The 140,470-nt window shown below is 47.6% G+C and overlaps 7 protein-coding genes across 9 annotated transcripts in view; 2 read left to right on the top strand and 5 right to left on the bottom strand.

The window, feature by feature from the left end:
* The window catches only part of LOC136932546 (potassium channel subfamily T member 1-like), a 35,174-nt gene extending 3,723 nt beyond the window's left edge, over positions 1-31,451 (bottom strand). Inside the window, exons 1-31 of the mRNA XM_067227679.1 lie at positions 31,235-31,451; positions 29,429-29,477; positions 28,548-28,718; positions 18,173-18,211; positions 15,806-15,885; positions 14,560-14,665; positions 14,303-14,365; positions 14,142-14,190; positions 13,492-13,551; positions 13,093-13,167; positions 12,706-12,789; positions 12,096-12,190; positions 11,681-11,861; positions 10,910-11,074; positions 10,650-10,786; positions 8,893-8,956; positions 8,529-8,637; positions 8,215-8,323; positions 7,729-7,878; positions 7,046-7,275; positions 5,932-6,145; positions 4,766-4,871; positions 4,417-4,589; positions 3,820-3,891; positions 3,495-3,629; positions 2,781-2,892; positions 2,462-2,563; positions 1,831-1,914; positions 1,576-1,704; positions 1,006-1,026; positions 479-782 (exon numbers count right to left, since the gene is read on the bottom strand). Coding sequence (XP_067083780.1) covers positions 479-782; positions 1,006-1,026; positions 1,576-1,704; positions 1,831-1,914; positions 2,462-2,563; positions 2,781-2,892; positions 3,495-3,629; positions 3,820-3,891; positions 4,417-4,589; positions 4,766-4,871; positions 5,932-6,145; positions 7,046-7,275; positions 7,729-7,878; positions 8,215-8,323; positions 8,529-8,637; positions 8,893-8,956; positions 10,650-10,786; positions 10,910-11,074; positions 11,681-11,861; positions 12,096-12,190; positions 12,706-12,789; positions 13,093-13,167; positions 13,492-13,551; positions 14,142-14,190; positions 14,303-14,365; positions 14,560-14,665; positions 15,806-15,885; positions 18,173-18,211; positions 28,548-28,718; positions 29,429-29,477; positions 31,235-31,265 — 3,499 coding nt within the window. The 5' untranslated portion in view covers positions 31,266-31,451. The remainder of the gene's footprint in view (positions 1-478; positions 783-1,005; positions 1,027-1,575; positions 1,705-1,830; positions 1,915-2,461; positions 2,564-2,780; positions 2,893-3,494; positions 3,630-3,819; positions 3,892-4,416; positions 4,590-4,765; positions 4,872-5,931; positions 6,146-7,045; positions 7,276-7,728; positions 7,879-8,214; positions 8,324-8,528; positions 8,638-8,892; positions 8,957-10,649; positions 10,787-10,909; positions 11,075-11,680; positions 11,862-12,095; positions 12,191-12,705; positions 12,790-13,092; positions 13,168-13,491; positions 13,552-14,141; positions 14,191-14,302; positions 14,366-14,559; positions 14,666-15,805; positions 15,886-18,172; positions 18,212-28,547; positions 28,719-29,428; positions 29,478-31,234) is intronic.
* Positions 31,452-32,146: 695 nt separating this feature from the next.
* LOC136932617 (kelch-like protein 20) lies at positions 32,147-39,882 on the bottom strand. Of its 2 annotated transcripts, none has more exons than XM_067227791.1 (8): positions 39,750-39,882; positions 37,641-37,792; positions 36,774-36,957; positions 35,459-35,602; positions 35,196-35,329; positions 34,427-34,638; positions 34,149-34,255; positions 32,147-33,783 (listed from the first exon to the last, which is right to left on the bottom strand). In XM_067227791.1, the coding sequence occupies exons 2-8, from the start codon at positions 37,759-37,761 to the stop codon at positions 33,705-33,707; spliced, it is 981 nt and encodes a 326-aa protein (XP_067083892.1). In that variant the 5' UTR covers positions 37,762-37,792; positions 39,750-39,882; the 3' UTR covers positions 32,147-33,704. The 2 variants fall into 2 exon arrangements, with proteins under 2 accessions (XP_067083892.1, XP_067083891.1); XM_067227790.1 differs by lacking the exon at positions 39,750-39,882 and adding an exon at positions 38,536-38,622.
* Positions 39,883-58,154: 18,272 nt separating this feature from the next.
* On the top strand, positions 58,155-100,365 carry LOC136933076 (collagen alpha-1(XXVII) chain B-like). Its single transcript, XM_067228454.1, has 60 exons — positions 58,155-58,207; positions 59,917-59,987; positions 62,357-63,666; positions 66,312-66,365; positions 69,311-69,364; positions 70,566-70,619; positions 70,722-70,775; positions 73,662-73,706; positions 74,966-75,019; positions 75,816-75,860; positions 76,818-76,871; positions 77,496-77,540; positions 79,810-79,863; positions 80,770-80,814; positions 81,536-81,589; positions 81,676-81,720; positions 81,907-81,960; positions 82,198-82,251; positions 82,357-82,410; positions 82,683-82,736; positions 82,969-83,022; positions 83,119-83,163; positions 84,348-84,401; positions 84,847-84,891; positions 85,331-85,384; positions 85,535-85,588; positions 85,902-85,955; positions 86,043-86,096; positions 86,711-86,764; positions 87,132-87,176; positions 87,445-87,489; positions 87,593-87,646; positions 88,604-88,657; positions 88,930-88,983; positions 89,076-89,129; positions 89,231-89,284; positions 90,902-91,009; positions 91,133-91,186; positions 91,472-91,579; positions 91,671-91,724; positions 91,982-92,035; positions 93,013-93,069; positions 93,294-93,347; positions 93,482-93,535; positions 93,626-93,679; positions 93,771-93,824; positions 93,990-94,097; positions 94,215-94,322; positions 94,415-94,522; positions 94,719-94,772; positions 95,537-95,599; positions 95,695-95,748; positions 95,915-95,950; positions 96,773-96,790; positions 96,925-96,960; positions 97,081-97,107; positions 97,529-97,697; positions 98,060-98,169; positions 98,460-98,678; positions 98,881-100,365. The coding sequence occupies exons 1-60, from the start codon at positions 58,155-58,157 to the stop codon at positions 99,025-99,027; spliced, it is 5,043 nt and encodes a 1,680-aa protein (XP_067084555.1). The 3' UTR covers positions 99,028-100,365.
* Positions 100,366-100,735: 370 nt separating this feature from the next.
* On the bottom strand, positions 100,736-106,456 carry zgc:101858 (uncharacterized protein LOC449555 homolog). The gene is made up of 8 exons (XM_067227789.1): positions 106,348-106,456; positions 106,052-106,222; positions 105,770-105,948; positions 105,543-105,636; positions 105,385-105,454; positions 105,259-105,295; positions 105,080-105,143; positions 100,736-100,935 (listed from the first exon to the last, which is right to left on the bottom strand). Exons 1-8 carry the CDS (start codon positions 106,369-106,371, stop codon positions 100,777-100,779), a joined length of 798 nt encoding a protein of 265 aa, XP_067083890.1. The 5' UTR covers positions 106,372-106,456; the 3' UTR covers positions 100,736-100,776.
* Positions 106,457-106,561: 105 nt separating this feature from the next.
* Positions 106,562-108,219, bottom strand: ppil3 (peptidylprolyl isomerase (cyclophilin)-like 3). Its single transcript, XM_067228167.1, has 6 exons — positions 108,169-108,219; positions 107,847-107,921; positions 107,528-107,621; positions 107,250-107,317; positions 107,036-107,154; positions 106,562-106,944 (listed from the first exon to the last, which is right to left on the bottom strand). The coding sequence occupies exons 1-6, from the start codon at positions 108,169-108,171 to the stop codon at positions 106,818-106,820; spliced, it is 486 nt and encodes a 161-aa protein (XP_067084268.1). The 5' UTR covers positions 108,172-108,219; the 3' UTR covers positions 106,562-106,817.
* Positions 108,220-111,305: 3,086 nt separating this feature from the next.
* On the bottom strand, positions 111,306-115,267 carry lrrc8ab (leucine rich repeat containing 8 VRAC subunit Ab). Of its 2 annotated transcripts, none has more exons than XM_067228264.1 (3): positions 115,140-115,267; positions 111,843-113,961; positions 111,306-111,590 (listed from the first exon to the last, which is right to left on the bottom strand). In XM_067228264.1, exons 2-3 carry the CDS (start codon positions 113,952-113,954, stop codon positions 111,306-111,308), a joined length of 2,397 nt encoding a protein of 798 aa, XP_067084365.1. In that variant the 5' UTR covers positions 113,955-113,961; positions 115,140-115,267. The 2 variants fall into 2 exon arrangements, with proteins under 2 accessions (XP_067084365.1, XP_067084366.1); XM_067228265.1 differs by having other exon boundaries at positions 111,843-114,012; positions 115,140-115,244.
* Positions 115,268-116,397: 1,130 nt separating this feature from the next.
* hscb (HscB mitochondrial iron-sulfur cluster cochaperone) lies at positions 116,398-119,298 on the top strand. Its single transcript, XM_067228149.1, has 6 exons — positions 116,398-116,839; positions 117,035-117,131; positions 118,106-118,195; positions 118,452-118,596; positions 118,788-118,835; positions 118,955-119,298. The coding sequence occupies exons 1-6, from the start codon at positions 116,478-116,480 to the stop codon at positions 119,047-119,049; spliced, it is 837 nt and encodes a 278-aa protein (XP_067084250.1). The 5' UTR covers positions 116,398-116,477; the 3' UTR covers positions 119,050-119,298.
* Positions 119,299-140,470: the final 21,172 nt, after the last annotated feature.

Here is a 140,470-nt window from a genome sequence, read left to right as displayed (position 1 = left end):
ACATGCAGTCTGCTTTCAAAGCAAACTTTCCAGGGCTATGGGGTTCATGCCATGCATTGTAGTGACTTGGTTATGCACATCAGAAAGGTTTGGTGTTTTATTTTGGTAGAATGGGGATGTTCACATGAGACAGTAGGCAATGAGATTACAGTTAAGGTGTGAGATGTTATGAGGCAAATCCAGAAACTACAACTCTACTTGAACGGATGAATCCCTGTCAAAACAAGAGTCGTACGCTCAAATGTTCAAATCAACAAAGCAAATGTTCTAATAATACTATTCCATAGTATTATAATAGTTTCAGCGATGAACACCACGAACACTCCATTTGAACCCCCCCGATTAACGTGACCCCACGAAAAAAAAGATGAAAATGCATATCCACGGTTCATTCTGTCGATACAAAGACACGCCACAAACACCCCACACTCATGAACCCACTATACACCCCCCCCCCAGCCTGTCCAGGAGCCCTCACCATATCCCACGGTGGGCAGACCCAGGTGCTTCATGCGGTTCTTCACCAGCTCCGACAGCTCCTGGCGCTCCGAGCGCCGGTAGAGGTTGAGCCGCTGCTGGGAGATGCGCTCGGTCCGGCTGGGGGGCTTGACGCTCTTGCGGCTCAGGCGGCGAGCCCACTGCAGGCTCTTCTTCCGGAGGAGCGGGTGCTCCGACTGGTCGCTGGCCGAGGAGCTCCTGTGGCGGGGTCTCTCCTTCCAGGACCCCTGGCGGTCGGGGCCCCTGCGCTCGTCGCCGTCTTCGATGTTGATGGACACCTGAGACTAGGGGCAGATGGGGGGAGAAGGGTTCATAACAAGGTGTGTTTGTGTGTGTGTCACCAAAACAGGACCAGGAATCCATTCACACCAGATCACATCAAGAAGGAATTCATGACTCAAACCAGAGGCTTTGAAGCTTCAAAGAAAAAAAGCTGCAGCTTTATCTTTGTGAGGCAAACCTTGGGGGAATGACAGGTACTAATGATGTACGAGGGTGCCATCTTACCTGTGGGTAACTATCCTTGAACTGAGAAGGACAGACAGGAAGCCAGACAGACAGGAAGCCAGACAGACAGGAAGCCAGACAGACAGACACAGACACACACAGAGGCACAATAAAGGATGGAGAGCAAACAAAACAAGCGTTAACATTCCAAACAGCACTGACCAGTTTTGAGAATAGTAAATACACCATTTACTTCACATGGTCAAGAAGCGCAATGGTATAAGCAGTAAATAAGCCTGTGGTGTCCTCACTCAAATGACCAAGAGGGGAGGTGTCAGATGTGTGATTCTGACATTTATTATGTCACTAGATCCAGCATGATGATGACATGAATCCTGGTATAAACATGACAACACTATATGAGTAACGCCAGAGAAGCAACAAGTAAGGAATGTTGTGGTTGGGAGAGGAGAGAGAATAATTGTAGGGGAGGACGATTTTAAGTAGCGGAGGAGATGAGGGAAGGAAGGAGGAAGGAAGGACAGAAGGGAGGAGGGAATGAAGGAGGTAGGAAGGAAGGAAGGAAGGAAGGGAAGAGGGAAGGAAGGAAGGGTGGAGGAACAGTCTCACCTCAGAGGACGAGAACATGTGGGACTCAGTGCGGTAGATGCCTATAGGAATCTCAGCACTGGAGGAGCACAGCTTCTGGAACAGTCTGCCGTACGTCCGGATCCACAGGTCCTCCTCTGTCACCTTCACCTGAGGAAGGAACAGGAGCTCGCTACACCAACACACACAACTCTCCCTTCATCCATTCACACACTAAACCAGCATACATGCTGGGTACTGTATGGTAGCCAGCTACGTAGCTGAAGCTTGACTCACCGCACACAGGTATCCAGATCCAGGCGTGGTGTCCAGCCCCAGTAGTAGTCTGGCTATAGCAATCATATAGTCCTTCACAAAAGACTGTCAAAACAATAAACATAAATCAACATGAAACCTTTTTATAGAGGTGTGTCACCTGGTAGTACAAAGTATCTATCCTGAACACCTGGTAGAGCGGAGTATCTATACCGAACACCTGGTAGAGCAGAGTATCTATACTGAACACCTGGTAGAGCAGAGTATCAATACTGAACACCTGGTAGAGCAGAGTACCCATACTGAACACCTGGTAGAGCAGAGTACCTATACTGAACACCTGGTAGAGCAGAGTTTCTATACTGAACACCTGGTAGAGCAGAGTATCAATACTGAACACCTGGTAGAGCAGAGTATCTATACTGAACACATACCTGGTAGGGCAGTGTATCTATACTGAACACCTGGTAGAGCAGAGTACACCTGGTAGAGTATCTATACTGAACACATACCTGATAGAGCAGTGTATCTATACTGAACACCTGGTAGAGCAGAGTAAACCTGGTAGAGTAGAGTAGCTATACTGAACACCTGGTAGAGCAGAGTATCGATACCGAACACCTGGTAGAGCAAAGTATCTAACAACACATACCTGGTAGAGCAGAGTGTCCAGCATACTGATACTGAACACCCGGCCTGCAGCAAACGGCAGACGAAACATAAATGCCAGGTTGGAACCCTTATCACGCTCTATCTGCAGAAAGAGAGAGAGAGAGAAAGAGGGGTAGAGAGAAAGAGAGACAGAGAGAGTAATAGAGAAAGGGAGTGATAGATGGATAGAGAAAAAGGGAGACAGGTAAAGAGAGAGCGAGAGAGATTAAACCCCACAAGCTCTGGTCACCCTGTCTCCCAGCCTCAGACACTCAGAGAAGGGAACATGGAGGGCTGCAGGACCCTGGGGAGCTCCTCACCTTCTCCAGTTTGGACAGAGCCAGGGAGTAGCAGTCTTTGGCTCTGAACTGCATGAACCTCATGTTCGAGGGATGGGTCAGCTCTGTGATGATGCTGAGACTGGGGAACAATCTGTGGACACAGAGATGGAGGGGCGGAGAGAGAGAGAGAAGGAGTGAGAAAAAGAGAACAAGAGGGAGATAAAGAGGGAGAGTGTGTGTGTGTGTTTGTGTGAGTGAGTGAGAGAGTGAGAGTGAGAGAGAGAGAGAGAGAGAGAGAGAGAGAGAGAGAGAGGGAGGGAGGGAGGGAAGCGAGGGAGTTTGAGAGTGAGCGAGAGCACAACCGAAGCGAAAACAAAGGGAGGGGGAGAGAGAGAGAATGAGAGAAAGAGAGGGAGAAAGATAATGAGAAATGAAAGAAAGAGAATGGATGAAGGGAAGGAGAGAGAGAGAGAGAGAGAGAGAGAGAGAGAGAGAGAGAGAGAGAGAGAGAACAGCAGACAGATTGAACGCTTTGGGCTCGCTGGCAACCCTCGTACCCATGATGCATAGCTTTCATTCCAGCCTACTTGATTACGGAAAAAGACGGCGGCTGTTTACAACGCGTGCTTCCTGAGGCCGTTCTCTGTTTAATTATTGAGTCCGTTTAGCGAATATCAAGCTGCTCTGTTAAGTAAAGGGAGGCTGAGCTCTCCAGGGGAGAGAGGACACGAGGACGGCGGCTTCCCCGAGCACCTGAACATGGTCTGAACGTTGACGATGGTCTTGGCGTCAGCCATGTAGTCCTCCTCAGCGCTCATCGTGCTCTCCTTGTCCACCACCACCAGGTTGTCAGCGTAGATGATGCCACACTGCAGCAGGTTGTCCAGGCTACCGCACACACACACGCGCACAAACACAGACACGTGTAAACACACACGCACGCCTGCGCATAGTATGATCCGACAATAGACACTTCTGTCTGCAATTCAGTGCAGATGTAATGGATTCGAGTGCCGAGGTTGAGATATTATATAACGGCTATTTATAGATGGAATGGCCTCAAAACGAATAAACCTACTTATCGATGGTTCCAGCCATGAAGTAGACCATGGGGAAGCAGCAGATGGCCTCCAGGAAGTGGTTGTCTGGCCTGGGAGAAACAGGAAGCAGAGGCTGCTAATTACTGTGAAACATTAGCAATTAGGCTACGTACATTATCACATAAAGCTGTTCTCATCTGGAAAATCTTCATGCTTGTGTCACAGACATGGAGGTATGTCTTCCAATGTTACGTTTTTATGGTCTAGTTCCAAGATGAAGAGGTCTTCAGCCTTTGAAACCTTTTGACCAAATATCTGCCAGCAGTTACAACCCCTATGCTCTATAATGACAAAGTTATCATGTAATGTTATTTGCACACACAATCACATAAACTGTCAATCCAATCTATCTTTATCTACATAGATCTACCTATATATCCAGATTATGAACAAATCTCAATCCATTATTGCATGACATTAGACCCATTATGGATGTTCCAGACGACATAATCAGATCAACATAACCGTAACTGATATTGGATCCAGGCTTTCATCCAGACCGACAGAAACACCCAGATTATCATCCATACCAGACATCCATCCAGACAGGACAGGACGGATGGACGGGGTCTTACGGGTAGTCCAGCAGCAGCACGAGGGGGTTCAGCTCCTTCCTGGGGCGGTAGTAGGCCCTCAGGGGCACGATGAAGTTGTACAGGCCGTTCCCGGCCGTCTCGGCGGACACGATGATCAGCTTGTTCTTGAAGCCGTAGGCCTTGGCGTCCTCAAAGCTGTTGTGCTTGCAGCCCTGAGTGCAAACACAGTTACCCGTCAGTGAGCCCCCATGAGAATCCTTTCCGTTACTGCGTTTACTCTCAAATGTAAACGCTGAGAAACCTGTCCACTGTTTAGGAGACCGTGAATACGCTTGGGTTTGGGAGCTGTTGGGGGTTGGGGTTTGTTCGGTCCAGGCGTCCAGCTCACCTTGTCCAGACGGAGACAGCAGAAGGGAGCCTTCTGGGGGAGAAGGTGGCAGAGGGTGGGGGAGCTTCCGATGTACGGGGAGTTGGGCGGGTAGCCTTTGACGAAGCTGGAGCGAGACACACGGGAACAACACATCACGATGCGGACGCGAGCGTGAAGTCTCGTTTGGAGAAGGTGCAAGGCTGTATTTACATCAAAGCACCATACGGGGGCAGTGTGGGACCTCGGGTGGAATCTGGGATTTCCGAGGTGGATTTTGTGCAGGGTGGTGAAACTGAGCACACACCCTTGGGGAGAGGGGCCTAATGGAGGGTGGGGGCCGGAGGGACGGACCTGAGCAAGACTGAGAGAATGTTGGCAGAGCAGGCATGCACTAGCTGAATGGGAGGGTGACAGTTTCGGAAGCAAACACACACACACACACACACACACAACCTGAACGAATCTCCATCCCCTGAAGCACTGAAATGTTTCAGTGGGTGTTTCAGTGTGTGCGTTTGAGTGTATGTGTGTGAAGAAAGACCAAGCATGGGTTTATATAACAATGGTCTGGGGCTCAATGTCGGGCATGCGAGGACAGACAAACAAAGGCGACAGGAGAGTAACAGAGAAGCAAGCGAGACAGCTAGACATAGTCACGCAGGACCCAAGATAAACGTCCTGAGGTGATTTAAGGGCAGCGGGGACCATAATGACTGGTCACCCCCTTGAAACAGACCTTCCACTTGTCCCTCGTTTATCCACTTTCATCGCTAGAACATCATTTCCCTCAACTCGTCGTGACACAGTGATTACTTAACAACACTCAGTTCATCGCTCCCCATCGCGCCCTCCGAGACAGAGGTCACGCCTACAATCGCAGGCAATTCCCTGTGCTCATGGAGTGTGAAGACAAGGTGTCGCAGAGTTGACATTTATGGGAAATCGTTAGCTATCGCTGTCAACGTTTTCAACCATTAGCCGCGAGGCTACGTTATTACATAAAGCTGTTCTCGTCTGAAACGCTTGTGTCATAGAGATGGAGGTGAATGTGTTCGAACGATACGCTTTCACGGTCTAGGTCCGAGATGAAGTCGTTAGTGACAGTGGTCAGAGTTTTACTGTCGCAAACAAAAACCCACAATGCTACTCCTGCTTCCTCCTATTCCGCGATTGGATATACTCACTCTGACCCCACCGAGCCCTCCTCTTCCGATTCGTTGGCCTCGTCCTCTGATTGGTCGCTGAGCAGGTCGCAGGGCAGGATGGCGGCGGAGTCGGCGATCTCCAGGACGGGGGCGATGCTCGGCCGCCGGCTCCCGCCGCCGTTCTCCGTGGGCGGAGCCAGCTTGCCGCTGTCCTCCTCGGGCTCCGGGTGCTGGAGGTCCATGGCCACCGTACCTGTCACACGACAAGGTGACAAGGTTAGGCATGGGCTTGGGAACGTCGTCGGATGGTTGCTAGAACGTCGTCAGATGGTTGTTAGATGGTTGCTACAATGTTGTCGGATGGTTGTCGGAAGGTTGCCAAGATGCGCCTACAGGACTTCTGTTATGTTAGCTATTATAAACGTCATCAAATGCACATGTTTCCTATGAAGGCCATGCTGCTCATACGTGTCATTGTCCTATGAGTCTGTCTGACATACTGTAGCAGGCCTCAGGGAATTATAACTGAACTGCATGACCCTCAGGTAAAGGCATTGTGCTGGAAAACTTTGGCAAGACATGCAAACCACACAGACACTGTGCATACATTGTACAGGTCTGTGTATTCATGTATTATCATGTACATGATGTTGTGCTGTATTTGTGCAGGAATATATATGAAGTGCATTTAGCAAAGTACAAATGCACTTCACCAAATAGCTACAATAATGAGTCTGTGATTAGCCTACAATGAAAAGATTTACTTCCAGCAATAACTGGATCAGATTATGCCAACCTACTAACAGTGGTCCACACAAGTCTACAGTACTGTGGTTGCAACATGCTCACACTTACCATAAGAGGTGGTCTGATCGACTTTAACACGTCAAAGAAAACACAAACACACAACCAGGTCAGCCATGAAAGTAAAAGAAGCACATCGTGTTTAAGAGGCTCATGCATGAGATAAGCACTCGGCACCCTAACACCAAGACACCCAACAGCCTCGCAGTCGACGAGGGACCTCCCTCCTCCCTCCTTCCTCAATAACGTCCTCCATGACTGTCTCGCTCCCTAATCGACCCCTTTCTATTCCTCCCTCCCTCCCCCCCTCCCCCCTCCCTCCCCCCCTCCGCCGGCCCCCCTCCCTCACCCATGCTGGCGATGATGCTGTGCACTGGCAGGGAGGGGGCGTCGTACAGGCCGGCCGACGGCAGGCCCCCCTGCTTCTCCTCCTCCTTGAAGATGAAGCTGGAGTTCTCCTCCTTGGTGATGTTGATGTAGTAGCAGGTGTCCGGGGACGCCATGATGTGGCGGGGGCCCGGGTTCAGCAGGATGCTCTTGTTGTCCTCCCGCTTGACGCCAATCAGACACACGCCGTACCTGAGGGGAGGCGAGGGGAAGGGCAGCTTCATCCGAGGAGCCATCTCCGTATGAGTAATCATTCGTGCAGGACTCTAAGAGCCTCCTGATGTCAAACTACAAAATATCAGTCTAGTTCAACTAGACTGATTGGCCAGCTCAGTTGTCTTGACCTAGCTAGAACTTGCATTACATTTACATTTAGTCATTTAGCAGACGCTCTTATCCAGAGCGACTTACAGTAAGTACAGGGACATTCACCCGAGGCAAGTAGGGTGAAGTGCCTTGCCCAAGGACACAACGTCAGTTGGCTTGACCGGGAATCGAACTGGCAACCTTCGGATTACTAGCCCGATTCCCTCACCGCTCAGCCACCTGACTCCCACTTGGTCTAGCAGAACTTCTAGCTAGACCTAGCTAGTCCCTGCAGCTAAACTAGCATCCTCTCCCTGAGGGAGTCACAGCTCTACTCACTTCTTGTGAGCGTGGAAGGAGGCGTAGGTGAAGCTCTTCCCGTCGTACTCCCCGAAGAACTTGCTGTCAGCCAGGCGGATGTGGTAGACCTCGTTGCCCGAGCAACGTCCGTAGGTCCTCTGCCACTGCTCGGGGGACATCTGGCCCTCCCTGCACACGGAGACAGTCACCACGGAGACAGTCACCACGGAGACAGTCACTCTGATCTCTGGACATGGAGACAGTTCCTCTTAGGCGATGGAGAGCAATGTGTGTCTGAGCTTGTGGAACTGGGACCATGACAGGAAGACCGTGTTAAACTTGAGGTGGATCTCATCAAACTGTCCCTAACCCAAACCAGCACTGGATTTTTCCCAACAGCTTCCTCCATCTCTAGAAAAATATCCAGAGCTGGATTTACAACAAGTCAACCAGCAGAGAGGGTGATGTCACCTAGGCCAGTACCTGTGACCGGGGGAGCCGTAGCTGGCTATCTGGTGTACTCACTGTCCTCTGGAGGTATGAACGAGCAGGGTGACCAGGGTGGAGGTGGCCGGACACACACAGTTGAGGGCCAACATGGCGTACTTGAACTCCTCCTCACACACCACATGATCTGACAGAAACCAACCAGAACACAGGGTTGAAACCACACGATCTAACATAAACCAACCAGAACACAGGGTTGAAACCACATGATCTAACATAAACCAACCAGAAGACATTGTTAAAATGAGAGGAAGAGATGAAGTCCAAAAGAAGTACATGTGAAACGGTAAGAAGTTGAGCGGGTGAGGTAGAGAACAAGAGAGAAAACTTACCGGCGAACTTGACGTGGAACTTGTTTTCAGGTTTAAGTATCTGGACATAGAGGGGACAGTTGGGGGCGAAGTCCTTCACAGCCCAGGCTCTAAGGATGGTCTGGTGGTCCTAAGGCACAACACAAGCTCTCAGCCCACTCAGTCTTATCAACAACAATACACTATCACCTGTACCTACATAACATACTGACAATGCCATCAGCACTGACAGGGAGAGACAGTATGTTAAAACAAACATCTATCATCATATTTAGATCATAATGTCTTAAATCCCCATCATAATACGAATGAGAGTCAATTTGAAGTGCTAGGTTTGTGAGAGATTCAGGGGATTCACTGGTTCGTATGGTGGATGGAGACCTACTGCAGCCGTGCGGTCCGCCTCGTTCCTGCTGCTCAGGATGAAGCAAGCCTCCGCATCGTCCATCCTTCACAGGGTTACAGAGACAATAGCTAGGGTGAGACCCAGAGAGAGACAAGAGCTAGGGTGAGACCCAGAGAGAGACAACAGCTAGGGTGAGACCCAGAGAGAGACAACAGTTAGGGTTGGACTCATAGAGAGACAACAGCTAGGGTGAGACCCAGAGAGAGACCACAGCCAGGGTTACACCCAGATTGAGAGAAAAAATAGCTAGGGTGAGACCCAGATTGAGAGAGACAATAGCCAATGTTGCACACAGAGAGAGACAACAGCCAGGGTTAGACCCAGAGAGAGACAACAGCTAGGGTTGGACACAGAGAGAGAGCGAGAGAGAAAGAGACAGACGACAGCCATGGTTACACCCAGAGAGAGAGAGAGAGTGAGAGAGACCAGCCAGGGTTACACCTAGAGAGATACATGTAAGACAGAAAGTATAAACATGTAAACATGTAAGACAGAAAGACAGGTAGGTAACAAAGAAGGAAGGTGTGAGAGAGAGAGAGAGAGAGAGAGAGAGGGAGAGAGAGAGAGAGAGAGAGAGAGAGAGAGAGAGAGGGAGAGAGAGAGAGAGAGAGAGAGAGAGGGAGAGAGGGAGAGAGAGAGAGAGACAGGGAGAGAGAGAGAGAGAGAGAGAGAGAGAGGGGGAGAGAGAGAGAGAGACAGGGAGAGAGAGAGAGAGAGAGAGAGAGAGAGGAGGGGGTTATAGATGGGACATCGTACGAGCTGAGCAACAACACTGCAGCTCACATGGCCGTGCAACTGTAAACAAATGAGAAGTGATCCAGAACAAGAGGGGCGTCCAGGATCCTGTGTGGCCAGAGGCTCGTAGCCAGCATAGGAAGGACCTCGTGTGGTCATATCCTGTTCTGTGAGCACTCTGTTTCGACGCTGTGCACTCAGCAGTCTTATGGTGTGCATCCATGCATTCTCAGCGTAGTGGGTGAAGAGATCATGTTTACAGCTCTGGAAAGCGCCCACGCAGGCTTCAGTGAGCGGCGTCCTTCCCAGCTCCCCCCTCCTCGCTGGGGGGCACCGTAGCGCATATTCAGCACCCTACAGCTACAATGACACCAGCAGAAGCGTACTACGACAGCAGTATTGACAGGTCTGGCCTGGATGGGGCCAGAGCCATACTGATTTCAATCAGCCCTGCTCTTATTTGCCCTGACGCCTATGCTCAGGGCTATAATGCAAGAGGATGAACCGTGTTCAGGGAAATCTTGTTACACCGAGTTGGAGAGGACAGCCAAGAAGTAGACCCCACATCCTGGCTGCCCTCTCCCTGACATCAGCCCTGGTCTCTCCCAGCCACGCTGCTGCCAGAACTGCACCGTAGCCCTGAGCCAGAGAAGCTGTCTATGAGTCAAAGAGGAACTGAGGTGGTTAATTCTGTAGTTGTACAGCCGTCATTCAGTAATCATTCAAAAACCATTCAGTAATCATTCAAAAACCATTCAGTAATCATTCAAAAACCATTCAGTAATCATTCAAAAACCAGTCAGTAATCATTCAAAAACCATTCAGTAATCATTAAGTGGCTCTTCAGCATATGTATAGCAGTCATTCAGTAATCATTCGGAAATCACTCGGTATTCATCCAGTAATCATACAGCAGTTATACAGCAGTCATTCAGTAATCATCCAGTGCACATATAGCAGTCCTATAGCAGTCATCCAGTCATCATCCAGTGGTCACTCACTTGGCCCTCATCAGGTCCTGGTCCTTGAGAGCGGAGCCCTGCAGGTAGATGACCCTCTGAGACCACAGGGGGATCTGCAGGATCCGGCGGACCTGGATGTCCATCTCGGTGGGACACAGGATGACCACGTAGTAGTCCTGCAGCACACAACTACCGTTACCACTTCAGAACCAGGACCAGTACAGGGACCAGTAGACCAGGGTGGAAGTGTGTGTGTGTGTGTGTGGGGGACACTTGGGGTGAACCAGCCCCGGCCGTACCTGTAGTCTGGGGTGAGCGTAGAACTCGTTGAGGAAGTCCATGAGCAGGTCGATCTTGAGCGAGCTGACGCACAGCACCACGTGCTTCTCGGTCTGGGCGCGGTGGCGGCTGTAGTTTCCGCCAGACTTCTGGCGCTCCATCCACAGGTAGGCCAGCTCCTCGAACTGCAGCACAACGTCTCCTGTCAGCACACACACGCCCTCCAAGAGGACTGCAGACACACACCCTCCATCCAGGAGCACTGCAGACACACACCCTCCATCCAGGAGCACTGCAGACACACACCCTCCATCCAGGAGCACTGCAGACACACACCCTCCATCCAGGAGCACTGCAGACACACACCCTCCATCCAGGAGCACTGCAGACACACACCCTCCATCCAGGAGCACTGCAGACACACACCCTCCATCCAGGAGCACTGCAGACACACACCCTCCATCCAGGAGCACTGCAGACACATACCCTCCATCCAGGAGCACTGCAGACACACACCCTCCATCCAGGAGCACTGCAGACACACACCCTCCATCCAGGAGCACTGCAGACACACACCCTCCATCCAGGAGGACTAGAGATACACACCCTCCATCCAGGAGCACTGCAGACACACACCCTCCATCCAGGAGCACTGCAGACACACACCCTCCATCCAGGAGCACTGCAGACACACACCCTCCATCCAGGAGGACTAGAGATACACACTATCCATCTAGGAGGACTACAGACCCCCTACCCCACCACCACCACCCCAGGAGGGCAGCCCTGACCTGCAGAGGGAGAACCACCAGAGCCACACAGATGAGGATGACCACGAGCAGCTGGGAGGGCCAGATCTGGGGCGTGACGTCCCCGTAGCCCACCGTGGAGAAGGTGACGATGCAGAAGTAGAGCGCGTTGAAGAGGGACAGGTTCTTCCCCGCTCTCTCCAGGTGCTGAATGCCGCACGCCCTGGGGAGAGAGGACAGGAAGCGGTCACTCTAGATGGAAAAGGGGCTTCTTTTTTTTCGCACTGGCAACTCACAACCGCCGAATGGAGGGGTGTGAGAGGGGATGAGGTCAGGGGGGAGACCCAGGGATGAGGGGATGAGGTCAGGGGGGAGACCCAGGGATGAGGGGATGAGGTCAGGGGGGAGACCCAGGGATGAGGGGATGAGGTTGGGAGCGTGGATCAGAGTCACTCACCCAGTGAAGACCAGGCACAGCAGGGTGCAGATGAGGATGAGCACCTGGTTGAACATGGCTGAGTGAGTCCTCTGGATGGCTCGGTGGAGATCATTCTGGAGGGAGGGAGGGAGAGGGAGGGAGGGAGAGGGAGGGAACAGAGTTATCAAGCCTCCAATCTTAGTCCTCTAGTCTATCAGAGGCCATGAAAGTGATACAGTCAGGCAGGAAATATGACCTCATGCCAGATGGACAGCTACCAATTAACTCACTATATAATTCATGTCAGGTCAAAACCACTATTAAAACCACAACACCTGTATGTAGTGAAACCTGGCTCCAACTCCAAACGATAAGAGCTAATCTAATACTGGCTATCTGCTAATCTGATTGAGGCTATCAGATCGTCTGATACTGGCTGCTAATGTAATACTGGCAATCTACCAATTTTATACTGGCTACCAATGTGGGCTACCAATGTGATCTGCTAAAATGATACTGGCAATTTTTATTCTGACTATCTATAAATATGATACTGACTATCTGCTTATTACAGAAACTGGTCAATGCTTTTTTTTGTTCGTTGTCGGTATGATTATTGTATGCATTAAGAAAGAAATGAAGATCTTACGATCATATTTTCCAGGGCACACTTGGCTAACCAGCAGTTAAGAAACACTGGGATGAAAATATTCCTCAACGGAGGCCAGAAGATCTGAAAAGAGAGAAGACGTTTATGTAACAAATGCCGTCCGCACAAAAACCATCTGAAAGCCTTCAAAGATTCTTCCCTCTCCATGGACAAAGTCGTGTGTTATATATGACTGGCTCTGTGACACCCCAGGGTAATGGTAAGAATTCAATTAAGTTCTGTCAAAAACTCAGTTGGAAATGCTCCTGCCTGCTGCAAGATCAATCACAGCTGATTATTCCACATGCATCGTGCGGTGAATTCACAATTAGGTGTGGATTCAAGACACCATACGGTAAAGTTGAAATATGGGGCGTGATGGCTTACCGTGATTATGAATGGCACTGTGTTGATCATCTCAAGGGTGAAGGATATCTGGAAGATCTGCTCCCAAATGTTTCCCTGCAACAAACAACAGCATCAGAGTTGTTGTTTGAGATCTTGGCGATACATAACAATTACAGTAATAGGACCTGCATCACCAAGCAAAGCCAAACGTAAATGATTTATTAGTACTAAAACTCAGACGAGGCGTGAGCTGAAAAGATTTTTAATCAAAGCTTGTGGTTCTTTCACTTCGACTAATGCAGTGCTTCTTGCTCGAATCAATAAAGCGCTGGCATCGAGTCTGGCGTGCATTTGCATTGTAAAGGTCTGTTCATTTGTAGAGGGTTAATGATGTGTTTCAGCTGGCCGGCGTTGTGATGAGACAGCAAAGACATTCACCTTGTAGCTGAGGTACGTCAGGAGCATGGCCTCCAGGAAGCTGATTAAGGCCACTATCACCTGGGGGGAGGGGGGGAGGGGAGGAGGGGAGGGGAGATGAGAGAGGAGAGAGGGGGAGAAGAGAGAAGGGAGGAGTGAGGGGGGGGAGAGAGGAAGGAGAGCAGAGGGAGGAGGGAGGAGGGAGGAGAGAGGATGGAGGAGATGAGGGAGGAGGGAGGAGGGAGGAGAGAAGCGAGAGGAGGTGCGAGGGATGAGGGAGGATGAAAGGGAGGAGAGATGAGGGAGGATGGAGGAGGGAGGAGAGAGGATGGAGGAGATGAGGGAGGAGGGAGGAGAGAAGCGAGAGGAGGTGCGAGGGATGAGGGAGGATGAAAGGGAGGAGAGATGAGGGAGGAGAAGAGAGAGGAGGCAGGAGAGATGAGGGAGGGGATGAGAGAGCAGAAGTAGAAGGAAGGTTCTGACATTCATGTGTTCTGATGGGTGCACATTGGAGAGCAAACGGGTCATTTGAGGGCACTGTGTTCACAGCCAGGCTGTATCCTCGAACTCCCAACTCAAAACCTCCTAGACACGAATGCTTGATCACATACCGTGTGCCACACATTCTGAATGAGCACAACGTGGAACAATATTCAATGTAGTCCTCTTACCTGGATCGCCCATAGAGGAACCTTTCTGTTCACCCAAAATATCAACTCCCTTTCAAACCAAGACAAAAAGGACAATATAAATCATATGATCCAACATGGCTAGCTCAACACAGATGATTGGTCAGCAGATGATTGGTCAGTGGAAGGCTGAGATTACCTACCAGTTGATTTGTGTTGAATCGGTCACAGATCTTGTTAGATTGACAGTTGAACAGTTGACACTGCTGAACAACATCAATGACAGAGGAAGCCACTTAGGAAATGAAACCAAGATAAAATACCCTGGTTCAATAATATACTATATAATCAACACATCCCATCCAACACTTATTATACCCTGGTATGAAAAGTGGTATTATCCCATCATATAGTACCCGGTCATCCTGGTGTGATGTGTGACGTGAGAGGCAGGACTCACCAGGCAGACCGCCCCACCTCCTCAGGGTCATCCAGGGCCACTCTCAGAGCGTACAGGGCGCAGGTCAACAGCTTCAGGCAGAAGTTGAACATACGAATCCTCAGGCCTGTGGAAGGAGGGGGGGGGGGGGGCACGCTGAGCTGGAACCCAAGCTTCTATCAAGAACGATGCCCTGAAGTGCTTTGTAAAGGACCACACAGTCTAAGGCTGTCAACTACATCTCCCAGAAGGCTGTGGGGCTCTCCGTGGGGAGACGGCCTCCTTCCTGACAGGTGCTTCCCTCGGCTGCCCTCGCCGGCTGGGCTGACTGGTGTCTCTTGGACTTTGGCTAACACGTCTCTCTGCCTCTCTCCCAGACTGTCACCTCTCTTCTCCTCCGCTCTGTCACTTTCTCACACATCAAGCACCAATTGCTGACCCGACCTTGAAGCAAGGATTTATGTTTGGGGGTGAAGGAATGTCCCGGAATCAACAGTGGATATACTGTATGTTGGTGGAGGCTTGTGGGGTTCGAATAAACAACCTTTTGACCAGCAGGGGAGTTTGTGGTGGACTGACTGATGGGCATTAATGTGCATTCATTCAAAGCCAGGACTGCACACGCAATTGCTCAGCCCTCACACACACACACACACACACACACAGTCAGAGCAGTAGCTGCGTCTTCAGGTCAGAAGGTGGCACTAGCAGCACCATAGACAACGGCTGTGACGGCAGCCAAACCTCCCACAATGCACTGCCACGGAAAGTCCTCCGAGAGCAGTGCTTCACCAGGGTAACGACTGAACCGTCCAAAACGTCTAAATGAAAGGTTCAGCAGAAGTTTCACTGCAGGGCTAACCTGGCATTTCAAGAATGTTCTTTTGCGATTGTATGGGTCAGATACCCGGCAAATGCATCGCCACGAGCGAAAGGTGCATCACGCACACACACGAGGAAATACAGTTTCAATGTCCTTTTCTGAGAGACTAGCAATTCCACTGCGGCTAGAACTAACTACTTTGTACTGCAATTTCAAATGACATTGCCCTCCTCTAACAATGGAACTCCAGTATATGTTCCCTACCAGAGTCCTGTAATACAGAGCTAGAGTTCTAGAACCAAATATCACCCCAGCTGAAATTGGATGCGCGTTATCGGTGAAGGCTCATGCCAGCGCTATTAAAAATCTCATTTTGCAGCCGGTGAATCCCTCGACGATCCTTTTCACCTGAAGACGTATTTAAATCCCCTGCACAGTACTTACTGGACCTTTGGTTTTTGATGAAGAACAGCTTGAGCCTCTCTTTAAAGGTGTTCTCATTCACGTAGAACTCCACCTGGACCCTGGAGAGGAGAAACACAACCGTCATGACCTGTTAACAAGCAGGCCTTTAATATATGAATGTTAATTCAATTCATGATTTCGCTTCAAAAAGGAACATTTAAACATACAGACAGTGTGCTCTGAACCAGCACTGCCAATTCCAAACATTAGAAACTCCACATCTAGCATCCCCACTCAGCCCATAAGTCTCCCAGCAGCCACCACTGCAGTGCTGCATCCTAAACGCATTACCACCCTGACTGGCTTGAGGGTTCCTCACTCCTAATTGGCTGTGCCCAGCACCACCGCATGAACGCCTAAGAGCGACTAACGCAATCCACCAGGGGCTCAGGCGATCAGAAGATCTCCGAACAGACACTTAGGACTTCCGTCCCTGCATGACAAATCACAGTAGGCCAAGCAGTGAGGCGGTCATTACGAAAACAAACCGATTGATTAATAATTCAAAAGCATCCGGCGTTAAAAAAAAGACATTTATGACCACACGGTCTCCATCAGTGAAGCGTTTAGGCACCTCAGACGTAAGCTACTGTATATGATGAACACTTATGCCTGTTCTCCCATTTCTAAAGGGTGTGCTGCCTGCGATGCCGATGAAGCTCTTATGGGTCTAATCTCCGTGGTGGAGAACATTAGTGGTCCCTGCAGACTCTGACAACATGAACACTGGGTGAGCTTGAGGAGAAGACAGGATAACAATTACTGGAGCTTTAGGGAACAGGAGGGAGGGAGAGGGAGTGTGAGAGAGAGGGAAAGAGTTACGGGGGTATACGAGTGAAATGGAGATTGAGAGAGGGCCGGGGGTGGGGATAGAGAGAGAGAGAGAGAGAGAGAGAGAGAGAGAGAGAGAGAGAGAAAGAAAGAGAAAGAGAGAGTGAAAGAGAGAGAGAGGGGGGGGGAGGGAGAGAGGGGGAGGGGAGTGGAGATACAGAGAAAGAAAGGGGGAGAGGAAGAAAGAGGGGGATAGGGAGGTAGGTAGGGTAGAGAGAGAAAGGGAGGACAGAGACCGAGGATAGAGAAGGAAAGAGATGGAAAGGGTGGGCAGAAGAGCGAAGGAGAGAGCGAGAGAGCGAGGGAGAGAGACAATGGGAGAGAGCGAGAGAGAGACAACACAATATAATGCTATATGTAGTCAGACAGAAGAGGGCGAACATGCGTGACCATTAGACACACTGAGTTGACACAGCTGTCAGCACGCACGCAAACAAGACCTGATTCATTGTTTCATTTCTTTCTGAAATTCAATAAGATCAGATTACATTTTATGAGGTATTACCATGCTATAAGATAATAATAAACAAACTAACGCTTACCCTAGCCCTCTCAGTTTGGACAGAATAAAAACGTTCAAAGCGAGAGAGAGGCCAAGACAAGTATATGGCTAACAAAGTCAAACTAAGGTTGAAGAACTCGCAAAACACGCTCATCAGCAAACAAATGTATATAAATACTTGATTCGCTGACAACAGGGAATAATGATGAAAACTCACACGCACCACCAAACGCAAGCACGCACACTTGACAGACACACACATGAACATCAACCACCTGTTCTGCTGCAGGGGGAATTGGCCCAGGGGGATTGGCCCATATTGCAAAACAGAGCACCTAATTGGCCTGGCCAGGACAGACTGGTGGGCAGTATGAACCCTAACCATGCCCAGACTTGGAGACACTGGCGAAAACTGCCATTCTACCAGGCTCTCTGCCAATGCTCAGGTCATGGGAAACACATAACAGTAGCTGTGTTAATGGATCTGTAATATACCAAACCCTAATTGCAATGGCTGCTACACGTCACATGGATGTTGATATACATCACGAAGCGGCAGGTGCTGTGTGGAGAGCTCCTCTCCCAGCAGACTGTGTTAAGCGGTTTGTTAATCTCTGCATTCTCCCAGGCCATCTGTCTTCTGTACAACATCCCCTTCCCAGCAACACCTCTGGGTTCTTGCCTCTCCTTCCATGGCACCCAAGCAGAACACGGCTTTCTCCTCTCCTCCCTCCTTCTATTAGCATTTCCAACTCGCTCCCTTCCACACTCTGACATATGAAGAGCAGTAGCATAAATTACAGTCCTCGCATGGCCCTCAGAAGTGTGTCCTGATGGATTGTAGGGCAGTGGAGATGTCTATAAATATCCATCGCAGACATGAATATTAACTGTTTGGAACTCATGCTCTCTCTCTCTCTCTCTCTCTCTCTGATCCGCGGCTGGGTGTGAAAGCAGTGGTGAAGGAGAAGTGAGGCCGTCTACTGACAGACGTAATGCGGTCAGGGACTTACTGGGCGTTGGTGGAGTCCATGCTGTACTCCTCCTGGTACCTGGCACACACACACACACACACACAAAGACAAGCAGAGACAGAGACAGAGAGACACGCACGCACACAGACGCCAAATCACAGACAGCCCCAGACGGACACAGGCAGAGAAGGAGGTGCACAAGGACACAGGGACAAGAGGAGAGGAACACAGAGCCCCAGACCAGGTGCAGAGGCACAGGGATTAGGGGGATTACTCTCCATGAAGACCACAGGAGACCAGAGAAGACACCTGCTGTGTCAGGTTGGCTGCCGTCATCGCTTACGACGCTGGTTTTTCTTCTTCTGCGTTTTCATGTTGGTGGGAGGCCATGGAGACGCGGATGATACTGGTGGCGGAGGACGGTCATGTTGGATGATGAATCGTGAGATGAACGAGGGGTCATGAGAATGACAACAGCACTACGTACACGGTCTGAGATGACAAGAAGCAGTGAAGGAAACACAACGACAGGACCTGACGGCTCTGGCGATAACGGTGGATGTGGATCAAATGAATCTTTAGTCTCGTTGTCTAACAGACAGAGGGGATGCAGAGTAAGATTGCTGTCTGGGTGATCTGAACAGCGTTCTAAGAGCCCTCCCCTTAAGACACATGGTTCTACGTTTACGTAGGTGCTGTTTGTGTGGGTGACTGATGAGTATGCTGTGACCCTTCATCATGTCATCTGGTGGAGTCAGGTGGCTGAGCGGTGAAGGCATCGGGCTAGTAATCCGAAGGTTGCCAGTTCGATTCCCGGTCATGCCAACTGACGTTGTGTCCTTGGGCAAGGCACTTCACCCTACTTGCCTCGGGGGAATGTCCCTGTACTTACTGTAAGTCGCTCTGGATAAGAGCGTCTGCTAAATGACTAAATGTAAATGTAAATTTCGTGCCTGCTCCTGGACCTGTGAAGTCCTATATCCTCCAGAGACCCAGGACCCATGAATGTTTATTTGAGTAATAATATTTATTTGAATGTTTAGCTGGAAGAAAGATATTTTTAGGAAAAGGAATGTCACAATATCGTTTTCTTATTATTGTTCTACTATTATGCAGCTTTATTTATTTATGCAGAGTTATGCAGCAATAACTTTATTGACTAACTAGATATACACAGCGATACCTGAGGTCGTTCACTAGGTGACATCCTTAAAAAGCCCAGGATGTCCTCTCAACTGGACGAAAGAAAGAAATACCAAGGGCAGTAAGGTTGCAAGTTTACTCGCACCAAAAACCAATGTCCACAACAGGGGGACATGAATGAACTACTGGGTCTCAGGACGATGACTCGTGACAACACGTCAGGACACTCCGAGAGAGGGGTTCTCCCCTCTTGTTAATCAGCTCAGCTGCTATACGGGGACAGACAGGTCTCGAGAAGCAGGAGCACCACGGGCAGATGGAGTTGGAGTGTTAGCCTTTAGCATGCATGCAGCTAGTATCCTGGCAAACCCCATACACACATAATCTCATAATCATGCAATGCAGGAATAAACTGCTTCTCACCCCTCTCCAGGTCTGTGCGCCGATGTGGGCTGTGCAAAGACACCCCAAACAACAGCCACTGGCTACTCTGAACGTCATTTAAAGGTGTGCTATTGACATTAGCTGACAACTCTGTCACTTGTCCTCAAAGACCTATTAGAATAACATTCTCTGCAGTAGTTTCAAGGACTTGTGGAACTTGTAGTTTTCTATGCAGGCACAGTATAGAACTACAAATCCCCCCCTTCCAGTACTTCCATCTAAGACTGTGTCATCATTTCCTTTAGAGCAGCACAGACACACCCCTTTTATCATTTGCATACTATTGACAACTGTGTGTGTGTGTGTGTGCACATGTCTGTGTGTGAATGTGTGCTTGTGTGTGAGTGTGTATGTGTGCATGTGTTTGTGTGTGTGACACGCACACACACACACACACACACACATACACCAACACTCAGACACACACACACTAATGCTCGAGTGATGGTTGTTTGAGCTTTCAGCTACTTTCAACTATCAAAGTCTTTTTTAATTGGGATAGCTCCACGCCCGAGGCAGGCTAAGAATGACAAACATTACATAACCCTCCCCAGGAAACACATGAGAAGAGTTCATTAAACAGGAGCAGCTAAGCAGCTAAATCATATCTGTTCTGTGATAGCATGAGTGCTATAAATAAATGATAGTCATTTGAGCACTTCGGTACAAAGTTGGTTTCATCGTTTGTGATCTCTCCTTAATAAAGAGAATGCTCTCTGAGAAAATATATTCCTCCACAGACGGCAGAGAACATTGAGTTCAGGAGTTTGATTGAAGTTGTGTCCTATCCTCACTGCACTTCGATTAATCTTACTAGAGCGAGGGCTGCTACCAACCTATTACAATAAATAACCAGTTTGGCGAGGACGCTTGAAGCACTTCAACCAACTTTTCTGAAGCAGTAATACATCTAGAGTACTCTACAAGGCATTGTGGCTCCATTCTCTGCTCAACAGCACTTAGCTCTGATGGTTAGGGTTAGTCATGGACTCTATATTAGATAGAGTGCCATCTGTCTGTGAAAGTAAACACATTTTACAACCTACAGTAGATACTGCCTGGATTGTTTCCAGAGCAGCGCCATCAAATAAGGAAATGATAACTGATGGGGCGGGCATCGAATTGAGACAGGCTAGCACTGTCCAGCACCTCCCCTACTGTAACCATGAGCTCCTCTACTGTAACCACCTCCCCTACTGTAACCATGACCTCCTCTACTGTAACCACCTCCCCTACTGTAACCATGAGCTCCTCTACTGTAACCACCTCCCCTACTGTAACCATGACCTCCTCTACTGTAACCACCTCCCCTACTGTAACCATGAGCTCCTCTACTGTAACCACCTCCCCTACTGTAACCATGACCTCCTCTACTGTAACCACCTCCCCTACTGTAACCATGAGCTCCTCTACTGTAACCACCTCCCCTACTGTAACCATGACCTCCTCTACTGTAACCACCTCCCCTACTGTAACCATGACCTCCTCTACTGTAACCACCTCCCCTACTGTAACCATGACCTCCTCTACTGTAACCACCTCCCCTACTGTAACCATGAGCTCCTCTACTGTAACCACCTCCCCTACTGTAACCATGACCTCCTCTACTGTAACCACCTCCCCTACTGTAACCATGACCTCCTCTACTGTAACCACCTCCCCTACTGTAACCATGACCTCCTCTACTGTAACCACCTCCCCTACTGTAACCATGACCTCCTCTACTGTAACCACCTCCTGTACTGTAACCATCACCTCTACTGTAACCATCACCTCTACTGTAACCACCTCCTCTACTGTAACCACCTCCTGTACTGTAACCATCACCTCTACTGTAACCATCACCTCCTGTACTGTAACCATCACCTCTACTGTAACCATGACCTCCTCTACTGTAACCACCTCCCCTACTGTAACCATGACCTCCTCTACTGTAATCACCTCCCCTACTGTAACCATGAGCTCCTCTACTGTAACCACCTCCCCTACTGTAACCATGACCTCCTCTACTGTAACCACCTCCTGTACTGTAACCATCACCTCTACTGTAACCATCACCTCTACTGTAACCACCTCCTCTACTGTAACCACCTCCTGTACTGTAACCATCACCTCTACTGTAACCATCACCTCCTGTACTGTAACCATCACCTCTACTGTAACCATCACCTCCTCTACTGTAACCAGCACCTCCTCTAATGTAACTAGACCTGGCCTATACTCCTAACATCACAAAGAAATCTGCCATGGTTCCAGCGACTGCTGACTCAGCCCTCTGTGAGACGTCATCTTTGCAGCACCATCTTGTTCTTGCAAGCTGTGAGGGTGGAATGACTCCATATACCAGGCTCCCTCTCTGAACTTGAACTACAACAGGCAATCATCCTCTGCCCCAGAGGAGAACACACTCTGTCAGGAAGCAAACATTACAGGAACTAAACTAAGAGACAGTTATGACCAAAGAGTTTGGGGTGTGTGCCTGTGTGTGTGTGTATGTGTGTGTGTGTCAATGGGATGTAAATAATAAAAAGTGCTGCTGTCTTTAGGGCTGACTTTGGTGCAGCAGTCTAAAGCAGAGTTCAGAGTCTGTATTATTGATGGCATAGCGAAAGTCTACCTATCATGAAACTGCAATGAGCTCTGCAAAAATTCCTAAAGTGCACAGTTCGCGTTTGACAGTTTTAATGACGTGTTAATATGTAGGTACACAGTGCGGGTAGGGGTATGGATGCAACGTGGAGAACCGATGACTCACCATGAATAAAAAAAGCTGGTAAATGTATTTGTGGGAACATATATTGACAGACTGAACACCCTGCACTATCATAGAGCATTTGCCCCACCCCTTCCACCTCCAAAGTATCTAATTAAAGCACAACTTTCGGTGAAAACATCATCATTCCATCAGGCCGTCAGGTGCTGTCAGAAGACTTGTAAACTGGAATCTGTTGACGATGTGTGTGTGTGTGTGTGTGCTGTACAACTCAAAAAGACAAAGTAAACGAATATGAATGTGTGTGTGTGTGTGGGGGGGGGGTACTGGGCGATGCTTATACTCCTCTCGTCTCAATGAAAAAGTTCACAAATGACTCATTTGATTTGCAAATAAGCCGTGAGTTTACAGCAGGTGTAATCCTAGGTGTACTGTGTACACCCAATCTCCTGTGGTTTGCATTGGAAACACAACAATGTACAATGAATCAAATCATTCGTATGCTGTCAATGGCATGAGCAAAATGCAAGTCATCAACACAACCTGTTTAAACAAGTGAAGCAACTGACCCATTATGCTACACATTCTGGACAAGCAATATGGATTCATATAGACCTCCCTGTGATGCAGCATCCTTCGATTTATGTAAGCAATGAGCACTGCAGGAAAGCCCAAATGATTCTTGGAGGAATTTGACTGACAGGGGGAGGGCAGACAAATACGGATCCAATTTGAGCAGCTCTGCCCCTGCTTAGTAGCCTACTGTAGCCTACTATCAGTCTTCCCTATCTAATAAATCATCATAAAACGCGCATACAATCTGTCGGCGTCGGGTTACAAGCTGAGCGAAGAAAACAGCACCATGCAAGCAACATGTCCACCATACATTTGTCTTTCCCGTGGAATATTTAAATAATGTGTTGGACTGTAATATCGATAATTTCGTATAGGCAATATTTGCAGTTAAGAAAAGCTAATAATCAACAATTGGAGTAGTTTTCCCGCCGTGCACTCCCGTTATCGCAAAGGCTGGTGTTTCGAGGATGCTGCAGGTCTTATTATCGAAGTCAGACTAGAAACATGCGCTACCTCTGGCCGGTATCGCTCCCGAAAGAGCCCATGGTCCGTATCGGCACGGCAGGATTAACCCAGGTCGGCTCGGTAGGAGTTTTCTGAGCCGCAGATTTGACGTCTGGGTCTATCTCCGAAGGGGACGGCGTCAGTTTGGCGCCTGCCATAACCACTCTCTTCCAGGTTACCACCAGCCGAGATCAACCAATATGTTCCTCCAGTCGGAGTCTCAGAGATTGGCTACGACCGCAAGCCGCATTGTGAACTGCCATCAGACGGAGGAACGGGCATCCTTTCGCTTCTACATTTCTTGTTGCTAGGACAAAGTCATGTAGGCACCAAGCGTTCCTCTCGTGGTTGAGCGCTCCATTCTTTGGAGACTGTGGAGTCCCATTCCGACTCGGCTTTAAACGTCATCATGCCAACGTCAACCATTCAGTCATACCCACCAGTCTTGGCATGCCTACGGGCTGCACCAATTATATAACTTGCAAGATGTTAGGGTTGCCAGGAGAGCTACATTATTTACTACCATGGTCATTTCCAGTCTCTTGAATTTGCTTGGTAGCCATAAAATGATAACACACTCCAACACATAATACCATCCAAACGTCTCATCTAGTGTCGGTCTAAAGCAGCACAAATATGACACTTGAATAGCACACATTATTGAATAATCCACTTACTATTAAGGATGCAAGTACAATACATAATGTTCACCAAACCAAAAACTGAAATATTATGCAGGTGACAATAAGGTGTCTGTTACACTTCTGCTCTCTCTGTGTGTGTGTGTTTACATGTGTGTGTGTGTGTGTGTGTGTGTGTGTGTGTGTGTGTGTGTGCGTGTGTAAAGATGGAGAACGGCATCCGAAACTGGAAAGACGCCTGGGAGCTTACAGCTGCCACCACAAAGGATGACAGCGAGCACACAGGTGAGCAGCATGTATGAAGGTGAACAAGACTGACTGAGGCGAGAGAGAGGGCCATGCACACAGCCTGCGTGGAGCAGCTCACAGAGACACCGTGTGGTGGAATGGGGGAACTACAGGCGCCGAACGGCACCCACACTGATGAGATCTCCGTTGTGAGACCGCTGTCGTAGCAGTCAAGTGTGAAACGTGACTGCTCGATCCATACCATAAATAGTGTTTACATCTATCAAGGGGGGAGGGGGGGGGGTCGAATCTTATCAGCTGTAAACTGGTAATTAGTCCACACAAACCTCAACACAACATCACTAGTCCACACTCGACGCCGTACACAAACACTTGGAGAGCGACCCACGTTTTTCCCTTGATGTGTTTGAATTGCAGCACAGCACAGTGACATGTCAGTGGGAATGTTCCTGGGCCCCAGGGCTTGGACCTGGGCCCCTAACGTGAAATAATCACTATAAGGCCGCGCATCATTTCCTGCCTCTGCGCTGCAGATTGGAGGGGAGAGCCAAATGTTTTCTCTGTCAGAACACATCACAGCAGGAATGGCCCCCTGGCCTATTCTTCCCCCCCCCCCCCCCCCCCCCCCCCCCCCACACACACACACACTCCACCCCCCTCTGGCTAGCGGAGCAGCTGCCTCCAACATAACATGTCCAGAGTAGAGAGGAGAAAAGGGCCGGCCAATGCCACTGGCATATACACACACACACACACATACATTCACACACAGACACGCACTAACCCTGGAGACCCTACCCACCCTGAGGGCTAAATAAATCACAGGAAAAAGAAAATTCGTTCTTTCATGTGGACTCTGAACTCACATATGGACACAGCCATGACAATATGCCATGGTTACGCCAGGTCTACAGGCCTGCCTTCTTTAATAGAACCACGAGTCCTGCAATATTACACAGCAAGCTAAATATCAGCAAATTCCATTTCTTAAATGCAACTTTTAGCATCGCTTTTGGGTTTGCTAAATCACCCCTCTAGAAATCATTTTCGACATTATGCAATAACATTGCCCTGGTGGCAATAAGGACAGAATAAGCATCTAATTATCATGAATAAAACAACACTCGACGGGATAGACTGAGCAGAGTTGCTGTTCAATGTCTTCCTTGGGATGTAACAAGGCCAAACAACTCAAACTAAAAATAACAGGAACATCACAGCTAATGTTGCTCCTGTTTCCAGAAGACTTCAACAATGTACCAGCTAATGACATGTCGCACTAATTCAACAGCAATAGAACATGAGAATAATTGTAATCATAGTAATATAGCATAATGCAATCCACAGCCTGGACATGTCAGTAGGGGATGTACGGCAGAAGACAACTATTGGCCACCACACTCAACCGTCACTTTTTAAGCAGCAGCTTCCATTTCCCGATTCCATTACAGACCCTGTAAACACAAACACACACACAGAGAGAGAGAGAGAGAGACACACACACACGCAGAGAGAGAGAGACACACACACACACACACGCAGACGCACACCCATGCTCATACTGTTTGAGAGAGTGGGTTTCACCATAGTACTACTAAGAGCTCATCTCACCCAGATGCCCCTTCTGGCTGTATCTGTCTGCATCCCACTCACTGCTGGTTCATCTGTGTTGGTCTGGCGCCAGTTTGGTGACTAATGCAACCTGTGGTCTAGACTCCAGGCTCTGTCTGTCCAGTTCTGCCTGGACCAGTGTCCGCACAGCTTCCCTCCACCCCCCCCACCCACCCCCCCACCCCCCGCTGGGCGACACGACACCGGACGCCATCGACAGAGAGAGACAGCTGTCAAAGCAGTGGGTGTCCTGTCCCTGGGCCCCAAGAGCAACCACTCAGAACATGCTAGAACACGATCCTTGAACATCTCAGCTGATCTGGGAAAAGACCTGAGATTAGAGTCGGGCGATGAGGAGAAGGTTCTCCTTCTCAGCCGTTTCAGAGCCGTTTCGGTCGATTTGGAGGCCATTTCGCTGTTCTTAGCATCAGTTAGCCCTCTTAATCCATCAGCAGTGTCGACAGCACCGGGGGAATGGAGAGGGATAGACGAATTGGATTACACACACAGAGGAAGACGGAAGTCATCCCCGTCACCTCGCTGTTCGTTCCGTTTTCGGTCAACGTCGAAGTGCATAAAAGTGCGGCTCGCTTCTATTTCTGATGGGAAATATCACCCCCTCGCACAGGCGTGTCAAGCAGGGCCGGCGCACAAACACACATACACACACACACAACCGCCCCCCTCCCTCCCAAGCGCACACACAGCCTTCTCCTTCACCGTCAGCCTGGGTGTCTAAAGAGAGAGAGAGAGAGAGAGGCGTCTACAGAGATGGGGGAGGGGGAGGGGGGGGCGCAGGGGGGAGAGAAGGAGAATTTGGGATCATCTTTTATGTTTAGAGATGTAACATCTCTGAACTGGATGGGGGGGGGGTGGGATGGAAACCACAGACACTCAGAGAGACTCGGGGCCCCTCCTTATTCCCAGCGCTGGGTCCTTTTGGGGCCTGTGAGCCTCTGCCTCTTCTCTGCAGCTTGGAAACAGTCCATTTCAGTAACAACAACAAGAAAAATCTAAACAAAACCATAATTGCATTCGTCCCCGCTAATGTGCCACAAGCCCCTAAAAAGCTCCAGCAATTTGGGCTGATATGCTTTTAGAGCCATTGTAAGTGGGGCAGAGAGGAAGTAATGAAGAATGTCTCTGGTAGTAGCCCAGCAACCCTCCCTGATTAACCTCGATAACGAGCCTGGGATCATCTGGACAACGACCCCCCCCAAGCAGACCTGAGGGTCAGTCACCGGCTATGCTGGCCACCTGCCTGTTCTCTACCCCAAAAACCAACGCAAACGGGACGGACACCTGCCTCAATTCAGAGTTCTCTCTGTGCGGATTTGGCTCTCGATTTAAACAGTGGTGACGAGGTGAATCTGGATATAAAGAATGTCATCGAATGGAAGAAATAACCAGCAGAACTCACTATATCCAGGGAGAATGGAAAACCTTACAATACTTCCATGGCGAGTACTGGTGATGTGTGGACGCGAACAGCTTTGATTATAAAACACTCTGACAGCAGTTTCCAGTGGGGGTAGTGAGAGAGAGAGACAGAGAGAGAGAGAGAGAGAGAGAGAGAGAGAGAGAGAGAGAGAGAGAGAGAGAGAGAGAGAGAGAGAGAGAGAGAGAGAGAGAGAGGGAGAGAGAGAGGGAGAGGGGGTTACAAGGTAATGGACATACAGTTGATCTACAAGATAATCATCTATGTGTGGCTGTCATACTTCGGTTGTACTGAAGGTTAGGTTAAATGTGTTTGGATACAGATAACATACAAAATAGGCCAGTCGACAATTTATTAGTAGTATAAAGCTGGGAATTGATTGTGTCTTTTATTGCTAGTCAAATTGAAATGTCCATGTTTGTCGGACAGACAATAATGATAATTTGGTGCCTGTGCATATTTCCAATGAGTAATAAGATGTACTAGCAGCCTTCTGACAGAATGAGATATCAGCTGAGAAAACGACAATGAACACAAATACAGCCTTACCAAAAATATGATACTGTTATAAAACACCTTCTTATACACTCCATACATCCACAACACTCTAAGGGTTTATTAACATAGTAACATTTATACACCAGGCTTATGATGTTGCTGAGGTAAGGTGTAAGGAAGGAACATTAACCACTTTAATCATATCTGGTCATGCTCTGGGAAAACACATTCAAGTCTCAGCTCTCCAGGCACCAGCCTCTGCTGCAAATCTGAGTCGAACCCAACATTTCCATGTAAGTTAAGTTAATATCCACCGTGTGGTGGAAATCCCCCGGGCAGTTACCAGCTGCTGATGTTGACAGAATATTCTTTCCCAACGACCAGAACCAGGCTCCATATGTTTCCTTCCAACCGGCACCTTGGACAGCTCCAACAACCAGAACCAGGCTCCATCCGTTTCCTTCCAACCAGCACCTTGGACAGCTCCAACAACCAGAACCAAGCTCCATCCGTTTCCTTCCAACCAGCACCTTGGACAGCTCCCCACCAGGGAGACGCTCCACACTCACACACACAAACACCCAGGTATGCCTCTACCTGTCGTCGTTGTGGAAGGACTGATCTCCCAGCAGCAGGTCCCTGAACCGGTAGCGAGGAGGAAGAGGAGGGACTTCCGACTCCACCTCGGCCAGCCTGAGGGCCGAGATGTCCAGGAGGATGCCCGAGCTGTTCCTGTTGTTCTGCACTTCCTCCGAGGGCTCCGGAGATCTGGGTTACACACACACACACCAGCAGGGTGACACGACACACACACACCAGCAGGGTGACACAAGGAATATTCATGCAAAAACACAGCTTCGGTTTAAGAACCGAAGATAAAGTGTACAAGGCTAGATCCATCTTTATACTCATTAAGACGTACAACTCCCCAGATTCCAATTAAAAGATCCAGTTTGCATCTGGATGAAACGCTGTAGGGTAGCGTTTGTGTCGACAAATACTGGCAGCAGCCCTGCAGGCTTTATGGAACAATAGCGGCCATGTCACCAATAAAGAACCTGCTGCAGTTTATGTAGTAGGACACACTCATTCTCAGCTTCAAAAGAAGGAAGGCAGAGTCGATTTTGCATTAAAGCACTAAACAACAGACGTCAGAATTGGAATATTAGATCATCGTGAATCCTTTGTGCCGTGGGATAAATCACATTACTGTAATCCATGCTCATTTCGGTCTCTTCTGCTCAGTAGGCTGTGACAAACCTGTTTGTAAATATAACTCAAATAATTAAAAACCTAAGGTAGTGCACCAAGCGAGACAGTAGTGCACCAACCGATACAGAGCTAGAAGAAACCCCTGCACACTTGGTTCATACACATTTGGCTCCAGCACACTTGACTCCTACATTTAGATTCTGTATGCACTAATTTCCTTATCAGTCAAATGTCACATTTCAATAAACTAAGAGGCGGAAAATTACCTGTCACCATGGGAACTCAAAGATTGACCTGTTGTACTCATGGTTGCCTCTTAGAGAGAGAGATAGAGAGAGAGAGAGAGAGAGAGAGAGAGAGAGAGAGAGAGAGAGAGAGAGAGAGAGAGAGAGAGAGAGAGGGAGAGAGGGAGAGAGAGAGAGGGGGTTACAAGGTAATGGACATACAGTTGATCTACAAGATAATCATCTATGTGTGGCTGTCATACTTCGGTTCTACTGAAGGTTAGGTTAAATGTGTTTGGATACAGATAACATACAAAATAGGCCAGTCGACAATTTATTAGTAGTATAAAGCTGGGAATTGATTGTGTCTTTTATTGCTAGTCAAATTGAAATGTCCATGTTTGTCGGACAGACAATAATGATAATTTGGTGCCTGTGCATATTTCCAATGAGTAATAAGAGAGAGAGAGAGCGTAAGACAGTCAAACACATATCATTACATGATTACGTGTAGCTTGCATCTCCTCTGACACCTGTGATGGCCTGGTCAAGACACTGGAGTCATTCCTCCTGAGTGTCCTCTCCTGCCATGCAAGAGTTCTACAGCCTGATAACACCAGCCACAGTCCCTCGGGGGGGGGGGGGGGGGGGGGGGGGGGGGACCACCAACATCCTCTAACAGCCAGTATGAAGAGTCCTCATGCAGTCTTTGAGACCGCATGATTCCTCAACAAATTGGCAAAGTGAGGGCTCCAGGAATAAGAACCACGCGAGAATGGATTTTCTCTCTCGGCTCACACCGCTTAGAAGGGGAGGGATTTCAATCTGCACAGGGTGGTGATTCATCCGGACGCTCATCCATGTCACAGAGACATCGTCCAATGCGTGAACCAGATGATGTACCAACTGAAGCGCCAGGTAGCTCCTCGCCATGAAGCTCCTCTCTTAAGCTCTCCAGCAGGTAAAAGTGGGTAATGACTTGATGCAGGTGACGAGTGCAGGGCCATGTGGGCGGGAACGTGACACACTCAGTCAGGCACCTCCGACACCCTGGGCGTCCCCCTGCATACCTTCTCAGCGGAGACCCACAGCGATGACACGCGTGGGCTGAAGAGGGGGAGAGGGGGCGAGGGGGATAATCAAGGAGAACAGTTGAGGGGGAGGCTGAGTGTCGGCCAGCCATTACGAGCGGAGAAACACAGAGGCTGCGTGATAATGATGGGCCATGTGGTCACCGAGCAGGAGTGAGTAGTTCTACGGAGGGTAGGAGAGTAGAGGGGATGAACAGTGATTGAGGGGGAGGCTGGTGGAGGCTGGTGGAGGCTGGAGGGGGGCCTAAAGAGATGGTCTGAAAGTGGATGCATCCTTTTAGAGATCCCTTTCACTTACAGCAGTTAGGACTAGTACCTAACACTTCGTTAGATGCAACAATAAAACTGACAGATGGATTAAAGATACGGATCTCTGAATGATGTGAACAAACTCAATCACTTATCCGTTTATATAATCCCTACCTGAAAGTTACACTTGGTTGAATATAAACAAAAGAAGATGCCAGGCAGTTGCATTAGATACGGGGAAAGAGGAGGAGAGTGAATAATTGTTCAACTCAGAAGGACAAAACAATCGATAAATGCACACACCATCAGTTATGAAGTATAACTTATAGGTTTACTTTAGATTACAGAAAGTAAATCTATAACATAATAGCCTATAAAGTAAATCTATACAACATCAACGACCCTGTTGAAAGTTGATTAATCTACGTCTAAAGGCAACAACATCAACAAAGCATCGCATCAACTTCGGTCAGGTTGCCTTCAACCACCACCTTCCAGAGCGACTTACCTGGCTCGTTCTGTATCCGCGGTCCCATCATGGTCAGCACACGTATTATTGAGAAAACATTCGCTGGTCATAGTCTATGCCGCCCCAGCAGATCACACAGGATATTTTCGATGTAAAAGTGTTAGCGGATGCTACTTCCTCGTGGGGAAAAAATCACACTTGAGTCCACTAAAGGCACTGGACGGTCGACCAACACCGGAACGCGGTGAATATAATGCAAGCATCCTCTACGTTTCATGGGTAGTTAGAACCAAGGCTGTATCGGAAGAAAACATCTTAATCTTCTTGTTTCGTAATGAAAGGCTAATTGAAGTTGACATGTTCTTAAATCGTTAATGCAAACATTAACAAGCTAAAGACATTTAGAAAAGCAAACATAGTCAGCTGTAGCGGTTCTTCCAGGCTTCATCCGCTGTGACAGCACTGGCTCTCTCCCCCGTGTGTTTTGAACGGAACGGGAGGACGCACGAAACACATCCATGACTACATGGACCAACGGCCATCTACCGGTCAACCTTGAAATTACCTCCTGTTAAATGTGCCCACGAGGGCAATTAAAACCGATTCTAATGGACAGGCTATATAATCATAAACTTTTTACAGGAAACTGTTTCACTGGGGACAGCGATAAAAATATTCGAAAACAACAGCAATATGTGTAGCCTATTCTACCGGCCTGAACAGCTTGACCTTTTGATGGGATGAAATTATGCTATTTTAATATAGCCTATTCTGTTAAAGCTCACTGATGAAATTGAGGTAAATTGCAAACTTTCTGCCGTGTGAATTAAGTGTTGTTGATGTAAATACAAAGTGCATGGAGATCCACAAAATAAATTTGTAGGCTACTTTTAGCGCAGCACCAAAACACAATAACAGATGACTAACCAATGATACATACAACCACAGGTATAGAGCTCACAGAATAAATCAGAATTTAATCGGATTGCAACTTTACCATGGTTGATTATGTACTGTACACTACATGTCATTCAGGTGCTACGATCTTAACATCATTCTCGACCTACATCTTTAATTCTACATGCCTCTAACCATCCTGTCCTCAGCAAAGTAAACATGTTCCCTGAGTCTTAACAAGAAGCATAAAGAAATCCATTCAGTCGAGAGAGAGGGGGAGAGAGAAAGGTGGGGTGAGACAGGGTGAAAGAAAAAGGGATAAATGGAGAGAGAGAAACGCTGCAGTTACATCAGAAGCAAGACAGCCCTCTCCGACATGAATTCCGTACGTTTTTCTCAAAGCTCTGGGGAATGCTGTTGTATGCGTCATTCATATCGTCTAACTATTTAGTAGGTTGAATTCGAATAATCTGGGACATTTTTTGCATTCATTTTCTCATCGGAGCTACCTTATTGACTGACCCTGACCCTTTCTGTGACACCCCCCAATCACGTTTTGTGATTTCAGTCACATAACATCCATGCTAAACCTAGTTAAAGTTCTGTGGACTAGACATTGTCATAGCAGGGAAGAAAACGCTCTGGAGTTTAGGTGTCCCACATTACCCAATGTCCCAGATTACCCAAATTCACTTTCCCAGGCGAAAAAAATCAGTAATCTTTCCTGTATCTGTTTTTGCATCTTAGCTCCAACTGACTCCACTTGATACTGTCATATGTTAGCCTGTAGCACTGTTTACCTTGCCACTGGCAAATACTGATGTAAGTTCCTGTACAGTACAGCCAACATCCTGTATAATGGTCATACATTTCTCTAAGACAGTAGTCTTCAACCCTGGTCATAAGTGCCCAGTATGTTCTAGATGATTCCCTGATCCAGCACACCTAATTCAAATGAATGGTCTTTTCTGTTCTGCAGAGCTTGATAGCAACCATTCATATGAATCAGGTGTGTTAGAGCAGGGAAACATACAGGACAGTGGGCCTTGAGGACCAGGGTTGAACACCACAGCCTAACACACACAGACAAACTCGTGCAAACATTTGTCAACACAGAAATCTAATATACTGTATTTACAATGATAATATAATGACAATGCAGCTACCGTAACCATGAACACACCAGGCCATGTGACACGTTTGCACCATGACAGTATTAGTACTTCCTGTTTTACCTTTAGCTGCCTCACCAGCTCACTGACATCTTCCTCACTTCCGGTGGAACCTGCTTACTTCCTGGTACCATTGTTACTGTTCTCAACACGTTTCATGACTGTCTATCCCAGTGGACATCCCATCAATATCAATTATTACAGCAATAAATACAGTGATTAGTTCAAACGGGGCAGTTGTTGGATTTGGCAAACTATACAGACATTTCTGCATATGACATATTTGTGTTCTAACATAGTTACATGACGCAATTGTGCCTTATTCTGCAGTCATCTTATGGACACTGTGAAGACCTCTGGGACATCGCCTGTAAAAAGTTCTGAAACAAAATAAACGTTGATTTGATGATTCATGCAGCCATGTTCGATGTTTGGACGGTTCAGAGAAAGTACCCCTCCTCTCTTTTCAAGATGGCGACCTGGCCACCTGGATGCTTGGTCTTCATGCTCCCAAAGTGTCTGCAAACAGAAGGTGTCAGAAAACGACAATAAGCAAAGTTGTAGTCTTTAATAGACACCTTTAATGCATGTAAACTGCATGAGCCTAGTTCATCAGACTGATGCTGAGAACTCAAACTGTGGAAATGGGAGTGGCGTAGGAGCCAACAGTCTCTCCCTCTGCCTAGCAGAATCCCAAGTGTCCTACATTTGGATCCTTGCCATGTCGTCCTGTACGCGCGTGTCCTACACTTGTATCCTGGCCAGGTCATACTGTACACACGGGTCCTACAGCCTAGCCGTGTCCTACACATGTATCCTAGCCGTATCATACCACACACGTGTTCTTCACATGTCCTCTATCCTGGTGTCCAGGAGCATCTTACCTCCAGGTGTTCGTCTCATGGTTGTACACTTCTAGAGTTTTCAGGTTGGTGAAGTTATCAGAGCCTCCTGCTGCCAACAACGTCCCGTTGAACACCATCAGAGAGACCTGAGGAACACGTCGAGGGCTGTCAGTGAGTGTGTGTGGGTGGGTGTGTATCTGGAGTGTGTGTGGGTGTATCTATGTGCGTGCGCGCGTGTATCTGTATGTGTGTGTCACAGTGTGTGTGTATCTCTGCGTGTGTGTGTGTGTGTGTGCTTTAGACACCCAGACACTCACGTTGTTTCTCTTGGACCTCATGCGTTTGACCGGGGTCCATCTCAGGGTTTCCGGGTCGTACGTTTCCACGGCGCTGAGCTCCAGGAGCAGCTCGTCGCGGCCGCCCGCCACGTAGAGACGCCCCAGGAACACGGCGCAGCCGGCGTTCTCCCTGGGGCTCAACATGGGGGGGCACACAGCCCAGGTCCCATCCACTGGGTTGTAGCACTCCACTGGGAAACACCACACAGAGAAGAAAAAGGTTGACTGACTGTGGTTTGGAGGAAAAACAGGCATACATCGCAACATTTCTAATATTATTTTTGAGTCTGGAGAGCTTTTTTTTGCTTGATTTTGTCTTGGTTCCTGAGTGAATGTAAACATCCAGACTCTGAGGTTTGTGTTGGTTTCTGGAAAGCATCTGGTAAGGGTACAACATGTAGACTAAAATAGGTTATGGGAATTCTCCTTAGTTTTTCTTCTCACAGACAGAAATAGGCCCGAACAAGTGGTAGTACAGCACACACACCATTTATCTTTGGCAGCCTCAGCCAGCACAAATATCGTGTGAGTCTGTGTGTGTGTGTGGTTGTGTGTGTGTGTAATAAAAGGTCATGTTCGACCGAGACATATTATAAGTGCTGTCAGACTTAATGAATTCTCCCAGACTGCATGAAAATAGATACCTGTAGTCTGTACAGCTAAGATGATAAGGGCGTCTCGCCCGCAGAATACATCGACAAGACCGATATTGTGGATGGTGACTAGAGCTTCCCCTATCCTCTCCCACCTGAGTCGAGGGCCATGTCTCCGTCGCTTCCTCCGACCACGTACAGGTGTCCGTCCAGCACGGCCGCGGCCGCCCTGGTGCGCCTCGACTGCATCGGAGCCTGCTTCTTCCACGTGTTCATCTTGGGGTCATACCTCCGGGAGGGAGAGATAAGAGAAGGCACCTTGAGTCCGGTAAGTGTGACCACATGCCTTTTTCCCCACTGTGCGTGCTTCCCTTCACCCTGTCAACGTGCGGCGCGAGAGGACGGCCGCTTGACACACCTTTCCACCGTGTTTGTCGCAGCCATGCCGTCGAAGCCTCCAAAGGCCCAGAGGTGTCCGTCCGCCTCCAGCAGACACACCCCACTGCGGGGGCTACTCAGGGGGGCCACGTCGCTGCTCCAGCTGTCGGTGTCCGGGTCATACCTGGAGGGGGGGGGGGGGGGGGGGGAGGCAGAGTTGCAGTGATGTTCATGCTATACAGTACAGCTAGGGTTAGTTCCCCGCGTTGTTTCCAAAATGGCACTGCTGTTCTCTGGGCAGAAAGCGGTTCGTGTGTGCTACACTCTACTGCCCTCTAGTCTAGGTTCTCAACTGCACGGTGCTCTTCTCTACTGCCCTCTGCTGTTTTCAACTGCCCTCTGCTGTTTTCAACTGCCCTCTGCTGTTTTCTACTGCCCTCTGCTGTTTTCTACTGCCCTCTGCTGTTTTCTACTGCCCTCTGCTGTTTTCAACTGCCCTCTGCTGTTTTCAACTGCCCTCTGCTGTTTTTTACTGCCCTCTTTACTGCTCTGCAGTGTTTAGCGGTCTATTGTTGTTCTATAATGTCTACTACTGAACTGTTCTGATCATAGTGTACTAGCTTACCCTGCGGTTTTCAACTGCACTCTGCTGTTTTCAACTGCCCTCTGCTGTTTTCAACTGCCCTCTGCGGTTTTCTACAGCACTCTACTACCCTCTGCTGTTTTCTACTGCCCTCTTTACTGCTCTGCAGTGTTTAGCGGTCTATTGTTGTTCTATAATGTCTACTACTGAACTGTTCTGATCATAGTGTACTAGCTTATCAGACTGCTAGATGTGTAGTGCTAGTTGTTTCCTAGCTGGCTAGACCTTGAAAAATCGTATGGTATGCAGTTACGAGACCTTTAAATAGATACAGTGTGGTGGGAGACGTTTGGAAGGGTGGGCTATCTCCTTATGTTACCCACCATCCATCCCCTATGCCACAGCAAAGGCTTACCCAGTGTCAGCGCACTGTCACTGGGCCTCAGGTAGCTGAGACCCCCCCCACCCCCCCCTCCATACATCACCACATCTATCACCGCACCTTACAGCTCCAGGGATCCCCCGCATCGAGTTCTCAGACCCCCAGGCCCCCCCCCCCCCCCTCCCACACACACTCCCCATTTGCACTCTACCATAGTACGACTATGTTGACAGGGATCCGAGTCCAAAACATGTCAGTATTCCAAGTTATTTCAAGTGGAGTTGCAACAGCATGTGTTGTGTGTCTTATCGCTCACGACCGTCTCACTATTCCCGCCCTCGCCGAGCGCAACGCGTCGCCTCAGAGGGGCCGTCTCTCCGCCCGGCTCACCTCTCCACGCTGCTGAAGCAAGAAACGTTATCCTCTCCGCCCACAGTGTAGACCTTCCCATCCAGGGTGCCCACGGCCACGTTCCCACGGTGCTGGACCATGGAGGCCATCATCCGCCACTCGTTGTACTGAGGAAAGAACTGCTCCACAGGGCACGATGGGTCCTCCTGGCTCCAGCCCCCAACTGCACACAACCTCCGGGGAACAACATGACCCTCATCAGTGTCAGCATCCTGGAAGTATCAAATACGTTTCGCCTATAGGAGTTTTGAAATCTACAAAGCATGATACCGGGTTTGTTGTTTGCCAAATAACAACCAGCATCGGATCTTGGAGGATCGTTTATCGTCACATGACCCTTTTACACCCACACACCTGTGTTCTCCTCTTCAACACATAAGATAAGATGGAGAATTTCACATCTATTTTAGACCGTCATCTGCAGCCTAATAGCTGCATAACCCCCCTCCTCCTGAAATACCAGCTAGAGGCTAGAACCTTCTGAGGCTGGGAGGATTTATGGATGTCTTTTTCTCTTTTAGCCTGCACACTTGAGCTAGCCTGCAACCTGAACACTTAACCCCTTGGTGCTAGCCAGCTGTCTGAACATTTATCCAATATTGCTAGCCAGCTGTCTGAACACTTAGCCATTGGTGCTAGCCAGCTTTCTGAACACTTATCCTTGGGTGCCAGCCAGATTTCTGAACACGTAATCCCTTGGTGCTAGCCAAGACACATTTCTCATTGTCATAATCAGTCAGTCTTTCAAACTATTTTTCCTGATTAAGTACCCCTGCAATGTGAATAGCATGCAAGTAAAGCACAAAATGTCATAGTCTCAGACTTCAGAAGATGTCTACCACTGACCTATGTACATTGTGTCGTTGAATATGTCTTTAGGTGGAAGTCTGCAGCCCTTCCTGCGAAGGGCGAGAGGTCCGTGGGTGTCATGGCGACGGCCGAACCTACTCGTCCCTTTGGGCAGCATGACACTGGAGTCTGTCTCCCCCAAAGCTTCCCTAGATCACCAGCAAACAGATAAACAGAAGTTGAATCACTGAAGCTGAAACACAGAAACAAACACAGAAACAATGAAGCTGAAACACAGAAACACTGAAGCTGAAACACAGAAACACTGAAGCTGAAACACAGAAACACTGAAGCTGAAACACTGAAGCTGAAACACAGAAACACTGAAGCTGAAACACTGAAACACTGAAGCTGAAACACAGAAACACTGAAGCTGAAACACTGAAGGTAAAATGCTGATCCACTCAAGATGAAAAGCAAAAACACCAAAAGGCAGGAAACTGAAGCTGAAAAACAAAAACACTGAAGCTCAAAATGAAAAACTGAAGACGAAACACAGAAAGACTAAAGAGTAAACACAGACACAGAAACACTAAAGAGTAAAGACAGACACAGAAACACTAAAAAGAGTAAACACAGACACAAAGAAACACAAAAGAGTAAACACAGACACACAGAAACACAAAACATGATACAATCATTATTTTCAGTTCAATGGGGTGAGTTGCAATTCACTATTGAGGACACATTTTCTTCATCTTATTTTAATATTAGCCTATACATATAAAAGACGATTAACAAACAATTCACTCGTCACACCTCTCCCGTCCAGAAACACTTGTCCCTGTTCAGCACAGCACACACTCTGATAATAGCGATGACGAAGATAATTACCAATAGGCATATACCTTCACCACAGCCCACACAAACAGACCCTCTCATACTCCAGTACCCTTGTTCATTGTACACCCCCATATCTCCTATGCGGTCTGTTCACTTCTCCCGGTGGGATTGGTCAGTCTCCGTCTCAGTCTTATCAGCAGCAGTACATACAGCCCACTACTGAGAGCCCGAGGTCTATCTTATAGAACCAGCTGACATCCATCGAGCTGGATGGAGACGAGCCTCCACCCCTTGGCCACACACCAACTTCAGTATGCCATCCTGGTTTACTCATCCACGAGCCCCCAGGAAGCCTGGACTCGAGTTCCACGTTTTCAAGTTTCAGGTTTCTTTGCCATTTGTAGTACAAGAACAAGAAGTACAAGAACAGGTACATTGAAATCTCTTCTTAGCACGAACCCCTCAGCACTCTCACTCTCTCTCGGTAGAGCGCGCTGCCTGGATGGGGATTCACTGTGTAGACTGGGGTTTTGTTTAATAGTGTTAAGAATGCATTATTGTATTCAAACGATGTGTGCGTGTGTTGGAACGTGTGCGTGTGGATGTGTGTGTGTGCGGACAGTCATCCGTCCAGCCAGGCAGGGACAGTACAGAGTCCCCGAGGGCTCCATCCCCTGGTACAGACGTCACCCTATCAGCTCCTCTGGTACAAACGTAACCCTATCAGATCCTCTTGTACCTATCTGGCCCAATCAGCTCGTCTGTTTCAACCAGTCCAAACCCTTTCAGCTCTGGCTGTCCACCTCTCACTCCCCATCCTCAACCAGCTCACGTCTCAACACCTCTGACCTGCGTGTCTACATGTCTGTGATGGCAGAAATGCCTAAGCTATTTCTTCAGACTGAGTGCAAGAGAGAGGCACTGCGTGTAGCGATGAATCCATATTTGTCTGTTCCTGAGGACGGCGAAAGATTTACAATGTGTGCAGATGGTTGAGTTCTCACATCAACGTCTATATTTCCTATATTTTAAAAGTCTTGAAGGCGGTTTCCAAGCTTTTCAAGCATAATACAAATGTATCTCAGTTATTAAAGGACTAAATAAATATAAAATATACAGAGCTGAGACCATTGACTTTACAAAGCACCTCGTAAAAAATATAATAAACACGTTACTAGCATAGTCTGGGAATGTCTCGTTACAGCCCTCTTAAAAAAAACACTCTTAAAATACAATAACTGGGAATGTGTCCGGAAAGGAGAAATGCCCTACTCCTGGATTATTTATGAATTTGTTTTGAATTCAAATAACCTAAACACTCACCAGCCGACAGCTCCTTCTGGTTATTGATCAACAAGGCCTTTATGGTAATCCAGCAGGTTTAGGGTTCAAATTGGTCGATTTCTCTTTTCTTTTACCTATGCCTAAGTATTTGCTAGTTCAGATATTCCCTCACTGAAGCTGTCCTCTACTCAAGACCAGAATCTGTAATGAGCATCAAATAGCTCCTCAAGTCCTTTAATAGGGCCACTAATGGTTCTGGCCCAGTCTTGGCAGGCCCCTACATCGTAAAGCTGGCAGCATTTTCGGGAGGCCAAAGGTTGGTGGACATAAACGCTGGCACATACATTTCATGGTCGTGTAACCGAGTTGAACTGGTTAATCTCGCTCCCCAGCTTAAACACCGCCCACCTCCGCCATCGTAGAGCTAGCCTTTTAAGGGGCGTAGCTGGTGAAGGTGGTGTCTGTAAAGGTGGTGGTTGCTTTTAAGAGTCAGAGAACCCTTGCTTGCTTCTGCGGGGTGTTTGGGGATGTCTTTGTGTGTTTTTGAAACCGGGGTCGAGGGGTTGTCGAGGGGTTGTCAGGGTGTTGTCAAGGTGTTGTCGAGAGGTTGAGGTGTTGTCGAGGGGTTGTCGAGGGGTTGTCGGGGTGTTGTCAAGGTGTTTTCGAGAGGTTGAAGTGTTGTCGAGGGGTTGTCGAGGGGTTGTCGAGGGGTTGTCGGGGTGTTGTCAAGGTGTCGTCGAGAGGGTTGAAGTGTTGTCGAGGGGTTGTCGAGGGGTTGCTGAGCTGTTCAGGTGTCGTTGATGTCTTCAGGTGTTGTTGATGTATTCAGGTGTTTTGGAGCAGGTGTGTGGTAGAGGATAACAACGTCAGAATCACATCAACAACAATGGTCTAGAATCAAAGTACATTGGGCTGTGCACTTGTTTTCCTGGGGATGGAAGGCTTGAAGTGACAGTGATTAAGAATTGTTTTACAGCATCCAGCAGTGATGAAAGGTGACACGTTCTGTGTCACTGATTCAGGGACGAGAGGAAACTCAGATTATGCCAGATGGAACCGTTGAAATGTTTGGCAGCTTGTTGTTTCTCTGTGGGAAGCCATGCAAGAGGGGGGCCAAGAGGAAGCACAGGCTGGCAAGACTACTCTACCTGTGTGTGTGTGTGTGTGTGTACACACGACTGTAGGGGAAGTGCGTGTTAGTGTACGTGTGTGTGTGCGAGTGAGTATTTGTGTGTGCGTGTGTGTGTAGAGTGTGTGTGTTTTGTGTGCGTGTGTTGTGTGTGTTTAGAGTGTGTGTGTGTTGTAATGGTGCTAAATATGTGGTGAGATCATGGCTCACATTGCTTGCTTTCTGGAGTCGGGTGGCTGAGCGGTTAGAGAATCGGGCTAGTAATCAGAAGGTTGCTGGTTCGATTCCCGGCCATGCAAAAATTACGTTGTGCCCTTGGGCAAGGCACTTCACCCTACTTGCCTCGGAGGAATGTCCCTGTACTTACTGTAAGTCGCTCTGGATAAGAGTGTCTGCTAAATGACTAAATTTAAATGTAAGCATGATGAATGGTAAGCGAAGTAAAGGTCAGATATCTGTCCTGGAAAGAGCTGTACTAGGTCTATATCCAACTGTGCTATGTGTGTTTATAGCTGGACTATGTCTGTATCCAGCTGTACTTTGTGTGTTTATAGCTGTACTAGGTTTGTGTCTGATACTTTGTCAGTGCTACCACAGTAATGGAAACCTTGGTATTAGTCACAAGACTGTGGTATATTTCATGGGAGTCAGGTGGCTGAGCAGTTAGGGAATCGGTCTAGTAATCAGAAGGTTGCGGTTCGATTCCCCACCAGGCCAATGACGTTGTGTCCTTGGGCAAGGCACTTCACCCTACTTGCCTCGGGGGAATGTCCCTGTACTTACTGTAAGTCACTCTGAATAAGAGCGTCTACTAAATGTAATGTAATTTTAATAGGTGCAAATCTTACTTCAAACCCTTAACCCTTGTGCTGCCTTCGGGTCACATGACCCAAAGGTTCATAACGAACCATCGTTGTGTTTACCCAATTTTACCCAATACAAAAACAAATTAAAAAATATATATTTTAACCTTCGGAATGTGGGGGGTCTGAGACAGCCCAACGGTTAAAAGAAAATGCTTCACTTTGTTTTTGTATGCGGTAAAGTTGTCGCAATACGACGGTGGGTCACAATGACTGATGGGTCAGAATGACCCGAAGATAACACAAGGGTTAAAAGGTGCTTCAGCTAAGTAAAAGCCAGTCAATGTATCCAGATTCCGTATAAATTCTGACAAAATGATGCACTACCATTTTTAACACTTAACTCCTAACTCACAAGTTGACTCAGTTCCAGAACAGATGGCTCATCTGTGCAGTAGGTGTTCCAGTCACAGAATGGTAACGTCTGCATCACAAGCGGTGGTGTGGTGGCGATCGTGAGGAAAGACCCACGCAGACGACTATCCTAAGAGCTCCTTGGCTGGACTCCAGCCCCCTTCAACCAGCCCCTGCAGCCCTCAACCGCCCAGCCCCCCCTCCACCAGACCCTTCCATCACACCCCCAGCCCACCTGCTGTGCCTTGGGCCTCGGTGGCAATCACACGAGTCATAACATAAAGACGTGCCGAAAGGTCCCTTCGTGAGACGCACCCTCCGAGACTCGCAGTGACACGAGAGAAGCCATGCTATTTTGGGGTCTAGGTTTGGCCTCTGGGGAATGCTTCATCTTTGACCTGCTCTGTAACTGTACTAATTAGTTGTACTCTGAAGTATCTATCGCCATCTGGGAGCACCTGATCTGGACACCCATACATCAATTTGCAGGCAGACACACACAATGACACCCCCCCCCCCCCCCCCCCCCCCCCCACACACACACACACACACACACACAATGACAGACATTAGCATACACGCACCGGCACATAAAACGTTCTCCTCTATGAGGATTCAGTCTGCACAAAACGCTATTCCGTAGTTCCGTAGCGTGTTGAACTCCAGGAAGTTCGTGTTGTCACTGGAGAGCACATCCCCTTCTGCTGCCTCAATATCACCAGATCAGATGAACTCATCCATCTAGTCAACTAGGTGCTAAACTTGGAACATCTCTGAGATGATGGAAATCCTAACGCAAGACAGCCTTCATTAATTACAGGCTGGTACATGACAGTCTGAATGGTATCATCCACAGCGCCACATGGAAAACACTGCAGCATTCCTAAAACAGTGAAATCATTCGAACCCCACCGTTTCTCTACAGACAGTCTAATGTCTAGCCCCATAACCTGAGCCTGGATATAGGCAAATATAATGAAATAATAAAAAAACGGAGAAAAGATATGCTAAAGTACTCCATGAGCCTCCTTACTGTTGATACAAAGGACACCTCACTCCCGTTCTACAGGCATGGCTGAGAAATGCTCTGACGCAAACGCTCCCTGTACGAAGATACTCGACCCAGAAAGCAGATCACATTCACGTAGTAAAAACTCTGGTGTGCCTTCCCCAACGGCTGACACACAAGAGGACAAAGTCAGGATACGACGCCACTTCTTACATTCTTAGACGCATGTACTGTCCTGTATGACCCTGGCAGAGTACAATGTGTGTTTGTATCGAATCTCTTTGTTTATTTTACTTTCCGAAAACGTAAAAGGTGACAAGAGGCAACTTTGTCGAGCCCCTAAAATACGACATCTTTTACGATCTACAATATCTTCAGGTCGTAAAGCCTGGGAACATCAAGTCCCACGGGCTTCGTCGTGAGGGATCAAGGACAGATGATATCATCCAAACAGATAGGATTATGCCACACGTGTTCTGTATAAGTATACTGGGAGCTGGAACTGAAAGTCAAGTTTTAGGAAAGCTTTGTTTGACTATCTTTAACTCTGTCATGAAAACAGCCAGCTCAGTCCCAAAAACTGTGTAGGTGGAGAGAAAAAATCAGTCCCACCTATGACAGCAAAGAATCACCTTCACCCAGGCTGCCAGGGAAGCCAACATGAGTTATCCCCGGTGATGACAGGTCAGCTGGTAGCGAGACAAGATGCTGCAACACGAGCTCTCTGGAGCATCAATCTGACTGCTCCCTCTATGCACCAAGGAGAACAACAGCTGTCTTGTCCTGTGCTACATAAGAACACCTTCTTCCTGTCCTGTGTTCTCGCCGAACACGGCTGTTATGAGGAGACAATTCTATGGGAATTGTACAGACTTTCTTCAGGCCTTCTAACCTCTGGTGTGTAGGCGGAGCATATTTGTAACACGGCATACAATTCCCATAGCTTTAGTACAGCATCTAATACAAGTTATCGTGTGCTCGAACAAAACTATAGTTAAGTGTGAATGAAGTCTACAATTGTAGATTACTGTCTTCCAAATTCCTCTTTGTAAGAAATCCCCTTTGGAGAAGTCTAGAGCTACAGTATCTGAGCTGGGACCAAGTGCAGGGTTACCTTCATGGTGTCTGCTATCATGGAAACTTCGGTCAGGTACAGGTCAGTGATACAATCACTAGTCCAACTCTGTCATGAGAATGCCACTGTAAAGGATGTAAGAAATGAGCTTATACCACCAATAGCACTGTATGTGGTCCCACATGTCCTGAAAATCTAATCACTGCTGACACGATGAATCTAAACAGAGACAGAAGCTTGCATCAATATAATGTATGAAGGTAGCTTTGATTCCCACAACAGAAGCAAATGATCATAGCACGCTTATTGCCACTGTACTAAAGAAGAATACATCTTTCGCAGTCAACCTTAAACCTGTTGGATTTTATTGTTACTAAGGTAACCATGACAGGCTGATAGATGGAGACAGTGTAGTTTATCGAGAGTGGGGATCATACTGAATGAGACACTCAGGGGGAACATCTTAAAGATTTACACGAATCTTTCATGCCCTGTCCTGCTCTGATATATCTTTCTGTCCTATCAGGGGTAAAGTTAGGCTAGGGCCAGGGGATTTGTCAAGAGTTTCTAACTATGTTGTGCTTTCTCCAGGAGAAAGCTGTGTGTGCATATGCCTTTTAAGGTAACATATATGTATGTGCGTGTTTGTAAACCAATAGTGTTTCAAATATGCTCTGTTATCTTGAGCATGTAGTAGACAGGTCCCCACCTACATAGTTGTCAGGTTTCCCTGTATCATAAAGACAGATTTTGCTGCTTGAGGATATTTCCAGGCTGCTCTATGGTGCTGTTTGTGGAGGCAGCCCCAGGGGGCAGTATGGTCTGGCGCAAGCCTGATGACTGCTCTGTGACATGAGTCTCTAACGATGCTTTAGCTTTAGAGCTCTCGATGGCAGAAACAGTTGATGCGGGATTACAGAAGAGGGAGATCATTAGTCACGGAGCGTGGAGAGAGGCTGGAGACAGCAAGCAACCACAGCTCAACACCACGGAGTTAAGAGACAGTTCTGCCCTCTAGTGGTCTCCTGCTGGTATGACCATCCAGGATCCAGACCTTGGGTCTACTCTCTTTTGTCTGAACTATGGTCTACTTTATTCTCTAAACTAGGATCTACTTCATTCTCTATTGTCTAAACTAGGGTCTACTTCATTCTCTATTGTCTAAACTAGGGTCTACTCTATTCTCTAAACTAGGATCTACTTTATTCTCTTTAGTCTAAACTAGGGTCTACTCGATTGCCATGTTACATTTTTAAAGCCAATTTCAGTGCTGGCTGAATATCATAAACACATAAACATCCGTCCTGAAATGCTGAATTTTAGATACAAATTGTAGGGATGATTTACATGTTCCCTCAGTGCATGAAGCTGTCAGACAGCATTCAGTAACCCCTTAAACGGACTGCCAGTGACTCAGTGCAAAAGGCAGAGAGCAAACCTGGGCCTGCCAGGGACAACACACACACAGCACCGCATCACTTCACAGCTGCGAGGCTTCCAGCAAGCCAGCCAGACACAACCTATTTGCTCCCACATCACTTTGGAGGCCTCAAAGGCCTGAAGACACGGGGAGACTCACACAGCTTAGTTGAGAGAAAAGCCTGTTGAATAATAAAATCGTTCGACAGACACTTGGAGGGCTAGTTCGGTAGAGGTGCTTGCGGAGTTACTGGCTCACTGCTGGGTGCTGCAACCAACCCTCTAACCCAAACTGTACCCTGCCAACCCGATACGTACACCTATAAAATATACACTGAATGATCATCCGCCCTGGCACTATGTGCTCTGCCTTGAGATACAGTAGAATCCAAAGAATGTCCAAAGTATATCCGAAATAACGCATTCAGAGAGCGTATCTCTGACTTGCTAATCACATGAATGAAAAACCCGAGGTGGCTCTATGAGGGTGTTGAAGGAGGGCTCGTGCGGGCGGGTCCGGGCTGGAGTCGGAGCTGTTTAAACATGCATGAGACCCGTGTCGGCGGGCAGGCGCTGGCGTCAACGCTGGCGTCATGCTCAGGTGTCACTGGAGCGCGACGGGAGCAAAGAACAGGAGATCAGCAGGTGGAGGGGGTATCACATCACCTGCTGTCCGGATACCTGGCAGTGGGAAGTACACCTCCATCACATCCAGACAGGTACGTCTCTGCTGTTTTATAGTCTGACTTTACGTTCTCATCTTCGATAGCACCTTTTAAGGTAAGGTTGAGTCGTTCGGTTTGGGGATGGCGGGTTTAAGATATTGTAAGCAGAAGACTAAACATGATCCTGGGCTTTTCACCAGACCAAGAGAAAGCTAGTGAATACAGAAGGAAGCTAGTTAACACAGGAGAAAGCTAGTGAACACAGGAGAAAGCTAGTGAACACAGGAGGAAGGAGATGGACTATGCAAATTAGCCTGCGATTGGAAGATAAAAAAAGGCGTTTGCATAATTAACTTGTCTTGATACTTACATCACAGACCCATTAGCAGCAGGTACAATTAGCAGCTTGGGAGAGTAGAGGCAGTTTTTTTTAAGGCACTTTGGAGGCCATGTTGTTTGTGTGTGTGATCAGAAGTGTGTTTCCTGCCAACAGAGAGGATCCCAGGAGATGGAGTCACGCCAGAGGGAGTCTAAGAGACACACCAGGAGGCACAGCAAGAGTCTCCTTCAAGATGTGCTGAGTAAGGGCGTCCAGGCCGGACACAGAGATACACCTGTGAGTACGGAGAGAGATACTGTAGAGAGCTGTGTCTGAGACAAAGAACACGGGGGAAATCTATTTACGTAGCTAATGTTTTTATTCCAAACGATGTATTGATCAAGGGCTTGTTAACCTGGAACCTCCAGATAGATCTTTTGACCACTGAGCTACCCCCCCCCCCCCCCCCCATCTCTCTCTCCTCAGACTCCAGGAGAGCTGATGAGAGATGCCAAGACGGTCCAGTCTATCGCCAGCATCATCAACGGCAAAAGCAGGCTCCTGCTCTTGGAGAGTCCAGACACTATGGAGGTCTACAAGGTACCTTCACCCCCACTCCTACAAGAAAATGGCAGACGCTCATTTAAGGCTCAACTATTCACCACTGGTTGGTTGATTTCTGGGTCGGTTGACTTCCCCTTGAAGGACATCCAGACATCCCAAGACTCCCGGACTTGGGATGTCTGGAAGTCATCCCAAGTTCCGGGAGTCTCCCGCATTTCAATAGCGGCTCCCGGATGTCCGCAAATGCTATACAATCTCCCGGAATTCAGGGATTTTGTATTTAGAGCGAGCGCGAGATTGTGCAATTCATTCAATGTCATTTATGGTCGAAACAGGTGCATATCGCGCGTCCTGATTACATCATGCGTGCGGATTGCATCCCGGGGGGGGGGGGGACGAGTCTCTGCAGGTTGGGATGTCTGGACTTCCACCACATTTCTAAATGACCATATCTGCTGTGTGCAGCTACCTAACGCAGTGGCGCGCCCTGGTGGTGGAAGAGGGGACAAGCCAGTTTACCTTCCGTCCATCCCAGCCAAGGCCTCCAGCCTGGGCTCAGTCAGAGCTCCTCTCAGCCTGTCCTGTCCTTACCTGAGCAGCAAGCGCAGAGCTTCCTTCTCCTCCACCGGCTCACATAGGAATGGCGAGTACGGGAAACAGGTAAGCAGGCAGTTAGTCAGGCAATTAGTTACATTCATTTTGACAGGTAGTTGAACATTATTCACATACCTTTCTGACATAGCTGTACATTAGTCACATTCATTTTGACAGATAGCTGAACACTAGTCACATTCATTTTGACAGATAGCTGAACCTCTGTCACATTCATATTGACTGTTGTGTCTATGTCACCTCTCTGGCAGAGTACCCTGAAAGCACTGAAGGAGGCTAAACGGTCCAACGTTACCGTGACGATGACCTACCTGGGGCAGGGTCACCCGGGGTCAAGGTTGGGCTTGCCGGTGGATGAGCTGAAGGTGCTCCAGCAGATCTGTGGAGGAGAGAACATCTGTGTCTTCAAGGGCTTGGTGAAAGCAGGAGGTGCGTTTTGGCGCGCCGCTTTGCATGCCGGCTCTTCTTCATTTGTAGATGGTTGTGTTTTGATGTCATTTTTGTCTTTTTACAAAACATTTGACAAAGTCTTTCATGGGTGGATTTTATTTGCTGTTGTAAGACAATAACATACTTTTGTTTGTATTCGAATATGAATTCTTGGGGACTTTTGGTTCCGCAACGTTTGAAGCAAACCCAACTGTTGACAGGCTGGTGTATCGAATGATCCTTCTCCAGAGCAATTCCAGTTTGTCTCCCGAAGACATAGAGGTTTCCCCTTCAGCGCCAGCCTGTATGTGAACGGCATGATGGCGGCCAGGATCAGCTCCTGCTGTGAGTACCGCTACGCTCCGGGCTTCCAGCAGGGCCGGGGAAGCTGCTTCAGACTGGCGTGGCTGTCGGGGGGGATGCCCTGTTACAGGTCAGGACCCTCGACGGTTGACGTGGTGCATTGCACAGCAGGAGCGTTCCACGAAAGCGCCAAACGCCTCGACGTTCACGTCGTAGGATTAGCTGGCGGTTGTGTGATTAAGGTGCCGTTTTAATCTTGTTCAGATGTACGAGTGTTCGAAACAAATCCAGCTCCTGTCAGCAGCTGAACCATGGCGCGGAAGAGAACTTCCGAGAACTTCCTCTGGACCAAACACCCAGCAACGGTAAAAAAAACAAACCAAAAAACAACACAAAATGGTTTACTGAAACTTCCCTGACTCTGTGAAACTCGATTCTCTGACAAGTATTTCGGTCCGGGCCTAGTTCACAGCAGGACACCATACAGATACCGCCTACTGCAGCCACTATAGAGAGAGTTGTTCTAACATGCCTTCTGGTGTCCTGTAAGCAGGCGACGTGGGTTCGTGCCCCTCCTCGCCTCTGTTCATCCCGGTCAAACCCGAGAAAGCTGCCAGGCCGAGGAGGAAACAGAAGAAGGAGGACAGCAGCAGGCCCACAGACAGCCAGGCCAGCGCCGCAGTCCGGCACGACAGGAAGCCCAAACGGCACCGAGGCCCGTCTGGTCACAGAGACGAAAGCAAGGAGAGCGAGAGGGGCCCGGGGTCACAGAGGTCAGGAGAGCCAAGCGAGAGTGAGGGCCCAGTGTCACCCGTCCAGAAGCTACAGAGCCGACAGAAGAAGCCCAAGAAAGCGAAGAACCCTCAGAAAGACCACCAGGAGTCCAATAACACAGTCATGGTCTCTGGTGAGGCTCCTTCCGCTCTGTGCCTTCTGCTGGGGATAGCTTTATATTATCATAAGAACCTGGCTGCACTTTGAAGCCGAGATACAGATGACCTGCAGTCTTTATGTGGGAATTCCATTGATATTCCTTTGTGAAATAGGATGGAACGTAACACATTGTTGCTTTTTAAAGATTCATTGCAGGATGAGGAAGCTCTGAGTAAGCAGAACGGCAAGAAAGAGAGGGATTTGGGATCAAATGAGAAAAGCAGAACTGGGGAAAGACGGAGAGACTTCTATGAAGAGTGTGTGGAAATGAGCGCCGGGCTGGACCTGAGCCCAAACAAACAGCACCGCTTCAAGGCAAACAGTGAGTCAGTAACTGCTGAGGAACCAGGCCAGAATATCCCTGGGGTATTGTGATCCTTTACATAACACATATTGTCATGCCAATTTCAGAATGTACCACACAGACCCTCACAATAAAATTGATTGTTTTCTAATTAATTCGTTACTTGTAAATGGCAAGTCTTACAGAAATGTCTACATTACTTTAGTGACATCTGCCAGCCTGAAACTATTTCAGGATGTGCCTTTGTTTTCTGTGTGTGTGTCTGTGTGTTTGTGTGTATGTATATCTGTATGTGTGCGTTTGTATGTCTATATGTGTGTGTGTCTGTATATGTGTGTGTGTGTGTGTGTATAAAGTCCTGGAGAGACGGCGTCTCCAGAAGAGGCTGTCCTCGGGTACCAACGCCACCAGCTCCGACGTGGAGCCGAGCGAGGAGAGTGACAGCCCTCCGGAGCCCGACACACACCCAGAAGAGAGGGCCACAGAGGACAAGCCAGGAGACGTCCCTGAGCAAGACCTGCAGACACAGGTGGATGGAAAAGAGAGAAGCTGATGGCATCCGTTAGGCTAGCTACTTCCTGAAGATAAATGAAATACAACCCGAAATATATCAAGTTCCAATCACAACTTGAGATCGTACAGGATGTAGTTTGTCACATGGTTGTGGACTTCTAGACATGTCTGGCGTATCTGGCTCAGAGGAGGGTACATCACCTGATCCAGATGTCTGAAAACTCCACACAGACTAGCAAGGCCTTAGAGCCACTGCCTCCCCAGCCCTGCCTCCCCAGCACTGCTCCCCAAACCTGCCTCCCTAACCCTGTCTCACCTACCCTGCCTCACCTACCCTGCCTCACCTACCCTGCCTCACCTACCCTGCCTCAACTACCCTGCCTCCCTAACCCTGTCTCACCTACCCTGCCTCACCAACCCTGTCTCACCTACCCTGCCTCACCTACCCTGCCTCACCAACCCTGCCTCACCTACCCTGCCTCAACTACCCTGCCTCCCTAACCCTGCCTCACCTACCCTGCCTCACCAACCCTGCCTCAACTACCCTGCCTCCCTAACCCTGTTTCACCTACCCTGCCTCACCAACCCTGCTTCCCCAACCCTGCCTCAACTACCCTGCCTCCCCAACCCTGCCTCAACTACCCTGCCTCCCCAACGCTGCCTCACTGACCCTGCCTCGTAGCCCCTGCAACAGAGCCCCTGCCTCCCCAATTCTACCTCCCTGACCCTTTCTCATATCTCCCGCATACTTCCCACCAAAATCTTCTCCAGTTCCAGCACAACCAGGCCAGCAGATTCCTGAGTTATCCTAACAGACAAATAGTAAATGTCTCTGGACTCAGATTAGGGATCCAAGCTCGCTTCGGTCTGGCTGTGGTGCAGACAGTTTGTGTTTCACGAGTGCCAATAAGCAGACGAGCCATTGGTCTCGGTAGTGAGAGGATTCTGAACTAACACGAGACATTTTTATCAGCCTTACATCATTTGTTTGGATTTCTTGATGTGCTGTATCCACATTCATCACCAGGGAAAGAGCCATGTTTGGCTGTTTCTCGTCTAATTCAATATATATATACATTTCATGCTGGCAAACACTGCTTGCTCCTTTGTCATTGCTAGCTGAACGCCATGATGACTGTGCTGAACGGGTCGGACCAGGTGGAGCAGCTGGTCCTGAGGAACACGGGCCTGACGGATGAGCTCCTCCAGAGCCTGGCCCTGGGGCTGAAGGCCAGCCCTTCCGAGGTCACTCTCCTCAACCTCAACCTCAACCACGTGGGCCCCTACGGATCCCTGGTGCTCCTGGACCTGCTGAGAGCCAAGCCCCAGGTCAGGGCTCTCCTGTGAGTCCCTCTCTCATCTGCCTTTTTCCCGGTTCCAGTTAAACATTGTCCATGCTTCCATTCATTCAGCCTCCAGACAGCTTAAGTGCTTAAGTGCACTTAAGACTAACGGTGTTGACAGAATGCGACTCGTTTTTGAAACAGTGCTTCCTCGTGTCTGCAGCTTGTTCGGGAACCAGCTCGGCGACTCGGGAGCTCTGACGTTGCTGAGCGGACTAGCAGAGCTACAGACGCAGGAGACGATCCAACCGGACCAGGGCATGACCTCTCACCCCGAGTTCTCCTCCCTCCTTGCTTCCGGGGTCTCTGTCTACAACTTTGTGCTACTGGAGTTGGACCTGGGAGGAAATGGGCTGAGCAGTGATGGGCTAAAGGTGTTGGCCTCCTACATGAGACACTATTCCCAGCTGCAGTATCTGGGGCTGGCTCAGACCAGGGCTGGGGACCTGGAGGCATGGGCCGAGCTGTTCCAGAGCATCAAGGGGAACGCATCCCTCCATCACATCATCCTGGACGAGAGCGACCTGGGAGACGTGGGCGTCAGGCTGTTCGCTGACATGCTGATGGTGAACTGGAATCTGAGGAAGGTGGACCTGGACTGCAATGGCATCAGTGACGTCGGGGGTGGGGACCTCCTGACCGCGTTGCTCTGCCGAGGACAAGCCGCCGTCCACCACCTCAGTCTGGAGAGGAACCAGGTCAGCGACGGACTGATGAGTCTCATACAACAGGAAGTCACATGTCTTTGAGACAAACGTCGTGTTTCGGGTCTGCTGTCTGGAGCCAGAGCGAAGGGCACGAAGCAGGAGTCTCACAGGAGAGAAGAGAGTCCAGGGAGAGACATTTCTTTGTCTTCTGGAATGTTCTGAAGTGTATCGCGTACGTTGTATAGGAACAAGGGAAAGCAGGGAAGAGAACATCTCAGGCTACTAGTTTGTCCTTTTAAAAATAAATCTAGCAGGTCTTTCCCAGTGAACTGGATCTGATTTAAATATATCTGAACATCTCAGCAGGTTTGGGCTGTGGTTTGGAGCCCTTGAATGAAGCCTTTCTTCTATGTGGTTTAGCTCTTTTTTCTCCCAACCCTGAAGAACGCACCTCATAGCCACTCTCACCCCTTCCTGTTGATTCATCCAGAAACACCTGAAACTGTTCAGAAGAGCTTAATGATCTCTGGAATAACATGTTTGAGAAGTTTACATCTCCGTGACAAGAGTAATTTAAAATCAGTTCCGCCTGTCTTAGATTCAGTGTATCAAAACAAACCTGTCTACAGTGTGCAAATAAAACTAATCCACTAATTTGTGCTCTGAAGTCTGTGTTCATGCTGCACACTTTTAACCCGACAACACAAACTACAGTACAGGCTCACCCTTTCAAAATGGCTGCCAATGAATGGTCATCACTTGTCCATATCAAAACCGGATTAAGCTACTAAACTCCAAGACAAACCATGTCAAGGTGCTTAATCTCAGTGTTCTCTGAGACTCGTCATGCATCACACAATACTTCCCTTTCAGAATCAAAGCAGACTCGAATCTTGGCCCAGAATCTCATTTGTTCTTTCGCCACCGACATTCTGAGAATGACTGTGAACTGGGATCAAAGCTTGTCAAGTAGGTTATCAGCCCAGGTTCACGGTTGCCAAAAGCGACCGTGTTGAAACCAATCCCGGGAGTTTCTCCTCTCTGGAAAGTTTGATTACGATCTGAGTCTCTGGGAGGGGGTGGGGGGGTGACAGGCAGATGAGATGGCTGTACCTGAAGATTACAGGACGAGTGCAGCTACCAAAGACCAGCAGCTCTTCTGCAGACCGGAAACCTTCTGTGGAGCAGTTAACTCTGCAGCTAGGTCAAATAGATGAATGGTGTACACTTTGCTCATTGGAACCAGGATAACTAACTTCCTGGCTCCTCCCATAGGACTGTAAGGAGAGTGGATTATTTTCTGTAAAAAAAGGGTTCTGTATTTGATCTTTTTTATTTTAAGCTTTGAAACCTCTTGATACACAGGAGTTGGAAGTGGAAGTGGTTGGCCATTATCACATAAATTAATCAACATTTATCTCATGGAATAAAGCTGGCTACCACGACTGAGTCCTGCTGGACTCAGTTCAGTCAACTCTTTGTCTCTAGCTAATGGTATTTAAATCTGCCCTGTAATCAATACTGTACGGCCACATGGCTCTTTCAGCTGCCCAGCAGTGATTATGGAAACTCTGTCTTCACAGCGTTTACAGTACGGGTCCGCCTGGGAAGTTACGCTTCCTTCAACTGCTCCCGTCTGGAGCTCTGGTACGCCGATTCCTACTCAACGACACCGCAGGTTACACCTACATGAGAAACCACAGCTATATGAGCAGGCCGTACCTGGTGGTGGTGGGGGGGGGGCACCAGCTCAGCTACATGTTACACCGTACGACCATATAACGAGCTAGTGTCTTTTTACAAAGGGATCATTCATGTGTGACGTGCAAGGTTCTCCTGTGTCTCTGAGGATCCCCACATGGGTCTGACATGGTAGGACGACATGCCTCTTTAGTCAATGTGTGGAGGGAGCGTGACCGTTTCCAGAAAGATCCAAATATGACACATGCATCCAGAGAGCTCTGAGGCATGTCAGCAAACTGAGAAATGGTGGGGATGTCAGACATGGGTGTTGTTTCGGAATGAAATCCTTTAATGCTGATTTATGGAATGTCAATATGTAATCTAAAAGCTCTTATTAAGGCCTTAATACGGTATCTGGACAAAATGACAGCCTTCTGGACACTGGCCATTCATTTGATAAATACGACATACCCCTCTCACAATGGAGCTTTTCGTTCTTTTTACAGCATGTGTCTGCATGTGTGTGTATGTGAGTGTACATGTATGTGTGTCTATGTGTGTGAGTGTGTGCGCGTGTGTCCAGTTCTCTTCATGTATTTAAAACCCCCAGGGTCCATGTTTGTGTTTACAGGAAGCTGTGAGCAGTGGACTTGAAAACAGCAGCATCTTTTTCCAGCCTGGTTGAGCTCCTGGTGTCTGTCCTACTCACATGCTGCTGGCAGCACCTGACCAATGGGAGGCTGTATGTTGTTTTCACCTCACAATATATTTGCTTTAACCCTCGTGCTGCCTTCGGGTCACATGACCCAAAGGTTCATAAAGAACCATCGTTGTGTTTACACAATTTTACCCAATAAAAAAACAAATAAAAATTATTTTCTTTTTACCTTCGCAATGTGGGGGGTCTGAGACAGCCCAACGGTTAAAAGAAAATGATTCACTTTGTTTTTGTATGAGGTAAATTTGTCGCAATACGACGGTGGGTCACAATGACTGATGGGTCAGAATGACCCGAAGATAACACAAGGGTTAAGCAGGGATGCAAGAGTAAACAGCAGTCCACCCTGAAAGATGTCTGCTGCTCTTGCACAGAGAGGGAGACGCAGAGGAAAGCACTTTCCTGTGAATAACACGCCCTGCCGTGTTTCCACCTGATACCGCTCATGACCACAGCCGTGACAGCTGGCGAGGCTGCAGGTTTGTGAGGCGGCGGGCCGAGCCGTCCGGCGAGCGGGGCGTGACAGGGCATGCCTGTGGTCAGCCCTGGCAGCGGATGACAGCAGGGCTGTATATCTGTGAGATGTCGCGCTCCAGTGAGATCCCTCTCCAGACCCCATCAGCTCGCCACCACAGATCCGGCCAGACGACACGGAGGGGAGATTTACAGATGGGCCTTCGCTTCAGACTGGGAGGCATGAGAGCTACTGTAAAAAAAAACAACAACTCTGCTCGCTCGTACACGTGACGGTGAACTCCTGCTTCAAGGCAAATCGCAGACCCCTTCACAGAAGACTGGCCTTTCTGCAGGGACGAGTTGTGTTATCTAAACTACAATCCACCCTGCTCCCGTCCCCATAGCATAGCTTCTGTAGGCCCATTCAATGTCTGTGTGAAGAGCTAACAGCATGAGTAATAGTCACGGTGCTTCATTACCCCGTGTCCAGCCCTTAGTGTTTGAAAGTATGATGTGCGATTCCAAAGGGAAAGTGCAGTCTGGTATTGTCACTACACCGCAGCATGAACTGCATTGTGAGGTATCTTAATGATTAGACTATCAGGTGGTTTCCCTTTCTGAGATATGACACATACTACACAACTTGTACATGCTGCTGGAAGACCTGCACTGTATACTACTCTCAATCTACAATCTTTCGGATGAATGTACGATTGAGACTTCAGCACAGGACCATCACTAAGCGTGGTTTACCAACACTGGGGCATGTATGACTATTTCTCTGCCACAAATAGATATTTCCTCTAAATTTCCTGTTTTAATCTATGGAATGGCTAAGCAAAGAATGGGGGATGGCTTTATGAAGTCCAGATGTTTCCTGATAGAGGCTTCAGAGGACTATACCCCCAGGACTTGTGAATACAACATGGTATTTGGGTTCATCATGCACGGTTTTACATCACTCTAATTATAACAAGACATCTGATTGGGGACAGCTAGGACATGATCTCTGGGCTGCAGGGCATAACAGAGTAGGCAGAGTGAAGGGATACAATTGATGAAATTAGCATATTTTGTCCAAAGTGTGACTTATTTTTTATATCAGTGATCTAGCCATTCATTTGCCGGATTAATAGTTGCTTAACGTACAGCGAATCAACAACGATAGTATGTTGTATACTTGACTGCACTGTCCAATGCATGGGATCCTTATACAGTGGATGTCTGGCATAGGGTTGCTGGCCACATTGACTCCTTCAAATCCTTCAATTTCCTGCAGACAATGAACTTCTAATATCCATTGTAATATGAGGGTATAAAGACCAGATGACTTCCATTATACAACACCAGTCTGGAATAAAAACCATGGCACAGTCCTGCACACCTGTCAATGGTTAGACAAGGTCTCCAAGATGGCAGACACGTGATGAATGGAAGAAATTCAACTCATAAAAAAAACTACAAACTGGCCCTCTAACTTCAGTTTCAGAGCGTCATGTGTTTTAAGCCGTTCGGCAGTCCACTTATTCCACTATAACTCATTCATGAGTTTATCATAAAAGGGCTTTTGGCAACATAGGAATGAAAAAGAAATATCTCGCGCTGGCTGCGTCTCTGCGTGTCTCGTCGGAGTGGAGCAGGAACTCGTTCACCTGTATCGCAGTGGCCGAGCATAGACTGCTGTAAAGCGCAATAGCATCACAACTGAGCATAGAGACAATACAGCTACATTCCATTCAGTCATTTAGCAGACGCTCTTATCCAGAGCAACTCACAGTAAGTCCCCGAGGCAAGTAGTGAGGGTGAAGTGCCTTGCCCAAGGACACAACGTCATTTGACACGGCCGGGAATCGAACCAGCGACCTTCTGATTACTAGCCCGATTCTCTAACCGTTCAGCCACCTGACTCCCTAAACGCCACGGGCAGGCAGCTCAGAGACCACAAACATTACCTCCCTTGTCTGAGAGGTAACTAAATATACCATCAGACATGGAAGTGCTCTTTCAAGGTGGTGGGCACCCTTCCTGCCCCTGCACAGGCCAGAACTGTGAGGGTCTCTGTGCGAGGCGGAGGAATCCAGTTGCAAGGAGCTGAATCGAAGCACTGTTGGGGCTTAGCTGGACACTGTCACTGTGTGTTTGTTGAGGGAGGGTCAACGAGGACTTTATTTGGCAGAGGAATTTCACAGCACAGGACTGCAGAAGCACCAACGGAGCCCCACTCGAGGAAGTGATAGCACTGTCGGTCAAGGGGGCAGAGCACTGGCCGAGACCAATTAAGTGGAGATAATTAAGCCATGAGAATACTTATCATAGGTATTCTTTCAACTACACACTGCACCTGTGGAAATTATGAAACCCAGATTAGAATTTACATTTGCAATTTCAATACACGGTACTACAGATTATTGCATCGTCACTGTGGACTTGCTTCGGACAAAACAAGTGTACAGTGTAAACAAACAACGGTTCCTCCATTTGTTTTAAGTCTAGACAGTTACAGGCCCATAAATAACTTGACAGCTGTGCTCATACCTGAAGGTGCTGTGTCGGGAGTAGGTGTCGGGAGTCGAGACTCATTGTTGACCCTGCTTGTGGTTTTACCAGTCCATTACTGTGGCGATGGAAGTTAAAACACGCTTTGCTTTCGAAGACACACCTTCAAATGAAACGCCATTCATGTGATACATTTGTTTCCTTCGATGTCAGCTGAGGGCGATAGAGGGAGGTGTGTTCCCTGAGTCCAGAGAATTCCCTCACTCCACAATAACTTGCACATTGGAAACGTCAGCTAACAAGGCGGTCGTCATCCATTCTAATGTTCTCATGGAAAGGTAAAGACGTTGGATCTTTCCTTCTGAAATGTAACATCCTCCGGTTCCCTGAGAAAAACACGCTGATGGACCGTGTTTTTCTCTGTCATCTTTACAAAGAAATTTACTTAACTTAAGACAATGAAAGGAGAGGAAGGATTTACTCTTGGTAGATTGGTGTAATTCGCTTCTTTGTCAATGCTGTAAGTATAACATGGAATGTAAATAATTCGCGGGTTTCTGCCATCTCTGGACGGTTGTACAAACTCTCAAAAAAGAATGAAGTAGCCGCTATGGATCTGGACAATGCCCCGTACTCCAAACTCAGACCAGCTGGAGTCGGGGGGTGAGTACACTGCAGACCATCATAACTCATTGTTACGCTTTCATGTTGTTTAAACCAAAACATATGTCTCTAAAGAAAATACATCTCGAACAAAGTGAGTTCATGGCAGTGGACCAGCTGCAATGACTAGCTCAGTGATATTCATCAGTTGATGAATGAATGATACCCGTAGCCAAGTTCATAAAGCGCTTAGTCATGAAATGACTGCCGCCCCCCCCCCCCCCCACCCCTCTTTTTCACATGTTCCAGCATAGTTTATTTATGCTTTGTGATTTGAGCGAAGCTGAAGGAGTCCCTAAAAGGCTTTGTTTGCGTTTGTATTCCTGGACCAGTACTGCAGGCACGTTATCTTAAATGTTATGTGGTCAGTGCAGTTCATCTCCACTCAGCCTCTGACTGCTGCAGCCAGCCACTACTGTGGGAGGGAAATTATGGGATGTGTGTGAGGTGGAAGAGATCCTCTCATTCTGCTCTTCTTTCTCTCCTCCCTCTCCCCCTTATCCCCTCCCCTCTCCTCCCTCTCTCCTATCGTTCTCCTCCCTCTCCCTTCCTCAGTGTGGACTCCAAGTTGCTCTAGGCCTGTTGGCTGTTCGGCCAGGGAAACTCCTAAAATATTGCATCATATCACTGTTTGAGCAACTAGTGGTCACAGTTCAACAGGCATGACTTTAACAGCTCTGTCTCCTAGCATCATTCACTGGAATGGTGTTAAAGCTTAAAACTGAGCAGTAATTTTAAGTAAAAGTTGAAAGGCGACTCTTAGGAACCAAAACCTGTGGTTCACCGGTGGTTTTCCTCTTTTCCCTGGTGAAGTAGTTCCCTACAGGTCGCTGAGGGGCTAGGTGGAACGAAACCACAAGCTAAACAACTTTCTTAGATGATGGATATGTAGCTTATCCAACCCACAGCCACATGGTGTGAGGGACTTACACTCTGAGTGTCTACTGTAGCACTAGCAGGCTGATATTCCACTGCTGTTACAGCTTCCCAGCATCCTCGGGACTGTTTTGGTGCATAACTCCAACACTTCGACATCTGAAACTGCCGAGCGACATTCCAGACTCACAGAGCCTCCTGGCCCTGCCACATCAATGGCTCTTTCGGGGATTAAACAAATGCAAGGGCTAACATAATCAACTCGTGTCACTGTTTGAACTGAATGCGATTGGTCTCATCTGTTCAGTGACAGTGTCGATCCAGATGTGCCTTACTTTGATCGGCCTGTGGGTGGCGCTCACCCTGATAAAGGTGATGTTGGGCCTCTGAGGTTCTCCCCAGGCAGACTGTGTGTGTGTCTGTTGGTGTGTGTTGGGGGTGGGGGGGGGATAGATAAGAAACAGCTCACTGACTGTAAACAGCTGTGGAGGTTGGCGGAAGCTGCTGGTAGTGTTGGAGCAGAGCAGGAGAAATGCACAGAAAGGAGGGCTTAATCTTGTACAGAAAACCACCTTGACACTGCTACTGGCATATAATGTAATAAATAACACATACCTGTTACAAAACACAACCAAAACATAAAACATGTTGACATAACAATTTACAAGGAGACTTCCGAAATATATACGGTGGCGGTGTAGACTGTTTCAGAGTCTTTCATGACATGATGATCATTTCCCGGGCAGGCATGGCATCCATCTCTTCCAAATCAAGGTGCTTCATCCTGGGTGTGGAAGTTGTGTACGTGACCGCTGTCTCTCTCTCCCCCCCAGGAGAGCCCTGGTTATCTGGGTTCTGCTGTCCTGCTCCTGTTCCGTGGGGCTCGCTCACACGCCTGCTGAAGGTAAGTTCTCTTCTGGAGTGAGGGTGATAATGACTCGGTCTGGTTAGGATTTCAGGAGGAACATTTAACTGAGCCAACAGTCTCTGAAACATAACAGGCATGTTGGACCAGGAACAGATACTATATTGCATTGGGAAACGCTGCAGTGTCCTTAGAGGAGTCAAGTCCCAGGGGTTAGCCTGGCCCAGGTGATGTGGTGTGACAGGTTAGCCTGGCCCAGGTGATGTGGTGTGACAGGTTAGCCTGGCCCAGGTGATGTGGTGTGACTGGTTAGCCTGGCCCAGGTGATGTGGTGTGACTGGTTAGCCTGGCCCAGGTGATGTGGTGTGAATGGTTAGCCTGGCCCAGGTGATGTGGTGTGACTGGTTAGCCTGGCCCAGGTGATTTGGTGTGACTGGTTAGCCTGGCCCAGGTGATGTGGTGTGACAGGTTAGCCTGGCCCAGGTGATGTGGTGTGACAGGTTAGCCTGGCCCAGGTGATGTGGTGTGACTGGTTAGCCTGGCCCAGGTGATGTGGTGTGACTGGTTAGCCTGGCCCAGGTGATGTGGTGTGAATGGTTAGCCTGGCCCAGGTGATGTGGTGTGACTGGTTAGCCTGGCCCAGGTGATGTGGTGTGACTGGTTAGCCTGGCCCAGGTGATGTGGTGTGACAGGTTAGCCTGGCCCAGGTGATGTGGTGTGACAGGTTAGCCTGGCCCAGATGATGTGGTGTGACAGGTTAGCCTGGCCCAGGTGATGTGGTGTGACTGGTTAGCCTGGCCCAGGTGATGTGGTGTGACAGGTTAGCCTGGCCCAGGTGATGTGATGTGACAGGTTAGCCTGGCCCAGGTGATGTGGTGTGACAGGTTAGCCTGGCCCAGGTGATGTGGTCTGCATCGCTCTGTGTTGTGTCCATGCTAGTACGGTTAATCCAGAGATGAACTGTGGCTTTCTCTTGTTGTTCTGGCATTGGATCTGCCCATACCATACAGTTCAAGTGTGTGTGTGTCCACTGAAAGGCCATGCACAGCGTTGACAGGGTCAGCACCTCTCCACACACATGACTTGTGGCCCAGCTGCTCATGGTCACGTACTGTAGTCACTGCAGTTTTCTCTTTACTGCAGTAATTCAACCTTGACAGTCCTTGGGTTTCGGTTGTCCACATTTGTTTAGCATTACAAGAGGGAAGCCACATAAGCATATCAATTACAACAGGGTAGCATTGGACGCTGAAATGCAATGAATCACCTTGCGCTCTGCATAGCGATTGGGTGGATTTGTTGACATAAGGTAAACACTGTAATTTAGCATCTGCTTTCTGCTTCCCGACAGCTTGCCAATTAGCCAGGTGCCTTTTTAACTAGTATTGTTTACATCACAGATATGACTAACAACGTTTAAAAGTCAGGCACACTTTTAAGGCAGCACACCACAGGAAATGTTGCTGGTGAGATTTTGTAAACCAAATAAGTTACTGAAACCTTTCATGCAGCTGATTTGATTTATAATATTGAATGTCTGGGAAGTTTTAGGATTTCATTCAGTTCTAGACTATAAGTACAAGTGGTTTAGATTCAGAGATGAATTCTGGACACAATACACAAACTAAACAAATACAGGATTGCAGTGACAAGTAGTTTGTGTGTGTGTGTGTGTAACCTTATTTCTTCCCATGAGTTGGCCATTCAGGCCTTATAGCAGGGAGCGAAAGTCTGCTGTAATTCACCTTTAATGAAGTTGGCCTGTCAAGTTACTATCCTTACTCTGTTAGCAGATCAGGCGTTTCCAGCAGGCGGTATTGCCTGTCTCTGCTGAAACACAATTACTATCCCCTTAAGGGACCAATTGAGCTAACCCGAACACAGACTGACAGCCCAATTGTATAATCTGCAGCCTGGTAAAATGGATGCATGGCCTCATTAAAAGTTCTTTTATGCTTATCCTGCCATATTATGTCCATACACTCTGTCCATTTACTCTGATATGCTCCGTTTGAACTGTCCAGTATGTAAGGCTTTGCTTGTGCTACCTGAGAAACCATATTAATGGTAGGCGTTTTACTTCTGGTGTGCTTAGTGTTAAAGACAGTCAGTCATAACCTCATAAATATTCATCCACATTATTTTTACAGTGACATTGACAGTGTATGACATTGCAACCTGTCATTTCTACTAAGTTTAATGATAGGAATTCCAGTGTTAAAAAACCCCAACTAAATCATATCATGGTTCTTAAAAAGGATTTGCTGTGCCATCCAATCAAAGGAATTCATTATGTTAATGTACTAAGAGTCTCCAGAAAATCATTGCTTGCAAATGTATTATACTATGAGCCTGGCTGTATTGACCAGGAGGGACTATGTGGTGACTGTGGTCCTGCTGTTCTGTAGATGTGGATGTTCTGGAGCAGTTGGGACTCACTGGGAGAAGAAGTCCTCCATCGTCCGGGTCCCGCTCCGCCCCCCAGGGAGTCATCCCCTTCAAGTCTGGGGTCATCCTCACCCAGCGGGCCCGGGTCCAGACCGCTGTGGGCTCCGTCTTCCCCTCCGGCAGCACCGACCTCTCCCTGATCCTCAGCCTCCGGTCCCACCGCGTCGCCAGCGCCTTCCTCTTCACCGTCCTGTCCAGGAGGAGGAAGCTGCAGCTGGGCCTGCAGCTGGTCCCTGGCCAGGTGCTGGTGCACTTGGGGCCGGAGAACTCTGTGAGCTTCGACTACGACGTTCACGACGGCCGGTGGCACCACCTGGCCGTGGGCATCCGCGGCCGGCGAGTCTCGCTCGACGCTTCCTGCGGGAGGACTAGCGTCCACGCGGATTTGCATTCGAAGGGGGAGGAGACCCTGGACCCCGAGGGCTCCTTCCTCCTGGGGAGGATGAACCAGAACTATGCGCCGTTTGAAGGCGCCATTTGTCAGTTTGATATTTATCCGTCTGCCTTGGCAGCTCATAACTATTGTCGGTACCTTAAGAAACAGTGCAGGGAGGCGGAGACGTACCGGGCGAATCTACCCCCGCTCCTTCCCCTTCTTCTCCATGACCCTAACTTTACTGTCACCCCTGTTGCCCCTCGGTCATTGACAGATGTATCCAGGAAGGCCCTTAGCACTGGTTTCACGCTGACTGGGGAAAAGACCAGGACTAATCTTTTTCCGACTCAGAGTTCGTCGTTACTCAACCTGTCCTCGTGGAGTAACGGTGGGATGACCCCAAAACGTGGTTCCATATCCCTCTCTCTTCCTGCAACACCGGCTCCTTCAACAGCTCGTCCCGGGCTAGAGCACCCCCTCCAGGCTGTGGCCCAAACTGTTACTGCCCCCCTCCGGACCAGTGGAACACAAATGTCCCGACACGGCGGCCCTAAAACCGGTGACGCAGGCTTCAGTTTCAAAAGGCAGCCACCTCAGGGGAAAAGTATGGCCTCGCCACTTTCCACCAGGCCACCTGAGGCGCAGACAAAACCGTCCTCCACCACAGCGCCCGGAGAGATGGCATCTTCGCACACATCCGTCCAGAAGAGGCAGACAGCAGTGCTTCCAAAGAAACCTAAGCCAAAAGTGCTGGGTGTGCAGGACGTCAACCCCAACTGGCCTTCCTTCGTCACTCCGGCTGCCACAGATGGCTTCCAAACGTTTGGGTTGGAACCGACCCAGTTTTCCCTGCTGGCAGGACCCACGGGCCTGAAGGGGGAACCAGGACCAGTGGTAAGAACATGGTGTGACATATCAAAGCCGGCGTGTATCTGTCTATGCATGTTAGCACTCTAGGCTTATGTTGTCTGTCTGTGTTGCTCGGAGAACTCGTGCTGTGCGTCTAATTGCCATTAAGGGAATTATCACCAAAATAACATGAAGGAATGGTGTGTCAGATAGAAGTGTGGTGCTCTAGAACATTGTTCTTCTTGGTGGCGTTCAGTTTTGTGGGGCCGGAGGATGAGTGGGAGGGAGGGTCATCCATCTTTGGAAGTCCCTGGACAGAATGCAGTGGACCCTAGTTCGAATCCAGCCCGGGCCATTTCCTCCATGTCCTCCTCTCTCTCTCTCTCTCTCCCTCCCTCGCATCTCCTGTCTCTTCACTTTCCTGTCCCAATAATGCAGAAATGCCCTCAAAGAAAGAGAACAAGCCAGGCTCCGTGGTGCGACTTGGTGCTCAGTAGGCCTTGGCTAGGCTAACGCTGAGGCGCTACATTCCTCCTGCAGGGTGAGAGGGTGAAGGGAAAGAAGGAAGTCATTTAAAGCAGGGTCGAAGGTCAGGGCCGCACCTCGACGTCTCAAGTTGAAGTTATACTGGATGGAGAAAAGGCATTGGGGATGTGTAAGTAGCTCTGCTGGAAGCTGTCAAAGATGACACATCTCTACACGTGAGGTCAAAGGGAGAATACTGGTTGGAACAAGGGTAGAACACAGTAGAACAAGATTAGAACACTGTTTGAAGACTCAGCTGAACAGAACACTGCAAAGGCCAGTCCGTAGAAGGAGAGTAGATCGCTGGATAGAATAGTAGAACACAGTGGTGAAATTATTGGGAAACCAAACCTCTGTTTGACGTTGTGCTGATAATTTTTTTTTTTTTATGAACGGCTGAAATGTTTGAACAGCTTTCAAAACTATAACAAGCTTGAGTGTTGAGCTTGTAACAGGCGGTTAATATCCCATAGTGTAATGGTAATTTGTTCCTATTCAACTGTTGTTATGGTGCCCAGATGGTAGGCTTGAGGCTTTGCTTGTTTTTTTTTAAGATCTTGTGAATTAGTGGACCTTGACTTTTGGCCTTGGCGAGGTGCCCTATAACTAAAATGTCAGCATTCAACATGGTCTGCATTCCTACTCAGATGACGTGTAATGAAACGATTTCTTCTAATGTCGATTTTTGTGAGTATGGTCGATGGATTAACAGTAGTTAGACATAGCCAGTTCTGCAGCTGAAGGAAAGAAGCTGTAACTTCACGTTGCCCTGTGAGGAACCTGGTCGCTCTGGCAGTGAGGATGGTTACCCACAGTTTCCATCGTTGACAAGCCGCACAGAGACTGTTACATCACACTTCACCCAGCCAGGGAACACGCTCAGCGAGGCTCCACGCTCAGCAAGGCTCCACGCTCAGAGAGGCTCCACGCTCAGAGAGGCTCCACGCTCAGCGAGGCTCCACGCTCAGCGAGGCTCCACGCTCAGCGAGGCTCCACGCTCTGCGAGGCTCCACGCTCAGCGAGGCTCCGCGCTCAGAGAGGCTCCGCGCTCGGCGAGGCTCCACGCTCAGCGAGGCTCCACGCTCAGCGAGGCTCCACGCTCAGCGAGGCTCCACGCTCAGCGAGGCTCCACGCTCAGAGAGGCTCCACGCTCAGAGAGGCTCCACGCTCGGCGAGGCTCCGCGCTCGGCGAGGCTCCGCGCTCGGCGAGGCTCCGCGCTCGGCGAGGCTCCGCGCTCGGCGAGGCTCCGCGCTCGGCGAGGCTCCGCGCTCGGCGAGGCTCCGCGCTCGGCGAGGCTCCGCGCTCGGCGAGGCTCCGCGCTCGGCGAGGCTCCGCGCTCGGCGCTGAGGGGGACAAGCCGTGTTCCAGCCAGCGTCTGAAGCATGTTCGGGAGAGTTACTGTACACATGGTGTACACGCGTGCGGTCGCGCTCGCGTGCACTGACGTGCCATCCGCTCCCGTTACGCGACGCCCCTCCTCATCCTCCAGTGTTCTCGATGAGAAGTAGCCTGACTGAAAGGTCGGGATTTGCCCCGAATGCACTGGTGCCGAGCTGGTTTCCCTATCCGACCAATCAGACAGCTGATGTCTGTGCTGCGCTTCCACGTTGTGTACACTGAAAACATCCGAATGCTTCGAAAAGCTTCATGCTTTTCCTCGCCCACATTGGAAACGAGATCCTTACTTTCCATCTTCAGGCTGCCCCCTCATTACAGTTGACCTTTCCCCGCTCTTCTAATCCATGTGAGTAAGTGCTTTTAAAGGTAGATGATACCCACCACCAACATGAGCTGCGTTTGCTGATCCTAGCGGCAGGAATCTCGCCGGTACGAGTCTGACAATGGCTTGTTGTAATGGGAAAAGGACTGAGATAACATTGCTTTCAGTAGAAGTGAGCTGCCTTGTAACACAACTCCTAAACCTGCCAACATATCACTGAAGCCCTTTGGAGTTCACAAGCGATTTTTCATCCAGGCTGTCCTTAGTGTACGATATTACCCCACGATGCAGGAAGCAGACTGAGTCATGTGAGACTTATACACTGGAGCTGCGCTAGTGGGGGTGATTAGGTTCATTGGCCGGTTGTCTCATGCCCCATCACTCTGCAACGTAACGCTGCCGTCTGCCTGACGTCTCATCCTCTCTCTCTCTCCCCCCTTCCAGGGACAGATGGGACCTCCGGGGAAACCCGGCCAGCCAGGAAGGAGAGGTCCTCGGGTGAGTCTTCGCCGTGCTTCCCCCCCCCCCTGGTGCTCCCACGAGCTCTGCAGCCAAGCTCTCACCCCCCAGTCCATCCTTTACACTAAGCCCCATGGTGCCTGGCTCTGGTCTGGTCTGGCCCACAGTTTTCCAACAGTAATACACGAAAATAACACTATTAGCGATAGCTTGATGAAGAAGGCTTATGATGAAGCACTCAATAACGTCTCTGGATTATGGCGCGCTATTCTCTTTCCGAGCTTGGTTTCCTTTGGCTCTGATCAAGCACTGTTTGTCTGCTGCCAAGGTCTGCTTCTAAAAGCTGGAGAGCAAACGGATGGAAGACTGGTAATCTACCTGGAGCCAAAGAGAAATTAGCTCTGTGTACAATGGTCTGATTGTTTCAATGTACTTCATTTATTTGTTTAGATTGAGTTCAAGTAGTGTTTATCTTAACCAGAAGTGGTTTAGCAGATTCATCCCAGCACAATCAGACACATCCTTAATTGTGCCCCCAAATTCTTTTCAGAGTAAATACAATTTGGACTTTCCTATATTTATTAGTCCAGTGGCACGTTATTTATGTGTGAAAGAATTATGTCGAGATCTGGGTTGTGCTACCTGCAGCAAACCAGACTGTGACCAGTCCTTCATGGGTTATACTGTGGGAACCCAAACTCTTTAAACAAGGAACAAGGAATTGAACTCAGCCTCTTTGGTGAGCTTAGACCCGGTATGTAGTGTATGGAGGAGGCTGCTGTAGCTAACTCTATGGAGGAGGCTGCTGTAGCTAACTCTATGGAGGAGGCTGCTGTAGTTCGCAGAACAAACCCTTGTGCGACGTGAAACTGGGGCGTGAAACTAGTCAAAAGTCTCTGTGTCAACATTTTCGATAAAACACCTATTTGATTTCAGCGTGCCGTAACTTGTAAAATGGGTTTTGTTTCGGAGGAGGGTATTGCAGCCTGTGCTGGAGTCACCTGGTGTTCATGATGTCTCTCCAGCCTGTGAGAGCCCAGAGGGTGTAAGAGCGTCTGTTCTGTCTTAATGGCCTTTTAAAACTGTTGCGCCCACGTGTCACCCCTGTAAAAGGCTCTGGCCCGAATCATAAACCTGGTGGCTGGTACGGAGTCAGGTGGCTGAGCAGTGAGGGAATTGGGCCAGTAATCATAAGGTTGCCAGTTCGATTCCTGGCTGTGCCAAATGACGTTGTGTCCTTGGGCAAGGCACTTCACCCTACTTGCCTCGGGGGGAATGTCCCTGTACTTACTGTAAGTCGCTTTGGATAAGAGCGTCTGCTAAATGACTAAATGTAAAATGGTGGCAGTTCTCCCTTAGTGACACGCTGCCGTCAGACACAGGCCCGCGCTGTGCCAGGTGTTGGAGGCCGCGTGGTCATGAACATGCGTGTTAAGCATGAGCATTTGTATGTACGGTGTGTGTGTGACGGGTTGTTCACCCCTCGGTGAGGGAGTGACTGAGCAGGTCATCTGAAGCGGATCTGAAGTTTGAACATCACGACAACCAACGCTCAAGTCTTCTTCCTCTTCCTCATTGCCACACTAATACGGTTTGAGGCGGATGAGACGTGAAGTGCCTCCAAATCTGCCTCTCTCTACCCCTTTATCTCTCTCCCTGTATCTCTCTATCTGCCTCTCTCTCTAGCTCCCTCCCTGTATCTTTCTTTGTATCTCTATCTCCATCTCTATCTCTCTTTCTCTCCCCCTCTCTCTCTGTCTCTGTTTTTCCCTGTATCTCTCTCTCTCTCTCTCTCTTTTCTCATCCCCTTCTTCATCGGATGATTTTTAGGATTTATCATCCAGCTGCAAATGCAAATCCAGTGCGATGCCCTGCATGGCTGAATAGGGAGAAGTTTTAGATGAGCTCCTGGCAATTGTCTCCACATGTGAAGTGTACTTGTGACTGACGGGGCCTGCCTGCCTGCCTGCCTGCCTGCCTGCCTGCCTGCCTGCCTGCCTGCCTGCCTGCCTGCCTGTCTGTCTGTCTGTCTGTCTGCCTGGGTACCTTGCTCCACAGCCTAATAATTAAACACATATACACAGACTGGGACACGCTGACCTCTTGGTCTCTCTCCCCCTCTCCTGTATCCCTCCCTATCCCATATGTCTCCCCTTTCTGCCCCCTGCTCTGTTTGACGCTGACTCAAATACAGCAACACTAACTCAAATACAGCAACAGCAACACTAACTCAAATACAGCAACAGCAACACTAACTCAAATACAGCAACAGCAACACTAACTCAAATACAGCAACAGCAACAATAACTCAAATACAGCAACAGCACCACTAACTCAAATACAGCGACAGCAACACTGACTCAAATACAGCAACACTGACTCACATACAGCAACACTAACTCGCATACAGCAACACTAACTCGCATACAGCAACACTAACTCACATACAGCAACACTAACTCAAAAAATACAGTCTGTTCACAAGAGAACCCGGGGAGGTTAACAATGGCTACTCCAGTAATATGTGGACATATTAGTTGGGATGATGCTCCGCTAGCCCAGAAGCTATCCTTCACCATGCACTTCTGCTGATAAATGTCCCCATCTGGTTCCCTGCTGAAGCAGGGTGATTTTCACAGTTCAGTGGAGAACACAGTTTGTGGCAAAGCGAGGGGAAAATGGTGTGGGATGGACGAACGGCCTTCACCCTGGGACCCCTGGATCCTCGTGGAAAAAGGAAGGGATGAGGGGGAAAATCACATCCATATGTTAAAACTCAGACAGACACTAGGCAGACAGACAGAAAGGCAGACAGGCAAACAGACAGACAGACAGACAGACAGGCAGCCAGACAAGCAGGTAGGCAGACAGACAGACAGACAGACAGACAGGCAGGCAGGTAGACAGACATATAGGCATAGTATAAAGTAACATTGCAATGTCCCAGCTGTGCTCTTCAGCTTCATGTATTCTTTCTGTTGCAGGGTCCTCCTGGTCCTCATGGCAACCCTGGTCGTCCCGGCCCGTCTGGACACAAGGTATGTACAATTAGATTTGGACAAGGGGGCATCGCAGTCAGGGGCCCAATATTGTGAATATTTGTGAAGATTGTGCAGGCGCTATCTCCTATCTGTCTCTCCTTTTGCCTGTGTTGTCGGGCAGGTTTGGCTGTGTGTATCTACAGTAACTGACCCACGGGAAGCATATACGTTTTATAACATTAGTCTTTTCAAAATGGAGTGTTCCTTATTTATAGTGTTGAATGTCTCTATAGTATGTGTTCCTTGTTGGTACATAGCATTTGTCATTTGTTAGCAATATTTCATTTCATGTCTGCAATGTTGACACCAGCCTTTGGACAGATCTGTTCCCGCCAGGGAAACCATAACATACTGGTGTTGACTGTGAACTTGGAGGGAACAATTTTATATATTTTTACAAGTTGACATCACGTGCAAGTAAACATGCAGTTTCTAGTGGTTAACAGGTGTAGATGTTGGCAAACGTAGCCTGGGGAGATGTTGGTCTTAAAGACAGACCGTTTAAAAACACCTGGCTGCAATGCCAAGCTGCAGCTCACATGAAAATGTGCGATACAGGTGCTGAAGGAAAATCTTACAGTTACACCCAACACAAACCTTGTAAGCCTTTACAGAAGCATTGTTAACTAAAGTATCTGCTGAACCAAGCAAGAGAGCCCCAAGACTGAGATGAAAACACCCCTTATCTCTTCGCAGGGTGACAGAGAATGTTCTACTTTTTTTGGCCAGAAGTGAGCTCATTGGAAGCCAAGTGTTCAGTGCCAAATCAGCCATTTATGAAATCAAGCAGACCACCTCTGTCCTGATAAAAAATTATTATTAGCACTTACGGATTACAGTGAGGGAGTAGTGAAAATGTGTGTATAATAATGAAGGTGGAGATATCTAGGTATACTTTCCAGAAGTCCTACCATACCTGAAGCCTGAAAAGGAAAATAAATGTGCCAGGTCACTATAAATAGCTCTTCAATGGCTTCATATAAACGGATCCTGTAAATACTACAGTACAAGGGTCTAGGCAAACCCATCGGCCTGCTCGCACCAAATGGAAATCTCCGTGATGTCACAGTACCCAAACCTTATCTCGTGTGCAGAGATCCTACACTACGAGCCACGTGTTGAAAGCTCCACATTGGGTGCGTGTTCACAGTGGTTCTGACGGCTCATACCTGCCCGTGTGTTGTTGTCTTCGTTGCAGGGACACAAAGGAGACCCCGGCCTGTCACCTGGTGGAGCCCCTAGTGGAGAGAAAGTAGGTGTCGTCTGCTGTGTGCCGCGGATTAGCCACTGCTGTGTGATCGACTCACTCAACCCCAGGTTGTTGCGATGGCGTTCTAAACTGTTCTGTCTCCAGGGACAACTTGGCTTGCTGGGATGTCCGGGGCTGTCCGGCCAAGTAGGTCGCAAGGTACGAGATCTCGGAGACGACACACTGCCCAGACGATTGCGATAGATTTGTGTGAAACCGTGTTGTGCTTGTGGCTGTTGTCTCTTCGCTCTGTTTTACACACACACACACACACACACACACACACACACACACACCGAAGACGTGAATCAGATTCTTTGAATGATTCGGAGAGGTAGGACGGACCACATTGGAGATCTGTAAATCACAGACTACACCTAAAACCGGCCCATTCTGACATCTCTTTGAAGATGGGATTCTCAAAGAGGAAGCGTTTGGAAGGCTTCTGCCAAGCCCTTTCTTCTCCAGGATGTTTGGAGGGAAGCCTAACATGGTGCAGACCTTCACCTGCTCTCTTCTCCACTGTCACACTTGAAAAGCTGGCCTGTAATATCATTAGTACTAGCCGGTGAGGAAAAATATGATTGAGGCCAGTTTAAGTGTTTTGGGTCGAAAGGATCTGCTTGTGCACTGCAGCCTGTCATGTTTTTTTTTATTTGAGCACATTTACTATGACACCTCACATTTCTAGTGAATAAAAACATTGGACATTGCAGTGGCATGTTATGGTCATTATTTGAAGAATCTCATTATGTAATTGAGATAATGTTCCACTTCCCCAAAACTGCTATGCGTTCACTAATTAGCCCCAGGCAGGTTAAACGGTCCTTGGCCAAGTAACAATGTCTAAATAATCGTCCTAAAGAAGAGACTAACAGCTGCTGATTCTTTTTTCGGAAAGTACACAATCTGCTGTCATGGGCTGTCAGGCTTTGGTCGTTAGCAGCTATTTGTTTCACAATAGAAAACAGCTTGCTGGGAAAGAGCATCTGGTGTCCTCAAGGTTATTTCATTGTGTTTTGAAGTGGACCTCAGTCTGAAAGAGGGAGATTATGATGACCGAGTGTCTCACTGCTGTGAGGTCGGAGGTTGACATGGTGACAGAGGGGTCGTCTTTACATTTCGGACTCCGTGCCACTGTCAAAGCTGTGCTTCCCTGAACCACTGGTCCAGAGGAAGGCAGGTGAGTCCATTCCCCCTGGTCAAGATGAATCCAGATGAGACCAGTCTCTCTGGATGTCCCCCTAGCCCAGGTTAGACCAGATAAGACTAGTACTTAGCAGACGCTTTTATCCAAAGCGACTTCCAAGAGAGAGTTTTACAAAAGTGCATAGGTCACTGATCATAACAACGAGATAGCCCCAAACATTGTACAATGGACATACGATCTATAATTTGGATTATAGCGGTTGAATCATGTCACTTGCGTTGTGTCTGTATCCCAATTGGGATACATGACTCTGTGAAATTACTGTATGCATCCAAAGCTGCTCCACAGACATTTCAGAAAAGTGCCTCAGAAGTATCCTATTACTTAACCTTCTGCACTTTGGCACACTGAGGAACATTTTAATGATACAGTACGCGTGCGCACACACAGACTTCCTACTTTTACTGTACTCAGATGTCTAGTGCTGGCTCCAGGTCCCAGGGACATTCCTCCCTGCTCATCCATCGTATGTTGGCTCAAACACAGGAATCCCAGACTCCTTCTCGCTAGGCTAGCTAGGACACACCTGGCTAATCTATTTTAGCAAGCTAGACTGGGTTTGCTCACTAAGCTAGGCTAGCTAGGACACACCAGGCTAATCTATTTTAGCAAGCTAGACTTGGCTTGCTCACTAAGCTAGGATAGCTAGGACACACCAGGCTAATCTATTTTAGCAAGCTAAACGTGGCTTGCTCACTAAGCTAGGCTAGCTAGGACACACCTGGCTAATCTATTTTAGCAAGCTAAACTGGGATTGCTCACTAAGCTAGGCTAGACCTGGATAATCTATTTTAGCAAGCTAGACTGGGCTTGCTCACTAAGATAGGCTAGCTAGGACACACCAGGCTAATCTATTTCAACAATCTAGACCTGGCTTGCTCACTAAGCTAGGCTAGCTAGGACACACCAGGCTAATCTATTTTTGGCAAGCTAGACCTGGCTTGCTCACTAAACTAGGCTAGCTAGGACACACCCGGCTAATCTATTTTAGCAAGCTAGACTTGGCTTGCTCACTAAGCTAGGCTAGCTAGGACACACCTGGCTAATCTATTTTAGCAAGCTAGACTTGGCTTGCTCACTAAGCTAGGATAGCTAGGACACACCAGGCTAATCTATTTTAGCAAGCTAGACTGGGCTTGCTCACTAAGATAGGCTAGCTAGGACACACCAGGCTAATCTATTTCAACAATCTAGACCTGGCTTGCTCACTAAACTACGCTAGATAGGACACACCAGGCTAATCTATTTCAGCAAGCTAGATTTGGCTTGCTCACTAAGCCAAGGCTTTTGGGGTTATAGTCATACTGGTCCCTACCTTGTTCTGAAAGTTTATAGTTTGTGTAAGGAGAGTAGTCTAGAAGCAATGTTGTTCTAAGGGAGAATGATGACATACCTATTTAGCTTGTTTTATAAGCGTTTAAATTTGTTTGTGGACGTTGGGGTTCTAAACAAAATCATCTGGTCATGTTTAAACAAACAGTTTAAAGAGCTTTTTCTTCAAGCTAATGAGACCGAATCTCAATCCAGCACTGGGGTGTCCTGTTCTCTGTGGTGCAAGCGCCTCATCACTCAGGACCTGTTCAATTAGGGTCTTTTACACATCATGCTCCACATCACTGTCCCTGACTTGTGTGTTTGTGTAACTCTGCTTGGTGCATACATTGATGTTGACTCATTCAACTTGAATCAGTTTAAGTCGGAGGCTGAAGAGCTCTTCACCTATAGGCCTTGTTTATGTCGTGTCCCATAAATTCTGTACCCGAACACGTGAATTTCTTCAGAATGAAGTCAATTGAATTGTCAGTGGTGTCTCAGTATAGTTCCTCTCTCCACAGGGACTGAAAGGCCACCCTGGTCCGCCTGGCCACCCTGGAGATCCAGTGAGTGTGTTTGAATATTCTATATTCATCATTATGAATATACCAAACTTTTTACCTGTATTGTTAAGATGATGCAAGGAAACCATTTCCTTTGCCATAATGTATTTTGGAGTTAATCCACACCCATATAATACATACACACACACACACACATACACACAAAAGTGAGGATGTTACACGCGTCCTCCATAGATAATATATACTGTATATAATCGGATTATATCAGATTATCCTTCTTTTTGTTTACCTATTAGTACTAATAATGAGTCATGTGTGTAACGTTACCATCACTCAGTTATGTGTTGCGTCACCTGTGGCCTATCTGGGCTGTTGCCCTCTCTGTGGCGCTCTCACATCCCATAACACTGGCAATGGGTCCTTCCAGTGAGCAGAGATCTAACATTCTCAATCTCAACTCAAAAAAAGGCCTCATTGTCAGGAAACTTACGTAATTACGGTGGTTGTCTTTCAATGCAAACAGGCTGTAATTTACAGATGCCCTCATGGCCATGCTAATCAAGTATAATATAATATTCAAATGGCAGTCAGACCATGGAGAGGATGACTCATGTTAATGACTGAATGCCGTTGAAGACAAACATCCCCTGGTGCAGCAGTAAAGTAGCCAGAGGTTGTACCACACGACAGACTGACTGCTGTGGGCTTGGCTGCTACGAGGCAGACCCAATATCCTGCATGATTCTGCTTTCTGAACTCGACGCCAACAATGACATTGTTCCTCTTTCTTTCTGGCTTCCATTTGAATGGATTCACATGGGCTTCGTCGGAGATTGGAGGCTCAGAATCACACGACCAGTTTTCCCCTTCTCCTCCGTCTCTCCCTCATCCTCCCATTCTCCAATCTGCTCTCTCTCCCGCTCTGCTTCCCTCCTGCTGTCCGCCCTCTCTCCCCCTCTCCATCTCCCCCTCTCCCCCTGTGTCTCCCTCTCTCTTTCCCTCTCTCCCCCTCTCCATCTCCCCATCTCCCCCTGTGTCTCCCTCTCTCTTTCCCCCTCTCCATCTCCCCCTCTCCCCCTGTGTCTCCCTCTTTCTTTCCCCCTCTCCATCTCCCCCTCTCCCCCTGTGTCTCCCTCTTTCTTTCCCTCTCTCCCTCTCTCCATCTCCCCCTCTCCCCCTGTGTCTCCCTCTTGCTTCCTTTCTCTCCCTCTCTCTTTCCCTCTCTCCTTTTCTCCCTCCCCCTGTATCCCTCTCTCTGCCCATCTCCCTCTCCCACTGACTCCCTCTCTCCGTCTCTGCAGGGTGATCGTGGAGCTGATGGAAGCCCAGGGGCTAAAGGTTATCCTGGCAGGCAGGTGCAGTAAATCTAGTGTTGCAGTGCTGGTTGAGCAGGGCCCACACGCATGCATGCATACACAGTACCTACTCGCACACGCACCTACACAGTAACTACACACACGCCTAAACACCACCTACACGCACACACATGCATACACAGTACCTACACACACACACACACACATGACTACACATTACCTACACACTCACACATGTAAAGCCCTTGGTTTTGTCAGGAAATAAAATGTGAAACTGTTTTACTTAGTCAGCAGTACCGCAAAGAAAGAAAACAAAATAAAACTGTGACTAATTAGGTAGCTCCCCGGGCGAAAGATGTTTCCATCACTCTCCCAAGCTCGTACCGTGAGTCCTCATTCAGCTTTCCACGTCTGGGAATTTGATTTTGAAGGGGAAAGTTCCCTTTGTAGCCGAGCTGTGTTATGATTTCAACGCTGAGTAAAACATGTTTCCTCTCTCAGTTTGCAAATGTGCAACGCCATGCAGCTGGGCGATCACTCCCAGCTCGCCTTGTTAAAAACGGTTTACGGTGCTTTCGGGTTCACGCCATTGTCTGCCTCTGTACCCCCTGAGTCCCGTGTAACCGTGGTGATCCCTGCTGGACGCTCAGGGGGATGGAAGCTTCTAGAAGCCTTGTATTAGTGTCTTAAGATGATCTTGGCCTGCATGTCTTTAGAACCCCGTGCTGTGTTTATTTTAACAGTGTTCAAACAGTGTCCTAACAATACTTCAACAGTGTGTTGACGGTATGGTAACAGTGCTAAGAGGCTAACAGAGCTATGTGTTGTTCTCCAGGGTTTACCTGGGCCTGTGGGTAACATGGGGCCTAAAGGATCCAGGGTGAGTAACCATGCTCCTTAGTCAGAAACTCTATTTTAGCAAGTTTGTTTTACTACAGTACAGTAGACAGTCTACTGTATGATGTTGCTATCTGACCCGGTCAGAAAGGTAAATATGATTCATACCTCCTATCTGCGTGGAGCTACGGGACATAGACACAGCTCATGGCTTCTCGCAGCACGTCCACCGGCCTCAAGCCTAACGGTCCCCCCCCACCCCCACAAACACACACACACGTCAATGCCAGCAAGTTATAAACACAGGTAGAGAGGCCCAGCTATGCCACAGTAAAGCTAAACGAACTGTGAAAAGGGAGCGCACCAAACTCGTAAACCTGCCGTGTCGGACCGCCCACATCCTGTCAGGACGGAGTTCTTTGTGGACCTTAGTTCACACGAGACTGTGTTACCTTCAAATGAGCATAAATATTCTTGATATGAAAGTAAAAGCGCAAACGGTGAGCGCATGCTAATGCTGTTAGCCTTGAGGAACTGTGTCATTGGTTAGGATGTTACTACTGTGTTGTGTGTACTGGAGTGTGTTACATTTGTTCCCACCATGTCTCCTCGCCTGTCCTCCTCCTCTGTCCCCTGGCTCCAGTCCCAGAAGTCTGCAGAGATCCCTGAGGTGGGGGTATGTGCCCTTGGACTACATCGTGGAAGCCAGCACCATGCAGTCCATGGGCATATACACTTGCCTCAAGGCTTTGTTCTTCAGGCAGGTATCATCGTCCATCCATCAGGACCCGAAGACGCAGAAGTTCATAGGAAATGCTCTACCTTCACCTTACCTGTGCATCTCTCTCCTGTGTCTGTGTTGAGTGTCACATCCCTCCTATGTCTCATCCTTCCCTCTCCCATTCTCCCTCTCACCCCTCCCCCTCCCCCTCTCTCCTAACTTCTCTCTTGTCTCTCTCCCTCCCTCCTTCTGTCCCCCCATACCCTCTCCTTTTCTCAGGGCCACATAGGAACCCCTGGTCTGTATGGCCTACTTGGACCAGATGGGGAGAGGGTGAGTGTCGCTTCTTATCTGCACTCAGTCAGAAAGTGAAAAGATGAAAATGAGTAGTTAGTGAGGATCAGAAAGCCGTTATCGTCCAAGTAGTTGTAGTTCACCACCTGCAAGTACTGCGTATCACACTGTAATCTTATCAGCCTGATAAATAATGGGGCAATTACACGGACAGAAGCCCCAGTGGGCAGTAGGCACGCTCCAAAACAACCTCTAAAACTGTGAGTGGCAGTTGGTCCCACTCACAATATTTATACAAGATCAAAACCTACAGAAATGTCCAACTTTTCCTACTGTTAAGGATAATATCCCAGAGCTAGGCTCTGGAAAGGAAGCCGGGCTTAAAACGGCTTTGAGTTCGCTTCAGCAGGACTCCGATTCCCATAATCCCTCAGGACAATGGACCAACATTGTCTAGTTGAGCCTTCTCTTTGGTTGCACATGATATGAAGTTAGTGTATATCTACCTCTCCTTACTTCTGCTTAGAAACTGGAGATATCATTAATTGTACCCCAAGATATCAACTTTACCCCATTTTCTCTGTTTAACCCTCTCTCTTGTGTGTCTGTATTCTCTCTCTCTCCTCCTCCTCTCCTCCTCTCTTCATCTGGGTGTCTCTACAGGGACTTCCAGGTCTACACGGAGAGAAGGGCAAGACGGGTAGGCCGGTAAAGTTTTCTCTCAACATACTTTTCAGAGCACCTTTCATGCGGTGTCAATATGCACCCCAATCAATGGTCATACCATGTGCCATGGATCTTGTTTGTTTGTATAGTAACTTAGAAAACCGTATTGTGAATATGACATGGCTGTTATTCACAGGGGGAGGTAATGGGACACCTAGGTTAAGATTAGATTTGTGACTGATGTGACAGTGGCTTCGCCACTTTGTAGAGTCTGTTGTCTTTAAACTCTGGAGTCCCTGGGTCCAACGCCAGAGCAGGCCAGAGAGGGATGTCGGATGACGCATTTCAAACAAAGCCATGCGACTCTACATCCAATTCATTACAGCTAACCGATTCATGATATTTCATTTAGTCATGCACTGTGATGCACTCTGTGTACTACAGACTCTCATTATGTTCAACGTTTATTGGGGAAACTCTTAAAACGTGTTTATCTGCGCCCAATCATCTGTGTGGGAGAGTATGTAATGTGGTCACTCATTTGTGGCTCCATCCACCGCTAACTGCAGGCTAGCAGACTGGCTGGGCAGCGGCGCCGCAATGAGGGTTCTCAGTTCTCCCATGAGTGTTGTATTAACATGGAAAACTAAAGTGCTCATAACAACTTTCAATACGTACAAGACATTTTCCCAAGCACTGTCGTACATCCAGCAGTGACTGTACTGTATTACATTGTTGATAACCAGTGACAAAGACTGCAGACATGTATCTGTAGTCTGGAGGGAAGGTCATGCCAGCTACACAAACCCCGTTCTCACCAGCAGCATGGATATGGTCTGGTGCTAAAGTGTAGCCGACTGGATATCTGAATACTGGGTGGTGCTAGGACTGGGGGAGGATGTATTAAGAACCGGACACATCTCTTACAGAACCTGTCCTGATAACGTCCCAGTATCCAGCTCATAATGTACAGCTCTGGGGAACCATGTGTTTGTGCTTAGAGCGCCACAATGACTGTCCTTCTTGGAAAGAAGAGCCTTTTTCCACATTTTCCCTGGCAGCACATGGCAGCGACGACTCTGTTTCGCTTCCTCTGGATCCGACCAATGGCGTCTGACTAACATTCAACATGCCGCCCCACAGAGACGATCTCTAGACGCTGCCACGCAGAGAACGTCAGCCGCGTCTCGTGCAGGAGAAACGGGAGTTCGGAGCTCCGCCGTGGTTACGCGCCCCTCTCCCGCGGCCGTACGTCCTGCGGCGCGTAACCACGGCGACTAGAGCGCAGCCGGGGGCGCTCCGCGGCAGCGCGCTGTTGACTCTGGCACGGGGACAAGCGCACGTGGAGCGTGCGGCTCGGCGTGCTCTGGGCTAGGATGGAATCGCGAGCAGCCAGGAGAAAATAAATCCTGTGTCAGCAGATCGGTAGTCAGCCAGTCAGCCCGTTTTGATGCTACTGTAGGCAGACAGACGGCTGGTTATACAATCAGACAGACAGACAGACTGCTGGCAAGGCAGGAACACAGTCAGCTAGAGTGGCAGGTAGAGAGGCAGGCAGAGACAGACAGAGAGGCCGACAGATATGCAGTCAGAGAGATAGCAGGATCAGCAGGGAGAGAGAGAGAGCGAGGCAAGCAGTGTGAGGGGTTGGCTGAGAGACAGACAGACAGACAGACAGACAGACAGACAGACACAGACAGGCAGGCAGGCAGGCAGGCAGGCAGAGAGACATACAGAAAGAGAGACAGGCAGGCAAAAGAGCATGGGACGTTAGAGAGAGACAGGCAGAAAGGCAGGCAGGCAGCTTGAGCTCTGTGGCTTGGAAGCTCAGCCGTGGAATTTCCTGACCGTCCGAGGGAAAGGAGCTCTGGGATGTTTACTGGGTTCTAGAGTGTGTGCTTGAGGTTAACCCTGCCAATATCAATGTTGGGGAAGTTTGTGTGCTGACACTGCGCTTTTGTGTGCTCTCATAATACATCTAAGACAAGGACGCATATTCCGTGTTTGTTGATTTCAATGATCCCGCAACCGTCTGTCTACATGTTCTCGGAAGTGAGAACATCACTCATCAGTTTCAGCCTGCTCGTCGTTTACAGGCTGTTAAATCGGAATTCTAACTCAAGTTTCAAGTTTTGGAGCTGTTCCTTTCGTTGGAAGGTCATGATGTTATATCTTTAGACTGAACATCTTGTCTTGTACTGCTGACCTTAGAACCAGAACTACTATAGTGCCCCACACCATGTTGCTGTACCAGCTTCTGTGTTTCTGTGTGTGTGTGTGTGTGTGTGTGTGTGTGTGTGTGTGGACCCAGGGGTTTCCTGGAGACTTTGGTGAACGTGGACCACCGGGGCCTGATGGGAACCCAGTAAGGAACCAAGTCAGCCTGAGTCAGCCTGAGTCAGCCTGAGTCAGCCTGAGTCAACCTGAGTCAACCTGAGTCAACCTGAGTCAACCTGAGTCAACCTGAGTCAGCCTGAGTCAGCCTGAGTCAGCCTGAGTCAGCCTGAGTCAGCCTGAGTCAGCCTGAGTCAGCCTGAGTCAGCCTGAGTCAGCCTGAGTCAGCCTGAGTCAGCTGTCCAGTTCTACCGCACTGAATACACACTGTACATACACACATATATACACTGTACATCCACACATATATATATATATATACAAACATATTCACTACATGTACACACACTACATTTACAGACTTACAGTGTGTATATACACACATTGCATATAGATATCCCGATTGGCTGACCTCTCCAACACCATTTCCTGTCTCTGAGGGGGAACTAGAAAGGACCAGTTGGCTGAATCTTCCCCATTCATGCTGAGTCTGGGCTGGCAGGAAGGTCACACTGAGCTCTGAAACATCTTTCTCTCTCACTCTTTCTTTCTCTCTGTCTTTACTCTCTCTCTCTCTCTCTTTCTTTTCCCTTGGTGTTTCTTTGGAACTAGTTCCTGCCGAGGATGTGGACAAGGCATGTAGAAGTGGGGCAGTCAGCCCGAACAAAAAGCCCCATTCTGGGTTGCGTCAGACCCCCTTTCCCTAGCTCAACCCAGCAGTTAGGAACTGCAGATTACACAAGCTACTGTCAGGGGACAACACACACAAACACACACACATTAACACACACAATCACCACATCTGCATTCATGATTCTGAATAGACTCTTTACACAGACGCTCTTTACACACACACACACACACACACCTCCCAGCAGTCTAAGGAACTGTAAGTCTCTTTCTGCTGTATATGACTCGAACCTTCTCTCCTGACCAGGGAGAACTGGGTGCGCCTGGTCCAAGTGGAGTACCTGGCCTCATAGTGAGTATCTGAAGCCATGTCCACCACACTACTGGTCTCTCCTCTCTCCTGCTGGTCTCTCCTCTCTCCTGCTGGTCTCTCCTCTCTCCTGCCGGCCTCTCCTCTCTCCTGCTGGTCTCTCATATCTCTGTGTCCACCATACGGCTGGTCTCTCCTCTCTCCTGCTGGTCTCTCCTCTCTCCTGCTGGTCTTCCATCTCTCTGTGTCCACCACACTGCTGGTGTCTCCTCTCTCCTGCTGGTCTCTCCTCTCTCCTGCTGGCCTCTCATCTCTCCTGCTGGCCTCTCATCTCTCTGTGTCCACCACACTGCTGGTTTCTCCTACCTCCTGCTGGTCTCACATCTCTCATGCTGGTCACTCTCCTGCTGGTCTCTCATCCCTCCTGCTGGTCTCTCATCTCTCCTGCTGGCCTCTCATCTCTCTGTGTCCACCACACTGCTGGTCTCTCCTACCTTCTGCTGGTCTCACATCTCTCATGCTGGTCACTCTCCTGCTGGTCTCTCATCTCTCCTGCTGGCCTCTCATTTCTCCACGTGTCCACCACACTGCTGGTCTCTCCTACCTCCTGCTGGTCTTTTTTCTCTCCTGCTTGTCTCTGACATGAATTGTGAATACTTTAACGGTTAGTGACTGGATTGTTTGGAAATGCTCTCAGCCAATGGTAAACTGATAAACGTGAGCTGCCATACTGCAATGTTAGAATGTGTTTCTGTGTTGTCAGGGAGACATGGGGTCTATGGGCATCATGGGCATACCTGGGCCAGGTGGACTAAAGGTAAACTCCCATACTTCAAATGTTTTGCTTTGATTATTGAAAGAACCAGAAGAACAAGTCCTCACCTGTGATTGGCTGTTTTTCAGGGGGTGTCCGGTAACCCTGGAGAGGCAGGACTGAAAGGTGATCAGGTGATCTGAATACCTTCTCATTGGTCTACCTCTCTCACCTGACCATCTATCATTAGGAACAATGCTTCTTAATACGGCTACATAGACCTTTAAAAGTACATTTAGGAACATTTGTTTGTCATCAGCTGCCATCTTTGTGCTCAGATAATGCATTCTTCTCGTAACCCTGCCTAATCTTGTCGTCAGGGTGAAGTCGGTGTGCCGGGCAAGCCAGGAGAGACAGGGTTCCAGGGTGACAAGGTACAGGTCTGCTGAGGTGTCGGCTGTGTGTGTGTGTAGCAGTGCTACGTCTCTGTAAGGCTGAACGGTTAGGGAATCGGGCTAGTAATCATAAGGTTGCCGGTTCGTTTCCCGGCCGTGCCAAATGATGTTGTGTCCTTGGGCAAGGCACTTCACCCTACTTGCCTCGGGGGGAATTACTTACTCTAAGTCGCTCTGGATAAGTGCTTCTGCTAAACGACAAAATGTTTTTTACAGGGTATACAGGGTTCCCCAGGGTTGCCAGGCAGCATTGGGAAACCAGGTCCGCGGGTGAGTGGTGTCGACGTTACCATGGTTACCCCGTTGGTGTGTTGAAGCTGTGCCCGCGGGAACTGACGGGATGAGTGACAGCAGTGCTGTGTTGTGTTGTGGCAGGGGTCGTCTGGTGACCAGGGGCCTGACGGACGCCCGGGGCCCCCGGGCCCTGAGGTAAGGACCCCATGAGGAACTTCCGACCCGCAGTCACAGAGAAGCTCTGTGAAGCGAAGCCAATGCCAGGAAAGCCATCAGAGATATCAAAGAGAAAGATGTTACTCAGTCTTGCTTCCGAGAGTATTTCAGAGACACAGTTCAGTCTTTCAAAGGAGTGACTCAGGATTTGAATATCTCTCATGAGCACTTGTTTTGGAAGTGATTTGGATTTGCAGTCGGCCTTGAAGGTGCATAGAGAACTAATATGCCAACTTCCTGGTTTTCCTCAGGGCTTCCCAGGTGACATCGGCCCACCTGGTCACAACGGGCCAGAGGGGTTAAAGGTCAGTGTTATAGTTGGGCTAGTTAGATAGTGTAATAGTAGGTTACCTAAGATAAAGGTAATGGATTGAGACATTAAAAGGGTACATTACATTGTTGTATGGCTAGTTTAGTATTTAATTATTACAGTAATAGTATTGATAACCGGTTAAATGTTGGTGATCGTAGCATTTGTGTTAATGATCAGTTATTCAGGGAGGGTTAATAGACCTTAAATATCTGTAATATCCCCAGGGGAAGCCTGGAGCCAGAGGTTTAACAGGTCCAAGAGGAACACCAGGTCTAGAGGTAAGTTTGTCATGTAGACATCCCCTGTTGGGGTGAGTCCTTCTGGGACGTGGGTAGACAGTGTTTGGTCCTGACTCGGCTGATCTTCTCCTTCAGGGGGATGGAGGAGCTGTAGGACCACCCGGAGCCATGGGACCAGAGGTGAGCACTGATATAGCTGTGTTTGCTCTGAACCAATCAGGAACCCAACCAGCACAACAATGAGAATTGTTTGGGGTCCGTCTATGGAAAGTCAGTGTCTGCCACTATAAAGACAGCACAATCTGGTTTGATATACCGTCAGACTTTGGCAGAGACAGTTGCCTATTGTTTTAAAGCTGTTTAGATTGGTTGATGATATGTTTAATGTTCAGTTGTGGCACCAGATTGGTTGCAAAATTGCTATAGTCTCATAGCCTCCCTCCACAAAAACAAAACAGTTTAACAGTATAGTCTAGCATGTGTCATTAAAAAAACTGTGGCTTGCAGTTTAACCCAATGAAAATATTGCTTAGTTGGAGTAAAATATGATACTCATTGGATTTAATTCATCAGTTTTTTTGGCGTTTGTTTTAAGATATTACTTTTGGAGCCTAGCCATTCTGCCAAGTACTGGCAATGAACGTCATATAGCTTCATTAAAGCACTGTGGAAAAAAAGTTACAGGACGGCTTTCGGGAAAGCCATACTGCTCTTTTCTTTGTCTAACACTGAAATCTATTAAAAAAAATCAGCCTCTAGTCTACCGACAGGACATTCTCCTCGAAGAGGTCACATCCACCTGGCCATGTGGACAAGCCAGATATATACTGAATTTCTTCCGTGATAGCCTCTGATTCGGTAGCTGAGAGCTCCATTCTTCTCCTAGCTACAGAGACATCCCGTTAGCATCCGTCAAAGATCACACAGAGCTTGGAGCTGGCCCAGGTTAAACAATAGCAGTGGAGTAATCCAATTACTGCCATCCAGACGCCCTCTAACCACCACATGGATCAGTCCAAACTACTGTCTACCAAAGTCAGGAACCGCGAGTGATGAGACAGTGTAAACCCTTTTCGATCGAACAAATGAGCCAATGACAACATCCAATCTAGAGAAGCGATGATTTTCAGGCGCAGAAGGGGACGCTCCAGCACATTGTTCTGGTTTATGGTCCTCTTGCTCGGTATGGGCTGGGTCCCTCAGTTTGTCTGGGAGTGTGCGCCGCTCGCCAGGGTCATAGAGGGTGTTGAGCGTTCAGCCTCTAGGGACAGCGGGGGTGGTCAGAGATTCTTATACAGAAGAAGGCGGGGCTTAGGAAGCCACTGGTGACGGAGGGCTGTGGGCCTTCTGTGATCTGTGTTCAGGGCAGACCTGGGAGGCAAGGGTTCACTGGGAGCACGGGCGAGGAAGGACTGAAGGTGAGTCGACTGAGCATGCTCCGTGCGCCCCGTCACTGTGATCCTCGCTCTAACACTGCCCGTCCTGCTTCTTCCAACACACAGCATGCGTGTCCAATGCTAGCCGTCTTGTACGGACTGACCTTTACAGCGTGGTTGTTACTGATTTGCACATTATGAGTCTTGAGCATGAGCATGTAAATGAAGTGCTAATTATTTCCATAATTAGCACTTCATTTAAATTAATTAGTGTTGTTATCATTTTCGCGAAATGCTAACAATCTTTAGTTGCAAATGAGATTCTAACAACCTTTGGTTATGATAATGGCATGCCAGTTATCTCTAGACATAGGTATGAGATGCAAATGGTCTTGAAACATGATTATGAGATGGTTAATTATCTCGACACACAAGTATAATATGCCAATAATGCTGCAAATTATGTTAATGGTCTCATCTGTTGTAGGGAGAGAGTGGGATGATGGGAGAGGTCGGAAAGCTTGGAGAGAGGGTAAAGTCTTTCTCCCTCTTCATACTTCACTGTGTTTGTGTTTATGGTGTGTGTGTGTGTGTGTGTGTGTGTGTGTGTGTGTGTGTGTGTGTGTGTGTGTGTGTGTGTGTGGGGGGGGTGGCTAGATAACTTACCGGATAAGTGTGCGTACCATGTAGGCTGAGGCCTTACTGCAGCGGCCCGGGTTCAAATCCGGCCTTGGCCCTTTGCTACGTGTCTTCCCCTCTCTCTCTGCCTTTCCTGTCACACTTCACTTACAAACGATCCAATAAAAACCCCCAAAAATGCCCCGAAATATATACAAAAAGAAAGAGACAGTAGGAGTGTTTAGCTTGCGCACGTGCAAGCCAGTTCAATGTTCGTGTTTGTTCGTCTAAATCTGTACTGTGTGACTCTCGATGTCGGTTCAGGAGTAACCGTTCGCTGTCCTGCTCTCCAGGGTCCTGTGGGGTTCATCGGGCCAGTGGGAGACTCAGGCCTGGCAGGAGAGAAGGTTTGACTCACCACGCGCACACACACACACACAGACACACACCAGTGTGTTCTCTTCTGGTGTTGTCTGGTGTTGCCGATGTCTGGATCCTGTGCCGGGCAACATCATGGCTGGCTGGGTTCTGAACTAGAGCTGTGTGTGTGTCCGCAGGGTGACCGCGGGGAGGTGGGACTGCCGGGGCCTCCAGGGGAGAAGGGAGCGACGGTAAGGAGTGAGTCTGGACCAGGTCTCTCCTCCTTGGGGCCTCCAGTCTGAAAGGATAGCTGTCCAATCACAGTGGGCTCAGAGAGGAGTGCGGAAAGGATTAAACACACACACGTAACCTGAGATGAAACAATACCCTGATAGCACATTTTCTCTAGCTAGCGTCTCTAGCTGTGTACTGGCATCTTATTAATTGTGCACCTACCGATGCAGTGTAACTGGCAGGTGTCATTATTAGCAGGATTGACAGAACTAAATCAGATGATTTGTTGTTTGAAGATGTCTTGATGTGTAGTATTGGTTTTTGGACCAGGGCCACCCTGGAACCCCTGGGGGAAATGGACCAACAGGACCACAAGGCCTCCCAGTACGTTGCCACTAACACGTCGTCACTAAGAACTGCCAGGGGTTCATTGTTTTGATAGACTGGTTGTGACGGTCCTTCCTGTTGTAGGGGCTGGCTGGCTCGCGTGGAGTCTGTGGCGGTATCGGATCTAAAGGCAAGAGGGTAAGAGGATCTTCTCTCTACGCACACTTCCTGTTTGCATGAACCCAAGGCAGCGGTGTTGCTGAGGACGCAAGGACGGCAAAATACCGTACAGTACAAAACCCTGAGAACCGAAGACCCGTTCAGACATAGTCCACAGCGCCGCTATGTCGGGGGAAAGAATTGCTGCCACCCCAAAGACGGCTTGGACTGTGTTCTCTGCACATCTGTCCGGCCTTTGTGGGCGCGTGGAAGACGTCGGACTGCGTGGCGAGAGAGCGCTTTCTGCGGCAACAAGGAGACCGCCCAGCTCTCAGACCGGTCTGATCTCAAAAACCATCCCTCCTCGGATCTGTATCTTCCCCGTCCGACCGCAGCGTCTTCCGGGGATGTGTCTCCCCCCTACTCCCTCCAGGACCATCACAGTACCGTCTGTGACCACCTTGACACGTTGGCGGTTTTAACGATGATCTGTTTCCATAAGATTATGAACTGTGACCTCCACCTCATTTATATGAGTATGTGAATAAGCATGTGGGCTAGTCTGGTTGAAAGAGGGTCATGTGTTGAGTCTGTTCCTTGAGAAACAGAGAGGTGTGTTTTCAAAGCGTCCCTTTCTCTCCCTGTCTCTACAGGGACCGACGGGCCCTATTGGTCCTGCTGGGGAGGATGGATCCAGTGGGCGGCAGGTGAGCTTCAGGTTTATGGGTCAAAGGTCAAACGCGAGTCCCCCTCATCTGATGTCAGCATGTAGAGTCACATAACTGAAGCTTTCCCACGAAACCACAACCGATATAAAGATACCGCAACACATCAGTGGCTTTGGCTCAAGTTCAGAGTCGGTATTCATTCATTAAAGTTTTAAAAGCAACTGCGTGCAATTTAGTCATTATTTCTGAGGACATTTTAAGGAGACTTGATTTGCCAACGCGCACTATAAAAAGTCATTAAAGAGGGAAGGAACTTCTAGGGACGTCTCAGAGAGAGAGAAGCATGCTGCCGGCTGTTGTTACACAGCTGGATGTCAGATTACGCAACGCTGTTGTCTCTCTACAGGGTTCTTATGGAGCGCCGGGGAAGTTGGGCTTTCCAGGAGAGATGGTAGGAGCTCATAAACAATAACTATCTTTGTCCAAACCACAACACTACTATAACCAAGTAAATCATCAGCATTCAGTATTTAAATTCTTTTTTGGATTCATTGACCTCAATTAACTTTAATATGTTTTGTTATTCCGGAGAGATGTCTTGATAAATAACACGCTAGTGACGATGAGAGTAGCTAACCGGGGTAAAAGGAGGCAGCTGTGACTCATATAGCATGCTGACATGACATCTTTGTGTGTGTGTGTGTGTTGGTGTTCTGCAGGGAAGGATTGGGGAGTCTGGGGAAGCTGGTCCCAAGGGAATCCCAGTAAGTGCTGCATTAGGCTACTCTGGCCACTGATGTGGACACAGTGCAGGGGAGCGGGTGGCCAAGCTTGAGGACTTCAGTGTGCTTATCTGTGTCCTCTCAGGGGACACCGGGACTCTCAGGACCTCCAGGGGCCAAAGGAGTTGGAGGAGAGCCAGTGAGTTCTTTGAAAGTCAAATATTTGGGGGTACTTTCACTATCCCGACCACAACTGCCTCCAATCAGGGCATCTGGGTGTTTGTTTGAATTCCTGCAAAGCCCACCAGTCAGAGAAACATCAGGTTTGGGTGAAAGTTCATCTTCTAAGTGGGAAGTTCCCTTTGATTGCAGACTTTGTTTACTGGAGTCTGGAGGTGTCCGTGACATTGTCCCTTTCGTGTCTTCTCCAGACACACATTGAGCCAGAACTTTCAGCAACCGTGTTCGAATCATCCTGTTTGGTTTCAGGGGTCTGGCATGCTTTAACAGAATGTGGCTTTATGCTCTAAAGATGGAGGGGTCTTTGGAACCAATGAGCTTTTTTATGTTCTTAGTATAGTGTGACCTGGCCTCAGCTACGAAGCACCTTTACTGTGGGGCCTCTCCCATGCTGATGCCTGGAACCCCATCTGTTGGTTCAGTAGAGAAAACGTATTCCTCTGTCAATCACAGCGAGTCGTGGAGAGGGAGAGAGAGTGTGAGGTAGAGAGGGATGTGTATTTACTCTATCTATGGCATTCCTGCAGTTAGTCTTCTGCGGGTCTTACTGTGTCTTCATAACAGCTGGGCAGCCAACGTCTCTTACAGTAGTTTGGCTCTGGGTTTTAACACTTCAGAAAGACAGACATCAGATCTCAGACACACATTATCTCCTCCATTCCACTGTTTCTTCTCTTTTCCTTTTCAGTTTTTTTTCCTCCTCCTTCCTTTTCTGGCCATGCTATATCTGCCTTCTGATTGCGATTTAATTACATCTTTGAAAGAAGCTTGGAAATAAGTCTTTGACGTGCTGATATGTTATCACACCTGGCTTGTTATTATGATGCACTCGTGTGTATTTCGGTGTTAATATGACACAGTAGCTACAGAAGCATTTTTTATGCTCTCATCGACGCCATGCTTGTGTTTGTCACAGGGAGCACAAGGGCCGTCAGGAACCATGGGTCCGCTGGGGGAGATGGGACTGAAGGTGAGAGGCTCCACACCCGGACCTTCTAGACCAACGCACTCAGAGACCCTGCTTTGACTCACATAGATACCTTGCTCTGACTCAGTCACATAGATAACCTGCTTTGACTCACATAGATGCCTTGCTCTGACTCAGTCGCATAGATAACCTGCCCTGACTCACATAGATGCCTTGCTCTGACTCAGTCACATAGATAACCTGCTTTGACTCACATAGATACATTGCCCTGACTTGGATAGGTTCCCTGCTCTGACTCATTTGTATCCTCTCAGGGTCCGCCAGGAAAGGCGGGGGATCTGGGATTACCTGGAGAACCTGGGGAAAAGGTAGGATCGTTCACACCGAGCGTGTTGCTACAGGTCATATGCAGCCTCGTCAGTGGCAGTACACTTTTGCATTTTCCTGTCCTGCCCTGCAGGGGGACCTCGGGCCGACAGGGACTACTGGGGAGCAGGGCCTGATTGGTCAGAGGGTGAATATCCCACAATGGCACTTCTGCCCATGTTGGTGGTAGCTGATTGGTGATGTCACTCGTACCTGGGATTGTCCTACTGAGGGTGTGTTCTTCCTTAGGGGGAGCCAGGGCTGGCCGGGGAGGCGGGACACGGCGGACCTGAGGGAACCAAGGTGAGAGGAGAGGCACTGGATGTTTACTGCCGTTACCTCAACCAGAGCAAGAACGTGGAGCAATAGGACGTTCAAACTGCAAACATGGCCATGACAGTAACACATGCTTTGTGTATTTGAAATACATGTGTGTGTCTGAAGTACATGTACATGAAGTCTTGGGGAGTCAGATGGCTGAGCGGTTAGGGAGTCGGGCTATTAATCAGAAGGTTGTTGGTTCGATTCCCAGCCGTGCCAATTGACGTTGTGTCCTTGGGCAAGGCACTTCACCCTACTTGCCTCGGGGAGAATGTCCCTGTACTTACTGTAAGTCGCTCTGGATAAGAGTGTCTGCTAAATGACTAAATGTAAATGAAGTTGGAATATAAAAAAATGCACTATTACAGCAGCAGAGGAAAATGAACACAAGATGTAGCAATAACAAAAGCAGATAAAATAGCAAGTATGGACCCTGGACAATAAACTAGCCATGCTGGAATAGGACCTCACTATTGCTGTGCTGGAATAGGACCTCACTATTGCTGTGCTGGAATAGGACCTCACTATTGCTGTGCTGGAATAGGACCTCACTATTGCTGTGCTGGAATAGGACCTCATTATTGCTGTGCTGGAATAGGACCTCATTATTGCTGTGCTGGAATAGGACCTCATTATTGCTGTGCTGGAATATGACTTCAGTATTGCTGTGTTGGAATAGGACCTCATTATTGCTGTGCTGGAATAGGACCTCATTATTGCTGTGCTGGAATAGGACCTCATTATTGCTGTGCTGGAATAGGACCTCATTATTGCTGTGCTGGAATAGGACTTCATTATTGCTGTGCTGGAATAGGACTTCAGTATTGCTCTTATTAGGACCTCAGTATAGTCAGAGAGTCAAGTATGTTATTGTGACAAGTTACAGTTGGAGTTGAACTTCTGGTGATGGTAAGGCAGCAGGCCTGTGCAGAGCTCTTGTGTCTGGCAGGCGTTGTGACAGAAATATAGTGCTGATTCAGAGAAGCGCAGGAAGCCCAGCCAAGCTACTTCACGTTTGCTGCGCCGCCAACAGCTCCTGGCTCGGCTAACTGTAACCAATGTCGTACAATGGCAGACACGGACACGGTGAAACTTCAGCGTTAGAGGAGCTGCAGTCTGGGAGGAGAAACACCTCGGGGTCTCCTGGAGAAATGAATAAAGATGCTAAGGGGCCTCCGTTTTTAAACATCATTACTGTTGTGCGCCTGCTTTCTGTCCCTCGACAGAAACACCCCCGCTCTGTGACAGAAATGGGTCGCTCCACTCAGACACAGGCACATCTGGCACTGCGCGGGCTGGATTAAGTCTGACCTGCGGGGGTCAAGTTTTCCACTGTCCAACGACATATTCAAAGACTATTACTTGCATCGCAGCGTGAATGAAAAAGCACCCTCCGTAGTCTTATGGGCACTGTACAACCAAGCACCTAAGAGCAGGCCTTGGGTTTGGAAGAAGGAGGCAGGCTGGACAGGTGACAGGTGGCAGGGGCCAGGCCTTGATTTCATGCTCTTCCTGGGAGCGAGTGGATGGGTGTCTGGGTCAGTATGCATCGCGTGGGGGATGTCATGTGTGGTGCCTGCCTGTGTGTCTGTCACCCAGGGTGAGAAGGGGGAGGCTGGCCCAGAGGGCGCCCAGGGAGAGCGGGGCCACGTCGGACTGAAAGGGAAGGAAGGACCTGTGGGACCTCCAGGCCTTGTGGGCGTTAGGGTTAGTGTTCCACTTCCTCGTTTGTACCTCAGTTTCACAATCAATTCTGTTGATGTTGAAATCGCTATATGACAGAGTTTCCAGTCATGATCCCTGTCTCTATTTCTGAACATCTTCACCCAGGGCGTGGAGGGGAAGTCTGGAGAAGCGGGAGAAAGGGGGAAACCAGGAGAGAAGGTACGTCACGTGGCTTCCAAAACCTCAACCATGCCTGTCTCACAACATGAAGCGTGTCCATCCAGTTGCTGTTAATGGTTTCTCAGTGGCACTGATAGGAACAAGCATACTCATCCATGGCCTCAACTAAACAAACAAACAAATGGATTACACCGTCAAATGTTCCACACTGATTAGTGACTCAAAACCTAGGTCTCTTCCCACACCTGAACTCTTGTCGCCTATCAACCTTTATCTTTGTAACCCTGGTGTCTTTGGATACATGCCTTTTTGAACGCTCTCCAGGGTAGCAAAGGTCATCAGGGTTACTTGGGAGAGACTGGGCCAATCGGTGAACAAGGAGAGGCGGGATTTGTCGGGTCAAAGGGATCGCGAGGAACAATTGGGCCAATGGTATGCCCGTGTGGGAGGATGTAGGTAGATGATTGGGCTAGTTTTAAGGTGTGTAGTATTTGACAGTAAGATGAGCCACTCGTCTCCACAGGGAGTCCCTGGGAGGATCGGCCTGCAAGGGGAAGCAGGCATAACAGGATATGAGGTAAGATTCCTACTTTACAAAGCTATAGGTGCTAAACGGTCTTTTATATGGATGTCATGCTAGATCAGGGAGAGCTAGAATGCACCTTCCATGCAAGTTAATGTCCCACAGCATCATGGAGAAGTTTGAATATAGTTCAAATGCACTTCCTTGTTTAGCTATGCTCACCTATGCTCAACCTTGGCAAGCTCTGAATAGCTCCAAACCTTACAGTACAATATGTCACCTTCCACTGATGTTCCCTTCTCTGACCGCAGGGTCACCAGGGACCCCAGGGCCCACTGGGACCTCATGGAACTACAGGTGAAAAGGTACATCTTGCAAATACATTTGCCATTTGTGACAAGTACATTGGATTTCTTTGTTCCTGCTCGTCCTATATAAACCTATAATAAATGAGTCCTTTCCCATATGAGCTACTATTGGTATTGACAATATACTGACTATCATCACACTACAATGCCAGGAACCAATCTCAAAGTTTGAAATGAAAGTTCATGAAGGATAAAACAGGATGTATTAAGTGGAGCAGATAATGAAAGCAAGACAATGTGTGGTAAGTGGAGCAGATAACACGGCACTCGACAAACTATGTCACAGAATCAGCTCATTAAACTCTTAGTCACCGGATACACCATGGCAATGGACACACTAGTAGTCTACATTTTTGGGGGGAAGAAATTCCCCTAACAACTGAGAATAACCTAAGCTAAGAATAACAACTAGTAAAAATACTGTTGGCTAGTGTGTGTAACTTGTACTGTAGGCCAGTGAGTGTAACTTGTACTGTAGGCCAGTGTGTGTAACTTGTACTGTAGGCCAGTGAGTGTAACTTGTACTGTAGGCCAGTGTGTGTAACTTGTACTGTAGGCCAGTGAGTGTAACTTGTACTGTAGGCCAGTGAGTGTAACTTGTACTGTAGGCCAGTGAGTGTAACTTGTACTGTAGGCCAGTGTGTGTAACAGGTACGGTAGGCCTTGGTAGGCCTGTGTCTGTGTCTGTGTGTGTAGCTGGTAAACTTCCCTTTGTCCTCTCATGAGATACTAGTGTGAACAGCATACTGTGCAACTGCCCACATATCCTCCAGCTCCTGTGTCACTAAACCCATGCAGAGCACATGCCCAATAAAACACTACAAACACACTTATAAAGTCAATGGAACGTTGGTCCCCGTTTACTGACAAACCTATTGATGAAATCCACATTTTCCATTCAACTCTCTTTTTCTGAATGGACTGAATGGGTATTGTTTGGTGGTTAGTTAATTTTGTGTGTGTTTCTCCGGAAGGGTGACCATGGAGAAGACAGTAAGGTTGAAGGTGCTCCTGGCCCTCAAGGTGACAGAGTGAGTTCCTCACACGTTTCATCTAGTCACAGTGCTCAGACCCGAGTGCCCTCAGCGTCTCTCCTGGCCTTCCTCTCAGAACTCAGTGTGTCTCCTCCCTCCTGTATCTGAGATGGGGAGATGATGTTAGACAAGAGTACAAATTAATAAATAAATGGCTTCGGCCTTCATGTGTGTGTGTGAGACAAGATGTTTGATCCAGTGTGTGTCCTGTCTGTCTCCAGGGTCCAGTGGGACAAAGGGGGAGCCGGGGAGTGGCAGGAGATCCAGGCTACCAGGTGCGGGGAACCCAGGCTACACTCAGATGCACTCCATACTGCCTGCTTGCATTGTGTTGGAACGCAATAAACTCTACGTTTTTCACCTGACACAAAATACAAATAGCAAAGTCGACGGATGTGTATTTCCCCAGGGTCTCCCAGGTGTGGAAGGGTCGCGAGGCAAAGCGGGTGCAACTGGCTCCCCTGTAAGTACGCGACACCCCTGCGGAATGACACGCTCGCACTCCATGTCTCCTCCCTCCTGTTCTAGAACATGTTCCTCGCTTTTGTCTCAGGGAAACACCGGCCCCAGGGGACTCCAAGGGCTCAAAGGTTCTAAAGGTGACCAAGTAAGGACCAACTCGGTGGGAGCATGCTGTATGAGGTTTCTGTTAGATGTCCCTGTTTATCATGCTGACGTGCTGCCTGTCCGCGGTGCAGGGTAGGAGAGGCAAACTGGGGCCACGGGGGACACCTGGAGCCGGAGGATCCACAGTACGTAGAGACGCAGTACCGTATTCTCACTCGGCTTCTTTGAGGGGGGAAATCCCTTTTAGGAGTTTCGCTTTGTCAGGTCATTTCATATACAAGTTCATCATAGCAGCTGGAAGTCATCTGTACTGCGGGATATAGACGTGAAGGCCTCTGCTTCTCTCAAAGGGTCAGCAAGGTCCAACAGGTCAGAGGGGAGTGGTGGGCAGGGAGGGGCTCGAGGGGCAGACGGGGTCCGACGGACCAGCCGGGAGAAATGGTGCCAACGGCCTGAAGGTACGAATGTGGCAGTTCCTCTCTTTAGCTTCCGCAGCTAGCGACGCTACTTCCATCAGCTTTCCCTGTCCCATGTCTCCGGGTTAGGGCTGGTACTCACCTCCAGCTCTGTTTCAGGGGGATCAGGGGGAGGACGGAGAGTGTGGCACCACTGGTAAAGCTGGGCCGACTGGGGAGAGAGGCTCGTCTGGACTACCGGGGAGTCAGGGCTCGTTCGGACCCAAGGTGAGGAGTCTTACCTCGAGGTCGCACGCGACAGCAACGACCACTCGAGTGTGCGAGCGTTCCCCTCTGGATTTCTGATGTGTGTGTTTCAGGGAGAGAGGGGTCTCCCGGGCCAAACTGGAGCTCCAGGAAGAAGAGGATTCATTGGCGGGTTGGGGTTGCCAGGTTTTCAGGGGTATAAGGGGATCAAAGGAAAGCTGGTGAGTGCCGATAGGAAAAGACACACACACACACACACAAGGAAAAGGTTTCTGTTGAACATTGATCAACACCTGACATGACTGATGGCTTTTCATGTATTTCCCAAAATGAGCCACAAGTATTATAAGATTAATTCGGTCCTCTCTCAGTCTTAATGCAATCAAATGAACTGTTCTTGTTCTCTGGTTCTGTTAGGGTGACACAGGTGAACGGGGTCTCCAAGGAATTCTGGGAATGTTGGGACCAAAGGTACTCCTCCCTTCATTTCCATCCATTTCACGCCTCGCTGGTGATCATAACTCTGATATTCAAAGTGAAACGTCTTCAAAGTTTCCCCACAGGAATTAAGTTGTCTGACTAAAAGGCCCAGGCCAGAAATATGTTTCTGATAAATAGACACCAAGAAGCATTACCCATTTCCAGTAGTAAATCAAGGACTGAGGATTAATTCTGAGTTTTCATGGAAGTTAAACCTCAAAATGTTGAGAATCATTTATAGTTTTAAATCAGAATATTGAGAAAGTCTATCCAGCATTTGCCAGATAGACCCTTATGCCTCAGTGTGTAATCTCACTTCAAACTCCATAACTGCTGACTGGGCAGGGATGTTGCTCTGCAAGTGACAGACAGCTGAACCATCAGTCTTCAGGGCTTTACTGAGTCTTCGGACAGACCTTTTTAAGTGCTGCAACTGCCAGCGATGGGCCTGGACCTCTTCCCGCGGTTTCAGTGTGATATACAGTACAGCACTGTCCCTGGGGTGGGAAGCAGATGAGCGTTGGCTTGAAATGCAGCTTGGGTTTTCTCCGAAAACAATGACAAGTCAAAGTCATATGTCATTGATTCTTCATCAAGTCAAATCAGATGTTTGTACCTTTCCGCAGTTACAGTGTTGGTGCAGTGTGCTGGTACAGTGGGCTTGTAAATCTCTCCAGAGTTTCAGAGTTGAGACAACGTGCTTGTATATCTCTCCAGAGTTAGTGGTGTTATCATGTGCTTGTGTATCTCTACAGGGGCCTCCTGGAGATTCGGGGCCAGCTGGGATACAAGGACCCAAAGGGCCTCGTGGCTTGACAGTAAGAAGACGCAAACACCACCTGACCCCCCGTGCCTGTCTCGCCCCCGTGCTCCTGGGCTGTGTCTCTGACCGTGTCTCTTCCTCTCTCACCAGGGCAAGGGAGGGGGGATGGGGCCCCTGGGGATTATCGGCCCCAGTGGGAATCCAGTAAGCACCCCCTTACTCATACCCCGCAAATCTGCCCAAGAACATGTCACCCCCCCCCACTCCTTAACTACTGACCGAGTGATTCCCCCCTCTCTCTGTCTCTCTCTCTCTCTCCCTCCCTCTCTCTTTCTCTTTCTTCCTCTCTTTCTCCTCCTCCCTCCACCAGGGGCCCCCGGGCGACAAGGGGAGCGGAGGGGACACGGTGCGTGTTTCTGATGAACCCTTTGTGTTCCTGCCGCTCGCTGTGTCATGGTGTGTCAGTGGTGTGTGATCCAAAGAGAGTTAGCATGGAGGACGCACGACTCGGGGATGTGTGGGCGAAATGAAGGATTTATGACGTGGCACTATTATTGGGTTTTAATCACAACCAGTAGATCGGTCATTGCCTTAATACCTACCTGTTCATGCATTCTGTCTTAGTATTCATATATTTGCGTTCCTTGTGAAGTCTATATTATGTTATGATGACAGTCAGGGGTCAATTATGTCGTTCCTGCCTGACTGAATAATGGACATCTGTTGGCTGTGTGTTGTCTTAGTCTTTCCCTATAAACTACGTCCTCTGACCTTTACGCCTCTGAGACTTCGCTACTATCACTGTGTGTTTGAACAGGTCGTTATTCTTTTTGAAGTGTTTAGAGAGACTCTGTCCAATCAGCTGGTTGTCTATTACTTGTGAACCCAGAACCTAACCTGACACCTCACACCATTCTATTGGAGACTGACAGAACTTTCTTCCACAAATGGAAGAAAGTACCCCCCCCCCCCACACACACACACACACACACACACCCATCAAACGCATTTCATTTCCTATAGTCCTGATTTGGTCTCATTCACAATGACACTAAACCACAGTGAAATTCAATTCGAACAGATGAATGCTTGCTGCACGCTCGTCACTGCCGTTTCGGTGAATGGAGTAATTGGATTGTGGCAGTGCGGTAGCCCCGACTGACTCAGCCTGTGGGGGTATTGATCCGAAACCTAACATTGTTTCCCCTTTTTCTCTTTCCGCAAACAGGGTTTACAAGGACCAACGGTACTTAATCCTTATCTTCTGAGGGGGACAACAGGAGCTCACAGCTCTTGGGATATGATCTTATCTTTAAGCGCTCACAAGAATGACAGATTGGTGAAGTGATGCTTATGTAACTGGTTTGTTCCGTGTTCCAGGGACCTCCTGGTCCTCGCGGAGCCCCCGGAGCGCCCGTAAGTTCCCGTCTCTCTCTTCGCAAACACGCACTCGCCCTGTCGCGCCGACGCAAAGGGAACACGCTGATGCCCGTTCGCAAGGCACGTGACCAATGATGTCTCTCTCTCTCTTCTTAGGGACTTCAGCCTTCTCCTCTGTCGTTCGTAAGTTCGCTCTCCGCCGGCTCGCTCGAATAGACTCTGACGGGGATGGGCGGGGGGGGGGGGGGGGGGGGAGGTTCTGATGGAGGGATGTTGGCTGTCTTCTATGCTAGAAAAAGGAGGCCATTGGGGATGCTTTTCAAGTCGTCGTCGACTCCCATGCCGCCCTGAGGTCAGAGGTCAGTTGGAAAGGGGCAGCTAGGGCGACCGGACATGTAGCACACTGTCTCAGGCACAGCTCATAACGTAATGGAGGACGTACAGTATGCACAACGCTCCTAATTCATTCACCCGTTCATGTTGCTTTCAACACAGCGCACATGTAATCTTCATCACAATCTTCCTCCTCATTATTTGAATTGAACCGTATATATATCACGTGACGCCTGTCAGTTGCTGAGTGTGATGGTTGTTTCGGTCCCAGAGTTACCAGGACATGGATGTCCCCATGCTGGACCAGGGGAATGAGATCTTCAGGACCCTCCACTACCTCAGCGACCTGGTCCAGAGGCTGAGGAACCCGCTAGGAACTCAGGATAACCCCGCCCGCGTCTGCCGGGATCTGCAGGACTGTGAACACAAGATGACTGATGGTGAGAAACAAGCCGACCAGCAGAGCAGAACCTCACAGCTCCAAAGCTCTCGGAAACATACCCAGTTTCAAGTTTCATATAGCAGCTTTGAGCCGTGCCAAGAGGATTTTTTTCAGAGAAGGGAAAATGTGATGGAGTGGACAGGCATTTCACTTTTATAAACTTGAGAATAAAAACTAACCACTGACCTCAACCTCTCTCTCTTACTTGGTTCAGCCCCTTACCTCAACCTCTCTCTCTTACCTGGTTGAACAACTTCATCCTCTCTCTCTCACTTGGTTCAGCCCCTTACCTCAACCGGTCTCTCTTTCCTGGTTCAGCCCCTTACACAACCTCTCTCACCTGCTTCTGCTTGTCTAAAGGCACATACTGGATTGACCCAAACCTGGGCAGCTCTGCAGACAACATCGAGGTCACCTGCAACTTCAGCGGAGGGGGCCACACCTGCCTGAACCCCGTCACAGTGTCTAAGGTCAGTCACGACTCACCCAGCCTGAACAAATGCTCGGCCCCTCAAAACGCAAATATTCAGCACTCGAACAGGAGAAAGCACATCTAAGGTTTCGTGTTTCATCAATGCTAGTGGCTTCAGATTCAATAGTCAAATCATCATCCCATGCTGCAGCCATGACAGACAAACAGTCCACATGCAAAACATGAACAAAAACACATGGCGAGATTCACACCGCGAAAAGCACCCACGAGCACACGAACCGAAACAACAAGCGCACCCATAAGAGCAGAGAACACCCGTGTCCGCAGCTGGAGATGGGAGTGGGCCGCATCCAGATGAGCTTCCTCCACCTCCTGACTTCCGAGGCGTCGCAGCGGGTCACCGTCCGCTGCCTGGACACCCCCGTGTGGGCCACGGGCCCCTCCCTGCAGCCCTCCTCTCGAGCCCTGGGCTTCCGCGCCTGGAACGGGGAGGTGATCCAGGCAGGAGACCTCCTGGAGCCCCAAGTCACCAGGGACGACTGCTGGGTACGTCAGCTTGCTGGAGAAGCCATGCCGTCACGGTTGTCCTCTTAGGCTCGTCAGCCCCCTCTAGAGGGACAAAAAGGACAAGCAATTCTTTTTGTTTCGTCCTTTTTGCAGTAGTGTATGCAGGTAGTCTTTTCCATTTTGTATTTTACACTAAAATGCGAACCTCTCACATACCCTATCACGAAACCTTGTCTTTTAGATCAAAGATGGCCGCTGGCATCAAACCCATTTCCTGTTCCAGACCCAGGACCCGAACTTACTGCCCATTGTGGACGTGTTCAACTTGCCCGCCTCAAAGCCAGGCTCCCATTACCACCTGGAGGTGGGGCCTGTGTGCTTTCTATAGAGGCTCCCGGAGTCCTGATTCACTACAGGGGGGTGGGAGGGGAGACTGCGGATGGACGTTACTCGTCTCTCCAGGTCCACACTGGGGCTGGCACGGAGCCGCAGCGAACCTTCACCATATGCTTGGACTGCAAAAACACGAGGGGAGGGGAAGGGAGGGGGGGTCACAGAGAGGGATGGACCTGCAGAGGATGTCTAGCACTAGTCCCTTCTGAGGAGAACATAAGCTTGTGTCCCGAACTTGTTTACCTGTTACTGAAGTCCTGGTGGGGGGAAGAGGACGGTCTCATCTGGTGTAACTCTTAAGACGGCACCTCAGACTTATGCTTCCCTTCATGGTCTGATAGCCTCGTCACATGAACTCTAAACATGCTTTAGAAGAGAGGCATGTTTGATATTGATGTGTTTTCATATAGTACTTAACTGTTCTGCGTATACATATTGTTTATACATGTTAACTGTCCGTATGTTGTAATATAAAGTGCAATAGATCTTTTGCCGGAGTCTTTCAAAGCAATTCAGGTAACAACAATGAGATCTCAACATTTGACCAGGTATTCAGGTTTGTACTGTACTCAAACAGTTCATGCACACAGGTCTCCAGGTAAGTTTTTCCATTTAGAGTGTATGTGAAGTTTAAATGACTAGTTGTAGTCATTTAAACACACGAGAAACTAACTCCATCTGTCTACCTTCCAACTCAGCTAGCTATACTTTAACAATGTTCAGATATATAAAGAAAATTGGTATTCTGGTGCCACAATGAATGACAGACTCCATTGGTTGATTGTGATTATTATGGTCAGTTTTATGGGCCTTTCTGAGGGAATTACATGCAAATGAACGCAGGTGGTATCATTTATATTCTCAAACAGGCCATTTCAAATCATTATTTTTCTACTCCCTGTCGTTTAGGTATGAATCTCACTCAAGGTTCAAGCAATACCGTTTGACTGTTAAAAATGTTAAATGTGTATAATAACTATTACATTTTGTATACAATTTATCCCAGTGGAATCATAATGCTAATTTATATTATTTAAATGTCCATGGGATTGGCAATTTGTTTCATTTAAACCGGATGCCAATTTAACATATCTGCTAAACATTTTGTATTTTGTATAGTTTCATCAAAGCTTAAATTTTATATTTGTTTTTAATACGTGGCCTGCTTGTGGGGCATTTCCAACACTTTGTTTGTGAATGTCTGGTGCTCAATTGGACCAATTCTACCAATAACCTCTGAATACATCTCAACCTCACACACAATTTATTACAATCGTAGCTATGTAAGTAAAATTACTGATTTTACTTTTCAAGTATAAGTTTCCTTTCTTCAACAGACAGATGTTCAATAAAAAATCCAAGTTGATAATGATCTTTCAATTGGTTATTTATTCTGATCTTCAGTCATTTGATAAACAGTTGTCTGTCCGGTAATGTTTACTGTAGTATCCCAAGTAATTTAACATATTGCAGTGCTCTTAATGTACTTTACATAACCACCACTTGAGGACAGTCTTCTACCATGGCAGAACAACCTCTAAGAATCCAATGACTTTCAAAGAATTTGTCAAAAACTACCTCTACCGCTTCATAACTGTAACCTTACCACCTTCAAAACTCTGTGAGGAGTTGTCGTTTTCATCTCACCATTTAAAGGGTCCTATACCAGAAATGGAGAAGTAGACACAAGCTGGGAGACAAAGTGAGAGGCATGAAAGGACCGTCAGTGATCAACCAGTCTTTATTATCTTGGACACATGGCATGACGCCCTCCATCTACGGGCAGGTTGACCCCGGTGATGAAGCTGGCTGCGTCTGAGGCCAGGAAGGCTATGGCGTGGGCCACCTCCTCCACCTCCCCTGGTCTGCCCAGAGCATGGGTCTGCTTACACTTCTCCAGGAACTGATGGAGACAGGAGGAAATAAACCACTCAGAATGACTCAAACAATAACCATCTCAAGTCAGATTCACCTTGACGGAAACCTCAGTCCTAGTCTGGGAATCGGAATCTGCGAGCTCATGGTTCATCTGCTCTGGCAGATGGGTCTGGCCGCCCTCCCATTCAAAAAATTTCCCTCCGGCACGAAAAGTGCCAGGCCAATCACAACCATTTTGGTGCTCTGATATACAGTCGTATGCAAAAGTTTAGGCACCCCTCTGAGGCTGCATGATAATTTACTCTGTCTTCACCAAAAAAGATCAATATAATATTGTAATATTCATTTTCTAGTTAACACTGAGTGCTGGAGTGTTTTCCGGGCAAAGATATTTAGTGTAGCAGTATTTAGTTGTGATCAAATGTGAAAAATAGGCTGTGCAAAAGTTTGGGCACCCTAATAATTTTGTTGATTTGAATACCTCTACCTTCTAAATGCTGATTAACTGCAACACATAATTAGTCTTAACTCTTCAATTCCATAGAAAGGTGCATCCAATCATTAGAAAAGGTATTTAAGCTAGCCAATTGCAAGTTGTGCTTCTCTTTGATTCTCCTCTGAACAGTGGCAAAATGGGGGCATCAAAACAGCTATCGAATGATCTAAAAACAAAGATTGTTCAGCAGTATGGTTTAGGGGAAGGCCACAAAAAGTTATCCAGGAGGTTTCAGCGATCAGTTTCCACTGTGAGGAATGTCATTAAGAAATGGAAGGCAACAGGCACAGTTCTTGTTGCAGCCAGAAGTGGCAGGCCAGGAAAAATAACAAAGAAGAATGGTCAAGGACAACCCTCAGACCACCTCCAAAGACCTGCAAGGTCATCTTGCTGCAGATGGTGTCACTGTGCATTGCTCGACCATTCAGTGCACATTGCACAGAGAACAGCTGTATGGGAGAGTGATGCGGAAGAAGCCTTTTCTGCACACGCGCCAGAAACGGGCTCGCTTGAGGTTTGCCAAACTACATTTGAAAAAGCCAGGATCATTTTGGAACAAAGTGCTGTGGACTGATGAGACAAAGATGGAGCTATTTGGTCACAACAAGAGGCGTTACACACATGGAGGCAAAAGAACACAGCATTCCTAGAAAAACACAGGCAAGTAGGGTGAAGTGCCTTGCCCAAGGACACCTCATTCTGCACGGCCAGGAATTGAACCGGCAACCTTCTGATTAATAGCCCAACTCCCTAACCGCTCAGCCATCTGACCCCCATTTTTTTTATGCAACACATCTACACATATTGTTATGGCTTTGACTGTGATAATTGGGTGTGCTCAAGCCTTCGGCGAGAGCACAACCTTTGTTCTCTCACATATATATTATTGGGTGTGCTCAAGCCTTCGGCGAGAGCACAACCTTTGTTCTCTCACATATATATTATTATTTTTTTTATTTCTTTTTGCCCCCCTAAAACTCAGTCAATATTTGGCCTACATAGACAACGTAGGTGTCAAAAGTTTCGTCTTGGTAGCGATTGAGTTGCTTCTATTGGAATTTACGTTCCGTTGCATGGTTTAAGCGTAAGTTAAGTTTTTGTGGCGAAAAGTGAAGCTAACGGTGGCTAATTTGCTAGCCACAGTCACTGACGTTACTAACGTCACTGCGTCACTAACGTCACGAAAACACGCGTGACTACCTTTGCCAGAACATTCGTTTAGCATCTGTTAACTTGGGGGATAGCTAGGCTAACTATAGCTTTACTGCAAGGCAGCTGCAGAAACGTCACAAGAAAAGAGGCCAGGGTGATAACTATTTACTCATTTTACTTTGTGATATGACACACAATTGTGATGTGTAATGTACAATATAAGCTGATATTATTAAGGAAGTACATCTACTTTCGGAAACAGTAGTCTACTATTTCACTGAAGTATTAGCATCATGACATTAGCCTGTGTTGCCCGGGCAACACATACTACAGTGGTCTATGATGTAGCGTTATCTGTTTTCAATCGTTAAAATAAACATTCCTCACATATACATTTTCGTTGTAGGATTTATTATGACATTAGAAAACGATTTGTTGGTGAAATTACCATTACCTGTGGTTTCAAACCAGTGTAGCTCACTGCAACGCTGTAGCTTACGCGAGACACACTACAAAAACATCTAGCTACAGTACACAGCTGTTTAGGAAGTCAAACGGTGACAGAAAATGTTCGGCACTCCCCTTACTTAAATCAAAAGTCTATCTAACTACTAACCTGAACTTCATTGCCACAGCCTAAACGTTGTCAATCTGTTCATGAAAATAATTAATTTCAGCCTAAACCGTACAACGGAACGTTAAATCCAATTCAACCAACGCAATCGCTACCAAGACGAACACAGCAGTAGTCTAGTACTGTACCGTAGTAGTACAATTTACCGGGGCAGCTTCTCCACACAGGGCTATATCGCATTTTGCGTTGTTACTGACCATGATCGCTACCAGTGAGCTTTTTATGAATGAGCAATTTTCCACTAAATAAATGTCAAGCTTATTTACGTTTTGGGGGGCATATTTTCAGTTAGCAGATGGTACCGTTTGAATCGCGATTCCATCTTCTACTGCCGGGTAACGTCGTAGAATAATCTTCAAAGGGGTTGTTTATTCATGAATGAATGCAATATGAGTAGGCTAAATGCCTGAAAATATCATGAAAAGAGAAAAACTTAAAATGACGTTTAAATCATAGAGATTAGGTCAATTTTTACACCGGTCTGCAATAATGTCACGAAAACACGCGTGACTACCTTTGGCAGAACATTCGTTTCGCATCTGTTAACTTGGGGGATAGCTAGGCTAACTATAGCTTTACTGCAAGGCAGCTGCAGAAACGCCACAAGAAAAGAGGCCAGGGTGATAACTATTTACTCATTTTACTTTGTGATATGACACACAATTGTGATGTGTAATGTACAATATAAGCTGATATTATTAAGGAAGTACATCTACTTTCGGAAACGGTAGTCTACTATTTCACTGAAGTATTAGCATCATGACATTAGCCTGTGTTGCCCGGGCAACACATACTACAGTGGTCTATGATGTATCTGTTTTCAATCGTTAAAATAAACATTCCTCACATATACATTTTCGTTATGATTTATTCTGACATTAGTAAACGATTTGTTGGTGAAATTACCATTACCTGTGGTTTCAAACCAGTGTAGCTCACTGCAACGCTGTAGCCTACCCGAGACACTAGTGTGAGTAGCTAACAAAAACTCCTCAGCTGTTCAAGTCAAACGGTGACAGAACATGTTCGGCACTCCCCTTACTCAAAAGTCTTTCAATAGTTGAAACAATCTGACTACTAACCTGAACTTCATTGCCACAGCCTAAACTTTGTCAATCTGTTCATGAAAATAATTAATTTCAGCCTAAACCGTACAACGGAACGTTAAATCGAATTCAACCAACGCAATCGCTACCAAGACGAACACAGCAGTAGTCTAGTACTGTACTGTAGTAGTACAATTTACCGGGGCAGCTTCTCCACACAGGGCTATATCGCATTTTGCGTTGTTACTGACAATGATCGCTACCAGTGAGCTTTTTATGAATGAGCGATTTTCCACTAAATAAATGTCAAGCTTATTTACGTTTTTGGGGGCATATTTTCAGTTAGCAGATGGTACTGTTTGAATCGCGATTCTATCTTCTGCCGGTAAAGTCCTAGAATAATCTTCAAAGGGGGTTCTTTATTAATGAATGAATGCAATATGAGTAGGCTAAATGCCTGAAAATATCACGAGAAGGGACAACTTAAAAGGACGTTTAAGTCATAGAGATTAGGTCAATTTTTACACCGGTCTGCCAAATGTATTCGTTTTGATTCAGCCTGTCAGCTGCCTCTTGCAGGGGAAATGAGAAGACATCATATTTCATTCTACACTTCACTCGTATTTTGAGTTGTAAATGAGCAGCAAAAAAAAGATGCTTTTAAATCTATGTAATCTTTATAAATAATAAGTAGGCCCGATGCATTTTTATATAAAATATACAGACCCCTGTGCAACCGACGCAAGCAAGCACACCCTACAATTTCCCCAGAAATTGTATCCTCTCTAGTTATGTATGTAATAATAAGCGTTGCATTGTCCCTGAAAAATAAATCCAGTACCTTAGCGTATTGGTCTTCATCAAGGCCAGCCCTTCTGTGGACGTCTGTGATGATCACACCGGGGCTGGAAGAAGAAAGAAAAAAACACAGCACTCACTAACAGCCATGTTGACAACGGACATCAACAAAAGTGACGGTTACACCTGACGTTCTCCACGTCTAAAGGGAAGGGGGCATACCAGACAGAGTTCACCCTCACATGCTTTGCTGCCAGCTCTGAAAGACAAGAGCCGAGCATGATGGTCAGCTCCTTTATTCTCAAGATCACTCCTGGCCTGGACAAGTAAGACATTGGACTCGCTTACCCAAGGCGATACAGCTTGTGAACTGGTCGATGGCAGACTTGGACATGCAATAGGCAAGGACACCCGGGAACTGTAACAAAGAACAGGGTCATCTGGAATCCCAGAGCATAGAAGAAGCAACACACGCACACTGACAGTGTCTGTTGTGTGGTACTCACAGATCTTTGGCCGTTGACACTGGAGACGTTGATAATAGAGCCCTTGGTCTTGATCAGGTGTGGAACGCAGAGCTGAGTCAGGTGGTAAACAGATCTAAAACACATGACGACACATTTCAACTGACCAAGAAGACCACCCTTGACTTATTCTAGTATCATCTTCTATTTCCTTTTCTTTAAAAAAAAAAAAAAAAAAAAACCTTGATTTGAAAGCAGGGAAATCCTACCTGACATTGACGTTCATGACCTTGTCATACTGGGCAAGATCTGTCGTTTCGATGCTGCCCATCACTAGGATGCCAGCGCTGTTGACTAGCACATCCAGTCGACCGAAGTGAGCGATGGTCTGTTCCACGGTCTTCTTGACCGTCTCCTCGTCTGTCAGGTCACCGGGCACAAGCAGGGGCTGCACAACGCACACGCGCAAGTACATGTTACAGTAATTGGTGAGACTCAGCGGAAACGAGAAGTTACATTGTTTCTGCGTGACAGTGCGCGCTGTAGGCTACCTCGGGACCACCATTATCCGTGCATTGTTTGGCGATTTTGCTTAGATTCTCCACGTCGCGTCCATTGAGTGCCAGCAAGGCACCTAGTTTGGCGAACATGAGGCTTGTCCCTGCCCCGATGCCAGAGCTAGCGCCTGTAATTAGGGTCACTTTCCCCTTTAGAGATGACACCTGGAAAGGCAAGACAACAGTTCTGATAGTAAATGAATAAGATAGGAGCTCCTATGAATGGGATCGACTTCTTTTAACAGACCGACGCGTTTAGAAACTAGACAATCACGAACAGAACAGCTTACCTTGAAAGCGTCGCTTGTTGCCATTGCTTACAATTTTATCTAACTTTAAACACTTCTGTGAATTTGTGAAATGCGGCTAACCAATAGCACTCGTGGGTGTGTGGATCGTCCAGGGATGTCCGCGTATTGTGCTGACGTCATTGTAACGAGACGGAAATGTAGTTCTATCGAGTTTTCACTAAGATTTCTGATAAAGGCCCAAAACCCCAAATAATAATCATTAAAAAAAACATTTATTCATACAAAATCACAAATACATATTAACTGATACAGCAAGGAATAGAGAACTGACACATCCGTTTACTTACATTATCAATACCAACATTTGTCTGTATTTGTGTGTGTGTGTGTGTGTGTCATCCGGATAGCTGTAATAGGTTGTAATTGGTCAAAATTATTACATTTCAGGTACATTGGTTAATAAGGATGTTAATATTAAGTAAATGTTGTGTTAATGTAAATGTTGATGTCTATCCCGCAAATGGATTGGCATGAAGAGTCACATCCTTTATTCTTGCTTCAGTCAGGGGCCGAAATGTCTTCTCATTGACAGGAAGTTTCTCAAGTTCATCCAGGGTTTCCATGCCATCAATGATCCTACACATCAAAAAAAGTTGAATGAAACACAACATCAGGTATTAATGTCAGAGAGGTCAGGAGTGTGTGTCAAAACTGTTTCAAAACCTACTTTCCAAACACAGTATATTTCATGTCCAGATGTGGCTGCTTGGCGTAGGTGAAGAAGAACTGCGATGCATTTGTGTTGGGGCCATTGTTTGCCATGGAAACCACACCGCGTACATTATGCTGCAGTAAAAAAAAAAACAGATAACAACAGATCAAGATAGCTGAAGAAGTAACTTGTTGTTTCTGAAGTACAAGTGTGAAAGTGCACTACTCACCTTTAGGTGTTCGCTAAACTCATCTTCAAATTTTCGCCCCCAAATACTGGTCCCTCCCTTACCAGTGCCTTAACATTGCAAGGAGAAAATTGTCACTTGTAGTTAAGATATATTTTCTCTGTAATATTGCAATTTAATACAAGTATGTAGTCAATACATCAGACATCACCACTGAGTACGATTATGCCGGTATTAAACTGTCTCAGACAAGCTCATGTTCAATCCAACCGGAGAACAGAACAGAGCGGCTGTGTATCTGGACGATGATGGTACACTACCTGTTGGGTCTCCCGTCTGCACCATGAAGCCTTTGATGTTGCGGTGAAAGATGCTGCCATTGTAAAAACCGCTGGCGCAGAGGGCAAGAAAGTTCTACAAATCAAACAGAATGAGACACTACTTTGTTATATTGAAATAGCTATGTCCAACCACGTCAATGAAATGTTCACTTTTCAATCATGTCGTTTGAATGATTGGCCATGTAAATGTTGTGCTTCCTTGTTGGAGGTGCATCCGTTGCATTGTAGCAATTGGTTCAGTAGGACTGAGCCACACAATAACCAGGATAGCATGCTAGTTGGTAATGAAGTTACTCACTTCACATGATTTTGGAGCTCGCTCACAGAACAACTCGATTTTTATCTCACCAAGGTCTGTGTGTAGAGTCACTGCCTGCGAAAGAGTAGATTATTTTATTTGGGATAACTTCCAGCACCACATGACCAGCAGTGGAGAGGCATAGAGCCTACATTCTATGGTTAGCTTAGCCATCTAGCCACCCAAACTTCCGATACATTTAATTCCCAACATTAACCAGTGAGTTCGGCGACGATAACTAATTATACAGCTACAAGTTTGTAATTTCGTATCGATATATATATAAACAGCTAAAAGTGTGTTTAAAGTTAAGACATCTAACCATTCCCAATCGTTGTATGGGCGCCTGATCTCCGAAGGTGCGTTAACGAAATAAATCCGACTAGCTACATCCAGTGTCAAAATACTGGTTCCGCAATTTAACAGAGACGGCAACTACATTATTAAGTAATTCGGTTTTACAAGAGTACCGCACTGTCACATAGAGCTACATAACACTAATCCAATCAAGACCAATTATTTTGTATTACACTGAAAAGTCATAAACTATTTGTTTTCGTAGCTAAAAGCAGTATACCAACCAATACAAATATTTTGGCTTTCATAATTCCATAGAATAAGTAACGGTGACTGAAGACAAATACTATAATGTTTATTGTTTATTTCATGGTAGGGGTGACAGGGAGTGGGGTTAAGGCTTGATGCCTCTGTGGTATACTGACAGACAGCTCACATCAGTTATGTGATTGAAATATAACGCTGATCTCCTATAAAGGGTTGGAATACTTTTTGGCAACAAACTAATACTGCTATGGATTTCTAAAATACTGTCAGATCTGAACATATGGGGATATTTGGGCTGGTTTGTATCTCCATAACAGAAAAAAAACATGAACTGAATAGCGGGCATTCTTAATTTGACAGTCTCACACAGCTGAACACATCCTTAGTCTTTGCCACACTACTGAAAGAAAAGAAAAACATTGGGAATTTAAAATAACACAGCAAAAATGCATTATCACAAATAATGTGGAGTAGTTGAAAGTAAGTGTTTCTCTTCATATTTAGTAGTTTTAACTGCAATTAATATCAAATACAGTGATACAAATTGGAAAAAGAATGAACTGAAATACAAAAATGTGTAATATAACATTGGTTTAAATAAACACAAATATTCAGAAATTGAAGAAAATATATTTATATAAAAAAAGATGCAAACTGAATGTCCATTTCCTGAGAAAATTTTAGTGTATTGTAAAGATAGCTGTCAATACTGAAGAAAACATAGAAATCTAACTTTTAAAACAATTCAACTAAAAAGGTATTGCTCCAATTAACATCTAATGGCATTAAGTCTGAGACTTCCTATCCTGATCAGAATGGCATTAGAGGTTACTGTGTCTCATGCACGAGGGAAGAATTCCCATTGAACAATGCCTTCTAAATAAACCAACAATGTTCTGGCTGAATAAATTGCTGTTTTACTGCACAGCACATTCAGAGACAGTGTTTATAAGACACCTCAAAATCCACAAGCTTAACTGTTCTTAACTCTTTTTCCACATTCACACTTTCATTTAGACATAAGTTGATTGTCTATAAATAGCAGTGCACTGTTGACATAGTTTCATGCCTTCATCAAAGTAACATAGATGTACTGTACATGTTTGACAGATGTGGTAGGGCCTTATAGATGCATTATGGCATCCAGTGCAAAAGGAGCAATGATCCCTTTTAATCTACTTCTGCATCTACTCCCTTACTCTGAATATGACCAACAGAACGACAAAGCATCCAGAATAGATGGAAGAAACACTGAGAACTATGTTAGTGTTGGACAGAGAGCAAAATATGTTGCCAGGAAGGAATAGCTTTACAGACATCCTTTAAAAATGCTTATGTTTGTGGTTGAGTTACATTGCTACAGTGTATATTATGATTGTGTCTCGAGCTTCAGTACAGTCTACTAAAACACAAACCAATATAATATAGTTATAACTTTCTACTGTGACAAGAGGCATGCATGGACCTGGCATACCCCCTTTGCAACATCATGCTTACTTAAGCAAACCAGAAATGGCAGAACGTTTTTACCCATAACACACTGAACCATACTTTTCATATCAGCAGATGGCAAAAGACAGGATGAACATGGAGTAACATGGGAATCAAATACATGATACATGACATGAAGAGAAGTGACCAACAACATTTGTAATCATCCTTACAGTAGTAACAGCTAGCTTATAATGCCAGGATGAATGGCATGCAGGTCCCCGTTAGTGTAAATCAAGTGAAAGTATGAATGACCGATGCCCTGTGTGGTAACAGTCTGAGAAAGGATTTCCTATTGAAACATACTGCCTAAATGATGGCATGTTCTTGAGAAAGTGCATATCACAAATTACCATCCGGATTCAGTCATTCTGTTGGTTGAATTGATGCTGCACCACAAGTTGAATTTGAACTGATAATTGTGTAATAACAAATATTACCAACAAAGACACATAAAAACAGGTTAGGGTTAAGGCAAATCTACCCGATATCTGTCGGCCACTCGAAGTGACACCATGCCTCTCGTAAGGAAATTAAGTGCCTTGAAATCCCCTTCAACAGTCATTCCACCACTCCTAAGGACTCTCCTGGGTGGAACTGACCTTCAGCTGAAACGATCCGCTGCTGCTGATCCAATGGGCCGTCGCACATTGCTGCCAATTTACCCGTCCGTTAAAAACCCTCAAGTATTGTTCACTACAGAGAACAATGAAGTTCCATAGGTGCTTCACACCAGTCAAAATCAATTGTATCATGTTGCATTCCTGTGCAAATGAGGTCAACTCAAATGTCAAGCAATGAGCATTGTAAAATATTTGGTCTTTACATCTAGGCCTAATTAGAGCTAAGAAATACCCTAGTGTATGTCTCACTTGAATTCATAATGTTGTCTGTTTGAACGGGAGGGTCCCATCCTGTGCTGGCTGACAGTGGTCGCCATCTCGTGGCACACGTATTTCTACTGCTAGGTCAAACCCTTCACTGCTACAGTGACCTACCACACTGGATGAGTGGGTTGTGACTCCGCGGGGTTATTTACTCATCTGACACCTGTGCTCGTGACACAGTCCATCAGCAGAGATGCATTGACCGCTACTCTCCTCCATTGATATTACTTTCACTGACCACCTCTGCTGTCATCCTCCTGACAATGTGACAAACGTTTCTTCAAAGCTCATCCTGAATTGATCTCTGTCTCTCAGTGAGTTTAATAACTGTCTTGCAAGACAGACGTTTAAAAAAAAAAAAAGAAGGAAAGAAAGAAAAATGGCATTGTGACATTTGCAGACCCCCCACCCCACCACCCCCCAGCAAGCCATCGTGTCCTGACCCTGACTCAGCAGGCGGTCTGAGGGCTGGTCACCTCCTCCACCCCCCCAGGGCACCAGGCCCAACCACCCAGTCTCAGTCTGTTCTGGCCTGCTCCTTGTCCACCTTCCACATCAGCTCCTTGACCTCCGTGGGCAGGGTGTTGAAGAGCTCCTCCTCCACCACCAGACCTGTTCTCTTCAGCTGCTTGCACTCGCCCAGCTCCACGGGGAGGCACTCCAGACGGTTCCCCCGGAGCTCCAACTGGGTCAGGCTGGTCAGCTCCCCGAAGCGCGACGGCAGGGTCTGCAGGCAGTTGTTCCCCAGGTTGAGGGTACGGAGCTTCTTGCACTGGAACAACTCGTTGGGCAAGGTCTCAATCTTTAAGGTGGAAAAGAGGAAGAAGGGATCAAAACAAAGAAGTCCTACAGCCGTGTTTATGAGTGGTGGACCAATATGGCACATACTAAAATATATCAATTAACTCTTTTCTAGAAAGCGATTCTATAAACATGATCCTTTTAGGCAAATAAGGCATCTACAAGAGGCGTCGGAAGTCCACTAAAACAACCTACAGCATCAAAAGAATGCAAACAGAATGCAGTGAGACAAACATAAAGACACACAACTCACTCTGTTGGCTGTCACTGCCAGATACTGGAGGTTCTGCAGGAAGCCGATGTCTGTAGGGATGCAGGTCAGGTTGTTGTGGCTGAGGTCCAGGAAGCGCAGCTTGCGGCAGTAGAACAACTGGCTCGGGATCTTTTCGATCTTGTTCCTGTTCAGGTACAACCTCTCCATGTTGGTCAAAGTGCCGATCTGGATGGGGATGTAGGCGATCTGGTTGTACCAGAGCTTAAGGCAGACCAGCCGGTGGAGATGCTGGAAGCTGATGATCTCCTCGATGGTCTTCAGGTTGTTGTCCTTCAGGTCGATCTCCTGCAGGTTGTGGAGGCTGAAGATGGAGTGGGGGATGCGTTCGAGGTCGCAGCGGATCAACTCCAGCTCCGTCAGGTTCACCATCTTCTTCAGGCTGTTGAGGACCATCAGCTTGGTGCCCTCGTTGTTGACGGACAGCTTCTGGAGGTGGACGCCCACGTCGGTCACCACCTGAGGTAGCTTGGTCAGGTTGCTCTTCAGCCGGAGGATCTTGAGCCTCTTGAGCTCCCGTAGCCCGTCGATGACGATGTAGCGGTTGTTCTCTGCGCTGAGGTTCCCGGTGAGGTGCAGCTCGCTCAGGTTCTTCAGGCTGTAGATCCACAACGGGATCTCCTTGATGTCCGTGAACTTGACGTGAAGGGATTTCAAGTTCTCGCGCAGGAAGGCCAGGGCCGGCGCTTCTATTTTGGCCGGCGTGTGGTACAGCCACAGCTCTCGAAGGTTGACCAGCTGGGCGATGATGGGGGGGATGGTGATGTCCGGGATGAGCTCCAGCTTCAGGACCTCCAGCTCCATCAGGTCGAAGACCGTGTCCGGGATCCCGCTGAGCATGAAGAGGTGCAGCTCCAGCTTCTCCTGGGAGTTCTTGGTGATCCTCTGGCGCAGTTTGTCCAGCGTCCACTCGTTGTTCAGGTTGAGCTGCCGCAGCTTGTTCTCGCTCACCTCGGAGAGGAAGACGGCAAAGCGCTTCGAGTAGAGCGGGTCGTACTGGTCGATCATGTGCAGCATGAAGGCAAAGTCGTTCTTCACGTCGGGGATATCGCTGTAACTGCTCTCCTCCCGGATTGACTCGAAGGAGTATTTCTTCAGCGAGCGACGTAGCATCCAGCACAGGGTGTACATACAGATGAGGCCGTAGACGCCTACCAAGCTGATGTAGAAGCAGGCCAGGATTTTGAACAGGGTAGCCAGGGGATGGGCACAGCGGTACATGCTGTAGCCTGTCAGACTCTCGATGTCCACGTGACAGTCGACACTGAACTGAATTTTGTGCACGTAGTACCCTGAATAGCAGATGATCAAGATGAACTTGATGACTTTGATAATAGTCTGTCGGATGTAGAGTCTGTAGACTATGTCCCCCTCCTCGACGTGTATGCGGAACTTCTTGACCTTCTCAAACAAGGCCTTCGCCTGCTCCCCCTCCTTCTTGTCCAGCACACCGGTGTCGGTGCGATCCACGATTCCCTGCTCAAAGCGGGACTTGGTCCTCTGCAGCATGGGCACGCTCGCCTCCACGTCCTCGCTGATGACGGACGCCTTTTTGTCCATGGAGCCGTTCATCTTCATCGGTTTGGGATCGCTCTCCTCCACCACCGTCTCTGACAGTGCCCTTGTGGTCCACGGCGAGTCGAAGCACTTCAGGAGGATGGACACAAAGTGTTCCAGCTTTGAACTGGTCCGGGGGAACTTGAACCAAAAGTTGCTGCAAGCCAGGAATATGAGTGTATGCAGTAGCACCAGGTAGGGAAAGTACTTGGCGAACCAATGCAACCTGTTTTCATAACACACAGCATCCACGTAATTGTACTGGTGTCGGTCCAGGTCGTACTGGATGCCCTTGGGCTCCAGGATCAGCGGGGCCGAGAGGGTGGAGTTGAAATACCTTCTGCAGGTCTGATTGACCACCCACTTGCAGGGCAGGCAAATCATCTTGTCCTGGGTGACCTGCAGCGTGCCCCCGAACACTGAGATCATCAGCATGACTATGGAGATGTAGTCGGTGAAGACGTCCCACCATGGCTTCAGGATGCGGTATGCAGGCTGGGTGTCCACAAAGTAACGCAGCTCAGTGATGGGGATCATGGTGTTCCTGCACAGGGAACGGTGATCGTCATGACGGTGAGTCTGTTGACATGCCACTCTGACATTTGACAGGATTGGAATGTACACTTATTCAACAAAGCTCGAGGATGAGAAATGAGGTTATTGTACTGTAATGGTTATTGTATAATGCAATGCATCACACCATTCTAAACGGTTCCCTTGAAATGTTGTAATGATCCAAGGCCTTAAGTAGACACTAGAATGCGCATTCTTGGCTCTTCATTCCAGCATTGTTAAAAACAACAACACCATTTTAATTATAACTCTACAACACTGTAGATTATTACAGAGGATCTTTATCGCTCTGGGTAAATATGTTTCTGGAGATCAAAGTCAGTTTATCAGAGCACTAATTCATTATGGGTGAGATTGATGTTTTTAGTGTGTGGTTCATGATGTTAATCTGTCCAGATAAAGAGCTGGCCCTGTTATTGGTCTGGCAGCCTTAAACAGGTACCAGTGCCAACATGCAATAGATGAAACACACACATAAAAAAGGTGGACTGCACAGAAAAAGGGGAAACTGGTATTTTATATTAAATGAGGCTACTTACGAGTGCGTGAATAAGGCGGACTACCTCAGCGTAACAAGACAAGCTCTTCTACTCCTCCTTCCATGAGGACAGACAAGAGAAGCCTCTTACCACTGCACCATCCCAAAACACACAGCCTTAACCACACAGCCTCTTAACAACCGCCCCCCACTCCTGAAGAACAGAATGAGTTTTGGCTCAAATGGCTCAAACAAAGCCGCAGCCACCTTTACTCTCTAGTGCTCTATTCTTGGCCATTTCCGATGATAATATCCAGGGTATTGTCTGGTGTGGCCTTGAGGAGTGCCTCGGCGACCTTCAGGAGGAGATCCTGTTTACCTTAGAGGAGCCACTGTCTCCAGCTCCTGTCTCTCTGGAACACCCTGCTCTCACCTAATGTCCTCCCTAACCCTCACCCACTGCAAGGACTGGGCACTCATCAGTCTCCACGCACTGATGAGGACAGACATACTTCCTGTGCAGTCGAGGAGTTTAACGTCCCCCCAAAGTCTTTCTAGTCGACCCATACAATTGAGTTTTAACAAAACTTACTCTTTTCTAAAAGGCTATTTGATGATATGAGCAGGAATCGGTAAGTGTTTTAGTGAAGGGAAAACTGTGTCTGTCTTACCACAAACGTCAGTGGTGTTATCTGTACTCCAATGTCTGGTGCTGCAGTTGGTGGATATCCCACTCTCTATGAACCCTGCAATCAGCATGAGTTCTGCTCACCCGCATCTCCATCGGGATGGGTATTGAATCTGAAAAAGAAAGTAACATGACTTGCCTTATTATCTCTGTAAGGACTCTGTGGGCATTAAATAACACCCTCAAATGAGAATTAATGACCTCAGAAGATGCTTACATTTGATTTAGGGGAAACTACCTCGATTTACTTTCTTTACAAAAGACATGGGCCTGAAGGTGACTTTCTTGAATTTGGGCATAACCTGACAAAGTCATTCGGCATGGTTGGAGGACTCCGTTCAGGTGTACTCAGTCTTGTGTAGCCAGTTAAGATTATTAGCTTACTCAATTGAGAAATGTCATTTTAACGTTGAATAACATAGAATTTTAATAGGCCTTTGTTAACTGTCAACCATCCGTTGACAGTAAGCTAATAGCAAAAGCACATTAGATTTCAAGACTTCCACTTGCTAACAAAATAAGACTATTCGTTAGCTACTTAGCTCTAGCCACTGTAGTCAAAACTACAACAGAATACTGTAGCTAGGTACAGTAGCTAACAAAAGCCGGTTCAGTTGACAGGTGCAAATCTGTTTTCAGAAACTAATATCAAAATCTCTGCTACAGTATGTCAATTTACAGGGGTCTCTATGGCAGCTAACCAGTCAACTTCGGTGTCAAATAGTGTCTGGTATAGTCAGGCATGCATTGTGAATAATGCTGAGTCTTGCACGCTACTGTCCTGTAGCTAGCTAGCTAGCTCACTATAATATGTAGCTAAACAGGGAGGAGCTAGATAGCAGTGTAACTAGCGAGCTAGCCAAGGCCATTAGCTTGCTAACTAGCATAGGCTAATGTTGGCATAAACTAGAAAACTACAATACAAGATAAGTAACGAAAATAAATCGAGGATAAACAAATATTTGTATCTTACAGATTTTAGTCCACAGCCAGAAATGCCGACGTGCCAACACCTCTAGCTTGAAAGAAATATTTGGTGAAGTGACTGATGATACTAAAGTGGCTAGCGGACCAGCTAGCAGAAAGCGTAGCTGTGTCTGTGTTATGTCGACGCGTCAATCCGTTTCACGTACAGTATAGTACTGTAGCCGGCGATGTACGCCAATCCGATAAGTGGCGGTGCTGCCAGTACAGGAGACTTGCTTGACAGTTTTTCTTCCGACTACTGTCGAAGAAGAATCATGTTTCACGAGGAAGTAATTTCAAGTGTTTTGTAAATTCAGCAATACAGTTTACAGCACTGTAAACTAAACTGTCGACAATGCTGTCGTTGAACAATTTGCGGATTATTTGCACATCTCATGGACTCCAGCATTCAAATCAGTTATTGATGAACAAAGCATGCCTATCAAAGGTTTCATCGTATGTAACGTTAAACAATTGCATCACCTTGAACAGCAATAAGGGCACAAAACAAAGGAATAGCTTGAGGCTACTGAAAGAGAGAGAGTTAAAGTACACCACCATTGTCAGTTCACAGAAATTGTTCTGCACAACCCATGTGAAACAGAACTGTTGGAATTGCAGTCAACCTATTGAAGAGACTCCAGCATTCTTCTGTTTGTCTTGTAACGTTTTGCAACCTCCAGACGAGAGCGCATCCTTCTTCCAGATCATGGATTGGTGAGTTTACGTCTAATCCAGGGCGTATGAACGGGATGAACGTTGAGTATGAACGTAATTCGTGCATCAAATATGGGTAGTTGTTACTTTGTGGTTTTTCAATGTCACTACTCAAGCCATTGTCATAATCAAATGATATAATGCTAATTAAAACGACACTTCTTGTATCCTTTACTTGTTATTGCATCTTTTTAGTGACCAGACCTTTGCAATCAACACTGAAAAGCTACAGAAAAGATATCTTCATCTCCAACGTTCTTTACACCCTGACAACTTCAGCCAGAAGAAGGAGGTAGGCTACTCTGTCATTTTGTTCACATAGAGATTGCAGTCAGACTGGGGCCTGTTCGTCAGCCCTACAGTCAGGTTCATAGGACCGATCACAGATCAGTACTAAGGCCCCTGGGCAGGGGTACCACAATGGAAATAAAGATGGAACAAGGTTCTGAGAAAATGAACATTAGGGTTTAGCCCTGTGTTCCAATCAGTCCATCATCCCTACATATATGGACGTACAAGGTCTGCAGTAGGGCAGTCTGCCTCTTCCTCCACCACAAACAGACACTCTCACCCCAGACTCTGTTTAATAATCCGCCCTGTGGCTGGTCCTTATTTAAGCCTGCTCCCAACTTTATGGATGGGGTTATCATCACAAGGTTTGCATGCTAAAGCTCCTTGACTGGAAGCTATGGATGGTCCCCTGAGCTGGCAGGAGTGAGAGCTGGATTTGCTGTCTGTGCAGCACCAGTCTCTGTGATGGTCCCTCACTGACATCACTCCTTCCTCTCCTCGCTTACACCCGTGTCCCTTGGTGGACCTGCAAACCCGCTGTCTAACTCAAGAGTGGCGAGATCTGTTCCGAAATCCAATTACCGACATGACCCTGGATTCGGCATAGCAGAATGAATCTCGTCAATGCATAAGCAAAAAACAAATGCCCCCGGAGATTGGTTTGGCAACGTGTGAAGTAAGGGGGTGCGATGTCCCTCCTTTTCACACTTTTGTGACAGTTTGATTTGCAAGACTAGATAGACGTAAATGGGACGCCAAAGATAACCTGTGGAGTTATCTTTGGCATCCCATTTACGCACCACCAATGACGTGGTCGGCTTTTGTGTGTCCTATAGATCCGTTGTGTAGTCGAGCTCAAATCTCTGGCCTGGTAAGTGGACATGTTAGACTGCGCCTTATCTAACCGAGGGGCCCAAGTGTGAGCTTGTTGACTTGTTCAGCCATCTTGATGTCCTTATGTCCTCTCCTCGACAGAAAGAACAGGAGTTTTCAGAGCATCAGTCGGCTCTGGTGAACAAAGCCTACAGGACCCTCCTGAAACCGCTGAGTCGTGGACTGTACATGGTGAGGTGGAACTCTGTTCCGGAATGCTATCTAAACCCCAAAATCATCTCCCACCTAGATAGAGTGGCCAAAAAAACCTGTTCAGAGGAAGAAGAATTCATTCATTGTCTCGTCGATTCGCACTGTGTATACTTTGTCGCGCATAGCTTCCATCCCGGTCATTCCACCACGTTGTTGATCGTGGGGTGATGCTGCCTGACTGACCTGTGTTGTCGGTGAAGGACATGGAGGGACTCATGTTTTTCCCGTGTCTCAGTTGGAGCTCCAGAGCATGCACCTGGAGGAGGGGACGGACCCAGGGGCTGACCCCCAGCTCCTCCTGGAGCTGATGGAGATGAACGAGGCTCTTCAGGAGGCTCGTAGCCCGGAGGACGTGCACCCCATCGGCCAGTCCACTAAAGGTTGAAAACAGTGTTTATATGAGAATTAGTACTTTGTGACCTGTGAAATTACGTTCTTTTTTTTCAAGCCATAATGCCTGTACGTTGATGTCCATATGGCTTTCATCAAAGAATGTCAGGTTTTAGTAACAGATTGTTGGGTTTTCTTTGTGAACAGCTTGTGTTGAAACTTTTCTTTATCATTGTTTCAGAGAGATTAAAAGAGTTGACTGAACAGATAGACGCGTCGATGAGGAAAGGTAATGTCCTACTGCTGTCGACTCGACATTTAACATGTTCTCTCTCTTTTTTTATTTGTATTCATTGAGAGACTATTAAACTGACTGAACCATTGCTCACTCTTCATCTCTCTCAACAGGAGAACTTCAAACTGCTAAAGAACTTCTTAGCCAGATGAAATACTTTGCGAACATCGAAGACAAGGTGAAAGAAAAACTTTCAGAGCTCATGTAAATAGTTTGGGCTCCTTTATGACGTTTTAAAACTTCCTATAGACAATTGAAGACGATGCTATGTATATTTTAATAAATGTTGACTTTAAAGTTTATCGTAAATAAATTTTAAAAGCCCAAGCCCCATTTTATTCTCTGTGGGACAATAAAGTTTATCTTAATTTTCATCTATAATCTTAATATATATTCACAGATTCTTCTTTTGTAAATTATTTCAGAAAATAAAGTGGTACATTGTACGATGTGATACAACATCCTGATACCTGTGTTTTTTTGTTAAATGGTACTCACATGGCACTCACATCTAACGCAACACAGTCAGATGTTAAGCATAATTAGAGGCAGTTCCACTGAACACGTCATTAAACATGACAGGGAAATGTAATTGACTGTGAATAAAATGCTGCATCGAATGTTATTTGATTACCTTGCCAATCAGGGCAGCATTTGCCATGTCTTGCTGATTTACAAAGTGAAGAATAATTCCTCAGTTGACCTGTAGAGGGAGACACACTACCTTGATACATAGATTGATGAAAACACCATGGCGTGGATCAAATGTAGGCTTCACCAACCCTGCTTCTGGAGAGATACCCTCCTGTAGGTTTACACCCAAAACCTCAAATTCCCACATGTAACATGCTATGGTAAACCAGTTGGCTGAACTGAATGAAGATGATGTTCTGAACTTTAGATATCATTAACAAGAGTTTAGTAGCAGACTTGTGTGGTCTACCAATAACTTCACGTTTTACTACAGTAAAGACCTGCTTTTTGGCAGCTTCATTTCTAGTGCTGAGAATCAGACGGCTATGCAGACAGGGACATTCTCACATCAGACACACATCCTGGTGAATGATTCATTACATGTCTACATCACTGTGGTTTACAAGACTGCTACAAGTCCTCCAACAGCACCATGCCCCCCAGGTTCTCTAAGCCATCCCCCAGAAACACGACCTGACTGGGGGCTATTATGTCTGGCACAACAGCCTCCTGTGCCAGGAGTTCTGCGCTGTTGAGAGGCAGTTTCAGTAATACTACTGGATAGACAGTGAATTAAACAGAGCCCACCCACCTCAGGGACAGTTCTCAGGCCTATTTATTATTCATGTCGTAATCGGAAGGTATCTACGGCGCCTCTAAATTAATGAGAAAATGTGATCGACCAAGTCTGAGCCCAGCGCTGTCTCCCAGGATTCTCTCAAATTGAGTTTGAAAGAGGGGAAGGGGGAAAAACTGGTTGCTGTGGAATGGTGAAATTGACTTGGATGGCAATGCATGGCCAAATGAGCTAGGTACATGTGGTTTTACATTAAGGTAGGCTTAGCAGGCTGCAGCCAAGCAGAAAGGAATAGAGCTCAAGTATCCACCATTTTGCAGCTCTTTGAGCTCTGGCAATGAAGGAACACATGTGTCTGAATCATGCATGTCTGCAGTAGTAGTTTCGAAATGCAGGAGTTCTGTATGTACGTATATATGTAATGTATATACATACTGCTGCTGCTGTTTCCTGGTTTGTCCAAACATTTATTGTGGCCCAATCAATATACAAGCACACATTTCCCAGACTCCTTTTGGGGACCTGTAATTGGCCGTGCCCTGAAGCAGAGTTAATCCCTCCCAGGCTTGTGTCGAGGCAGCTGTTGAGGGGACTGGATGGCATATACGGTCTATAAGGATGCAGGAAACAAACTGAGTGACAGAGCAGGAGGATGAAATCTGTCTTCTTGACCTCAACGTGGAAACTGGGCTGTCCAACCTATACTATAAGGAGGATATCTCTCAAGAACAGGAACATCTTGTTCGAGTAACACCTCTGTTACGAGGAGACCTCACCGTGTTATCCATTAGGGATCTCTTCACTTGTGTGAAATAGAAGTATCATACATATCTGAGAAAGACCTCGGGACTGGCTGTCTTTTGAGGCAGGCTGTATGGACTACAGGCTGTCATCTTGTTTCAGTGAAGCACAACGATGTCTCCTAAACTGCGGGTTGGACGTCCTGACTGAGCCGACCTCTGGGCACGGTTGTCTCCTCACTTCAGGCTGGAACCCAGGACCCTCTCCAGAGCACTGTCCACATGCTGGGGACAAACTGTCTTCCTGTCTGTTTGTTTGCCATGCAGGAAACACAAGGCTGCCTGGACATAGCAGGGAAGGTTAGGGTCAAAGGTCACCACCACTGAGGAGGCAGAAGGAGCCGAAGATGATCGTAACAGTAAACTGGAGGAGCAGTTTTCCCCGCAAGAAAGCAAGGAGGATTCCTCTCAGCTTTTAATAAAAAGTTATTTGACGTGTCTGCTGGGGAAACTGACACACTTTTCAATCAAAGCATTGTTTGTACCACCAGTGCTGCCAAAATGCCCCCCTGCAGGAACATAGCGTTTGTGTTTATATGCAGTGATACGATGAAAATGCGAGCAGCGTGCATCTTCACGTTCCTATCTCTCTGTGACTTTGTCCCTTTGTATTCGACACGGCCACAGGCTCTCTTGCAATCTGCCAGAGACTGCACCGATTTTTTTTTTGGAAGGGTACCCGGCCTATTAAAACCAGAAATGTGAGCCTCTCAAGGCCTTGCTGTTGGTTAGCTTGTTTAAAGCATATTTATGATGTCAAACCCAAACACAGCAGAACAAGGCTCTTTCTACTCAGTTGCGTCTTTGTGAGCAGAATTCCCATGGGACGTTCTGCAGCATCTCCCTCTAACGCATGAGATTCTACTGAGAGATTCAGGGAAAATCTCTCCACTCCTTAGCCACAACAGGCAGAAGGATGTGCACATAGAGGCTGCGTGTGCGTGACTGGGTGTGTTGTGTGTGTGTGTGTGTGTGTGTGTGTGTATCTGTGAGTGCATGAGGGCAAATGTGTGTGCTTGTGCGTATGTTCATGTATGAGTGTATGTGTCACACTCTGTGACTCAGGATCAAGACACTTGTCATATTTTTAATCCCCCTGACTTCCCCGAACATGTAATCCTCCACCAAAAAGCGAATGCCAAGCAATCCCCTTATCAATTACCTCCCAAAACCTGCCCTATGTACCCTTGCAAATTATATTGGATTAAGAACCCAGTACACAGAAACAATCAAATATGGTGGCTGCTGATATAGTGTCAGACCCAAACCTTGTAACCCCACATCATTAACATAGGTGGCCTGTACCACATCGATCCCCAAACAAGATGGCTAACAGTTCAATAACCGGTATCAGATACTCTGGCAGTGATGGCGACAGCATCTCTGTCCTCAGGACGGAAGGTGTTCCTCACTGGAGACCCTAGTCAGATTTTAATTACAGATTGTCAATACAGCTTCTGGAGCTTCACAAGGCTCTTGGCTGCGACATAGAAAACTCAAGAGATGCTGAGTGAAAGAGCTTTTGTAGCGCCTCGGTTCCATGAACCTTTGAAAGGAAGACGCCGGGGATATAAACGAGTCGCGAGGTGGTGGCGTTTTCCGAGGGCGTGTGCAAAAGCCACCTGGCTCTTGGGAGATGTCTCTCTCCCTGGCCTCTCTCCTCAGCGAAGCAGCAGACACGCCTGGCTGCGTAGCACCCTGCCACCACTCGTCCTTGTCTCTCCCCGTGTGTCTCCAGTGGGAAGGCCTTCCCGAGCAGAATGCGCCGTCACCAAGACATCTCCCAGCTTCTCCCTGCTCCATAGGAATCTCAGGGGAGCTTAATATCTCCTGTGGGGTGGGGGCAGAGGTCATCATATATAGTGAGGCATCATTTCTTCTGGATCACTTGAGGTGGTCAGAGGTGGGCGGACAGACCTCCCCCGCCCAGTTACCTTTCCCAGGACTGGACCCAACACTAAGAGGCCACGTCTGGTCTGTTGCACATGGTGAATCCGAATTAGGGCTGGGCTTCTTCCACCGAGCAACATCATGCAGGTGCCTACAGCAATGCAGGCAAGCTAGCAGCTGGATAGCATTCTAATGTGAATCTTCTGTTAAAAACCTAAACATGCCACAGTTCAATTGTGGGAATTGTTGTTGAGGCAAATACAAGTGGAGATATTCTTTGGGATTCTAAGCAATTGTTTTTGGCATTGAAGTCAAAGCACCTTATAAGCAATGCATTTATTGTATAGCATCACATTTATTACTATGCAGGAACATCAACTCTACCTACAGCAATATGGCATTATATTGGGACAAATGGATAATAACCTCCCTGTAATGTTTTTATACAGAAAATGATTTACATTCAGCACGGTGCATTCATTTGGAAACTTTACATAAACAGCCCACCCCCTTCTCCTTCATCCTCCCTCCTCCTCCCTCCCTCCCCCTCCACCCCCCTTCTTTGTCCTGATGATAGAAGGATAATAGTGCTCCTGTTTTCCTGTGCGTCCTGGCAGGTTCAACAGAGATGTAACCTTTTCCTCACTCACAGTTTCCATGCCAACGCCAGCCCCTGCCGCAACTTTGCAGTGCAGATGAACACAGAGGGGCTGCTAATGGATGTGATTGGCCTGAATAGGGGGGGGGGGGGGGGGGAACGGCAGGAACCGTTTTAAAGGTGGGGATTTTATTTGCCTTGAATTTTGCCTCGGTTGTAGTGTCTGAATGATATATTTGATTAAAGGTGGTTGACATCTGAAACCACATCATTAGTACATGACTGCAACTCATGCATTAATACAGATAATGACTGGTTGCTGTCCTGGGCCTGTAGGCTCCTCCGCAGAGCTCTGTCCTGGGCCTGTGGGCCCCTCCGCAGAGCTCTGTCCTGGGCCTGTGGGCCCCTCCGCAGAGCCCTGTCCTGGGCCTGTGGGCCCCTCCGCAGAGCTCTGTCCTGGGCCTGTGGCCCCTCCACAGAGCTCTATCCTGGCCTGTGGCTCCTCCGCAGAGCTCTGTCCTGGGCCTGTGGGCCCCTCCACAGAGCTCTGTCCTGGGCCTGTGGCCCCTCCACAGAGCTCTGTCCTGGGCCCTCGTCCTCCTGTCGTGAAAGCCCTGCCATGGCTCAGCCTGTGGCCAGTATGAAAGTGATGTATTGAGAAAAGGAGAAAAACAAACCTTGGGCTTTCCTCTTATTGCATCTGTCAGGACAGAGACCACATAGCTCAAGCCTGTCACCGCTCAGATGGAGGCCCTTGAAACAGCGTTGTGTCAGTGACCTGTGGATTCCAGAAGCCTTCACAGTTCTAAAGGCTCTGAGTGTTTATCACCTATTCCACAGCTGTGGCTGGTGTCTGGGGAGGTTTGGATTCAGATGACTGCTGACGTACACCCCGATGAGACCTGCTCTCTGACGCCTGAGGTTCTAGCTATCAAAGCTCTCAGGCTGGAACGATATTAATCACTCTTTCAGCTGTCAGTCCACATCGGCAAGGAGTCATCCATCTTTGAACCTGTGTCAGTAATTTGACAACAACTGCTCTTTTGATTAAAGTCTCTGCCCCCAAAACACATCCTAAAATACAACACTTCTCGACATTGACAGATGGTCGCCTGTCTTCTTCAATGCCCTCAATCTATACAATGATTGGGCCGTATGAAAGAGACGTATAAGACGTATGTGAAACTGATGATTTATAAATGATTGTGTAGGATCCGCTGAAGGTAGGCAGAAGCCTTTCTGAAAGGAAGCTTGATTGTGTTACCTCTCCACAGCCTCTCCTAGTCTGGAGCCAGTAACCAAGGGCAGCCGAGCCCCACAGCAGAGAAACTCTCTTCCTGTTCCTTCAGACCTCACTGCTCTACTGCTGAAGAAGCGCAGCAAGGGACACATCTCAGACTCCCCGTGTCACAGACTGTCCCTTGTCCCCGCCGAAAATACGGACAGGGATTTTCACACGTCATATATTTGATCAAGCCCCCAATATTTATCAAAGAAACAGCTCCTTCAGCAGCTGTTGTTCCTCATATTTCCTCTGCGCCTTGGCTTGCTGACAGACTTGATGTCGTCTTCAAGGCCTCTTCAGAGAATGAAGGACTGGAACATTTTGTGGCAGGGATATCTCCCATCTCGCAACGTGAGGTACACATTTGTGGGTGTTTTGTTTTTTAAAACAAACTGCTTTTCCCATAAAATGTCTTAAATTGAAATTAATGATCTTATTTTCCACACAGTTGGATTTATTAAATCATGTAGGGGTAATCATGTGTGTATTGCTTTTGTTGTTTTGTTCCTTCATTTATTATGTCTGGATGAGAAATTGAGGGAATCAATCGGATTTGATAGTTTCCTTGTTTGGCGAATTTTCATACCACAGCTAGACGTGCTAAGACTTCAAACCATCCATAGTAAAAGAAATTGGCTGAATGTAAGGAGACTTAGTGGAACACTGAACTTGGATGTTAGCTAGTCGACTGCATTTGCTCTCATACATGTTGGTTACTCTTACATTTGAGAAACCAAATTGTCAAGTGCGACAGAGTGGAAGTATCTGACTCAACCTGTGTATGAAAATCCTATTTTCTATGTGAGATCCTCTCAGCTGAAGCAGAGGGTCATGGGAAATGTAATTTTGCACACCATCTGGTCTCATCTGGCGAATCAAGGCTCTTCCCTTGGCAGCAAGAATCTTATTTTTTTCTTCCGAAGGACCCTGAGACAGTGTGCAACATCTCAATCTTGAATGTTTATTTAGTAAAAAAAAAAACATCCTGACAGGTTAAAGTTTCTGAATGAGAAGCATATTCTTTCTTAGGTTTTTGTACACAACCCCCCAGTCTGCTTTTAACCAGCATGCCTTATGGACAAATTGAAATAATATGTAATGGGGTCGGTCGATAGTGTCTTTTTAGTAACCATATTTCCATCAGCAGAGCAAGTCAGCTCTCACCATGCTGTAACCATGGCAACGTGATCCAACGTTAACCTTGCATATGTACTTTATCATTAGTTTTAATTGAATTCTGATATGTGATGTTACAGTACAGCTGTAATTGGATTAGTGTGTCATTACCCTAGTTAGCCTTGTCTTCTTGGTGTTCCTTGGGATCTCATTATGTATTCTGCTCTTTTGTGAGTTCTAACAATAATTTCTTCCTCAAGTTAAAGCAAACAGGTAGGCAAGTCCTTGATCAAAGGCTTGAGCTTTCTAGAACTGGTACCAGAAATAGAACTATGGAATTGTGGATTTGCAAAGACAAAATGAATCCGGAGAAACCAAGATCATAATTTTTAAGACACAGTATTCAAAAGTTATAAGCAAAAATAGTCATTTTAAAAACTAAACTAATGAGTCAAACTAAACTAACAACGATGAGGATGATGATTGTGTGTGAGCTTGTGACCAGCAAACACAAATTCAGTAGTTTCACTGAGTAATTTAAAATGCCAAATGAAATGTGTCTAAAGGCCCTTGCACACTGAGTGGAACATTTTTGTATGCGTTTTTTCGCAATCGTCAGCCTCAAAATTCGGTGGCTCTGAATTGCCAAAAGAACTATCAAAATGCTGGCTATGGATGCGAAAAACGCAGAAAATCGAACCCGATCCAAAACTTTTTTTGACGGACAAAAGTTTCGGAGGCAGTGTATAAGTGCGATTGACATAACGTGAGGTTGTATTTTTTTTTTTACGTGCGAACATTTCGGACACGAATTTCGGACTCAGTGTGTCTAACTGTGGCAATGCATTGGTGCCAACAACTACAGTGACATAGCATGGACTACGTCAATCACTACATAAGGTAATTTAGTCTGTGTTTAAAACGTGTGTCAGCCTTAGCTTATTAAAAAAGTACAAGCTGTCTCCATAAAAAAATATATGTATTTATTTATTAAAATAAATGTGCCATGTCTGCCCAGTGGGACTAACTTTTGGTTTGGTCTCTATGGGTCGTCTGCCCACTGGAACAAAAGGTGGCAGATACCTTACATTAAATGATTGTAACTATTGGATAGCCTTGCAACTCTTCAGGATTTCAGCTTATTTTGATTGTTTTAAACGTTGATGAAGCAAAAAACCCAAGAGAGTGTGTGATATATAAGTTTGAAATAACACTGCCATCCAGCCATGTCCTGGTTCCATGGAATGGTGAAGTTCTTGTATGAAACTATTCATTTGGTATCAGTGAGTCTTAGGCTTTTGTTTTAAGGCATGTATTTGATTTCCACAGAAGTCTTGAATGTATTTTCACAGGATTCAGATTTGTACAGGATTGTTGCCACTCCCTGCATGAGTGTATCACATATTGACTTTTGAACAATGATTGACATTGACATTTTCTAATCTGAATTCTGTGGAAATACGTAAATGAAGTGTCTAACTGTATCAGAGGGTCAAATAAACATCAATGTTGAAGTTAGGATGTGGCTGACATCCGTCCTACTCCCCCGCTCCTCCTCCAGCCTGGTGTATATAACTGAGATCTCTCTCTACTCCTCACATCTGAACCCAGCATCACCTCCACCACAGAAGAAGACTTTACATCCACAGGTGAGTTCTATGACTAGGGTTGACATCTGGCCATGTCTTATGTAACTCTTTGCCAACATACATGATTCCAATAAATGTTAATTGTGGAGTTTACATTACAGTAAAAGAGCTCCTTCATAACCATAAAATCAGTTTATTACAGCTGTAAAAAACTAAATATATTTTTCCTAATACTTTTCTCTCTCAATGTCAAACACATCACTGGTTCAAGGCACCTCAACATGACTGAAAGGATGGTAAGGGTTTTTTATTTGTACATGTGGTACATTAATTCACTTCTTACTAGTTACTTTACACACTGTCACTTTCAGCTACTGGTTGCACTATCAGTAATATTGCACTATTGTACTTCACTGTACTTCACTTAGTTTTGAATAGGTTTATAGGGTTAGCAAATGCTTATTATGTGTATTTAGGGTTTAGTATATTGTATTATTTATATTTATCTGTATATTTAGGAGGTTTACTTATTTAAGCTTAGCATAGATGTAATTTATGCTCTGTGTACTTATATGTTATTTTATGCCAGGTGCTTGTGTTGTCTTGTTTTAAGAATTTCAGTGCCCAGTCTGACCTTGTGTTGTTCTGTACATCTGAAAATGAAATGAAAATGCATACAAACTTTTGCTTGAAATAGAAAGCTATTCAAAAATTGGCTGTTACATGACATAAAAAAACAAGTACTATTACTGTAAAACATACCCTCAGATACCGCTGAAAGATGAGTTTTTCAAAAGAAAACTCTCGGATAAGAAATTCTCATCCCCCAACACTGACTGCTGCGTCTTTCAGTACCTCAAGATCATGGGTGACTTTGCACTGAAGTCCCTCAAGGTGTGACAGAAGAAACCAGAATCTGAATACAGCATTAGGAGTTTATCATTTAATGTTCCTATGAATTGTATCATGTATCTTTCTGGCTATTGGCTATTTTCTTGGTAAAAACCAAGCATGAGCTGTAAATTAAAGTAAAAAAATAAATAAATTGTAACCTCTCAGTTTGGAGATGATTTCATTACAAGCCAAAGGACACCAGATTGTTGTGATATTGGTATAACAAAAACAGTACACCATTTCACAGTACGGTTTCATCGGAACTGGCCCAAAACCTTTATGGGCCCAAGCTAATTTAGATTTTGGGGCCCTCCATTGCCTCAGGGTTGCCAATACTATTGATAATTAGCAATGCTTGATCATTCACACACCTTACTATAAATCAAATGCACCTATTATTGATTGTATTAGCTGTAGCTGTGTTGCTTACAGAACACCAATGTCCACCTGGCATTTTGAACCTTCTAAGGTTTTGTCGTTCTTAGTAAAAATAAATAAAAAAATTGCAAACTTACTGTGGTCTGGTGTTAATATTCAAAGTGATACAGTACCAAGTGGCATATTGACAGCCGTGTACTGAAAAGTAACAAAATAAACCAGCAGACAATGCATTTACTGTTAACAAGTTAAACACAAGTTAAACACGGATCAGGAGAAGGTCCCCAATGAGTGTGCCCAATTTCAAAACTTTTGACCATATGGTTCTATGGGCTGCCACAGACTCCCTTGGCAGAATAATAATAATAAAACTAACAAAAACAATAGGAGCTTCGCTGCTTGGCCCCTAATTAAGTCACCAGTGACTTGGCTGCCCATCCCACCTCCCCACAATATCTCACCATGCGGACGATGCATTCCTGGTGTCTGGTTGCCCCCATAGCTCCCTCTGCCTGGTCCCTCATCCTGGTAGAGAACCGAGGGAGGTTTGGATTGCAGAGGCAGATGCAATGGCTTACTAAACATCAGGCCGCTCAAATAGATGGGAACGCTCTGCTCTGGTAAGTGCAGGCTTAAAGATGTTGCTGGCTTCGTTAAATCCCAGACATGACTTCTGACTTAGTCGCCAAAGTATATTTTCTGCCCGCATGCGGGAGTGGAGATACATGGATTTTTTTTGCTGCTGACACAGCAGAACTTTCTTGGTCACTGGGGAAAAACTAACCACATCAATTTGCGCCTGTTAGCAAATATTTTTGTATAATTAATTCAGGAAGTGATTGTAAATGTAAGATAAGACATTTGTAAGACATTTGTCATTTGAATGTGAGACATTTCCTGTATTTTGTAGCGTATTTTTTGCAATGAACTGGAGTAGGAGGAAGATGGAAGGTTTAGTGAGTCATACATCAAGACCAGGTGCCCCTGAATAGAAAGATTAAATATTTATCAAGGTTGAATGTGTCCCTTAGAACGGCTTGAATGCTGAGATTTTAATTTGCTCCAGTTTATGGTCTGAACACGATAGCCAATTCCGACTGCTGTTCCAGCACTGAGGGGTCAGGAAACAGTCTTTACAGAACAGATGGAAAATTACATATTAAAATGAGGTTTTACTGATTGAACTTCTTTACTCAGTGGTTCATGACACATAGAATTGTAACAAGAGTACAGTCCCCAGCTAACCGAATCACATTTTACCATTTAAATATTCAGGGCAAGTCAGGATAAACTCTCACCAAGATGTCCCTGTGAGTGTTCCCTCAGAAGTGGTCACTGATGGAAGCAGGATGTATGTAAGCTAAGAGATACTCAGACACACACATCAAGGGCACAGACATCCAGCAATGGTACGTGGGCAGGTAGGTACTTCATTAATACCCAAAGGGAAATGGTAAAGTTCCAGGCAGAGAGAAAATGTCTTTTCGGGGGGATATACAAGTTTTGAGCAGAAAGATGTGAAGGTCTGAAATCCACAGAATGATAATAACATCCAACCACGTCTTAATTTCAGCAGACACTTGTGACAAATGGGGCGTGTGGGGGATTCAAACCTGCAGGTTACTTTGGATACAGGTGTCTGATGGTCCACCACTGAGTGTCGCTAACAGTCAACATGGGGGTCCACAATGAATCAATTACCCACCCCTATGTACTGACATACAGTTTTTGCCTTCAGTTTTAATTCTTCAATCAGTCTGCAATCAGATGTAAGGATTAAGAAAGCAATCACCACCTACACATAGCAAATCAGAGCATCTAACAGCTCCCAAACAGAGGCCTTGGAAACGAGCAGAAAGATGGAATCTTAGATTAGTACTATGAAACGAACACGTGTGAGACATCCCTGTGGATTCACTTCTTAATCGCTGCAAATGGCGAGCGAAAACATTGTTTCATCCCACCCTTCCTCCCCCGTGTTAATGTATTCCCACTACTCACCGAGGAGCTGACAGCAGGAGGGACGGAAATACTTCTAATCATCTTGGCGGCCTGCCACGGCGGCCTTCGAGATGTGCCGCTGTCGTCTCGCCGCGGAAACCCTGACCCCTGACCCCTGACCTTGGTGTGTTGTCTGCAGTGTTCTGGCTGCGCCTTGTGTTGCCCTCCGCTGGGCTCTGGTGACATGGTGTTAACGCTGCGTGACGCTGGCTTCTCTTGGCTGCGTGGTCGTTTTTCACATGGATGTTCCAGTGGGATGAGAGAGCAAGCAGGGCTTAGGGTTACATTAGGCTTCCTAACCACCTGTGATGGTTTAGGGGCGAGAGAAGGAGTAAGAGGCTAAAAGAGAGATGGAGCGCGGCGTGCGGATGGAGAGAGACACAGAGAGAGACAGAGAGAGAGAGAGGGGTGAGAGACTTAAAGAGATGAAGAGAGAAATAGAGAGAGAGAGAGCGAGAGAGAGAGAGAGAAAGACAGAAAGAATGTCTCCAGTTTGTAGAGGGAAGAAGGAAACACACCCAGCTTTTTGGTTGACATTCAGATGCACATCGGATCTACCTTAATTAATTGAACATGTGTCAGAAGGATTCTCAATGTGACTTCTAGGGGCACCTGTTTCACATGACTTGGGGTAGGGTGCATCGTCATAGTAACCATAAGGAGAGACCTTGTCCTCGACATGGCCCAAACTGGAGCAGCAATTGTCCCGGTGGTCTTGTTGTTTAAATGGGGCCCCTGCAGAGCAAATTGGCCCAGAAAGCCTTTCATCCACGGAGCCAAGAGTTCTCGAACCTTTGAAACGGGCCATCCTCCCATATGGAGTTCGGGGATCGTGCCCGCGTCGTTGTCCTTGACGTGAGGTGTGGGCCGGGCGACACACCTCTCTGTTGCACTTCCAAAAGAGAAAGAGCAGCAGGGCTTTCATGTGAGCCTGACCCACAGTAGCTCGAGGGGGGGGGGGGGGGGGTCAAAGACTTTGTGAAAGTCCACTTACTGTAACATGCTGTTCACGGGCACAACCCCCCCCCCCCCCCCCCCATCCAGTGGAGGTGTGCCCCCAGCCCACTGGAGGCTTCATCTGCATGTTTCCAACCCCGCTGCTCTGGAGATGCTGAGTGTTTTCGGGGTCATTACTGGGGGAGCACGGGCGTGCATATATATATATAGCTCTGGGATGATTACATTCCGGTTGCCAGGTTGGTGGAAGCTCATAAATGTGGGGCTGCTACGCTGCCGGGGCAGGTCCCCCAGCACTGAGTGCATCACCTGGGGTTGCTGAATATGGAGTGGATGGACTAGGGAGGAGAGAGAGAGAGAGAGAGAGAGAGAGAGAGAGAGAGAGAGAGAGAGAGAGAGAAAGAAAGAAAGAAAGAAAGAGAAAAAGAGAAAAAGAGAGAGAGAATGTCTCCAGTTTGTAGAGGGAAGACGGAAACACACAGAGAGAGAGAGAGAAGAAGGGACACGAGTAAAAAAGCAATGAGAAATTGTGAGATGGAAATAGAGGAGATAGAGAGAGAGAGCGCTAGAGGGAGGATGAGAGAAAGAGGGAGAGAGGACAGGTAAAAAAGAGGTGGCATAGACTGGCGGACAGCAAGACAGAATGGGGGACCAGAGAGAAAGAGAGAGGGAAAAGCGCAGAATCAATATTTATACTGTGAGGCGAAACAATTTGAAAGCCATAATTAAATTGCCGTGTCATATTTCATTTCATTACGGAGCCAGGCCCGCATGCAAATGATCCAGAAGGCCTTCTTCTCGAGTGGATTTCATTCCCTTTTATGACAGTGAATCCTAGAGAGCCAGAGGGGAGAGAAACACAGTGGCACCTATGTATTCATAAGGCTACTGTTCAAGGACTGAGGGGGTTGATCTGCCGTCCAGGAGGGCTGGAATACAAAGTGGTTTCGAGCCTCCCAGTTAACCGGCTGTGGGGAGATGAACAGATACCATCCCAAAGCCTTCTGGGTAACGTCTAGATCTGCGGGAGACCAGCGACTGATGGCTGGAGAGATGGGCAGCTCTCCTCCTCTGAGACACCTAGAGGACTTTGCATCTTCATGAATGTGGGATAACAGACTAGCAGCCCCCCTTAGTGGGGGGGTAAGAGTTGCATGCCCCCCCCCCCCCCCCCCCCCCACCAGAGCTGGAACAGCAGTTAAAGTGCCCATGAGCTCAACTCACTGCGACCAAAGCTTTTCCGGGTTCTTCCTTCCATTAAGATCCTCTGTCTCTGGGCAAATCTCATGCTCCCTGCGTCGTCCTCGTTTTCAGGTCTTTGCCGTCTCCGAGACAACCTGATCGATTCTCTCGCCGGCTTGATTACCTTCCTCATATTCTACCCAGCTTCCCCCCCAGTCCTGTTTTTGCTCCAGGTGCTGTGCCTTACATATCACTGCGCTCTGCACTTCCGACAAATGGTTTTCGGAGAGAACAACAAAACAGCTGTGCATGGTGTAGCCAATTAAAAGTTTGCCTTCCTTCTCGTCTCTCTGTGTGAAGTGCTTCCTCGCACAGTCCTCTACAGGAGAGTACAGCTTCAAAGTGTGGAGGAGGGGCCCTGTCCACAGCAACAGAAGTGGTGTCGGCCTAACTTTAATTGTCTCGTATTCTCCCTTTCAGCAAATCTGTCACGACTGCCAGACACCAAACTCAGGCAAGACGGAGGAAAAAGGAAGCGACGGATGTCTGGATTGGTGGCCGTCGTTGACGTCTTTGTTTGGTGGCGCCGCAGACCATACGGAAACGGTGGAAACGGTGACAGCTTAAGCGATGCCACTGGCTGGCTGTGTGTGTGTTTGTGTGTGCCTGTGTGTGTGTGATCAATAGTGCCATTGCCTGTAGGGATATGGACATGATGGTGGCCAGGGAGTGTGTGAGAGTGTGTGTGAGTGTGTCATGTTTCTGTGTTCCCGCAAGGAAGCCAGCCATGTAATTAACCATGCCAACAGCCTGCTCTCGGGAGCTGTACGGAGATAGGAGAGGGAGATGGCGAGAGAGGAGAGGAGAGGGGGAAGAGGAGAAGGAGAGAGGGGGATATGGTGAAGGAGCGGGGGTGGAGATGGAGACAGTAAGGGAGAAGTGGAGGAGGAGAGGAGGGAGGATTGAGGTGGTAGAGGAGGAGGAGAGGAGAGGGAGGTGGAGGAGAGGAGGATGGGAGAGGAAGTCGTAGAAGACGACAGCTGGAAGGGTCTGAGGTAGGCCTGGACCAGGTAAAAGGGGGTCAGGAACAGATGTATATAACCCCGCCGAACCTGTGCAAGAGGGCTGAGGGATAATCACTCTGTTGTTTTTGACACGCTGATGAAACCTCATGCATGGCTGCTCTACCCTGCAGGGAGGCCAGCCGACCAGCTGCTGTGCTACTCGTTATTCTTGTGACCGTCTAGAAGGCGGCGCAGCTGGCAGACCCAGAGACCCGTGGCGACCCAGGGCACCCTGCTCTCCCACACCCAGCCCGGGGACTGGCATGCAGAGCCGGGGAGGGCACGGACCTCTGGCTCGCCACCTGACCCTGCTCCGGCACTCTGGCACGTTCCCCTGGAGTGACATTCACTCAGCCGCAGCCAGCAAGCGGCAGATTCACTGAGGCTGATGTGGTGGAAAGCACCCAAGGTTAAACACATCGCCGCTGCACTGCTCTCCACCACCCGTAGATGGCACTGCAGCCCCTGCTGAAAGCCGTAGCTACCCCCGCTGATCCCAGAAATTCAATTATTCAGCACTTCCAGAGCAAATATGTTTTCTTTTTATTTTCTTTCATTTTGTTCTGGTTTGTTGTTGATAATTTACATTCCGAGGTTCACATTGTTGAGGTATAATAGAAAGCCGGGGTAGCAACAATATGACTGTGTGGGTGTCATAATTATATTTTGATACAGACCAGATTGGAGAGGGATGGTGGTCAGGATCGGGAGAGCCCTGCTGTGCTTCTCGTTTCTTCTGCCTGTGTCTCCTCTCTGCAGACAGGAGTCTCCACATCCTTGTCCTTCACTGGTTCACACGCAGACGTATTTGCATCCCCGTATGGCTTCCAGGTCAATCACAGTAATAACGGGGCTTCATTGAAACGGTATCATAAATCTTCCAGTAAGAGCCACATTCTTGCTCATTCCTAATGACATGTTGACTGTGGGATCTGTGAGATGGGATCATTTATGCATCACTTCTATGTATTAATAATCGAGGCATGTTATTAATCGTAAAGGATTCATGGTGAATGACGCGCCCGAGTGCATTAAAGATGTTTCCCAGGCTTGAAGCCACTCTCCATTGTTGTGTCCGACATTGAACACAATCAAAAAAAAAAACATTATAACAGCTGGAACCCACCAGAATGATTGCTGGAACCAGTTCTTTCCACCAATGCAAAGCAGTCATCTCCCACAGCTGACACACGAGGAGAGAAAAACCCATCGTCCAGATCAAGGAGTCAGGAGGGCATCTGGCCCCCACGCAGAGCCAGGGAAGCTGGCCAGCCCGGGGCTTGCGTCTGGTCATGAAGGCTGGAGATAAGAAGTCGGGACGCTGCTCTGAGAAATGGGGCAGCCGGAGAACTCCTCGGAGAGACGGAGAGAGAGAAAGAGAGGGGGGGAGGAAAAGGAGGGGGAAGGTGGCGGAGGGAGGGAAGGAGAGGAGGGAGGGGGGGGAGGGAGGGAGGGAGAGGAAGAAGAGAGAGAGAGATTGCAAAGCAACCAAAAAAAAGGAGGACGAGCAAAGCAACGGTTTCTGGAGGGATATTGTTCGAGAAAGAGGGGTGAGGGAGGGAGGGAGGGGTGGGGAAGAAAGGGAGGGGGGGGGGGGTGGAGGAGACGGCTGCACGCAGGCAGACAGTTCCCTCATGCTAGAGCAGGTTTCCCAGGCACTGACAGAGCTTTCCAGACACAGATAGGAGTTCTTCTACGCAGCAGATCCATGTGGAGCGTCTCTCCACATCTCCTCCAGCTGGAGGGGCACCGCGCCACATACAGGCTGTGTGATCATCTGGCCCATCCCTAATTTGATTGGGCAGTCATTTAAGCAGAGCTCCACAGAGAGAGACTGGCGGAGAAAGATATAGGTAGAGAGAGAGAGAGACGGGCGAGAGAAGGTGGCAGTTGAAGAAAGAGCCCATCAGAGAGAGAGAGAGATAAAGACCAGCAGATATAGCCACAGAGAGACAGGCACAGAGATAGTCACAGAGAGAGGCAGGAAAGACAGGAGAGAGGCAGAGTGAGAGAGGCAGGCGGAGAGAGACAGACGGAGAGAGACAGACGGAGAGAGGCAGGCGGAGAGAGACAGACGGAGAGAGGCAGGCGGAGAGAGACAGACGGAGAGAGGTAGGCGGAGAGAGGCAGGCGGAGAGAGGCAGACAGAGCAGTGACTTGGCTGACAGGGCCCAGCCGTGCGCCCCATGAAACCATTCTTCACCTGTCAGGCCCGTACAAGCCATCAAGCAGAACTTACACACATCCCAAGAGCCACCAGGAGCATAGCTCTGCATGTGTGTGTGGGGCCTAGACATGAGGGTCTCAGTGTGGTTTCAAAGCCTGTACTGTATGCATGTGCCTGTGGGTGCTTTCTGGGTCTGGTATGTCTGTGTGGTCGTTTGTCTATTGTTGTAGAAAACAGACGTCCGTAGAAGGTAGTAGAAAAAAGTAGTCGAAGGCAAAATATCTTGCAACGGCTCAAGGCAGCTTGATGGTTTATTTCGGCAAGGCAGATGTGCGTTCCCAAACACATACAGGAAAAGACAACCACATTTCCTTGGACATCTCATTATATAGACAGATATGAGGCACAATCCCCCTCCCTGCCTGATGTAAGGACATAACCTTCTAGAACATTCTACAAGGTTCTTTAACCCGTTCCTAACCACCCCACAACTGCGTCCGCATCCTCTGGCTCTTAAAATGTTGATCAACTTCTCTCTTACTGGAAAAGCCCCCTCTACTTCACTTCCCATGTCCTCGCTTCATCTCAACCCCAGTTCACCCCAACATGCTTAACCCGTTCCTACATCCTCCATCTCTAACTATCTCTATCTCTAACTGCGCATGGTTTCTTAACTGCGCAGATAGAAGTCAGCCATTTTAGGCCCCAAAACCTGACCTGGTGTAACCCTCCCTGGTTTGCCTAGCTGTCCCATAATCAATTTCCCACAACACTATCTTTGGAGTGTCCTGTGTGTACCTGCGGAAACAGGTGGCCACAAGCTGTTGGGGGGGGGGGGGGGGGGGGTTGAGGTGGTGTTGGTGGGTGGGTGAGGTGGGCTAGTATGGGGGCTAGACAATGACCTTCCACGTAGGTCGTCTTCAGTAAACGGCGCCAGTGTTGTTGTCCTTCAAAGGAGACTTCCTCACCTCGGTGATTCATCGCCCTGCTGGTTGATTTAGCGAGCGGAGCAGCCAGGCTGGATTCCTTTATCTTCTCCTAGTCTGGAGAATGGATTCCAAATGGCATTCTGCCCGGTTATGTGTCAGTGCATTTGTTATCACTGACAACCACAACCCCCCTCTTTACAAATATAAATCTGCGAAAACAATCGCTGAGCAAGACAGCAATGTAACCTTTTAAAATATCATGGCGGCCATCCATTTTTACATGTAGATCATCATCATGAAGGTGCTGGCGGCAGAGTTTCTTCACAGGGCTTCACAGGCATTAGTAGCTAGACATTTAGCCTGGGTACCAGGACAGTGACAATCTCTACCCCAGACAGTAGATACCTCTACCCCAGACAGTAGATACCTCTACCCCAGACAGTAGAATCTATTACCCCAGACAGTAGAATCTCTACCCCAGACAGTAGATACCTCTACCCCAGACAGTAGATACCTCTACCCCAGACAGTAGAATCTATTACCCCAGACAGTAGAATCTCTACCCCAGACAGTAGATACCTCTACCCCAGACAGTAGAATCTATTACCCCAGACAGTAGATACCTCTACCCCAGACAGTAGAATCTATTACCCCAGACAGTAGAATCTCTACCCCAGACAGTAGATACCTCTACCCCAGACAGTAGAATCTATTACCCCAGACAGTAGATACCTCTACCCCAGACAGTAGAATCTATTACCCCAGACAGTAGAATCTCTACCCCAGACAGTAGATACCTCTACCCCAGACAGTAGAATCTATTACCCCAGACAGTAGAATCTCTACCCCAGACAGTAGATACCTCTACCCCAGACAGTAGAATCTATTACCCCAGACAGTAGAATCTCTACCCCAGACAGTAGATACCTCTACCCCAGACAGTAGAATCTATTACCCCAGACAGTAGAATTTTACCCCAGACAGTTGATGCCTCTACCCCAGACAGTAGATACAGTACCTCTACTTACCCCTGGTTGCATCATATGGAACCTTTGTGATGAAACCGTTTGTTCAAACCCAGTCATCTGACCCGGAGCTTGCCTTCATCAACATATACACAATGTTAAGCTGCATTATAACGCATTCTTCTTCTTCTTCTTCTTCAGAATAATTTGGTCTCGGAGATGTCAGAAGGCAGCCTGTGTTTGCCGATGCCCTCGAGACCCAGCCTACTCAGAGCGTGATGGATGGTGTCGCGCCGCCGGCAACGAGAAGCACAAACGATTAGACATGATTACAGTTTCACCAATTACTCATTGGGAGTTGACTGTGCTTGCTGTGGGGGCTTTTGTTCCTCAACCTGCCTCATCAAAGAAGATCAGAGTTGTAACACGTCCCGGTTTGCAGTGCAACACCCCCTGTCCGTGGTTTGGGGCTGCTATGTGAGTTCAGAATCCCATCCTGAGGCTCAATTCGTTTCCATGTAAAGCAAAACAAAATGGCAGGAAGATATCGACCGCAGTAACAGACAGCATGAATAATTCATGGCAGTGCTCGCTGTGTTCTTGATAGGCGTCCCTCAATGTGCTCAAAGTGCTTAGGAGTTCCCTGAAGTGTGTGGGTGTGTGTGGGCGCTCTGAAGTGCAGGTGGGCTCTATAAGGGGCTCTGAAGTTAAGACTCCACGTCCCACGAGAGGGACGTGTGGTTTCTGGAAAGGTCTCCTCTTCTGTTTGACCTTGCCCGCGGCAAGGAAGAGAGTCGTGGAGAGTCGTTTGAAGTTCTTTCAGTTCCTGGTGTGTGTTTGCCATTTTTGACCAAGTCCAAGTACAGGCACAGTGAGTGTTCTGTTTCATGAGCGCTGCTCTGAGGGATCCTGGTGATGGGAGGAGGCATTGCTGAGAAAGCTCCTTGCCAGCAAACCAGAAACATTCTAGCATGAGCCACAGAGACAGGAACAGCAAAAAAGCAGAAAGCTAAATAACAAGCCCTTACAACCACACGCATTCCGAGAATATATAAACAAATTACGAATCTTGAGCTCCTTTAAATTCGGCCTCATCCATTATTCACCCAGTCTGACTTCCAAAGCTTCAGTTTGTCCAATGTAAAAGCTTCTCAAACACGAAATAGCAGTGTGTTCTGGCCCAGTGTGGGAGGTGATTACTGTACTTAATCTGCCAGTGTTGAGCGGTCCGTTAGTTGTCCCACTGGCCATGCAAGGCCAGCAACATTCCAGACATCCTTTCAACTGAAGAACAGGCTTTGCAAGTGTCATCTCTGTCTGACGGAAATCCCGCTATCTAAATGGGTATTTAACCTCTAGGCCTGAGGAGGTGCTTTTATTGCAAACAAGCCCTCCACTGTGACTTGGCTGGCACTGGGAGAACCTGCCACTATTAATCATGGCACAACTGCAGTGGATGGGCACTCTTCCCGCTATGCCTGTCAATGAAGGGGGAGACACTGTGCTGGGTTGTGTGTGTTTCTCTGTGTTTCTCAGTGTCACGTGTGTGTGTGCGCACGCCGGCGTGTGTGTGTGTGTGTGCGTTTGTGTCTGTGCGTCGATAGAGACAGGTCGCCTCGATCAAAACAGCGACCTTTGAGGAAATGGGTCTCGCATCCACGCGAACCTCACTGATAAAGCGTGCGAAGTGAACCGTCGTTCGCACAGAAGAGACACGAAAACATCTTTGCACTCTCAGGTGGTCGAAAAACATGGATGGCCAGTCGCGTAAATGTAGGGCTATTGTCAGAAACGCACATATAAATGGACCACTTTGGTTTAAGGGTGCATTCGATTCATCCCAGCTCTCTTACCCATGCCCGTGTCGCTGAAACCCCAGCCATGGATCTCAGGTAGCTCTACACTTTCTCATTCTTTTCTTCTTTTTTTTTTACTGAATAAATAGTCAATGACAATGATACATGGATCCCCAGCCTAACTGTCAGAAGCAGGTCTTCACGAAGAATCCTCTTCCTCCATTTATCATAATGCCTAGCAATTAGAAGACATTGACTGTCGTTACGACGACTTCCTCAGGTCCATTTCTCCGGCAGACGGCGGGAAGATATCGAGGGGGACAATGCCTTATTGTGACCAGCACTCTGGGGAAGTGGAGGTGTCATTCTCCTCCCATTATCAGCCCAGCCTCCTTCCAGTCCCCGGCAGACCAGCGCCTGAATCACAAGCTAACAAGCGGGGGGGGAGAGATGTAGTGAGAGGGAGAAGGAAAGAGGTGGAGGGAGAGAGAGAGAGAGCGAGCGAGAGAGAGAGAGAGAGAGAGAGAGAGAGAGAGAGAGAGAGAGAGAGAGAGAGAGAGAGAGAGAGAGAGGAAGAGAAGGATAGAGCGGGAGGGAGAGATAGAGGGAGATAGAGAGGAAGGGGGGAGAGAGAGAGAGAGAGAGAGAGAGAGAGAGAAAGAGAGAGAGAGAGAGAGAGAGAGAGAGAGAGAGAGAGAGAGAGAGAGAGAGAGAGAGAGCCTTGCCGGCTCAAGCGTCATTAGTGTCC

This window comes from Osmerus mordax, chromosome 24 (assembly GCF_038355195.1).
Source record: "Osmerus mordax isolate fOsmMor3 chromosome 24, fOsmMor3.pri, whole genome shotgun sequence".
NCBI lineage: Eukaryota > Metazoa > Chordata > Actinopteri > Osmeriformes > Osmeridae > Osmerus > Osmerus mordax.
The sequence above is the reverse complement of the archived record's forward strand: the minus strand, read 5'-3'. Positions and strand labels throughout refer to the sequence as shown.

What these genes read in the sequence shown, in the direction of transcription:
- LOC136932617 (XM_067227790.1), bottom strand. Translation starts at nt 38,558, where the DNA reads ATGGGGGTGTACAATGAACAAGG. An exon ending in GCGACAAACACGGTGGAAAG is followed by an intron (nt 35,330 to 35,458) that starts GTGTGTCAAGCG and finishes TCCCTCCCGGAG; the next exon opens with GTATGACCCCAAGATGAACA. An exon ending in AGACATGGCCCTCGACTCAG is followed by an intron (nt 34,639 to 35,195) that starts GTGGGAGAGGAT and finishes GGTGTTTCCCAG; the next exon opens with TGGAGTGCTACAACCCAGTG.
- LOC136933076 (XM_067228454.1), top strand. Translation starts at nt 58,155, where the DNA reads ATGGATCTGGACAATGCCCCGTACTCCAAACTCAGACCAGCTGGAGTC. An exon ending in GAGCCCCTAGTGGAGAGAAA is followed by an intron (nt 70,620 to 70,721) that starts GTAGGTGTCGTC and finishes TTCTGTCTCCAG; the next exon opens with GGACAACTTGGCTTGCTGGG. An exon ending in ATGGTGCCAACGGCCTGAAG is followed by an intron (nt 94,098 to 94,214) that starts GTACGAATGTGG and finishes GCTCTGTTTCAG; the next exon opens with GGGGATCAGGGGGAGGACGG.
- zgc:101858 (XM_067227789.1), bottom strand. Translation starts at nt 106,371, where the DNA reads ATGGCAACAAGCGACGCTTTCAAG. An exon ending in GTGTCAACGGCCAAAGATCT is followed by an intron (nt 105,455 to 105,542) that starts GTGAGTACCACA and finishes TCTTTGTTACAG; the next exon opens with TTCCCGGGTGTCCTTGCCTA. An exon ending in ATGAAGACCAATACGCTAAG is followed by an intron (nt 100,936 to 105,079) that starts GTACTGGATTTA and finishes TGTCTCCATCAG; the next exon opens with TTCCTGGAGAAGTGTAAGCA.
- ppil3 (XM_067228167.1), bottom strand. An exon ending in GAGCTCCAAAATCATGTGAA is followed by an intron (nt 107,622 to 107,846) that starts GTGAGTAACTTC and finishes TTTGATTTGTAG; the next exon opens with AACTTTCTTGCCCTCTGCGC. An exon ending in GCAGACGGGAGACCCAACAG is followed by an intron (nt 107,318 to 107,527) that starts GTAGTGTACCAT and finishes TGCAATGTTAAG; the next exon opens with GCACTGGTAAGGGAGGGACC.
- lrrc8ab (XM_067228264.1), bottom strand. Translation starts at nt 113,954, where the DNA reads ATGATCCCCATCACTGAGCTGCGTTACTTTGTGGACACCCAGCCTGCA. An exon ending in TGGCAGTGACAGCCAACAGA is followed by an intron (nt 111,591 to 111,842) that starts GTGAGTTGTGTG and finishes TCCACCTTAAAG; the next exon opens with ATTGAGACCTTGCCCAACGA.
- hscb (XM_067228149.1), top strand. Translation starts at nt 116,478, where the DNA reads ATGCTGTCGTTGAACAATTTGCGGATTATTTGCACATCTCATGGACTC. An exon ending in TTCTTCCAGATCATGGATTG is followed by an intron (nt 116,840 to 117,034) that starts GTGAGTTTACGT and finishes GCATCTTTTTAG; the next exon opens with TGACCAGACCTTTGCAATCA. An exon ending in CATCGGCCAGTCCACTAAAG is followed by an intron (nt 118,597 to 118,787) that starts GTTGAAAACAGT and finishes TCATTGTTTCAG; the next exon opens with AGAGATTAAAAGAGTTGACT.